Source organism: Balaenoptera physalus, assembly GCF_965194825.1.
Source record: "Balaenoptera physalus genome assembly, chromosome: 5".
In the NCBI taxonomy this organism is placed as follows: Eukaryota; Metazoa; Chordata; class Mammalia; order Artiodactyla; family Balaenopteridae; genus Balaenoptera; species Balaenoptera physalus.
The window spans coordinates 96,094,021-96,238,199 of NC_138884.1; the positions used below are offsets into that span (position 1 = coordinate 96,094,021).

Consider the following 144,179-nt stretch of genomic DNA (forward strand, 5'->3'; position numbering starts at 1 on the left):
TGATTAACTGTTACAAGAACTGATTCCCCTAAGGAAATGGGTCCTTATCTTTTCAGCCCAGCCAGGTGAGGGATGGTGAAGAGAGAAGAGAGAAAGTAAAGGAATTTGGTAGTAAAGCACATAAGGGAAGAGAAGACTGACATGGTATATAAATGGGATTTGGTTGGCCTCCTGCCTCGCTTCTCTTTCCTAGTCTGTGATCATATCTTAATATTTTACAGTCCCATTTATTCATCTTTTTTTTCTCCCCCATAATTGGAAAATATTATAAGCCTGGCTAAAATCCGACATGACAGCAAAAGCAGCAAGATAATCTACAAAACAAAAGCTCCCTTCAGACACATTAGAAGCTAGGCAGAAATTGGTTAATATTTTTCCAGTAGCTGTTTTGCTCAGTGCTGCTTTGCTCAATATTGTGGACTCTTCCCTGGGAGGTCATAACACTTACTGTAAGTACATCTGCGCTCCATGAAATCACAGTCAACTGAGCTAGCTGTAAATCAATTAATATTTTGCGTGTGCTGTGCCTTACTTCAAATATAAAATCAGCAAAATCCACATGTTTAAACAGTGCATTTAAAATATCTTACTAACACTATTTTCAGAACAAAATATTTCTGATTTAAGAATGTGCTGCACTGAGCTACAAAGAAAAACATTTTTTTTCCAAAGAATTGAATTTATTTAGACTTCCATAAAGTGAAAATAATTGGTATATGTTAAAATTATCTTCTTCCTTTTTTTTCCTTTTTGTCTTGTTCAACAAAGTTTAATTTAAAATAATTAAACACTATTTGCTTAAGTGTGATGCCCCCCAATTTCATATAATCTCTGAAAAAAATAATTATGTTTAATCTCTGATGTGTTGCATAAATATACTCTCTTACACACACATGCTTCTCCTTAGTAACACCTGTTTTTCCATCAGGAGGTATACTAAAGAGTTGACTCAGGCACCATGATGCTTTCTTTAATCCCACCAAAAAATTGGTTTTATGCTTACAATACAGAAAACAAAAGTTTGAGGTGATTTAAAAATTTAAAGGAAGACCCATCTTTGCACTTCTTTCCTAAATGTCTGGATATTTTATCAATTAGTAACGGAATCAATAAATAGCAGTTAGAAGCAGATACTCTGGAGCCAAACAGCCTAGGTTTATATTCTGTTTTCTCCATTTATTTCCTGTGTGACGTTGTAAAGTTTGCTTAATTTCTGTCTAGTTAATTCACTTGTAGAAAGTGGATGATAATACTACGAAACTAAATGAATACACACATATGCACTTAGCAGTTAAAATTCTCCTTTGTAATATGAACTAGATAGATGATTGCTAGATAGATAGATAGATAGATAGATAGATAGATAGATAGATAGATGTAAGTGCAATGAATATGTTAGCCATAATTCCTAAATTCATTGGCACAGTATGTGCCCTATCAAGCCTAGACACTATCTTTAAAACTAAATAATATTGTCTACAGGTCAAACCTGTTGCCATAATTCTTAGAAGAAAGTTACTTGCATACCCACACATGACAAACATTAATCCTTTTAATCATATAACAGTGCTACAAGTACACACATCATGAAGGATCTAAAACCAATATTCACAGTTCTTGGTACACAGAAGACACACAGGAAATGCCCCTGACTTGAAGTGAAAAAAGGAGCAAAAGAGATCTCTGTCATTTAGACTGACATTTTTCATGTTGATTATTGTTACGTGTAAGATAGTCACCAAGGTTAAGCCGGGACCCAAGAATACAAAAATGAATTTGAAAATGTGAATGTGTGTGCTTTCATGTTACAAAGCATTACATTAGTAGTAATAGAAGTTTTACTTATAGGACAAGATGGAAATGAGCATAAGTGAAAAAATCTGGAATAGTTTACCAGATGAGATTTTACAGTTGGATTTTGGATAGGCAGGGCATTTTGAGCTTGCAAAATGGGTACTAAAATGAGAATGAACAGCATTTGAAATGGTATGAGAAGACTGCTTGAGTCTGAGGGAGTTGAAAATAATTCTACAGGCATAGCATTTGTATACCTGACACCAAGCAGGAGGATAGTGTTTTAGAGAGATCAGTAAAGAACATACAGTGTACAAATGGCCTCCACAACATGCGTAGGAATTGGTATTTTATTTTCTAGTATTTTGGAGCTCCTGTTAATGTTAAATAGAAGAATTATATAATCAGATTTTCATTACAGAAAGATCACTTTAATAGCAGTGTTGTAGGCGTATTCCAAGGAAGAAAAGATAAAAATTTTGAGGAAATTATTTCAATGATACACCTTGAGTATAAATGGACATAGAATCAAAAGAATAAACTGACATAAGTTAAACATCTATAAAACCCTGACATATTTGAGATGAATTGGAAAAGGAGAATAACTGTCGTGGTGAATGCCCTCAGGGATGTGCTGGTAAACCGGCTCCCTGATAAAAAAGAAAAATAAAAAATAAAAATAGTAAGTGTTGAAACTGTACGATTTGCCAATTTCCATGGTATAAATATTCCCATTAAGGCGAACTTCAACATATCAGCATGATGTCACCGATTTGGAATTGGGAGAAATGTGCACCATTGACTCTGACAAGTCAGGAAAGAGGTGGTGCCAGCACACTGCTCCCCAGGGTCCCTGGCTTGCATAACCAGTTTGATTAGGACGTCATTTAAAGTGGAGGGAATTGAGAAGGCACCATTTTTTGAGAGAGGTGAGTTGTGAATTTAGTTTGAAATATATTGAGTATAATTAGATTCTGAGACATCCAGATATAGATGTCCATGCTAGTGGTTATTGAGTGGATGAAATTGGTGAGGAGCAGCCAGCCCTGACTATTACTATAAAACCTTGGTGAAAATTGGTAAAGCACCTGACTTAAGACAGTATTTGTAAGGAATGTAGTGGAAAGGACATATTCAAATGATACAAATGACACATCAGAATTGATTTACAGAAGAGAAAGGAAGCCAAGGATGTTTTCAGATTTATTTCCTGGATGGCTTTTTTTCTGATGATGCCATAACCAAGGTATACACATCACAGATAGAGAGATCTGTAGGTCTGGGTATTAAAAAAATAATAAATTAAGTTTTAGATACATTTCATGTTAAGTACCTGTAAGGTTGCAGAGAGTCTATAGAGAGCTGTACTCAGCTAAACTTAAAAGAGTGGATGAGATATCAATAAACAGAGACCAAGAGAAAAAATACTACTAATGGTGAGAAAAGAGCAGCACACACTATGGAAAAAGGAAACACAGGATACAAATAATTTGTATTAATCATGTGAGAAAATAGTAAAAGATGAGACCGGAGATGTTGTTTTTTCACAGATTGGGGGTGGACTCAAATGCAGAATGAAAGGAGACGAGAGAAAGGCAGTGGAGATATTGGAGAAAAGGAATATGATCAAAGAACTTTATGAAGAAATTGTAATTTATGAGATGACTTAGAATAGGGGGGATCAAAACAGATAGTCCTAAGGGGACACTTGCAGTACTTTGGACTTGAGTAAATGAGAATTGGAAATATGATGAAGCTCATGATATTTGAAAAGAAAGGAATATTTAAGAATACCATTTTCCTTTTATAGAGTAAAACACATTTTCTCATCCCATATCCAGATGTTCAGAAACTGAAATAGTAAGCAGCAGAGGCATTAACATTTAAAAATTAACTGTAAAGCTTAAAATTTTAGAAAGAGAACAATGAATGAAGGCAAAGAACATCAAGCCTATCCGAGAAAATGCAAACAATACACTCAGAGGTCAGAAGGTTTGGGCTGCAGATGAGGTGGGATAGTAAACTTAATGGAGCTGATATAAATGGAGCTGGTTAAGGAGAGAATACTAACTGTGGTATCACAACTATCTGCTTTGCCTTGAAATGTCGTGTCTCTTTCCTCATGCTGGAGGCATACTTGACATTTTATTTTGCCATTCAAAATATAAAAATAAAAGGAGATCAACTCGGACATATTGATATGTTCCCTTCTAGATTGCATGCCTTTCAGAAAGGATAGCTACAATTGATTACTTAGAATAAACGTAGTTTTTAAAAGTTTGTTACAATACAAAATATTAAATATCATTACTAAGTGTTTTATTTCCAAGTATTTATTTTGTTTCGTCATTATTACATGACTTCTATGGACACATTGAGTTTTATTGTCATTTTCAGCTATATTTTTTATACTTTGGAAGAGGGTTGTTTTTTCCCCATCCTTTGCTTCCTACTTTTGATAATATTCTATAATCATGGTATAAAAAAGTTAAGTAGCAAATACTTCCTTCTCTCGTTCTCTTAGCCATTAATTATCTCTTCTTTCTGAGAAACCATTTGGTAATCCTTACTAAAAGAATTTTTTTCACAATTAATATTGGATATACTGGTAAGGAAACATTTATTAATACCTTGATTACTTTGATAATCACTTATTTCTATAAGATAAGCATTTATGGATTTTTTCTTAACTATGATAACACTTATCATTGTAACTTATTAGTCATATAGGCCAGATCTGAGGCCCGATATTATCATTGTGCTTTCATATTATACTCAATGTTTTGTGCAGAATAATGCTTCTTAAATGCATGTTGAAATACACTGCATGCATTTCACATGTTCCTTTTTTTTTTCTTTGCATCTCTCAGAAAATCTTTATGTTTTACACAGATGGGGTTTCACGAACATTTTTGTAATTTCCTCATTCAACTCCAATTTAAACGTGTCTCGGTTCATATCTTTTTCCAGCTGCCACTCTAGTTGGCTCGTGCTTCTTTCCTGACTCTATTTTAGCCCCCCCCCCCGACCAACCACAGTTCTCATTAGCATCTTTACTGAAGATGAAAGAGAAAGGAGACATTATTTAGGTCAATCATTTCTCTTTTCCTTGAAGCTATTATTTGAAGCAAGCAAGCAAGCAAGCAAAAAAATATTTAGAGAAATTGTGCACATATGTATGGATTCCAATTACCCATGTTAACCCTGTTAACATTTACTTGGATAGTTGAAAATTGATGGCATCAGAGATATTATTATTAGATCTCATTAACAATCTAAAGTAACCTAAAATTCATGCAGCTCCTACCAAGAAATAATATTGCTATGCAAATGTTAAATGTCCTAAGTTGCAAAGAACGGATAATTGAACTAGAACTATAAATAAATTATGGTAGATATTAAAACAGAAAAAATTTTAAACTCATATTTTGGAATCAAACACATTTTTAAAATGTACTAACATGAAATTTATCTCTTACATTTCCATTTCCTGCCCATTTCATGTCCATCTTATCTCTAACTGAAAATTTGTAATTTAAATAATATTTGACATAGATTTGTAGACTTTGAATGAATTTCTCTGGGTTGACATTAAATATTTACATATATATTTTAGTCAAGAAGTAGGTGTGAAATTCTGAATGACTAATGAATTAGTAATAAGTTGTTAATAGAGATATTCCCTAGGTATGTGAAATACCAGCTGACTTGCATTTATACTGTGCATATTTCTCAAGGGAAAAAAATCATATCCTGTCACAGAGGATGAAGAATTTAAGAAGTTGTCAGCGATACGCACCAGAACTGATGGCAGTTGTTAATATGTGATTTTTTTTACAAACTGGAAGCATCTAAGATATAATCTTAGAACCATTATTGATTCAAAAAGTATTATTTCTTAATGGTTATAAAAATCAGCAGGTCTATACTTCTTTAAAGTTTATAAAGAGTTCTCATGAACTCTAGTTCGTTTTCACTTCTAATCTGTAAGTCATAGGAAAGTCTGTTGAAACTATGTTTTTTAAGTAGTATTAATCAGTATTCTGACTTGATTGAAAAAATACAGAAACTCAAGATTTTTTAATGATTAAGTCACATTTAATAGGATTTATTACAGATATTCTAGCCCTAAATCCTCATACTTTCTCTCTGGATGAGATAGATGCAAAAGACCATCTCCAACTTGTTTACATAAGACTTTCAAATGCAATCTATAGAGAAATAGATGGGAGTCTGAATCTAAAATAATAGCAAATAAGAGAATGTCTGCTTCTAGTTAGAACTTAAAACATTGTGAGAGACTATAGTCTTCACACTCACAACAAAAAACAACCACATAAGCTAAAAAATAATATATTTTAAGTTTACCAGAAAGCTGAAGATTCAAGGAAACCTAACTGAACTAAATTTCAGAGAAACACAAGCCATTTATAGAAGAAGGAGACTCTGAGCTGTTTTTATCTTTGGAAAAATGATAGGGTGGCTAGAAAATAATGAACATGTCAAAGACCGGAATAAGAAAAAGTGAAACTAAGTGTTAATAAATCATTAATGTCTGGGTATACACTTGGATGGCAGAATAGAATTCCAAGATATCCCAGGCACAGGATAAATTTCACCCACTCTTTGTGTTTGTTTGTTTGTTTGTTTTCCCATGGATCTACTTTAGTTACCTAAGTGCAATATACCAAAAGCAGGTAAGAAAAGCTGAGATACAAAACAACTTCGTCTCTCAGGAACCAAAAACTGAGAGGGCAGTGGGCAGGAGAATTGAAAGAAATCTGAGAGATTGCTGGCTTTCATCTGCAGAAGGCTGAAGGTTGGACGTGAAAAGTAAGAAACATCTTCTCTGGCACTGCAGAGAGTAAGGTACTCATATTCTGAATGCTGGAGGAAGGTCAGAAGCATAGAAAGAAATTTCCTGAGCTGTAGAAAAATTTAGGCAAATCTAAAGAGCAAACAGAACCTTACAGCAATTCTAAAACTGGGTGGTTAGACTGTTTAGCAGAGAGAGAGCTTCTACAGAAAAATTATACAACACTCAAACAACCAAGTAAATGTAATCCATATTCAAAAGAAGAAACAGTTAATAAAGACAAACCCAGAGGTAAAGATGCTGGAATTATCAGACAGGAACTTGAAACTTATGGGCTTCATGGAAAATATGGAGAACAGGTGTAAAATGATGGGAAATTTTAACAGAGACATGGAATCTACAAAACAGAATCAAAAGAAAATGCTAGGAAAAATACTGAGGTAAGAATACATGTAAATGTAGATGTAGATATAGATCTATACATATGCAGAGATATATGTGTATAAACATATATATAAATAGAGAATATAGACAGATGGATAGATAAATAAATAATCACACATGAACAATTCATTAAACTAATGAACAAACTGAACATAAGGGGAAAAAGTGAATGAACTTGAAGAGAGGTAAGTAGAAAGTATTTAAGCTGAAGCATGAAGAGAAAAAAGAGAGTGGCATAAAAGAACAGAACATGAGAGCTGTAGGACAATATCAAGTTGTCTCCTGTATATGTAAGTGGAGCCATATTTTTCCAAATGAAAAAAAAAGTCTTTGACCATTTCTCATTGTGCAGGTCTATTGGAACTGAATTATCTTGGCCTTTATGTATCCAAAAGTGTATCTATCTGACTTTTATTTTGAGTGATATTTTATTTTATTTGGATATAGAATTTTAGATTGACAGGTGGTTTTTTGGTTATGTTTTTCTCTTAGCACTTTAAAGATTTTATTCCATTGTCATTCAGCCTCCATTCTTTAAGGTGAGAAGACAGCCATCACACACATTATTGTTCACGAGACTGCATGTAATATGTGTTTCTGTTTCTCGTTGCTTTTAACATTTTCTTTTTATCTTTGGTTTTCATTAAGTTTGACTCTAATGTATCTAAGTAAGTTTTTTCTTTGTAGTTTTCCCCCTCTTTATGATTCTATAAGCTTCCTGGATCTATGGATTATGGTTAATGCAGAAATTTTGCAATTTCTCAACTATTATTTTTCCTAATATATATTTTGTCCTATTTTTCCTCAGAGTGTAATTACATGAAGGTAGACTTGGTAGATTAAAGACAAATTACAATCACAAGAGCAACCACTGGAAAAAATAACAATGAGGCTTAGATAAAAAACACGTTAGTTGGTAAGCTGACGGGACACGGGTAAAGAAAGAGCATTTTATTAAAATTGAAGATATCAAGGTATATGTGTGTTCTCATGGGTATAACGTAACAAAAGGGGGAAATTGATGGAGGAAATAAAGGGAATAATTGAAGATACAACCCTTTGAATGTTGAGACAGTGGGATCCAAGATACAAATAGAGGTATTAGATTTAGAGTAAAGCAGGCAAAAACTTTCATTTTATGGAGAAAGTAAAAAAAAGTTCTAGAGATTAATGCAAGCTGAGAGATTTGGTACTAGTATGATGAAGTTGTTCTAATGTGATCCTTTCTATTTTCTTAGAGTGATAGGGAGAAGCATTAATAGTTTGATAAGAGGAGAGATATGGTTCTTTTTGGCAATGGTTGAGTAGGGTTTTTAGGTAATAATGGAGACCTAGTAGTGATTTATCCTGACATGTGTATTTTTTCCAGCTATATTCTCTTGCCAGGAGTGATGGGGGTTTTGGTTATGTTAGACTAGTATAATGGAGAATGACAAAGGAGAAAGGGAGCTGAAAATATGTGCAAGAGGATATTTACAGAGATGGACTCTGAAATATGTCATGTGAGGAGGCATGCAATAATTTCACTGAAGCCACAAGCAGTGAAAAATTGATAGAGTCATGGATGAAATTCCTACAAGGAGGTCAGGGAGGTGGGACAATGGGTAAAATTAGGGTAGATACAAAGCCATATGGGATTAAAATACGTGCAAAGAGGGTTATTTATAAAGTCTACTTATGACTCATGGCCTTGACTAAGATAAGTTAGGATGGAAGGTACAATGAGATTAGTTTTGATTGTTTTCTAAAAGTAAGTGGTGATCAGTTTCTCCTCTTCCTCTACCTGTTCCCCCTGCTCCATATCCTTCTCCTGCTCATGTTTTGTCTCTTAGGCAACCCCTGGTGAAAAGATGCTAAGTGATATTTAGGCCTTCAGAAGTATAGTCTTACCACACATACACTAGGCAAACTTAAAAAATCGAACTTTTTGAAATTTTGAAGTTTCTTGAGATTTTCCATTTCAATAATTTTTCTTCTAGAGAGTAGGCAACATGGAGTTGTTATTTCAACCCATGCTTCTATCAAATCATGTTGATGGATGCCTTGTTTGTTCAACCAGATGCTGTAAGCATCCACACTTCCATGCTCACCTGACGTATTTGGAAATGTGAAAGAGTATTTTAGTTGTTAAAATAACTGAAATGTATGACCTGTATATAGTGCCTATGGCTCGTGGATATTAAGTATCTTACAAAACACAATTTTCCTTCCTAAAATGTCAAGAACTATACCAGTGAGAAACACTGGTGTGAGGGAAGCAGAATATTACACTCCTATCATTTCTTCCTTTGTCCTGAAACATTGTTGTGTAAACAGACATAGGTAAACCCTAATGTTACATAATGATTTTCTAAAATTTTATTAAACACAGTACTTTTTTACCTTACTTACAGTATCACTAAGATAAAATTTTGTGTTGATATTGGTATTTTATTTTATAAAAGGAATCACACGCAAATATCCAATGGACTGACTTTACTTGAACCTGTTCCAAGATAAGTTTTTTTTTTGAGAGTTTGCTTTTTATTGTTATTATTATTGTTTTACAATAAAAACAAATAACTATGCTCTCAGCAAAACAAATTTAAAAAGAAAAAAATCGCAGAAGTTTACTAACAGTATTTCAAGACAAGGCTTTTGAAATTTATTGAAATAAATTATCTCAGCCTAAACATTTACTCATCACTCTATTTTCAATTAATTCTCAACATTCTAAAAACTTTGTTATGTAAAATACATTTAACTTTGCTAATAATTTTAGATAATAATGATTCTTCCTAAAAGGACTACCATAAAACTATGCTTTCAAACATTAAAAAAAAAACTTAATCCAGTAGGACATAAGACTGAACTATGTAACCTATGATTGCATGTTTCAAATCCTTCAAGTTAAATGTATCAAGGATTTGAAAAAGTTCAGACCTGGGTCTGCTCCAAGGCAGGTGGACTCAACATCTTACTTTTTTATGTTTAATTAAGCCAACAGGAACACAGTTATGAAAATGAAGGGCTCCAGGGAAGAAAGATACAAAAGGTATGTTTTATTTCTTCAGTAAAACCCTCCAAAATTTACTCTCCTATCTTGTAAGGCCCACGTTTTCTCCAAGGACCAAACTCACAACTTTTGGCATTGCCTAATTTACTTTACCAAGGAATTAAAACCATGAACAAAAGCTTACTGTTAACTGCTGTTCTTAGTGAGGAGGCATTCAAAATGTCACAGAGGCCAGACCTATGGGCTCCTGGACGCCTGGGCCAGCAGGGCATCTTGGAAAAAAGAGTGCTTGGTTTGATACCTGGAGCAGAGGACGGGAAAGCACAGGGACGTAGTGGAAGGAGGTGACCCACTCTGTCCCAGTACATCCGGGACTAATTTTCTGAGGACCCTATCCAAATCTGGCTTTGTTTCCGTTAATGTTGGTGCTCCCGAATCTCACGAGTATACCCTGTTTGTTTGTCCTCTCCTCTTTGCATTTCATTGTCCCCACCCTTACCCCCTCCCTGGACATGGGGAAGGTCAGTACTGAAAGATAAGTTTTTAATGGAATTTCAGCTACTTCTTTATGTTTAAATTATCTACTGTCCCTTTATACCCACTAGAAATGTAAATGTCTTTGTAAAGATTTTTTTCCAACTTTTTCTGTCAGAGTTTATCACTTCCTCTTTAGTGTACCTATAAAACTTTGTACTAAATTCTGTTACATGAGTGGCATTTGTATTGCAGTGTTCTCAATGTATATATCTCACACAGGATTATGAGTTCCTCAAAAAGATGCAGTTTATCCTATTCATTTCCGAATCTCTTGTATCTGTTTCATTGCCTGGAGCTCAGAAGATGCTCCATAAATATTTGCTGAATGAATCTATTTGTTAATCAAAGAACACTTGCAGTAAAATGACTGCCCAAGAGTTTTTGATAAATGGCATATTTTTCTGCAAATATTGAAGCAAGATTAGATTTCTTTAGCATATTAAACACATATATTAACCAAACACAAACAGTCTAACTTGCAGGTTTTTTCTCTTCTCTTAGGACTGAGAGCTGTCTAAAAACAAATTAAATTATTTCCATCATTTTAAAAATGAAGAGATAAAAGATTTGCACATTTAAAAGGGTATTTTTGTCTCAGCAGTGAATTTAATGATCATCTATTAAATGTAAGATTCTTAACTAATGAAACCAGATCTATCTGTAAAGAAATTTTTGAATTAGTTATTTTATATTCATTGTTCTTTCTGACCTATGTACTGTTGTACCTCTTCCCTATTTCTTCGTATTGCTGTTCAGAATTCTCTGAACCTGAACTATTGCCTTGGATAACAATTAGAAATTACCACATAATTTTTTGGTAAGATTGTACAGAGCCTCAGAATTCTTAACTGCCCTAAACCCCAATCGAAATTTGCCTGACTTTTATTTCATTGCTTAGTATTCCATTCTTCTTAGGAATTAGCAAAATATGGTTCAAGAACAAGTGAAAATGGCAGAAAATATCTTGATCCATATGTCCATATTAAACATCAAGTGGGAACTCAGTATATTCCTATTAGTTGATTGGATTTTTCTACCTATTAGAAAATAATATGGATTTTCAATGATTACTTTCATTGATTTGATTAATTATACCATTTCAGCAAAAATTCAAAAAGGGGTTTTTCTTGGCCTTTTCAACCCACTCCCTCAACAGAGATATCTCATTAAGGTAGCTATGAATTGTTACTGCATTCCTTGGAAACTTCCTTGTATAGCCTCCTTGGAGGGCCAGTGATGCTAGCTTCTGGAATATAAATTTAGAAGATGTAGGACCTTAACCCATTTCTCACATGTTAGCTGAAGGACCATACAACTATGCTAGGGCCAGAGACTAAGTTCTTTCTTAGGACTTTATGTATGGGATACATCTCTAACAGATATTTGACAGTACCACCCCATGATCTTATTAACACAGAGCTAATTATTTTTCTTTTCATTAATGTCCCTGTTTTTGTGTGAGGACAATACTGAAATCATATAACATCCTACTGGATTGAAATGTATTCTTAACTGAATATGCTCACATAACTTAAAAGATAGAAATAGTTTCCCCGTCCCATTAAAATTCAGGACATTCCCACATTGCAGACACGGTCACTCTAGATTTTGTTCCTTTGGGTTTTTATCTTTTAAAAGTTTTTTTTTTCAAATTTACATCAGGAAGGATACTAAATGAAAAACTCAACGAAGAGAATTATCACTCACATTAAGGTAGGAAAAAAATAGTATCATTGACGTCTAAATCTAAAGACAATATAATTGGAGAGTCTACCTCATAAGAATTTGTATAATAATGTATTTGTAAAAAAATTTATAACTTTTAAAGGTGCCTCATTCTATTTCTGCTTATGGGACTTTAACACCTACTGCTACATTGTTTTTGTTAAAAGCATTCAAATAATTAAAAAGACAAGAAACACTGTAAAGACATTTTGCCATAAAAATCAAAAGTCTTTGTTGGTATTTCCACTTTTCCACTTCCTAGCTAAATTTGGATAAGTCACTTACACTCCCTAGTTTTCTCTCCGTATGTATTTGGGTGATAATTACTTCAAAAAGTTTTTTTGAAGAATGAGTGGAAAGAATTCCTGGGTGCCCTATTGGAATTCACCTAGTATTAGATTATTTGGGTAGTTTTCTTGAAAATGATCATTGAATTATAAGGGACCTGAAAACAATATAGGCAGTAAAGGAATTCTCAGAAATCCTCAACTATGCTCTTAGCTATTATTGGGACAATGCTATATCAGAATATCTACCTATCTAATCTATCTATCACCTATCTATTCTCCATAGCCTAAGTTCCTTAGAGATCTGACCCTCCAATATTATGGAAGCATCATTTATTATTTTTATTATTTTTAAAATTATAGCTCTGAGATTCTACAAGTGCCTTTGAACATATGACAAATTTTTGACTTGTGCGCACTACAAGCCTGACTATTGCTTTTGAACCTAAAGAAGAAAGTAATTTCTTCCATGGCACCTTGCAAATCTAAAAGCCCATGGTAAAAGATAAGTTCAGAAGAAATAGCTGAGAGAAGAAAAGAACAATGACAATGCCTAAGATATGTATTCTAAGACATTGAGTAGATTCCCTCCTTTTGTAAATGAAGAAACTCCTTCACTAGCTACAAGAGAAGGCAAAATTATTCTCACACCTTACCTTTGTTCCCCTTAAATAATTGTAGATATCATTATATTATTGGGGCCATTTCCTTTGTCTAACTTCAAGGATGACCTTGGCCTTGTGGTCATTGTCCTCTGATATATGAAGTCTTTGGAAGTAACAGCAGTTGATTGCAACATAGCTCATGAAGTCTCCAATGAGGGAAGAAACAAATATATCAACTCCTTCACTATCCTCCAGATAGTAGCTCTTATGGAGCTCAGGTTATCAAGCACAAAGGTTTTTAAATAGCTTAAGATAATGGAAAAAGAATTACTTAGAAAAGTGCTAAGTATGTTATTATCATCCTTTTCCAAGATTCTTAGGTTTCTATTTTCAGCCAATTCTTTTCTTTTTCTTAGCATGAAAAACCAGCAGAGTCAGCATATATTTATTTTCTCTCCATGACTTATACATTGTTGGGTAATGTTTACAATTTATTAAACGCACTCACTGTTAAATTTGCAGCAGAGTAGTAGAAATAATGGAGACAATTTTAAGGCTTAATTTATAAGGAAATTATCAGAAAGTGAAATTTCTAACCTGGTTATGAGACATAATAATGACATGTCCAGAAGTAGCACTATATTTTCTACTAGAAAAAAATGTAAACATCTCAAAGAAGAAGTTTTTCTTAATGTCATTTAAGATGATTTTTATTTTCAGAAATATTTAAATAAAACTGGGCAAGATTTTTACATCCATACTTCCCTTTCTCTCGCCCCGTCACACACATACACATGCATGAGGCTTTTGGTTTTGCAATTGATTTTTAAGTAGGTAAATCCCTGAAATTTAAAGTAGAAATCTTAAAGGCCCTCTATCAGTTTTTTTCTAGTAAGCTAATGACTTTTTAAAATAAATTATTTTAGGGAAAACAACTAATGGGCTTGCAACTGTTTTCACCCTCGTTGAAAAATCTTCAGGCAAGGCATTCTTTATAAAAGGATACTTTTTGTTTTCATTTCTAAGAAATGTGATTTCCAATTAGTGAAAACAAATAAATAAATAAGATGAGCTCTGGGCTAGAAGCAACTTCTGTGGATCTCGGGGTTCTTCAACTTGCTTTTGACCAAAACTCTCAAAATATTCAGCACAAGTGGGAATGTACTAATAAATTTTATCCATAAACATTTTTGTTAAAAATATATTTTTAGCCTTCCTTTTCAATCCATTCTATTGTTTAAAAAGTCAGATAAATGTGTTAAGGGAAATGATATAATGACATCATTTCTGTTTTATTTTGGTCTTTCAAATTATAAATAAAAAGTTTCACAAAAACATTTACAAATAAAAATCTGAAATTAATGTCTATGGAGTACTAAAAATAAGTTCGAGTTAAAGAAAAACTTTTACTTTTTTTACTTTTTTTTAGTAGGCTTGGGTATGCAGACTCATCTTGAGTTATGTGAGTTCAATTCCAACTCTTCTAATGAATCTCTACAAATTAAGCCTCTTCGCCTTACTTGCTTTCTTCTCCCATATCTCCCCCCAAGTGGGAAAACAAGCCATAGCTCAGCAAATGAATCTTTGATGCATAACCTGTATTACGCTGACATGTACCTTCAGGTTATTTGGAGGAGGTAATACAATGAGTGTAAAAGACACAGGCTCTAAAGACAGGAAATTCACCTCTTAGTTGTGTGACAACAGACACATTACTCTGGCTTCCAGTTTCCTCATCGATAAAGAAGGGGCTTATTATACCTACCTGTACAGTTGTAAAAAATGACTTGAATTTATGTAAAATGTAGAGCGCAATATTCGGCTTATTTCTCCATTTCGTTCATCTGCATATTTCCATCACTTAGAATGGGGCTCAGCGCATAGAATCTATATTAGTTTCCTATAGCTGAAGTAACAAATTATCACAAATTTGGTGGCTCAAAACATCACAAATTTATTATCTTACACTTCTAACAACAGAGATTTATTATCTAACAGTTCCGGAGATCAGAAGTCCTAAATCAAGGGCTGCATTTCTTCTGAGGGAGAAGAATTTCCCCTGTTTCTCTAGGAGAGAATTTGTTTCCTTGCCTTTCCCAGCTTCTAGAGTTTGCCCACATTCCTTGGTTCCTGGCCCCCTCCTCTCACCATTCCTACATCTGCTTCCTTTATCACACTTCCTTCTTCAACTCTGTTCCTCTTGCCTGTCTCTTATTAGGTCTCTTGTGATTATATTGGGCCCCCCAGAATAATCTTCCCATCACAAAATTATTAAGTTGGTCACATCTGCAAAGTTCTTCTTTACCATGTAAGCTAACATATTCATGTATTTGATGGACTAGACATGACATCTTTGGGGGCCATTAATATGTCAACAACAGTATCTTATCAATAAATTTGTGTTATGTAAATTATCTGTAGATTGTGAGTAAAAAGCTGGTTCTTTTGCTTATGTATGTATGCAGCCATTAAATAATCATCTATTTAATTCATATGTGTACAGTTTATTGAAAGCTTGACTAGGTAGAATTAAGCAGTAAATAGCTTTGTTTTTTTCATAACACTGTCCAATTCAAACCACTTTTTCTTATTTGTTTTCACAACAACCTTGTGAAACTGAAAAGATTTTTCTTATTTTATAGAAAAAGAAGCAAATACAGTGAAGTCAAGTGACTCCCCAAATTCACAGATCTCAGTTATCCTCTCCAGCATTCATTGCTTGTAGATTTTTTGATGATGGACATTCTGACTGGTGTGAGATGATACCTCTTTGTAGATTTGATTTGCATTTCTCTAATAATTAGTGACGTTGAGCATCTTTCTTTTTTTTTTTTATAAAGCTATTTATTTTATTTATTACTTTTGGCTGTGTTGTGTCTTCATTGCTGCACACAGGCTTTCTCTAGCAGCGGTGAATGGGGGCTACTCCTCACTGCGATGCACAGGCTTCTCATTGCGGTGACTTCTCTTGTTGCAGGGCACAGGCTCTAGGCATGCGGGCTTCAGTAGTTGTGGCATGCGGGCTCAGTAGTTGTGGCTTGCGGGTTCTAGAGCACAGGCTCAGTAGCTGTGGTGCACGGGCTTAGTTGCTCCTTGGCATGTGGGATCTTCCTGGACCAGGGATCGAACCCTTGTCCCCTGCATTGGCAGGTGGATTCTTAAACATTGCACCACCAGGGAATTCCTGAAGTTGAGCATCTTTTCATGTTTTTGTTGGCCATCTGTATGTCTTCTTTGGAGAAATGTCTATAAATGACATAAAGCTAGGGAGGAACTAATGGAGTAGATGTTGATTCATGAAACACCATGTTACAATTGAGCCTCCACCATTGGGGACCCTTATTCTAAGAGAATAGATCAGATTAAGTTGATTCAGAAATTCTACTGTCCTCTTCTACTCTGTTTTATTGAAGAGACATATAAAAAAACTACAGATACTTAGTACAATATAAAAAGAAAAAAATGAGATGCAATAGATTAACTATCTAGGTAAATAAAAATCATTTATTAATGCCTGTGTGAGATGAAAGCCGTCCAAGCCCTTATGCAAAATTGCTGTCTCACAAGTGAAACTTGAGAACATTCCTTTCACAAGGCAGATATGTTGTGCTTTGTGCAAGTTTTCCCAGTACTCCAAGGGACCACAAACAGTAGGATGGGCCAGTTCCCAAGCTAGAACATGAAAATAATAATTCATTTTCTACGTGACCTTGGAAAAGTGGCGTTTTGAGCTTTCTTTATCCATTTAGTAATGATTTATTGAGCAGTTATGCTCTATCTGTATCCTCATCTATAAAATAAAAATAAACTTATTTTTAAATTGCTGTGAAGATTTACGAGGTCCTGTTTGTAAAAAAAAAAAAGTATTTTGAGCCATGTTTGATTATAAATCATGTTTTAAACTTTTACACACCTACAGTTGGAGAAGACTCAAAAGCAGAATGCAGAGTGCATCTCTAAGACTTACAAAATGCCTTAAATGGTAGTAAACACAGGATTATCAAGGCAGAAGAGTTCACACACTCAGTATACCGTGGAATGATATGTGATACACTAGAACCACTTCACAGGAATTCGAAGCAATGTGGTTTATCTTTCTATTACTCATATAAGAAAAAGGGTACTGCAAATATGATAGGACAATTTCCCTTACTTTGAACTCTAAGGGGCTGTGACTATTTTAGGTTATAACAAAAATTTTATTGAATTGTTTATTTTTAAAAAGTGGAACGTCAACTAAAAATTGGAAATACTTTATAATTTAACCAACATTGTGGGAATAGAGGAACAGCTAGGCCTAGTGTCTTAAAAACAATTTTATGAAGGTTTTATTTTTGAAATTACGCTCAGCTCTTTTCTAAAATAATTTGGGTCCTTAGAATTGGATAAAAATAGTGATAAAGTTTAACACTTTACATGACAGTTGTTTCTTCTTCATTGTGCTTTTTCTTAAAGGATGTTGACAAATTGTCTGTGACCTTTTCATTCATCTGTTTATTCATCTTACACTTACTTATGAACACTACGCTAGGTGCTGAAGAACTTTTGTTAATAAGGAATCAATATATTTTCTTAGCTTTTCAGGGCCTAAAAAATATGATTTTAACTAGTTTTCCTTAATGGAATTGAGTAGAGTGACTTAGTGCACATCTGCCTCACTTTGCCCGGATTATAATCTTCCTTGATTTCACAGTCAATTTAATCGGAATAAATGCTGTAAGTAGTTTTATCTAACGTTAGAATTACTATACAGACAGCACAAACATACACATGTACGCATACAATTTTCTTTCATCTTTGTTGAAAAAAAGAAAAATATAGAGATCATCTGATAGAATATGTTATAATCCACTGCATGATTGCCTGAAACAGTTTTCAAGGCAATTTCAGTTGTACTTGACACTAGTTACCTTTTTTTCTTACGGCTGAGAGAGAAAGGCTTGGACCTCACAGAGAATCTTTTCTCCCACCGTGGCTCCAGTTTTTCATTCCTGAGTCATTTAGATTGCAACAGTAGCGGGTGGCTTTGAAGAACTGTGGTGGGAGGAAAAAGGTTAATTTTCCCAAAATGGAAATCTCCAGAGGCCCCAGTGATAATTGAGAGGCTGCAGGAATAAGTGATTCCAAAGAAAAGAATACCCAGAATGTTAAATGAGAGTTCTGATAGGTTTATTTTTGGCCATGTCTGCTTGAAACTAAGGTGTAAATGAACTGAAGAAAAATGTGTATCCTAAACTGACTTGCAACGTGCTTTTAACGATGATGAGACTCTTCAGATTGTATACAGAGAGCTTAACCAGCACTACTCCTCAAAGAAATAACTGCTCCAAAGAGATCTCTTGCTTAGTCAGTCAGTGAATTTTGTACACACATAGGAGCCCAGTGGTTACCAAAGGGACACTGTCTCTGCAACAATTATGAGCCTTAAATGTGGAAGAGCCGTCGTGGTGGCGGTGGGATGAACTGGGAGATTGGGACTGACATATATACACTAATGTATATAAAATAGATAACTAATAAGAACCTGCTGTATAAAAATAATAATAATAAAATAAATTTTTTTTTTAAATGTGAAAGATCCAGATTCAAGTCCCTTGCTAGTCCCTACTAGCTGAGTAACTTCAGCAAGTTATTTGACATTTTTACAACTAAGTTTTATCTTCTGTAATAAAAAGGTTGGTTGTACTAAGAAACAATTGAGAAATGTCCCCACTCCCAAAAATGCAGATAAAAATGAGAGCAAGATTGCCCTATCATAAGAAATGGAAAGCTACTGAGAGTCAAAATTTTACACTTTACATTCAAACACACCTGGGATTGAGTACTAAATCCGTTGCTTACCAACTATGTCCATTTAATCTTGTTAGTTTACTGATTAAAATTTCATTTCCTAATTTGTAAAATTTTGAATTTTAGAAGAATTGTTCAGAGGATTAAGTGAAATCACTCTTGTAAAGTGCTCAGAATGGTTTCTAGCACATTATAAGCATTTAAAATAAATGTTAACTTATAATAACTATCTTATTTCAATTAATTGAAAAAATGATTAACTAAAAGGTTATTTGATGAACCAAGAATGAATGAAAGAGGAGAAAAAAAATTACAAAGACCAGTGTCATCAGTGTTGTTAAGGGCCAAGAATACCTGGTAGGCCAGCTGACCCATTTTAGGGGCAGCTAGGTCTCTATATTGAAGATGGTTCCATCAAGGTATGTAATTTTGTTGTTGTTAGACATCTGAATACTATACCTAATACCTCTTTGTTCTGTTTTTATCATTTCTAAGCAATCAGCTATCACCTGGCTTACACGGGATTACATAGAGAGGAAAATAAAATGATGACCTCTCTAGGCCCAAATATATATCTGATCTAATTATTGCTTATCGTTTTCACTGAAGTGGATCTTCTGATTTTATACAATAGCTTTTTATGCATTTCAGTTGAAGGAGTCAGCCATTCTAGGCTATATAGCTTCTGAATATACAATAAAATTTCTAAATTTCCAAACTGAGAGCATGACTTGGAATAATCTGACAACATTAAAACATTTAGGGATCCATCTGGAAAAACATTGTGATCTTCTAAAAACTCTAAAATCTCAAGTTTGCTTTCCCATGAGCACTAGTTTAATGAAGACTCCAATGAGAGAATGTAAATTAAAAGTATTGGGTTCAGTTACAAAGCAAGGATGACAAAATGTTTTATTGTATTTGAAACTGAGCAGGACCCTATGGGGCTCCTGGGCACAGAAACTTTTCTGTGTCCCCCATTTCTTGATTACAGGAAATAGACTTCATTCAGCCTCCATGACCTTCCCTGAGTTCCAATGGGCAGGTTCAAGCAGTTGCTAATTAGGTAAGGGAGGGGATGTGGAGACAAGGGAGGGACAGTCAAGAGAAATAACAATGCAGCCTGGGGGTAAGGTCCTGATTTCCCACCAAGGGATATACATAGTAATATCTTTGAACTGTTTTGCAGATACTGAAACCCTCACCAGGTGGGAGAAGTTAACTGTATGCTGCTCACAAGCATGTAGACCCAAGACCAGTTGGAACCAGAAGGTTGATGATACTGACTCCCAATTACCTCACCACTGACCAGTCAGAATGTCCACGAGCTGTTCATGCCCTCCTCTTTGAACCATTAATATAAAACTCATTGGGCTTCCCTGGTGGCGCAGTGGTTGAGAATCTGCCTGCCAATGCAGGGGACACGGGTTCGAGCCCTGGTCTGGGAAGATCCCACATGCCGCGGAGCGACTAGGCCCGTGAGCCACAATTACTGAGCCTGCGCGTCTGGAGCCTGTGCTCCGCAACAAGAGAGGCCACGATAGTGAGAGGCCCGCGCACCGCAATGAAGAGTGGCCCCCGCTCGCCGCAACTAGAGAAAGCCCTCGCACAGAAACGATGACCCAACACAGCCATTAAGAAAAAAAAAAAAAAAAAAAATCCTAATGTGATTTATTAAAAAAAACAAAAAACTCCTCACTACCCACTCCAGGTCGGGACACACAGTTTTGAGGGCATTAGCCTGCTGTGACCTTTGCCTTTCTTTTCTACTTCACCCAAAACTTTGTTTCTGAGATTTTATTCAGTGTCAGGGTACAGGGGCTGGATTCAGCTTCATATTTAGAAAAAATTATGAAGTTGATTCCAGGACTATTAGTAAGGAATTTCATTTTTGCCATAGTGAGGGGATGAACTAGGGTGTGTATCAGATTATATACTATTACTGCATTTCAAAGATTATCTCTTATTGTTACACTAAGCAAATTATAGAAATAAAAATGAGATGTAAATTGCATATATATGATTTTGACAATTTTATAACCTAACAACACAGATGGAAGATACATTACTAACTCTTCCTGAATTTGACTATTAGGAGGAGGGCTGGTCTGACTTGTAACTACCTTTAAAGTTGCATGTTACTTAGCAGTGGTGCATCTTTAGGGAATTTACTTTGATAAGTAATAATTCCTAATTAGCATATCAATATTGTAGCATATGCATAGTTGCCTCCAAATTACTTTTATGTCAATCAAAACAATTAATTTTGTTATTTTACATAATCATTCTAGATATTATTTGTAAAACTTCTTTGCTTTATTTTTAAGTGGTTTTATAAATAAGGATAAGCTTTTAACAAGCTCTTATTTAAATTTTCTTAAATTTGGAATTGTGTAATCTGAAATGAATCAAGTTTAACTGTAGCATCTCAAGTGAAAAAAGTATACTGGTCAAAGAGGAAGAAGTTATACCTGAGAATTTTGCTGCAGAATTAATATAAGAATGCAGTTTAAGCAATACACTTATAAATAATGTATTGGAAATACTTATTCAGAAACTATGTAATGAATCTTCTCCACACTGAGTACATATAATGTATTAATTGTCTTTTATGGTAATTAAAAAAGTTAAAATTGGTTAAATTTTCAGATACACTAAGTAGAAATAAGAAAAATTATCATATAAACAAAAATATAAAAGTTATTTAAAATACAGGAATATGCATATTGTTTTCAAGTATCTTCAAGAACATTAAAAGAATATTCATAATTGATATATGTTAATAATGTATCCTTATTTATTAAATGATTCTCAAGTTAAATATTTTCTGAATAATAAATTTATTAGTCATGTTCTGTTTACAGGGCTTGGTACACTGAGTCAAAATGTTGGTTTTCTTTTAAATGAAGAAAATCATATGTGTCTTTAATTTGATGGCTTCTTCAATTTGCCTTAATATTTAAAATATTAATTTATTGACCTGTAAAACTTTATATATCTTTTAATTAATACATTTACATCTTTGCTTGCAAAGGTTTAATCTTTTGTAATGTAGTGATGGCCTATAATTCAAATGTTTAATTATAATCTTTGTTAAAAAATTATTGGTATCTTCAAATTTCAAAAATTTTTCACGTTATTTGTCACTGATAATGACCCTGGAAGGCACAGTGAGCATGTATTATTTCCATTTTAAATTTGAGAACATTGAAACTCTGAAAGATCATGTAGCTTATCCAAGTGATTTGGCTAATGTTAGGGAAACTAGCAATGATTTGACTCTCATTCTGGTGCTTTCTCTATAACATTAAATAATCATGTGAAATAATGTGATACAATGCAATAAAATATGATGTTGATTACTATGGCCTAATATAAAGACTCCCTCAAATTCACAGAATATTAATTTACTTTAAAAGGGATAAATAATGATATATATTGAATGTGTCAATTAAAATTAAAAAGACAATCCATGTGTAACTTAATTGTAACTTTGCTTATATGCTGCAGTCTGGGTGTTGTTTTAACATTTGAAATGTGATTTAGAAGAGAAGAGTGGCTTTTATGTCATTTTACATCAGTTGAAACCATAAAGAAAGGCAATTATTAACTATTTTAAAAGGAGAAAGTTTTTTTGTGGTTTTCCTACATTAGTTGTTAGAGGGATAAATTTGAGTAATCATTTTTCTAATTATTGTTCATAATAGTTAGATAATATTATAGACAATAATTATCGTTCATAAATAGTGTTTTGTTCTCCCAGTCATTTTTATGAATCTTCATAGCAAAGACATTTCCCCCTTCCTAACATAACTGCAGAGGAAACGCACATGGCCTCATGAAAACCCAGACTGGGCTCTAAAAAAATACAGCCAAACTAACCCCAGGGGTTAGGTCTGAATCTTTAGAGATGTTTCCAGTCTACACAGTCACAATTCATTAAAAAGACTGTGTTCCTTCTCAATTGAAAACACAACAGGAGAAAAGAATCAAGAAAAAAAAATTCTCTAACTCAATCTTAAAATAATTACACAGAAAATTAGCCTCATCCCTCTGGGCTACCATTAAAAAGGGGGGGGGGGAGGGGAAAATGACTCCACCCATTCTCCTTCTATTAGCTACATGGGTAATACAAAACATTAAAGAAGAAAAGCACTATGCCCTGACCTAACAATAATATATTATTCTCCACTGATTAAGAAGTGAATAAAATGATGTGCAAAGCAGCTTTTACACATTGCAGTAAGAACTTTCTCACTCCAATCCAACAGAGGTTATTTTTTTCCTAAGCTTCCCAAACAGGATTTCGCATTGTATAAAGATGCTGAATCTTTTCCTATCAACTTAAACTAAAGGTGCACCCCAGAATCTGGCCCTACAAATCAAACTCCAATGATAACACAGAGAAGATATGATAAGAGAGGTTACGAAGATCGGCTCTTAAAGAACATTAAAAGGCAAAGCAGGTAAAATTGACTTAACTGTTTGCAACATTTGAAGCAAGTTCCAAGTTTCTCTTTTAGACTATAATAAGTTATTCAGCTGCGTAACATCTGGCACTGAATACATTTTCAATGAATTTGCTGAAGGAATGAGAAATGAAATTTGTTACCTTTTAACTACGGTTAAGCAAGAGACACCTTGCTGTCCTTCTAGCCATTTTGTCCTCTTTTTATGAAAGGCAAAAAAGTGACTGATCCTGTGGGCTTTAGCATCAGAAAGAATTGAGTTTAAGTCCCTGTTTTACCTATTATTACCTGAGTAATTTGGAGCTAGTTAACCTAAGACTTTTATCTACCTCCCTTCCTTCCTTCCTTCCTTCTTTCCTCCCTCCCTTTCTTCCTTCCTTCCTCTTTCCCCCTTGTCTTCTCTTTTTGCAGAGAAATTCTATCCACAATTAACTTTTTTGAAAACTACTAATTTAAAAAGGAAAGCCATCATATTCCATCCTGCCATTTCCAACAATTGAATACTACTCCTAAGAAGCAAACACTTGGAGATCTTTCTTCCTCTACTTACTTGGATTTTCCTTAAAAATAATATTTTCTAATAAACTATTTTTAGAACACTTTTAATTTTACAGAAAAATTGAGAAGATAGTATTACTGAGTCCAAGCTCTTATTGCTCACCAGACAACAGGCCAATAAATCGAGAAATAAGTTATTGGGGCAAGGAATAGCGACTTTATTTGGAAAACTCGCAAATAGAGAAGACGGTGGACTAGTGTCCCAACAAAACACCTTGCCTGGCTTTGCTAGTTTCTTTTGTAGAACAAAGAAGGGGAGGTGAGGAGGTCAAGTAAAAAATGGTGATATGTTGTTGCAAATATTTCTTGGTTCCAGACAGACTCTGGAGGGGATGTGTTAATTTCTTCCTTCCTGCAGCCATTCATAGGTGGGCCTGGTCAGGATGTATCCTGTGAGCTTAAACAAAGGTATTTTAGTTTAACACTCACGAATAGGAGGCAGGGTCCAAGGAGATGGGCCATTATGTATACTTTAATATAGGCAATATCCCTTTAGTGATTAACTTGTACCAAAAACAAGTGTACTGATATGGAGTCAGATTTGTTCTTCCCTATTACAACAGTACAGAAAATTCTCATGTACTTCTCACCGATTTTTCCCTATTGTTAACATCTTACACTAGTATGTTATATTCATTACAATTAATAAACCGATATTCATACATTATGATTGCCTAATGTTCTTTCTCTGTTCCAGGATTCCATCCAGAAGACCACATCACATTTAGTTATAGACTGTTGCAGGCTCCTCCGGGCTGTACCAGTTTCACTGCCTTTTTCCTTGTTTTTGATGACCTTGACTGTTTTCAGTAGTACTGGTCAGGTATTATTGTAGAACATTATTTCAGTTAGAATGTATATGATGTTTTCCTCATGATTACACTGGGTTATGGGTTTGGGAGAGGACCACTACAGAAATAAAGTGCATTTTCACAACATCATATCGAGGATACATACTATCAACCTGACGCTAACCTGGACAATCTGGCTGTGTCTGTTAGGTTTTCTCACTGAAAGTTACTCCTTCCCCACCTCCCATTCCATACTGCCTTCTTTGGAAGGAAGTCACTATGTACAGTCCTCACTTAAGATGTAGGGAGTTATGCTCTATTTCTTGAGGGAGATAGAGCTACATAAACTACAGGAATTTTCCTTCACAGATATTTCTTTTCTTTCCTATGTATTTACTTGGTCAAGTATTTATTTATAGCAGAGTAGATTTTAATTTTAATAAAGTTCACTTTACTCTTTTTTTCATTGATCATGCTTTTGGTATTGCATCTAAAATCTCACTGCCAAACCAAAGTCACCCAGATTTTCTGTGTTTTCTTCCAGAAATTTTATAGATTTTCATTTCACATTTGCATCTATGATTTATCTTGAGTTACTTTCCTAAAGGATGTAAGGTCTGTATCTAGGTTCACTTTTTGCATATGTTTTAGCACCATTTGTTGAAAAGACTGTCCCTTGTCCTTTTAATTGTCCTTACCTCTCTGTGAAATATCAGTTGACAATATGTTGGTCTAGTTCTGGACTCATTTCTGTTCTACACTTATATTCTTGCACCAGTTCCATGTTGTCTTCATTGTTGTAGCTTTATAATAATTCTTGATATTGGGTAGTGTGACTCCTCCAACTTGGTTCCTCTTCTTCACTATTGTGTTGACTATTCTAGGCCTTTGTCTTTGTATTTTATAATAAGTTCATGGATACCCATAGAATAGCTTCCTGGGATTTGATTGAGATTGCATTAAAGCAATTCATCAAGGTGTGAAGAATTGACGTTGTGAAATGAAAAATGTTGCCTGCCATATCAGTAAACAAAGGCTGTTGCATCCATCAAGCCACTACAACCACCCCAGAAGGTGAGTCCTGCAGGAAACTCAGGATGGAGACAAACAGGCTGCCCTGCTGCCAAGCCTTCAGCCACTGCAGTCACCCCCAACTGTGCACCCTGAGGGGACTCAGGACGGAGAGAAGCAGGATACTGGTCCTAGATAGTTAAGGTGCATATCAAAGGAATGATTTCAAAGAGCCCAGAGGCTTGCCTCTTCCTGTACATAGAAATATCTGGTTTTCTTTAATTAACAGTAATCTTTTGAAGTTCTGACTACCTAGCCTTTGTTGCAAAAACTCTGAAATATCTTGGCTCCTCCGTTACCTCTTCCAAGCAATCTCTCAGAGCTATCTTAGAGGCTGCATCCCGGGCTTAAGTCCTCAGTTTTGCCTTCCAAATAAAATATAATTCTCAACTATTAGGTTGTGCATTTTTTTCAGTCAACAACATCTTAATGATACTGAATTCGAGGGAATCTACATATAAATCTTGTATAGGTATTTTGTTAGATTTATAGTTAGATATTTAATTTTGTATTTTTTAGGGGTGCTACCATAAATGGTATTATTTTAAATTACAATTTCCAGTTGTTTATTGCTGCTATATAGGAAAGTAATTGACTTTACTACATTAGCCATGTATCTTGTATCTTTCCTATACTAGTTTATTCTAGGAAGTTTATCAATCTATCTATCATCTATCTATCTATCTACCTATCATCTATCAATCTATCCATTTATCTAATTAATAATTAATTTGTTTATTTTAATAGGTTTTTTGGGATTTCTTTACATAGACATTCATGTCATTTGTGAACAAAGATGATTTTATTTCTTCCTTTCCAATATGTATATCTTTATTGCTTATTCTTTATCTCTTTTACTTGCTTATTGTACTACTTAAGCATCCAGTATGATGCGCCATATGATTGATAGGAAAGGACATCATTGCCTTCTTCCAAATTTTAAGGTGAAAGAGTCCAGTTTCTCACCACTAAGTATGTTGTTGGCTGTAGGTTTTTTTGTAGAGGTGCTTCATGAAGTTGAGAAAGCTCCCATCCTTTCTTAGTTTGTTGAATGTTTTTATCATGAGTGAGTGTTGGATTTTGTTAAATGTGTTTCTGTATTAATTGGTACAATCCTATGATTTTCTTCTCTAGCCTCTTTTATGGCGATAGCCTCATAGAATAATTTAGAAAATGTTCCCTCTGTTAACTATTTTCTGGAAGATATTTTGTGTGTAGAATGTACTCTGTGTATTTCACAACAGTTACTCCTCCCCTTCATCTTGCAGGGTCCTGAGGCAGTCTTTCCTGACTCCTTCCCTTGAGAACCTGGCGTGGTAGTTAAAACTCTTGAAAGTGTGCCTCCTCCCCCTCTCCCACACACACACAAGACTGCAGCCACCAGGAGTTTCTTACTCCCAAACTAGTCTATACTCAGCCTCCAGTAATTTGTAAAAATTGCAGCTTAAGTATTCTTAATTTATGGTTCTAATGTTTCCGGTCCAGATAAGCAGCAATCAGCTGTGACTTTTTGCATTTGCCTGTCTCTCCAGATTTTAGGGTGGCAGTTTTCCCTGAGACCTCAGTTCTTTCATGGATTCTGCAATCATTATTGATTGTTATTTTATTTTTTAGCTTTTTTTAATGTAAGAGTAGGAGAGATGACTTCTCAGTTCCTCATATGTTAAAGCTGAAATTGAACAAAAAAATGCCTTTTTCCTACTTATTTCTTTTAGAAAATTATCTATGAATTTTTCTTATAAAAGAGTTTTATTCCTTTTCTCTTGACCTTGCATGCTCTCTCTCTCTCTCTCACACACACACTCACACATTCACATCTCCCATCTTTCCAAAAATATTTATAGTGCAAGTTTTGTCTATATCAATATTAAACACTGTATTATGAAATAGACTGTTTTTATAACTAAGCCACATAATATAATATAGTTTTCATTTTTATGAAAACATTTTGCTTTTGTTGTTTTTGTTGTCTCCCTTTAAGTTAATAATTGCTTTTTTTGTAGCTTACTTTTCGAAGCTAAACATCAAAAGCATAAAAAAGAGAAAAGAAAAGAATAGAAAGAAGGAAGGAAGAAAAGAAGGAAAGAAAGTGGAAAGAAAAGAAAGAAGGAAGAAAGAAACCCAACAAATTTCTCTTAATGTAGTCATAAGACATTTGCTTCTTTTCTCAACTCCCAAATTTTCCTCCTTAATATTCCAGGAGCCTTTATTCCTTTTGTTGTATTTTCAGACAAAATATAAAGCTATTCCATTCTCAGTGTTACTGCTGAGAATCCTGGTGACATTCTATTTCTCCTTTTTTGTACGTGATCTGTTGATGCCCTCTGGAAGCTTTTTGGATCTTGTCCTTACCTTTGTTTGGTGCCTCATATCTACCATATGAGGTTATTTTGAGGATTAAATAAAATAATAGTTAGAAATTCCTTAGTTTACTAATTGGCTAATTTTGATCATTGAATTAATACTTGTCATGATAATAAAATTGATGATCATAATATTGCTTATTTTAATAAGACATCATGAGATTTCATTCTTTCATACATTTGAAAGTAATACTGCTCACACTTTTATGAACAATTATTGATCACTTTGAGGTCAATAGAAATTTCATTTTTAGGCTAAAGATAATAAATTCCTTTATAAGCACGGTATATAGAAAGCAAACACAAGGTGTGGTGGCAAACAGACCAGGTTCTGAATACTAGTGCAACCATAGTTAAGGATGTGATATTAAGGAAAATATTAAAAGTCACTTAATAATAAATGTCCCACCTCATATGTTTAAGGCAGTGTTACATAAAACAAGGAATATTAAGAACTTGAGTAGTGCCAGTGACACAGCATGTTTTCAAAGATGTTCATTTCCACTTAAGTTTTATGCTTTTATTCATTCATTCATTCTTTTAAGTTGCGGGACCCATCCTATCATGGAAAAGATTGCATTTGATTTTGTATACACTACATTAAGAGGAATATTTTCCAGTAAAATTTATCAGTATTTTAATAAGTAGGTAGAGTTAGGAAGCCTGAAACCACGTCATGAGAAAGTGATAAAAGTTCTTATTTAAACTTAATAACGTGAGGATATAACTAACATTACATAAATTGTTAAAATGTATTTGAAGGATTAGAAGTTTCTTTGTTGTTTCATAAAGCTGAAATAGATGTTTGGAAGCAACAAATTTTGACAAAGTATAAGGCATAATAATATTTATAATAGAACTACCTAGATTTTGAGCAGCATTTGAGTGTAGTGTGGTAGCACTTTTTTCTCCAAATTATTTAACCATTAGAAAAGTTGTCAAAGAAGGATTTCAAGCCCAGCTGGAGTAGTGGTTTGACAATTTTATAATGTATAATATCACTTAGAGTGCCAATTTAAATTCATATTTCTGGGCTTCACCCTTTAAAGAATATGATTTTATGAGGGGTTTTGAGGTGTGCTGCTGATGCAAAGTTTATACTTACAAAAATATTTCAGAAATTCTGGTCTAGGAGTATGACATGATGAATTCTAAGGTTTATTCCAATCGTTGTATGCCATGAATTAATAAGATAAATGCCTCTAGCAGAGATGTGATTCAGTCTGGGCCTCAAATGATGAGTATAATTTCACAATGAAACTCAATATTGTACAAAATGACATTGCCCTGACTAGCATTAGCTAAATCAGGGAACAGATAAGTCTTTAACTTCAACTAATTTCTAAAATATTAGCAATTTCTATAGTAGGGATCAAAGATATTTGACCTAATGATAGTATCTTTCCAGTTACCATATCTTACATATAATGAAGCAGAAATCTGGTGGCATTTATTGCTTCTGAGACAATACATGATACTTAATGTACTCTATATTAATGAATGTTTATGTCATTGTAACCTTACTGAGCAAACTGCAATATTTATTTCAAAATTCAATTACTTCTTGCAGTAAGAAAAACCAAATGTATTTTAACAAAAGTATTAGCTATTTCAGAACTGGTACAAACTCAGCACTGTACTTTTGAAAACTGACAGTACTTTAAGTCCAATTGTTTACAATGCATAACAATAACATTTCATTCTTATAAAAACCCACTACTTATTAAGACTGCATAATAAGTAGAGGCATAAGAATCATACAATTCTATGATTTTCACCCTGGGAATATCATTTTTTTTATTTAACAGCTTTCCCCTGAATGCATTTAAAATAAGAAGAACAAGGGTTTTATGTGCAATTATATATTTTAGAATGTGTAGTGTTAATTCATATTTATTAAATATTTAAAACACATTACTATTCAAATATTTTTGAAGGTGTTATATACTAATCTCCCATTCATCTCTCATTCTACTATATTTAAATAATCATAACCAAGAAGTAAAATCAGCTAGAATATAGCAGGGTGTGGCTACTTTTGACACTAAAACAGGCTTCATGCGGAGATTTTATAATAGTAACTTAAATACTTGTGATTTTAAAATTATGTAATTTCCAAAAAAAATAAAGACATAAGTGAGAAAGAAATCTGCTATGTTTTAAAATGGGGTTACTTTCATATCTCAAATTTTAAAAATGGTATAATCTTCATTAAAATGCAACTATTAGCCAGTATGTAAGAAACATTACTTCACAGTTGATGAAACCCTATATTAGCAAGGGTAGAGTTGTCTCACATTGTATATGAGCATGTATCCTAAGCAAAGAAAAGTATTTCATTCCCCAAAGCAGACACCTGAGTTAGTGAGGGTTTGTTATTTAACTTGTATCACTTGCATTTTCTTCATATTAGAAAAATCTTATCAACCAGAGCCTCTTTTTCGTATTGCTATATGATAGATACCCCTCCAAAAACCAGCAAAGAAGAGGATGTCTATTTCGGGAACCACTATGGCATCATCAAGAATGGGGAAAATTCTGGGGTTTGATTTAGCCTTGTGTTTGAAATTAGCAGTTCTGAGTAAAGATGTTTTAAAAACCAAATAAAGTTTACAAAACATTGAAGTAGCATATTGACTTGTCTCTGTGCCCAAAAGACAAGAGAAGCCCCTACTAAAAAAAATTTCCTGCTGGTTACTTTTTATATCCATCAGTTCTTGATACATATTCATTTATTTTGTTTTATTATTACTTCTTGTTCTTTTTTAATGCATACTGTTTTTTCTCAAACTTATTGAGAACCCTAAATTTAGTGAACTTTTGTTAACTTTTAAGTTACTGTGGCAGTTGCCTACATAGTACTTTGGTTAAGCTGGGAAATTAATCTGACATAAAGTGAAAATGTCCAGAAAAAGACACTTGTCCAGATAGCAGTTGGTAGATGAGACTAGATGACAGAGGTTTCCCAGTGTTCAAAGCTTGTGATGGCCCATGAGCTCTGAGGTAGAGAAGACAGAAAAATAGCATACAAAATACATTTTCTGGATCTTGAGAGTGTAGGACTCAGCAACAGTATGTTCTAATAGGATAAGGTACTTCACTAAAAAGTGTTTTAATTTGTGACACTCACTACCTTCTGTAGGTGCTCAAGTATTCCTGTGTAAATATTCTGGGGAGTCAGGAGCAATCATGAGTACAGTGATCACCTGAAATAAAAGAGGGAAAGAGGAATAAATAAACAAACAAGCAAACAAATAATAAAGGCATGAACGTGCAGAGGAAAAAGGATAGACTTGAGATGAGAGGTCTTTAAGTCCTTTATTTAAGAGTTTTACAATTATGGGCGAGTAAATTTCTGAATTTTTACATCTGTAAAATGGGGATTAAAACTACTTAAATTCCAAAAATGTCATAGAAATTATGTATTCACCTTAGCTTTGATGTTCTTTGAAAATTGTAGAACCATAAAAATATCAAATGGTATTAGAGTATAACAACAACAACAACAAAACTCCAGAAAATATATTGTGCAACCATGCTTTGTTTAAAACCATCTCGGGACCAGTAGTGGCTTAAATAACGCAGCCCCACTAGAAAATAGAAGAAATTATCTTAATATGCTTTAAAAAATATATATGTCCCGTATATGAATAACAGTATCTCTAGGGTCCCCTAGGTTCTGGTTAAATTGTTACACATAGGTACTGGGAGATAATATAGCAGAGATTTGAGTCCATTAGACTTAGGATCTATTGCAGCTTTGCCACTTGTCAAATTTGTACCAATGAAAATATGATATTATCATAAACTTCTTAAGATTGTTGTGAGTATTCAATGGGAATAAAATTGTGTATGATTCCTAATTCATGCCTAGCACATAGTAGGCACTTGAAAATGTTATTATCAAAGAAGCAAAGAAAAACAGACTTAGAGTAAATATGTTGGTTCACCTCACTCACCTTCAACAGAAACCTCACTCTCAGTCGGTGGGAGAAGTGACTCATTCAACTCCCTGGACTTGGAGGTCACATTCAGACAGCCAGCTCTGTAATGAGAGCACCAGCATGAAACCCATCACCCTGCCATCAAAGCACTGGACCAACATACGAGCGATTTTAATTACTTGGAGGACAGATGTCTTGCCAGTGGTCATGGGTACGTGTTCCCCGGTAGTGTCTCCCCATAAAGTCGATGGTAGCATAAATTCGCAAACTCCTCAACACTCTTCCAGGCAAAGGAAAGTCAGTTTTAATGGAATTCCTTTCCAGATGAATATAGCAATAATTTGTGAGCCTGGGCCTCCCATTGTTCAGGTTGTTGCTGCTGTTTTCAGCGCCTAAAGAATCACTGTGCAACACACCTCATTGCATGTGAATTTATGCAAATTGACAATTAAACAAGGGGGTTATTTTAGTCAAATCAATCAGATATTGTATCTATTTGAAACGATAATACAAGCATAACTGATGGTGCATAATTAATGATTATCCAAGGCTGTTAATAATGAAATGATGAGAAGGTATGAGAGGAGGGAGGCGCCAAGGAACTTGGGCTCTAAAGAAACTAAAGAAGACTTTTGCTTCATTTCCTCAAACTACTGGAACCGTTTCTTGCATTTATAACCATATCCACATCTTGTGAGCCTGAACACTTGCACATTGTTCTCTAAAAACATTCTTGAGGTAGTGAAATGAATAAATATGATGGTGTTACAGAATCCTGACTGGTTGGAATCCTGGATCTTTCTGTGTTTGAATCCTGGTTCTAACAGTAGCCAGCTACCTAACCTTGGGAATACAATTAATCTCTCTTAGTTTTACATCCCTAATTTGTAAAATGATTTTTATGTTATAGAGCCATGTATATATACTTGTGGTGAGGATTAAATCAAATATTAAATGTAAAGGTCTTAGGTGTCTTCCAGAAACTTTAAACATACTAAATAAATATTTATAATTCTTATTTCTTTTGAAACCTCTTTAGTTCTCATTTTCCCACATAAAAAGTTACTTTATGACAAGAATTTAAACCGTATTGTCTCAGCTTTCCTCTTAATTCTGAGCTGAGAAACCCCTGCTAAAAAATATGGAGTCACAACACCAAGGGCACAATTTATGAAATAAATAATTGATAAGCTGGACTTCATTAAAATGAAAAGATTCTGCTCTGAGAAAGACAACGTCAAGAGAATGAGAAGACAAGCCACAGACAGGCAAAAAAACATTTGTACATATATATCTGATAAAGAGCTGTTTTTCCAAAATATACAAAGAACCCTTAAAGCTCACCAATAAAAAAAACTAACAGCCTCATTAAAAAATAGACAAAGACCTGAATGGACACCTCCCAAAGAAGACATAGCTTTGGTAAATAGGCATATGAAAAGATGCTCAATATCATATGCCATTAGAGAATTGCAAATTAAAAAACAATGAGAAACCCCGATGTATCTACTGGAGTGGGCAAAATGCAAAACACTGAGAAAAACAAATACTGCTGAGGATATGGAGCAATAGAAATTCTCATTTATTGCTGGTTCCCGCCAAAATGCAAAATGGTACAGCCACTTTGGAACACAACTTGTTAGTTTTTTATGAAACTAAACATACTCTTATCATATAATCCAGCAATAGCAGTCCTTGGTATTTCATGAAATGAACTAAAGATTATGTCCACACAAAAACCTGCACCTGTATGTTTTATAGCAACCTTATTCATAGTTACCAAAACTTGGATGCAATTAGATGTTCTTCATCTAAAAAAAATGGATGAATACACTGTGGTGAATCCATAAGATGAAATGTTATTCAGATTTATCAATAAAAGAAATAAGCGATCTGGCCTGAAAAAGACATGGAGGAATTTTAAATGCATATTACTAAGTGAAAGAAGCCAATCTGAAAGGTTACATACTGTATGATTCCAACTATATGACCTTCTGGAAAAGGCAAAACTATAGAAACAGTAAAAAGATCACTGATTGCCAGGGGTTAAGGGGAAGGGAGGGATGAATAGGTGGAACACAGGATTTTTAGGACAGTGAAAATACTCTGTATGATTTTATGATGGGGAATACATTTCATTATACATTTGTCCAAACCCATAAAGTACACAAGAGCATAGAGTGAAACCTAATGTAAACTATGGATTTTGTATGATAATGATGTTTCATTGTAGGTTCATCAATTGTACCAAATGTACCACTCTAGTGCAGGATGTTGATAATGGGGATTGTGCATGTGTAAAGGTGGAACACTTCATATCTTCCACTCAATATGTCTGTGAACCTCAAGCTGTGCTAAAAGAAAAAAAGTTTATTAAAAAAACATGGAATCTCAGTCTCTGTAATGCCCATGCTTGTGGTAACATCTCATATCTCATTTAATGTCATTCTTCTTGCCCCCAGAGCTATCCGAATTCAATTTATTTAATAGCTATAGGCCTATTCAGATGTCTGTTTCTTCTTGTGTGAGTTTTGACATCTTGGATCTTTCAAGGAGTTGGTCCATTTCACCTAGGTTATCAAATTCATGGGCATAGAGTTGTTTATAATATTCCTTTATCATCATTTTAGTGTCCATGGGATCTGTGATGATGTCCCCTCTTTCATTTCGGGTATAAGTAATTTGTGCCCTCTTTCTTTTTGTCTTAGATAGACTGGCTAGAGATGTGTCAATTTGACCTCTCCAAAGAAACAGCTTTTGGTGGTGTTGATTTTCTCTACTGATTTGCTGTGCTCAATTTAATTGCTTTCTGCTCTAATTCTTATTATTTATTTTCTTCTCTTACTTTGGATATAATTTGCTCTTCTTTTTCTACTTTACTAAGATGATTGATTTTAGTTCTTTTTTCTTTTCTTATGTATGCGTTCAACAGCATAAATTTCCCACTAAGTACTGTCTTTGCTGCATCATACAAATTTTGATAAGATGTGTTTTTATTTTCATTTACTTGAAAATAATTTAAATTTCTCTTGATATTTCTTCTTTGACCCATGAGTTATGTATACACATATCATTTAATCTCCATGTATTTTGGGAGTTTCCAGTTTTTCCAGTTAATTCTTTGTTATTTGTTTCTAGTTAAATTCCATTGTGATCTGAGAGCAGACATTATTTGATTTCTATTCTTTTAAATTTGTTAAGGTGTGTTTTAGGCCCAGATTGTGGTCTATCTTGGTAAATATCTCATGTGAGCTTGAAAATAATGTTTATTCTTCTACTGTTGGATGACATTGTCTATAGATATCCATTATATCCAGTTGATTGACGTTGTTGCTGAATTTGACTATGCCTTTACTGATTCCGGGCTTTCTGGATCTGTCCATTTCTGATAGAGAGGTGTTGAAATCTCCAACCGTGAGAGTGAATTCATCTGTTTCTCCCTGTGATTCTATCAGTTTTTGCCTCATGTGGTTTGATGCTCTATTGCCAGGCACATACACGTTAAGGACTGTTATGTGTTCCTGGAAAAGTGATCCCTTCATCATTATGTAAAGCCCTTCTTTATTCCTAATAAATCTTCTTAATGTCTTCTCTGCCTAAAATTAATAAAGTTTCTCCTGTTTTATTTGCTTAGTATTATCATGGTATATTTTTCAACATCCATTTGGTTTCTAGGTATCTTTATATTTAAAGTGAGTTCCTTGCAGACAACATATAATTACATAGTATTTTTTAATTTATTCTGACGAACTGTTTTTTCATTAGATCATTGACAGTCAAAGTGATTATTAATATAGTTAGATATCTACCATATTTGTTACTGTTTTCTATTTGTTGCCCTTGTTCTTTGTTCCTATTTTTGTCTTCCTCTCTTTTCCGCATTTTTTGGTTTTAACTGATCATTTTATATGATTCCATTTTCTCTCCTTGCTTAGCATATCAGTTATACTTTCCTTTTAATTTTTTTAGTGGTTGCTCCCATTACTTCATATCCTATTAAGTTTCATGTTTTTCTGTAATCTTCTGCACATTGCAATCCTGAGTGAATTATTCTTTCTCTAACACCATTGTACTACTTATAACACTACAAGATGTTTTGAGGTAACTGAAATACAAATATAGACACCAAAAAGGCATTGTTTAATTATTGCTCAAGTAAAAATTCCATTCTTACACATGCATAACTTTCTTCCCCATGGTAATGTTAAAGCCATTTGTTGAAATTTAATACATACTATATTAATTGTGTCAGTGATGCATATCACAACCATGCTGAAACTCAGCAGGATTCAACAATGTTTTTAATAACCTCATGAGTCTGAGAGCAAGAGATTTATAATGACCTTGATTGGGTGTTGCTTTCAATCTCTGCCCAGTTCAGTTCCATGCCTGGGTTGGCTAGCTGTCAATTGATTTAGACTGTCCTTCCTTGGGTGACTGTGCTATTGGCATTTCAGCTCTTCTACACGTATCTCCAACCTCCTACATGTAACCTCAGGCATGTTTTAATAGAAATGGTAGAAACACAAATGCACAAGCAAATTATATAAAGGTGTTTTTAAGCCTCTTCATCACTTCAAGTCTACTCATATCCACTGGTCATGAGTCACAAAACCAAGTTCAGATTCAAGAGGTGAGGTAGATCTTGTCCATAATGGTTTGACACTGGAAAGTTATACGACAAAGGATATGGATTAAAGCAGGGCAAAAAAATTAGAGCCAAATACTTCAATTTTCCATATTCACTATCCTTTTTATTGGGTTGGCCAAAAAGTTCATTTGGGATTTTCTGTAAAATGTTAATGGAAAAACCCAAACGAACTTTTTGGCCAAGCCAATATTTTTAATCAGATTATGATGTATAGAGCACAAATGTTTTAAAAATACCAGTTAGTATTTTGCTTGAATTTTGCACAGAAAAATGACACCAAGACAATGACTGCAAAGCAAAAATGCATTTCCTACTTCTGATTTTTCTGTTTCAAAAGACAGTTACTCAGAGGAACAAAAAAGTGTTCTAGAAATCTCAGTTTGGGTGCATCTTTTGTGTGTCTAAGAACAAGCACATTCAATAGTCAAGGCAAATCTCTAACTGCCCCACTCAGTTATGTAGGACATATTAAGTTTCTGTAACATGTCACATGGTGCTATCTCTTGACTTGTATGTATATAAGTGTTTCAGTTGCAGTGCTGTGTAACTAACCGCCACAAATCTGAGTAGTCTGAAACAATGACAATTATTTTGCTCACTAATCTATAATTTGGGCAAAACTCTGTGGAGATCGCTCATTTCTGTCCCACATGGCATGAGCCAGCTCAACTAGAAGGCTGAGGCTGGTTTGTTCACTTATATTTCCAGTGGTTGACACTAAGAAGACTCAAATGATTAGGTACTGAAATTTGAGGGGCTACTTGGACATCTCTTTCTAATGCCATGTGGCTTCTTTAATATGGAAACTTCATGATAGATGTACACCTATATGCCAGCTCACGGATCTCAAGGTCAGATCCCAAAAGAGAAGGAGAACCAGCTAGACGATGCATCACTTTTTGTTAACCATGGACTCCATGAAGTGTCACTTCTACCACACGATGCATGTCACCATATATGATTCCTTTTTGAGGGGACAACATTCAGAATTCACCTTTTGATGGGAAGAGTATCAAAGTTCTGAAAGACTATGTAACACCAGATATGTTGCTGTGGCCATTTTTGTAAAGTGCAATTAACCAGAAATGCTCTAAGACAAGAACCCTGTCACAGTGCCCACCCATATGGCTAGAGCAAGTTGTTCCCTCCCAGCACCATTCCATGGACTCTAGCATTCCAACTGATGTTTTGTACATTTTATACCCTATAAAACAGTCACTGTGTGTTTCATTTCTTGAGGACCCTGTTCTCTTACAGGACAAAAGTCCCAGTAAGGGCTAATCAGATAAACACAGTCACTGAACATGTACAATATTTTTAAAATACATTAAGTTGTTGATATGTAGAAAAGAAAATGTATTATTCCAGATTATATGGTGATGGATTTGAACTATCCTACTGAAGAAAATTGATTATCAGTTTCCTAAAACAAATCTGAAGTTAACTTATTTATTGCTTATAATTTCTCCCTAAAACTGTCCCCCCCCACCAGAAGGTATGATCCAAGAGAACAGGAACCTGTACGTTCTGTTTTTACCAGTGTATTCCCAGTACACAGAACAGTTGAATGAATTACTGAATTAAAAGTAAAATCAATTATGACTACAAACAAATAAGGGAGTTATTAGAGAAGGCCAGACTTTACACACAATGGATAACAAGAAAATCTGTTTTGCCAACAATTTGACAAAACTTGGATTAGAGGTCCCGCTATGGAGCAAATTTCTTTCTCTCTGCAGGCAAGACAACTGAGGTCATTTTATTTGGACTCTTCATGAGTTAAGACACATACTATACTAAAAAATGAATGGATCCTTTCAATTATATTCCTCGGGTCTGAAAAAATACTATAGAAACTTCTAGGGTGCTTATAAAAACATATTTAACTAGGCAGGAATCCAAAGACTCTTCACTGTCTCTGAAAGCTCTTAAAAGCTTAGATAAGCCATTTCTATTTCTATAAGAAGTTTTACCAGTTCTATTTATGACTTGGACCAAGGATTATGTGGCAACAGAGTACACTTAAAGTGAAGGCTCTAAACATCTGTCTCTGAGAGATTGTTTCAAGTGAACTATGGATGTGAAATTTAAACTGAAGTATCATAGGAATACCACTCCTTTTTATTTAATTGGAGATGATTATTAACATTCTAATGCAAATCTTTGTCACTTAAGATTAAGATTTTGAATTCTATAAGGAAACTAGTTACATTGATGTGAATAAGCTTTTTACTCCTCTCATTTAGCATGAGACGGGGAAAAGAGTAAAAATGTCAGAGGAAGACACACCTAGATTTATATCACAGTTCCAACAACTACTACTTGAGTGTCTTTGGATAAAGTACCTAATCCTCATGAACCTCAATTGTTTTTCCCATTTTTTGGTTGCACCTATAAAACTTAGCACACAATTTGGCTTTTAAAATTAAATGAAATAGCATATTTAAGCATAAAACTGTGCCCAGTTAATAAATAGCAGCTGATCTCCAAATTCCTACTTATCGTAGATGCTTAATATTAAATAAATTACACACTTTTCCTAATAAAGGAATGAGAAGTGGGTAAGCGATCATAAACTACTGAAGTACCAATCACTGGGGGCTTGAGAAAGTTGTACATAGTGAGACCAGTTTCTCCTGAACAAAACCGCTGAGGAGTACTGGATTTTAGAGGAATTCGTGGAATAAAGAAATATTAATTCAGCTCATACAGCATGACAGGAACTATGGCAAGCAAGATAATATGCCCCAGAGCAGAACTCCTCAGAATCCATCATCACATTTTAATAAATATCTCAACAGTCTCTTCAGCAACAATGTGAGTTTTTATAACGTGAATCAGCTCACATGCACTTGATAAATAAGATACTGATGTCAGCATAATGGAGAAGTTATATTAGTTTAAAAGGGATTCTTCCTTGCCAGTTAATTCTGCAGTGATATCAGCCAAGCACAGCAAGTAGTTGAGGAAATTGTCCTGTACATCAGTCTTGTCCACTGTCCTCCCAGGGCTCAGATTGACCACCTGTTCTGTTCTGGGAGACGTTTTCCTGATTTGTATATATTGTAACCTTGTCCTCATGACACAGTCATCCCAGAGATTTTTTAAATAAGTTTTCTTAAACTACTTACCTCTTTTCTTTTTAAGGTAAAGCCCTATATTTTCCAGAGCAGGTTTTTTTGTTTGTTTCTGCAGGATTTAACATGTTTTCTTTAAGCTGCTATTTTTATTTGGATTATAGCTGTGTTTTATTAGCATTCTGTTTACAATAGGTTTTGGAGTGATCTGCATCAGTCCTATTTTTCCCATGAGCCCCATTTTTCATGCACAATTTTTCAGAATATAAGATTTTTAAGAATGCTATGTCTCTATATAGAAGAAATTTAGTTATTACCTCCCATAAAAGCCAGAAAAATGGAAGTTACACTTGATATTTTACTTATCAGTCTTTCTCTAAGAATTGAACCTCAACTTCTAACAACACAGGCAACCATCCTGCAACAGTCAATCACTTCTGCTGGATATTTTCCTCCTGGATGCCTGGGTTCAGGGCATCTCCTAGGCAGTCCCCAACGCCCTCTGCTTTATATCACAATACTGCTTACATTCTAATATTATTTCCCATTGGTTTCTCAAGTGCATAGATTCTCTCTATAACAGTTGTAACAGTTTATTACTACTACCTTGTACAGCCTACATCACAGTGCCTGGCACACAGTAGGGGTTCAAAAAAGTGGTTCCAGAATGGCGGAATTCATAGACGTGCCCACTGTGCACACATCAGCAAGGACACAGAAGCTTTATCAAAAGTGTCCACACTCACTACTATATATAAAATAGGTAGCTAATAACGACCTACTGTATAGTACAGGGAACTCTACTCAATACTCTGTAATGGCCTATATGGGAAAAGAATCTAAAAAAGAGTGGATATGTGTATATGTATAACTGATTCACTTTGCTGTACACCTGAAACTAACACAATATTGTAAATCAACTATACTCCAATAAAAAAAAAGTGTCCACACTCACAGTTAGTATAATCACATCATCATGATCATTACCATTAAAACTCAATTGCATATGATATTTTTTAGCTTTTGTAAGTTATTGAATTCCCACCATTTCCAGTATCCAGCTCCATTTTACAGCAATCAGTCTTAAGGTAAGTTTCTATCACCAATTTTCAGGTAGGTGGTTAAATGTGAGGACCAGAGGGTCAAAGCAGTTTGTCTACAGTTATACATACACTTAATAGCACTGATGCCCTCAGAACTCGTGTCCTACTTCTCGGGCCAAATCTTCCAGGATCACTTCAATTATTCCCAGGGATTCCTGCTCAGTAAGACTTATGAAACGATTATTTAGGACACAAGATTTTGATTCCTGACACATTATCCTTTCTGTTCCCATGGGCTAAATAGACCAGGAATTAACATATTTTGTATGGATTAAAGCTTCCATTTAATATCTCTGTGGAGAAGGTCTTAGAGCATTGTGTTCTCTTCCATGCATGCTGATTTGAGGAAAGCAGGAGAGAGAATGCTTATTTGTTGACATTTTGGTTTTGGTAAATAAAGTGACCTTTATCTTCAGTCACACACTTGAATTTAAGTAAAGATAAATGAAAGCCTGGCTAAAAGCCAAGTATATTTTGAATGAAGTATGCCTTGTTCTCAGAGGAAAATGCTCATTACTTCTTCCTTCAGGCCTACTTTCCTTTAAAATATCCAGATAATCACGAAAGATAGATTAGATAAACAATTCCTGACCCAACAGTTTCATTTTTCTTTTCAAAAGCATTGATAATAGAATTCTTTCAAAAAAGCAAGTTCCTTGAGCAGATGTAAAACATCAAAGGCTCTGGCCCAGCATCTTTGTGCATTTCTTCAATGGAGATGCACGCAGTGGTCCAGGCACTGTGCTAAGTGGTGGGTCTTCACAGAAGGCAAAAGCCACAGTAATAATTTAGGCTTTTTAAAAGAAGCAAGACATAGTCCATTATTTTTATATCTATTTTAAGAGGACCATCACTGACAGGTAATATTAAACCTACAGGCATAGATTCAGCTTTTATCTAGATAAACATGAGCTGTGCATTTGCTCGATGTCAGAGAAGTTTTGGTAAGGAACCAAGTACTGATTATCTTTCAGAACAAGCCAATGGACTTTTCAAATGAGCTCAGATGTCTATCTTTTCTAACACCAACCTGCACATACGTATCTATAATAGGTTATGCTCTCATTCTAATTTTTAGGGGAGAAAGATTTGTATTTTATCTGCTCCAGAGATAGTTCATAGAGTTACAAGCATCCTTGCTCAAGTCTTGCTTTTACCTCTGTTTTGCTTCCTGTACCCTGTTCCAGACCCTCTCCAGGAACTTGGATCTTCCTTTGATGAAATATGGCTGTGATTACTGTCCTTAGCAGAGAGGTGACACAAAAAGGCCTCACATACTTATGTCTCATTCTCAAAATTTTCTACTATTCCATTAATACATGACTAGTGTGCCTGAGTGGCAGAAAGAGAGAGAGAGAGAGAGAGAGAGAGAGAGAGAAACCCCTTCTTTAATTTTTGATATTGCCAATCCCTCCCCTCTTTGGAGCATCTCAACATCTACACATAGAACTTGGTATCCCTCTAGGATCCCCACCACTCCCTTCACCCAGACAATGGCACATAATAATCCACAGAGTACACTGTTTGGTCTCTGAGGGATTATTCTGAACACCCCATAGGGCTTTATCAGAGTAGTCCAGGAGTGGGTCTGTGATGTTTAATTTTATGTGTCAGCTTGACTGGGCCACAGAGCACCAGATATTTGGCCAAACATTATTCTGGGTCTGTGAGGGTGTCTGTAGAGGAAATTAACATTTAAATTTGTAGACTGAGTAAAGCAGATTGCCCTCCCAGTGTGGGCAGGCTTCATCTAATCCACTGAAGGCCCGAATAGAACCAAAAAGCAAAGTAAGAGAAATCACTTTCTCTGCCTGACTCTCTTCAAGCTGGGACAGTGGCCGTGTATTATCTTTGGACTTGGATTGGACCTTAAACCATTGGCTTCTCCGTCTTCTCAAGTCTTTGGACTCAAACCAGAAGTACAGATTTAGGGACTTCTTAGCCTCCATAATCATATGAGCCAATTCCTTATAATAAATTTCTCCCTCGCTCTCCTCTCTCTCTTCTCTTTCTGTCTCTATCTCTCTGTCTACCTGTCTCTCTCTGTCTTTCTCTCTTTCAGAGAGATAGAGGGATAGAGATGATAGAGATAGAGACAGAGATAGAGATATTCATAGCCTATCTGTTCTGTTTCTCTGCAGAATACTAACACAGGGTCCAATCCCACTAGAAGTACTGCAGCCAGTGTGAGGTGAAAGTGTGTGCCTTTTAAAAAAATTTCTTCTGGCAACTTTTAATTATTGGGCAAAGCACACACACTTGCACTTACGTATATACTACAAATACCTTGTGAAACCATATAAAGAAGAGAACTATTTTTTCAAAGATCATGTAATCCACAGACATTCCTACGGGCCACAAATAGAGTATATCTTTCACATTACCCGACAGAGTAGTTTTAGTTCCATTCTTTATCCTTCTCCTTTTCCATATTCATTTTCAGCCTGTGCGCTGGAAATTTTAATTTTAGTCTTTATTTGTAATACTTTTTTCAAAAACTTGGAGCCATCAACACTCCCCACCCCCAATATAAGCAGTCACTTCTTCATTCTACACCAGCTGGGCAGAAGCTTTGCAATTTGAACCTTTTCCCCTTAGAGATAGAAATTGAATTATTTGACAGTTGTGTTTTTCCTCCCAAAAAACTCCATATGTGAAAGGGAAACAACATAATAAGAGTTTATTTTGCCCATTCCAGAGAAAACCTTCATGGGTCCCAGAATCTCAGAGCTTCATGACAGACTGTCCTTACACTCAGGCCTGTGCATACCCCTGCTGGCTGGATGCTACTTACTGTCACAAATTCTATGACTGTATCATTATGACAATATAAGCACACTGAGGACAGGGATTTGATCTGTTTTTTTCTTTATCTTATGCCCAGCTCTTAACACAGGGCCTACACATAATTTTTACTCCCTATGTAAGCTCAAATGAATTGCAATAATTCATACATTCAAGATATTTCCTAAGGGCACATTAGTGCCAGGAACTGTGAGAAAAAAGTGAGTAGAATGTGCAGGAAAGAATACTGAGATGAATAAAGTAGTCTTAAAGTCCAGTCACAGACATAGAACTAAAATGCCAAGTGTTGGTTAAAGAAAAAGAAATAGTGTCTAGGAACTTCTATGGCCCAGCATCATTTTCTGTTTTGCAGCTCATATTTGAAAGACAGATTGCATTTTTTTTCTCAGCTCATCTTCCTTTTTCTTTTTTTTAACATCTTTATTGGAGTATAATTACTTTACAATGGTGTGTTAGTTTCTGCTTTATAACAAAGTGAATCAGCTATACATATCTCATCTTCCTTTTATGTGCTATTAAACAATGAGGCAGCACATTTTATCCTATTTTCATCAAAAATTTTAGTTCTAAAGTTTTCAATGAATAGAAGCATTAGAATTGAATTATAAGAAGAACAGATGTACCACAGTAGTACTACAGTAATTTCAGAGTGATTTTTTTTTAAAAGATAGATTATTAAATTTAACCACGTTGTGTCATGTGGTTATTAGTCTACTTGGTATTCATCTTCAAATACCATTTTTTTTAATGAAAGAAATGCCAATTCAGCCATTTGGGGATATTTATTATAAGGATGGTTTATGGGAAAACAAACTACCTGTTGTTAAAGGATTTTAAATCTATTAAAGTGGATGACAGAAAGAGAGACAGAGTGAATATCGGCAAAAATTATACATTGTTTCCTGGAGAGTAACTAAGAAAATTGGAGTCATTAGAATTTAAAGATTATTTCCAATAAATATTAGTGGGTTCAAAAGAGTTGAATGGGAAATTTAAGAGAGGTAAAGACACAAAGATTAACTCCCATGTGAAAGTAAACTTTAAATTTTGTAATATCTTGTTTGCAAATTCAGTCTGGTGTTTTCTTGTCAAAGAATATAAAAGTAATAAAAATAATTAATAGTTGCTTAGCATTTGTACTATGTCAAGTTCTGTGCTGATTATAAATGATCAAATTCAAACTTCAAAACAAACGTATGAGGTGTTTACTTCTTATGCCTATTTAATGAATGGGCTATAGTGGCAAGTTCATACTGGTTAGGTAACAGTACAAGGCCAGGAAGAGTCAGAACTTAGGTTTAAAACTGTTCAGTCAACTTTCTTATTCATCAGGTTAAATTGCCTCTCACAGTGGAAAAGAGGGAGAAAAAAGGAGGAAGGAGTAGAATGAAAGATGGTAGGTAAATGCATGGCTCTGAGGGACATTTTTTGTCCTCGATTCTGTCAGTTCAGGCAGCAATTTGTATTTAAAGCATCAATCTCTTGCTCACTAATTTTGGACCTTACAACGACTCTCATTCTGGTCCCTCTTCTTGGTTCTGAGCCCTGGTATTTCATAAATATCTCAAGCATGCTCCACTGTCACACAGCAATGCCAGCATACTCTTACCTTCTTACCCCAATTCCCAGAACCTCAGCCCAGGACATTGTTCCAGGCCTTCCTAGGTGCCTAGAATGAGCATTCAAGGGCATTTTAATCACTGGACAGTCCACTGCAAGTATCTCTAGAAAGTTCATCAAATGGCCTCATGCCTTAAGTCTCCATGTTGCCTTCCATGCACTAACAAGCAGACAAACAAAACAAAACCAAAAATTTACATACAAAAGATAGTTCTCAGTGAATCAGAAGAGTTGCCTAGTTTTATTATTGTTTTTAGTTAAGTATTCCAGCTGTGACTGTAGAGTGGCCAGCCTTTTTTTAATCAATCAAAAACCTTTTTTGGCTCACTTTGCAGAAAGAAACAGATTTGCCACTGCTGTTTCATTTTGCTTTTCATTTGTGCTATTGTCCATCAATCCTTTTCAGACTCCTAAAAGTAAGCAAAATATAGCTTTGCCAACCCTGTGGAGTATCAGATATGGGATTACATTTATCTGCTGTTTTAGATTGCCCTAGTCCAGCACCTTTATGTAAGTATTTCCCTTGATTATTGAATCATATTTCCAAGATTCAACTCTTAACAGAGAATATCAAAGAAGAATTTCTTTAAAAAGGAGAAACACATTGGCTTTTGAAAGAGAAAATATTATTATGTTTCTCTGTACTTCCCTAATGTTTATTTTCAAAGAAATAGTGTACTGCAATCAAGAGTTAATAGAGGAAAACATAGGCAGAACACTCTATGACATAAATCACAGCAAGATCCTTTTTGACCCACCTCCTAGAGAAATGGAAATGAAAACACAAATAAACAAATGGGACCTAATGAAACTTAAAAGCTTTTGCACAGCAAAGGAAACCATAAACAAGACCAAAAGACAACCCTCAGAATGGGAGAAAATATTTGCAAATGAAGCAACTGACAAAGGATTAATCTCCAAGATTTACAAGCAGCTCATGCAGCTCAATAACAAAAAAAACGAACAACCCAAACCAAAAATGGGCAGAAGACCTAAATAGACATTTCTCCAAAGAAGATATACAGATGGCCAACAGACACATGAAAGAATGCTCAACATCATTAATCATTAGAGAAATGCAAATCAAAACTACAGTGAGGTATCATCTCACACCAGTCAGAATGGCCATCATCAAAAAATCTACAAACAATAAATGCTGGAGAGGGTGTGGAGAAAAGGGAACCCTCTTGCACTGTTGGTGGGAATGTAAATTGATACAGCCACTATGGAGAACAGTATGGAGGTTCCTTAAAAAACTACAAATAGAACTACCACACGACCCAGCAATCCCACTACTGGGCATATACCCTGAGAAAACCATAATTCAAAAAGAGTCATGTACCAAAATGTTAATTGTAGCTCTATTTACAATAGCCAGGACATGGAAGCAACCTAAGTGTCCATCATCGGATGAATGGATAAAGAAGATGTGGCACATATATACAATGGAATATTACTCAGCCATAAAAAGAAATGAAATGGAGGTATTTGTAATGAGGTGGATGGAGTTAGAGTCTGTCATACAGAGTGAAGTAAGTCAGAAAGAAAAAAACAAATACAGTATGCTAACACATATATATGGAATCTAAGGAAAAAAAAAAAAAAGGTCATGAAGAACCTAGTGGCAAGATGGGCATAAAGACACAGACCTACTAAAGAATGGACTTGAGGCTATGGGGAGGGGGAGGGGTGAGATGTGACAGGGTGAGAGAGTGTCATGGACATATATACACTACCAAATGTAAAATAGATAGCTAGTGGGAAGCAGCCGCATAGCACAGGGAGATCAGCTCGGTTCTTTGTGACCGCCTGGGGGGGTGGGATGGGGAGGGAGGGAGGGAGGGAGATGCGGGAGGGAGGATATATGGATGGGAACGTGTGTATATGTGTAGCTGATTCACTTTGTTATAAAGCAGAAACTAACACACCATTGTGAAGCAATTATACTTCAATAAAGATGTTTTAAAAAAAAAAAAGAGTTAATAGACAATGTTCAGAAACCAAGTGTATCATTTTTATAAACAAATATCCATCTGAAGGAATAGTTTGATAAATGGAGTTTCAGATCTCTGATGATATAGAGTTGGGTGTTCTGCTGCAAAAGAATAAACTCAATAATACCAGGTGACTGTAAGTATGGAGTAGAGTCATAATTCGATCTGGACCTCTGGGTCACGGTACAACTTTCCTGGGTCTTAGTCATTTTTGTGTTTGTGGGTCGTTTCTTCAACTAAACAATAAAATTGCATTTTATGATTGTTTTCATATAAAGGTGAATGTAATCCAGGCTGGTTATGTTAATTTATTTTTCTGATTTTACAATAAATTAAAGCATTCTTGTGTACCTTTAAACTTATCATGGGTCCTAAGATGCTATGGCATCTTACCTACTGAACCTAATGGGTAAGTTGGCACTCCTGGCTTGGTTCAGGGTCAAGGTAGGAAGCTACACACATAGTATGGTTTAGATGTCATTTTGAGATTCTGACTTTCCAAACAGCCCAGCTTATTTTAGCACAGCTCTCACTTGATAGTTGGTCTAAGATATTTACTTTTTACGTTGCTCATTTGAATAGAGATCTGTGGACAGTATGAAGGTATGATTCAACCTGAGGCAATAGGAGTTTTCAAGATGCATTTTCTTGTTAGTTCGGTGGAGCTCTCAAATTTAGTTTTTTCAAATGATTTAATCAGGACCTTTGAAGGAATAGGGTTCAGACATTACAGGTTGGCATGGGAGTGATTGTGCAGAGGCTCTGGAAAACTGGGAAAGTGGTATCTAGAGTATGCTCCTGTCCATTTCCAAAACCTGCTGTATCTACAGTCTTTCTCAACTCAGTTAATATCAATCCTGTCCTTCCAGATGTTCAGTCAAAACCTTGGAGACATCCTTGACTCTTTTCTTTTTCTCATACGCCACATCAATCAGTTAAGAAATCACATCGTCTCTACTTCAATAAAGACTCAGAACACTTCCCTCTAATCCCATTGCTATCACTTTCTGGATTATTGCAATAGTCTCCTAATTGGTCTCCCAGTTTGTATCCTTTCTCCTCTCCTGGCCCTTCTCAACACAGAGGCCAAATGTTTCATACTCTTTGATGCCAACCTTTTTGGCCAAAAGTAACAGCCCAAGTCTTTACAATGCCTTACACAGCTGGACACAGTCTGGTCCCTCTTTTCTTCCTAATGTCCCCTCTTATTTCTCTCCTCCATGATCACTACATGCTAGAACTATAAGGCTTCTGGAATCCTCTTTCTGTCTCAGGCCTTGGCATTGAATGTTCCCTCAGATTCCCTTGTTGGTCCATCTCTTCCCTCCTTCAAAGCATGCCTATGTCACTTTCTCAGTGAGACTGATAGCATCCACCATTTTTAACCTCTGCCCTAGACTCCTTAATTCTCTTCCCAGATCTATTTTGCCACAGCATTATAACCTCTTAACATAACATATTTTATTATCTATTATTTATTGGTTACTATTTGTCTCCCCCAAAACAGAGATTACTGTCTGATTTTATCGCTGATGTATTCTTAGAACCTAGGACCATTCCTGACACATAACAGACATTCAATATGTATTTATTAAGTGATTGGAATAAATGAATGTGGGGACACCAGATTGATGGGTACATAGTCAGTTGGACCTTGTGCATTGTCTCCTAAAGGAAGAGGGTGTTTGGTCAGTTTTAATGTATTACCTGGGAATGGTGCTGGAAACTAGTCTTATAAAAATGATCTTTTTCTTTATACAGCTTGCTCAGGTAGAGCATATATACAAGTTTGATTGGGTATAGCCTTTTTTATTCTTCTAATGATTATCTGTAATCCTAATTCAGAATACAAAGGTCCCTGTGAGTCCCTGAAACAAAGATTATTCCAACAATTTCAATGATTTGCAATGATGGACATTGCTGTACTTAGCATTGCCCAAATTGAAAACAGACCAAGATAGAAGGGAAGATGGGGCGTCTGGCCAGAGGGTCACTGATGCCAGGGGAGAGAGTTGTTTTGGTTATTGCTTTCCCTCTCTTATGGATGCACCTGGAAACATTATATCATTATGCTATCCTAGCTGAAACTAAAATCTATGGAAGCATGACTATGTCCTGGATAACAGTATTTGGGAACATAGAGCTCCAAATTTTAAAAGACTGCTTCAAAATGTTAAAAATGCTTTAACCATTTTAGTAGCTATTTTAACAGTTTAATACTAAACTGTTTTTAAGAATACTTTGGGAGCATTCATGGGGAGATTTGGGGTTATGCTTCAAGGTACTCTATAAAGAACTTCTGGGATTTTGTGAGGAAGCCAAAATTCCAACAGGATAAACGGATAATAGTGCAGAGGTTACCCTAAAAAAACCAAAGTCGGTATCTTACTTCAGAAAACAAACTTGCAAAGAAGCATTGTAGTAAAATAGAAGAGATTAATTCGTCAGCACAGTCATTCTCTCCTTTATAAAGTGCCAGGGAGGAAGGATGTATATTGATTACTCACTTCTGTGCAGTAGATCGCTTTCTTTTTTTTTTTTTTTTTAATTTTTGAAGTATAGTTGATTTACAATACTGCATTAGTTTCAGGTGCACAGTATCAGGATTCAGTTTGTGTGTGTGTGTGTGTGGATTATATTCCATTATAGGTGGCTACAAGATATTGGATATAGTTCCCTGTGCTATACAATAAATCCTCGTGGCTTAACTATTTTATGTGTAAATTTGTATCTGTTAACTCCATACTCCTAATTTGTCCCTTTCCTCCACCTTTGGTAACCATAATTTTGTTTTCTATGTCTGTGAGTCTGTTTCTGTTTTGTATACAGTACCTTTTCCTTTCTAACATCTGTAATATCTGGGTGAGAACATTTGGATCTTTGCTTTGAGTTCTGGTGGCACGTTCCATTTACTTTTGGTGCGCACATCACTCTGCCTAGCATTAGAGTCAATATTTTACAGGTTTGTCTCACCTGCTGGTAGTACAACCCTTGAAAACAAAGTTAGTCTGCTTCCTAATTTTATAACCTAACTGCTTAACTATAACAAGGCTCCTGTGGTTATATGGTTATATGCTGACGTTAAATGTAAGATTTATAAGGAGCCTGAGATACAGCTTCAGAAATTCAAATCCAGTAAACCCCCACCCCCACCCCATTCTTGGGTTTGCTTTGCACGGTTTCTGTTATCTGATGTAAACCGAGGTCCAAAAATAGTAAATGGAACATTCCAGAAATAAACAACTTATAAGTTTTAATTTGCATGCCATTCTGAGTTCTGTGATGAAGTGTCCCACTGTCCCACTTCTGCCCCACTGGGGTCCCCAACCATCGACATCATCTACTCCTGACATCAAATCATTGACATCATTATGGCTCAATGATCCAGGATCACCCGATGCAGACAGTCCTCCTTCTAATGTGTTATCAGAAGATCAGTATCCATGGGGGGTTGGCTCCAGAACTTCCCATGGCTAACAAAACCCGTGGATGCTCAAGTCTCATATAAAATGGTGTAGTACAGTCAGCCCTTTGTAATTGCGGCTTCTGCATCTGCGCATTCAACCAATCACAGATCAAATCCACAGATGCGGAACTGCCAACTGAAGTAGCCTAATGCTACATCACAATGCCTGCCTGATTCACCTCATTTCACCTCATCATGTAGGCATTTGATCATCTTACACCATCACAAGAAGAAGTGTGAGTACGAAACAATAAGATACTTTGAGAGAGAGAGAGAGACCACAATCACATACCTTTTATTAAAATATATTGTTATAATTGTTCTATTTTATTATGTTATTGTTGTTAATGTCTTACTGTGTCTAATTTATAAATCAGACTTTATTATAGGTATGTATGTATAGAAAAATAAAGTATATATAAGGTTCAGTACTATCCATGTTTTCAGACATCCACTGGGGGTCTTGGATAGTATCCCCCGCTAATAAAGGGAAATGACTGTAACTACTCTTGAAGAGAGGTTAGATTTACTTAAGTGACTTCAGAAGTAGTGTTTGGGAAGATGGGTGGAAAGCCAAAGAAAATTTTAACAAATGTTGAAGATGCTCAAAACTGGAATGAATACTCTTAATAGTATAATAGAGATATTCTAATTTTTACTAAATGAAGCCTTGTCAGAAATAGTAAGAATCCATTAAGGTGTCAAGCATTCTGTTACTTAAAGGTTTCTCCCATATCTGATTTTTTATGACTCTATGATTCTGTAATTCATGTCAATAGAAAGCATGCTTTAAAGTGTTAAGGTAGAATCATCTTAATTTAGAGGTTTGTTTGGAGAAGAAAATGATAAGATTAAAAATCAGGCAAAATATCTCTTGAATCCGTGTCCTTGTACATTTACTAATTTTTGCTGGAACAACTTTACCCAACTCGAGGTCTGACTACAGCCTCTCAATCTTCAGCTTTTTAATCCAAATATCATGTCATCTATGGAAACTTTTGGAATCTCAAGACTGAGTGTGTGTCCTTCCTACATCATCTTGTGGCACCCTATAATTAACATTAGTATCCAACTTAATCACACAGCGTTTAACTGCCCCTTTACTTGCTTGTCCTATCCACTTTGTTTTAAGTTCTTGGAGGTTACCTTATGTGTCTTATTCCTTTCCACTCCCCAGGGCCTAATACCCTGCCTAAATAATAGATGTTTCAGCTGTATGTGGAATGTGGAAAGGACTACATGAACCAGTGAAAAAAATCTCTTTGGTTTGTTGTGAGAACAAAATCCCTTTATGTAGATGAAAACATATTTTGTAAACTCTAGCTTGTGATTTTATTATGGTTGCAAATACTTTTCTTCATGTCCTCTGCACCTAGCATTTTCCCTATATGCAGTTTATGTATAATAAAGATGTCTGAATAAATGAGTGACTAAAATAGAAAGTCCTATAGTTTAAAAAAATAACAAAGTAAGTTATTAGAGCATAAAAACGTCATTGTAATATTGTTCTTTTTGAGCCAAGTTAAGTCACTTTGCAACATGCATTTCTTTACTCAGCTGAAAATATTCACTCTGAAAGTTTTAAAATGGCTTTCCCTTCTATTTGTCTTTTGCTTCTCATGAATTAGGCCAGCACACATCATTTCTACACTACCCAATGCCAACTTTTAAGCCGTTTCCATTATACATTCATTCCAATAGAAATAATGACTTCCATTTACCACAGTGTCAGAGGTCAGTGAAGCCAAATCAGCTGCAGCTGTATTGTTTTATAACAGAAGATAATGTTATCCCCATTGTAGGTACAAGTGTGATTTCCTCAGAGTTCAAATATTCTTGGAGCTAAAATGTGATTTGATGTCTAATGGTCAGCTCATGTTCTGGGGATTAAGTTAATTAAAACAGTTGCCCTACTCTATTATAGTTCCCTGTAGACTAATTATTAAAGTGCCAAGCACCATTACAGACCTACAGCAATTGAAAGTCACAAAGGGAGTTGCTTATATTACGGGAACTCCAGAACTCAGTAGATTATCGTCGGTAGTGAAAGAACATGCACACTGAGAAGTAGATTACCTTCTCCACAGCCACTGAGCTATTATAAAATATACAAAGGAAAAGCCAAATGTACAAGCATTTGGATTCATAGCCTTTAGAATCTGCAATTTCCAAAGCTAGTCAAATATCAGAAAAGCAGCTTGGTAAAGTGCAAAGAGCTCTGTTCAGGGAATCAGGAACGTAACTTTGAGTCCCAGCTCTCCCTCTATCTGTCTGGGTAAGCTCAGATAATTCCCTTCAAATGTCTCATCTCTAACATGAAGGGTATATATGTGACCAGTGATTCCATCTTAACATATTTTTAGTTAGGTCTTTTACCAACCAGCATCTTTGGATAAAAGGTACGAGGGGGTACCATGAAGTGGTGAACGCAGTGCCTAAATCACTAGACCTTCTCCTTTTCAGAAATCTTCAAAGAACTTTGCTTCACAGAATATACTTTAAAAGCTTTGTGTAAAATAGATAGCTAGTGGGAACCTGCTATATAGCTCAGGGAGCTCAGCTTGGTGCTCTGTGGTGACCTAGATGGGTGGGATGGGTGGGGGAGGGAGGTCCAAGAGGGAGGGGATATACATATACATGTAGCTGATTCACTTCATTGTACAGCAGAAACTAACACAACATTGTAAAGCAATTATACTATAATAAAAAAAAAAAAGCTTTTTTATTCTTTACTGGTGCAGAAAAGAGATGCTTGATGTTGTTTTTGCTTTTATTTTTGGTTTTCTGGTGAATCCCACAGAAGTCGTAAGCAAACAGATTTACATTTTTTTTTTTTTTATTATATGCTTTTACATAACATGCGTGTTTTCTTTCCACAATAAGTCAGTAATAATCACAATAATAAATCAAAAGTTTTTATACCTGTATTAACATAATGGAAAGAGCATTGGTTATAAAGTTAGATTGACCTAGATTTTAATTCCAAATTTAATAGCTTTGTGGATTCAGGACAAATTGTTTTTCCTCTTGGAATTTTGGTCCACATTTATGATAGATAGATAGATAGATAGAGATAGAGATATCCCACCTCATAAGTCTATTGCCAGAATTTAGTAGGATACACCCACCCATGCATCATGCAGCGGGCAGTTAAACTTATTTTCCTTCCATCTGTATAGAGCAAAGAGATAATATCCCTTTTACAATATGCTTAATATAATCAGATTTTACTTTATTTCTGAAGGCTGGGCTGTAGTTCAAGATATTTAATAGATGAGTACATGGCATTTCATGTTGTATTCTGATTAAAAAATGCCATTATCACTGGTATTGGAACACAAATTTTGGAGACTGTTGGGACGAGAAAAATCAAGGCAAGGAATTGGATACATCTATAGATAATTATTCTCTCAAGGTTATCTATGAGCTATCACAACCATCAGGTATTTGGCTACCTATATTACATGCAGTTGATTTTCCAGCCTGCAAGCCATTAAAATATAGGACTTAGGTCTTTTCATTTTAGATATGTCAGTACAGAAATATTTGTTTTAAATCAGCTTTTTATATTAACTTTCCATTTATGTAAGTTTAATATCAACTGGTAATATTATTGTTACTTGTCAGCCAGCAAATCCGTTTTGGAATCATCTTGTGTAGTCAATAAATCATCTTGTAAAATCCCTTTTCTCACTAGAGTTAACAGCAATACCTATTAGGAAGCAGCAGTTCTCATTATTACTCCAAAGGGTGCCAGGGCATCAAAGTATATAAACTCTGGCAGACCTCATTCATCAAGGTAAGAAATCTGTTTCCAGCACTAAAACAGGGGCTGAGAAACACCAGAGACCAGTACTTGTGTGAAATAAGTAGAAATACAAAACAGGAAAGAGAGTTACAGAGAGAAGAAAATATAGTTTATCTAAAGTTATATGTGTGAACTGATATTCAATTTTTGATATAACCTTGCCCTTCACAAATATACAGAAGTAAATGGCTTAATTTACAGAGATCTATATTTTTTAAAAGGCTACAATTGTGTAAAAAATCTTTTAAAACAGATACTTCACTTATTCTGATCATAAATCTAGATATTCAGAAATTATATCCTATAATATCATTGATTTCTTGATTAGTGGTAGATGTGTTATAAAATTTAATAACAAGACAAGTTTATCTATATCTGAAAACATGCAGCTAGAATAGCCTCAAGATTCATTCTGATTGGGTCTTTCAGTCAAGTCAAGGTGCAGGGTACAGTTATTTTCTAAGAAGCATGGGTCACAAAAAAATTAGTACTCATAGTTTCCAAGTGGATAGAGATTAGGATGCTGGTTCCCAAAGTAACAAGTGAAATGACTCCCAAAATCTACTTGTTGATTCAATGGCTTTTTAAACAAACCTCAAATTGGGATAATTTCACAGTTATCTTACTATCATTTAAAATTTTTAATCTGATTATGCAAATTGATTAATGTTGGTCATGTTTTAAAATATGCAAAAATGAACAGATCCAAAATGGCATCAGTCTCTTCATTTGGGCAAACATAATGATAGATAACTAATGTCACACAGCCTATTTGACAATAGCGTTATTATCTATCATTAGTAAGGTTTCAATCAGCCATGGCCCATCGCCTACCTGGATTGATCACATTAACTGGATAATTGCTGACTGTTCACTTCATATTGTCTCTATAATAAATTATTGATGTTTGCTAGGTATGCTGGTGGGATAACTAACTTGATTTACCTTTCTATTCCTCTAAATATTGAATAGAACATATCACACTGAATAACCTTGTTCTTTCAAAGCTAGGATATGTACCTATATGTTCATTTAGACTTGGTGGAAGAAAAGGAGAAAAAAAGAGAATACTAAGCTGATTTATTCCCTAACATAGGCCTATTTCTTTCTTCCAAATTTGGTTCGAGCTCTTCTCAAGATGAATGGGAAGTTCAGTAAACTTTAGAGGGGGTCTTGGCTGCAGCAGATTAGGTGGAATTTTGACAGTTGTGGAGATCCATGATTTCACAGGCAGTCTCTGGCCATGCCTGTTGGCATTTTAGCTCCTAAATGAGACCCCTTCAATACCTAGCATGGCTGCCATAGAAAGATTCCTACTCATAAACTATCTTTTTTATATGGAAGCCTCTCATCTTCAGTCTCACATGAATCAGAGTGAGCATCAGGGACTCAGAGAGGAGAGGAATTATTTAGAGAGCTGTGTTAAATCACCACCCAGAATCTTACATAAAGCACTTGGTAAATTACAAAAAATACAACAGAGTTATTTCATAATAACACAGTAAATAACCAACAGCACCACTATAAATCAGCTTGTGTCAGAACTATATGTTTAGGCCCAACGTTTCCAACATGAAAAACTCCCAAATTTACCTGACGTGTTTCCTGTTGTTTCCTGGTTGCTGACTGGCTGGTGACACCATTTCAAGTTATAGAGAAAATAAATTTAGAATAAACATGTGCAGGAGAACGATTGCAAAGTCTGACAGCAATTACAATCAAAGCATACTATACTTTCTCATTGTCAAATGAATATGAGCTGGAACATCTTGAATACTGCTGTTTTATTATCATTTAAATGTGTTTCTAGCACATAAGACATTGGCAGTATCAGGCAACTGGGTTTTGCTCACAACAACAAAAATCTAGTTTTCAGCTCTGGGCCATTGCCTTCTGAAAGAACTGCCTGAAGAATAATAGAAAGCAGAGAATGCTCAGAATAAGTTGTCTCCATAGCCTCGTTTTCTGTGACTGTCTGTCTCTGTCTCTGTCTCTGTCTCTCTCTCTCTTTCTTTCTCTCTCCAGAACTTCATTTTCCCAGATTGCTGGAATTTTATTATTTTTTCATTTTTACATCATTTAAATATAGTCTTTCTACTTATTGATGAATTTCCTATATAATTTACAGAAAAACAATGCACTTTTTTTTGCTAAACTTATATTTGGCCATCTTGCTAAATAATGACTAAGTTGGTGAACAAAATAATAATCTGTAAAAATGCAATAGACTTTTCAGAGATACAGCAAAATTGTGAATCTCAAATTTTCCCGTGTTATCCAATGTACATAGAATGGCTGATCATAGAGTAGTTGTAAGCACAACAAAGGGGTTCCACCTATCTGATGCAAATAAATAAGTAATTTTTAAGTACATGAAAAGATATATAGAAATATGTCACAACTATATTTTAAAATATTTAATAATATTGTTATTTTTAATTGTGCATAGTCTAACGACTATGGTAAATGTATAAAGTACAAAGTAAAATGGCAATTCAGACATTGTCTGAGGATGCATGGCTGTGATGCACTGAATAGCAGAGAAATCACTGAGGTGTGTGATGGTGGAACTTGCTGGAATCTACCATTTTGGGTTTGTGGGAAAGATGTTCACAAACATAATTGCCTGAGGGTAGTGTCAGAAGTTCTTGATACTGCTGAGCTGAACACAGCGCTCTGCAGGATCCCAGGTGCTGGAGAAAATTATTATGCTACAGAAGGTTGGAGCTGGAGAAGCCTTCCATGCTGTAGGAGCCAAACTCTGGAACAGTCCTTTGCCCTGCAGGAGCCTGCTGAGACAGCATACTGGAAGCAGGGAGAAAAACCTTTCTCTTGTAATGTCTCTTCAGTGCCCTCTCCTGCAAAGGTTAACACATACCAGCTGACAAAGAGAAAATATTTAAAGAGCTCATCCCCATTTTCGTACAGCCAACAAGGAAGGGTGAATTTGCAATTGCAAGGAAATAAATTGATGATTGGCACGTTATTGTGAAAATAAAAAGAAATAAGTTTTGAGCAAAGATATGAAGAGATTGAAGGATTTATCCAGAAGAGTATATTTCCAGGCGGGGGGGTGGTGGGCATCTTGGAATATGCCTGGTGTTACAGAGAAACAGAAAAGGATCAATATGGCTGGAATAGAGTGAAAGATAATGAAATGATATCAGACAAAAAGAGAAAGGGAAAATAGCAACTGTATCATGTAGGACATTTTATACTTCTGTAAGATGTTGACTCTGAGTAAACTAGAGAATGATTACAGAGTTGCTGGGTTTTCTTTTTAAATTTTAAATGCAATTTTAAAGGTTACTTTCCATTTACAGTTATTACAAAATATTGGCTATCTTACACCCAATAGTTTGTGCCTCCCTCTCCCCCATCCTGATGTTGCAAAGTTTTGAGCAGAAGCTATGATTTGACTTTCATTTATGATATTAACTCTGGCTGCTGTTTGGGGAGCAAATTATAAGGAGTGGGGTCAATTATAGTGAGAAGAGTATTTGTCAGAAAATTAGTGCACTAAGCTAAATGAAAATTAATGATGGCTCAGGTGGAAGTGTTAGCGGTAGAGGTTACGAGCAGTGGTCAGCTTTTAGATATACTAAAATTTGAAAGAATCAGTAGATTTTCATGATAAATCGAATGTGGAGCCAGATGGCTTCAAGGTTTTTGGTCTGTGCAGCTAGAATTATGGAATTGTCATCAACTTAGAAGACTTCCTTTGAGTGGAAGGGGGGAAACATTCAGAATTCAGTTTTAGTCATACACATTTTTACATGTCTACTAAATATCCACTTTGAGATGACATGTAAAAGTCAAGTAAGCAGCTGGATATACACATCTGTATATCAGCAAAAAATCTGAGCTGGAGATATAAATTTTGGATTTCAGGGCATATAAATGTATTGTTTAATGGCATGCAACTACAGAAGGTCACTAAGAGAGTAATGGCAGACAGAGATGAGTTGAGATATAAGAACTGAACTCAGGAGTTCACCAATGTTGAGAGGTTTCAAAGAGTTGAGAAGGTAGTACATAAACTGAGAAGAAGCAGCCAGTGAGACAGAACAAAAACCAAAAATGCATGGTGTCCTGAAATACAAGCGATATGGTAAATCAAGGAGGAAAGCATGGTCAACTGTTTTATCTAAGTAATACTTTATGATCGAGCATTAAATATAATGAAGGTTATTGGTGACCTTGAAGAAAGCAATTTCTGTATACTAGTTGGAGCAAAATCCTAACTGAAATAGAATTAAAGAAGCATGGGCAAAGAGGAGTTGACAGCATCAAGTGTAAATGGCTAGTTTTAGGACTTGTAAAGTAAAGAGGAGCAACAAAAATATAGTATGCGGGACAAAGTGGAAACTCAGCTTTGTCTTCTTGCAATTTTTCTTGCCTAATTACATTTTTACCTGACAGTAATTCAGAATTAATATACAAGTTAGTATAAAAGGTAGGTAATTTTTTTTATTATTACTGATGATTTTTTTGTTTTTTTATGAACTATTTGTAGTTACATTGCTTTAAATAAAAACAGAAATTTAATTTACCAAATTATTTGTGTCTATTATTGGGTATTTTTTTTCCTTCCTTGAATTATAACTATATTGAATTATATTATTCATCATATGAACTTGTTTGAATGAACGCTAATATGTCAGAAGGTATCATTATTTTGCATACTATGTTAATTCCTCTATTTTGTAAAGTATAGCTTAAGATTTACATCACACTTTAGATGTAAAATAGAATGACATTTCTGTGCTTTGGGGTTTTTTTTTTTGTCTGCTGTACTCTGTCAGGTATTGATATGTGTTACAAAAACAAAAAATTCTGGTTATTTTCTTCATTTTGTTCATTTATAAAATTAAATTATTGAGAAAATCATATGTTGAAAGTTGAAATTTTTCGTATAAAAATCATTAATGGATTACTTATTTTTGACAAATAATTTTGGAAATTAAATTTTAAAACAAATATTACCTTAAAATAATACATCATTTAAGTTTCAAAATTTATTTGAAATAAATAGCATGATATTGTAAAAATCAGTTTTTGACTATTTTAGTGTCAATGTGCATTTGTCTGAGGCCTTATTTCTGCATTTTGATTACATTAATCTAATTAATTTACATATTGTTTTGTTTGGTCAAAGAAGGGTTTTGGACATTTTAATAATCCTACTTTAAAAAATCTATTTAATTGTTAATATCTAGCTTTGTTCTTATTACCATTTCTGCTTTCCTTAATCATCTTTAATTTTATGATTTATATATTTCATTTCTTTTTTTGGCTTCAGGAATGAAAGTGTTGAATTCTATGAATATTATTCTAGACATACTTCTTACCACAGCCAATAGATTGTGATCTATAAAACAGAGCTAGCATCCTCATGATTGGCTTAAAATGTGCATGCATTTTGCACTATTAAATTGAACAGTAAAGAAGTTGGGCAGGCTACAGATAATCCTGATATAATCTCGTCCTATGAAAACCAGCACTGACGCTAGAAATGAAGATGGGGGCGATCCTAGGGCAGCTGTGTTTGGAGCAGGTCAAGCCAGAGTAAATCTCCTACTTAAGATGACCAAGGAGTATACTGCCCTACCAAACCAAGCTCTGAAGAACTAAACGTGCTTCCCACTGGAAAGCTACCATTTGATGTCTGACATACAGAGGACATCAATGATTATTAGCGTCCAGCAAAAGAGAAGCAACAGCCAAAAAAGGATGTTACATAGGCTGTCAAGTATATCAGGTAACCTCTAAATTTTCTACTACTCTTAGATGATTGAGACAGAAAAGGGGAGAAAGGAAGAATAGCTAGCAGAATACATCACTACTATACACATACACACAGGTGCATAGATGCATACATATGAACACACACATAGCAGTGGGCTGAGAAAAAGGAATAAGTGAGTGTATATGTGACTGGAATTTTTAACTTGAATGAAAGTTTGTTTTTTGTTGTGTTTTAAATGACTAAAACTGCTATGGAAGCCCCTGACTGATCAAACAGTGATAAGAAATTGAGATGCACAGAGTATTATCCAAAGAAATATCAGGAAAAAATAATTTCATATCTTCACACTACCAAATTAAGATCATTTAAAAACTGGGTTGCATCTTCAAGAATGTAGTGTTTTCAGAACTTTATGAAAATGTTATAGAAAGATTTTGTAAAGTAATTCCTTTAGTTAAAAATGAAAGTGAGAGACCCCATGATTCTGCTTTTGGTAATTCCAAGAACATTTAGATTCTCTCTTCAATTTTCCTTCCCATTTTGACTATGAAGGCAGGTGCCATGTGCTCTAGGGGCATGAATTCTGTAAGTTGGCTTTTTGTTTTTTTCTGTAGCTTTTGGCATACCTATGGCTGCTAGCTTCCCCCAGAATGCCTAGTTTAGCACAACTTAGTTTACCATCTGTTCTTTTTTTTTTTCATTTTGCATATGCAGCATTGCATTGTGGGTAAAAGGCTGGCAAGACCAGCATACATAAGATCTTAAGAAAATTCAGATTATCTTTGTGCCTAGCAAAGTTTTTTTTTTTTTTTTTACTTTTCTTAGTTGTTGGGAATTTCAACCATGTCCATAAACAGCAAGAAATCAAGTTTGCAAAGTTAAAAAGTTATAAGAAATAGATTTTCTTATTTATGGACCTTGAACTCAACAAATATTGAGTCAAGAGTGAAATATTACATTTCACACTAATTGTCTCCTTTTTGCTTAATTGCCAATTGGAGGCATTAGTAGCGGAAGAGCAAAAAATGTCCACTGATGATAATGATCCTCGAATAGTTGACATAATTCTCTGCTGAAGTTAGATTAAATTGACATGTTTTGAACCTCAATCCAATTTCAGAATTTCATTGCTCTTTATTTATTTAAAAAGCTTTTCCTACCTACTCATAAGTTATTTTTAAAGTTCTGTTTTATACCAGAGTTGGCATCATATATCATTTGATGTGCCAGCTGCTAATTAACTAAGTAAAATTTGAGTTTTCAGTGATTAAAAGTCCTAACTCTTTATTCAACTTGTATTTGCTATTTTAATTTTTTTTTTCTTTGATTTAAAATACAGCTGGCAGTGGGTCATCCTGGAACATAGATTTCCTTCCTGACCTTGAAAGAGCTGCATTTCATTATGAGGTTTGTAGTCACCTAAGACCTTCAAAATCTGTAATTCCCAAGTTTAAGAATTCTGTGAATTATGAAAAAATATTACTTAGCAATACTCAGGCCAACAGAATGAGTACAGTATTTAGGAGTATACATTATCTGATGCATCTCACTGCAGCCTTCACTTTTGAATTATACTCACCGCTTCAATGTGATCATTGACTGAATTATGCTATTCTGTCAAAGGCCAATTTCTACTGCAGTCCTGTGGGAAAGAAGACTTCCTATTCAGTTAATTACATTTGTCCTATTAAGTCTAAAAATCTCATCGACTCTCCAAGTTCTCAGTTTCTGCGGCACACAGGTGAGCTTATTGATGCATCTTACCACACTCTAGTCCCCACTGCAGTGTACATTGTCATTCAGTTGTCCCTAATTTAAAAGGAGTATTAAAGTTCAACTCTGTAGAATTACAGGGGTCAGAAGTTATAAACATGTTTCTGTCGCTTCTGCCAGTATATAGTTTGTAACGGGGGTCTCGAAAAACGTCTGTCAGGTGAATTTGCTTCCCTTAAAAGTAAATAGTATTTTATATATGATTTAAGGGTTTACAAATTGCTCACACATGTACTGTCATTCATTTCTTTGATTATCATGATTATCCTAATTTTACAGATGAAGAAATGGAGGCCCAGAGAGTCAAAGTATTTTATGCAAGTCACTCAATTTACAAACATGGTACCAAAATATGAATGGATAAGCCCTATTTCAGTTTCCCATTTTTCCCGAGAGACGCTTTGAGAGCACAAACTCTAGAGCCAGCGTGGCAATGTATGAACCCTGGCTCTGGCCACTTACGAGTTGGGCGGCCTTAGTGAAGTTGCTTGTTCTCTTTGTGCCTTAGTGTCCTCATCTGTAATGTGAGAATGTGAATAATATACCCATCATATAGAGTTGTTTGAGGTTAAAATAAATAAAACATTGAATTGAAAGCACTTGAAGCCATTCCTGGCACATCTTTGTTCTATATAAGGGTCAGCTTTGATTGTTATCATATTGAATTCCTTTCAATTCTAAACTAGAATCATGCTAGTAAATACACTGTAGCTGGATAGCATGGATGTCTTCGACCTTCTTTCTAGCATGATTACTTCATAGCATAGATGGCCCTCCTTGAAGAGTAGAAATTTTGCAGGTAAAACAGCTTAAAACACATTTTTTCTGTTTTAAGTGGTCTAATTTAATGGCATCCAATACATTACAGTGATTTTCCTACTCGAGTTTTGAAAAAAGAAACATAATTAGCCCAGCTAATTATTTTTGCTGTAAGACATGCCTTTAAAGTGCACTTATAAACAATTAATTTGCACAGCAATGATTGTTATACTTTCAACTGATGGTCAAAACTCTAGTAGCAAAGGAGGTCTTAAAAATCACATTTGTTTTTGTTGATGTATGTTACTTGTTTATGATATGAAAGAGCAGAGGGTGGGTTGGATGTGAATTCAAATGACTGAATTTAGTTTAACAAAACTATAAAAATAATAAGTTATTACTCTCGTCAATAGTTTCTCATTCTCCCCTTTGATTTACGAGGATGAATTTGCTGGTTAGTAATGTTTCAGCATTATGAGACCTTGGCCCAAGGTTGGAGGTTCAGTCAAGGTAAAGGTAAATTTTAGGAAGAACTACTAAGCTGTATGTCCATTCATTCAACACCACAGATGACTAATTATCAATTCATATTTGACTTATATGAAAGTTTAGCATGGTCTGAATGTCAGTTCTGGCACTTGGAAGAGGTTTCAACTGTGGAAAATTGACAAACTTCCCTAAACCTCAATGTACTTGCTTACAGAATAGATGTAGTTATGTTTATCTCAGAGTATAGTTGTGAGTGTTAAAAATGAGATGATAGATATAAAGAATTTGACACAGTACCTAGCACATAATAAGGTAAAAATTTTAGTATATTTAGCTATTATTACATTATTTTCAACATTTTTACTTGCCTGTTGACACTTGGAACATTAATGTCACTAAATATTATGTTTAAATTAATTACATTTGAACATTTTCTGTCAGTATTACATTTATATAAAGCTGGAAATTTCTATATGTTGGAAATTCTCTTTCCTAAGTGTCACTTCTTTTTTCTTGGTTTCTCAGAGGGAAGGAGATGATCTCTTTGTACCTTCCTGAGAAAGAGGACTTGAGAAATAAAAGCATTGAGAACTTATACAGATGAAAATGTCTTTATTAGTAGTTTGCCTGGCTATAGAGTTTACGGTCTGAAATTATTTGAATTGAAGGAAAGTTCCATTGACTTTGAGATTTCAGTGTTAATTGGGAAATCCAATGCCATTGTGACAACCAGATTTTTCTAAGTGATTATTTACCTGTCCACAAATAGAAAGAAGGAAGTTTGGTGGACCTTGGGGTGGGTCTTTTATCATCTGTTTGGCTGGATGCCTTTTGATTTATGCAAATCTATAATTTTATGACAATCATGGAGAATTATTTTCTTCTTTTATAATTTATTCAAATCAGTTTTCTCTCCTCCATATTCTAAATGTCTATTATTTAGATATTATGTTTTCTGGACTAATCCTCTAAGTATCTTATTTTTATTTCCCTATCTTCCCATTTCTTTTTTGTTGTTTTTAACTTCTGGGAGATATCATTAACTTTTACTATTATCTTGTAACTGTTTTATTCATTTTAATTTTTTTCCTATTTTGTGTGTCTGAGATCTGTTTAGGTCTCTGAGTGGGTTTTTATGTTTGCATGTGTTTTGATTTGTTTTGTTTCTTTACTTCTTTCATGGTTCTAATAGTCCCTCATCTCTCTGAAGACTGTTCTGAGAAGTTATTTTTCAGTTTTCTTCTTTCTCTATTGTTTCTCTTTCTCCTGATATCTAAGAATATTTTTTTTCTTTTTTGGTTTATCCAGGTCACTATGGCATGTTAGTGTTTACATTGTTTTGTTTTAATTTGCATTTTTTAAAAAAAAATTTGTGGTCTGATTTATTTCCCTTTTTCAACTACCTTTGATTCTTGGCTATGAACTCACATTAAAGAGCTAGGAAATAAAATGCTTAATCTGAGTCTCTGTGTGCATTTGTAGTTTGTTAACTGGTGTACTTCAATCTAGAGGAAGCTTGATGATTTTATTTCTGGCTGTCCACCGAGTCTTAGTATATATAGCATTTTATTTGGATCTGGGAATTTCACCAGAGAGAAGTCACCCAATCCCCTGCCTAGAAGTGATCTTGCAGTAGGAGAAGTGGTTGAGGGAGATTTCTTTATTCAATGTAGAGATTGCCATTATTTTCCTGATTTTGTTATATTTTCACCCTCAAATACTCCAGGTCTCTTAAACATAGTATAGCTATTTCAAAGTCGCCAGTGAGTAAACCTAGTGTTTGCCATAGTTGTACAGGGTGACGTGGGGGTCAGGGAGTCATCAGGTTACTTGGGGAGGATTTGAGGGCATCAAATATTTATTTCTCAGATACTTGAAAAGAATCCTGCTTTTATTTCCATTTGCACCACGAGCTTCTGAGTTAAGTGGAACACCCAGTTCCCATGCCTTTCTGGAGTTGTTTGATTGTAATTATCTTGCTTCTGGGCCTCCATTCTGCCTGCTCATAAAACCTCTTTGTACAAAGTCATTTGCTATTGACCTATCTGCTTTGCAGCTTTCAAAATGTTGTGCTACTCAAAGGAAACCATCAGTGAAATGAAAAGATAAGCTACCAAATGGGAAAATATTAACAAATGATATACCCAATAAGGGGTTAACATATAAAATATACAAAGAACTTGCGCAACTCAACAATAGAAAAACAAACAACCTAGTTAAAAATGGGCAGAAGCTCTGAATAGACATTTTTCCAAAGAAGACATACATACGGCCAACAGGCACATGAAAAGATGTTTAACATCACTAATTATTAGGGAAATGCAAATAAAAACCAAATGAGATACCACCTCACACCTGTTAGAATGACTATTATAAAAAAAAAACATGAAATAACAAATATTGGAGAGCTGTGGAGAAAAGGAAACCCTTGTGCACTGCTGATGGGAATGTAAATTGGTGCAGCCATTGTGGAAAACAGTATGCAGGCTCCTGAAAAAATTAAAAATAGAACTACCATATGATCCAGCTATCCCACTTCTGGGTATTTATCCAAAGAATACAAAAACACTAATTAGAAAAGATACAGATACATGCACTCCTATGTTCATTGTGGCATTATTTACAGTAGCCAAGATATGGAAATGACCTAAATGTCCATCAAGGGATGGATGGGTTAAGAAGATGTGGCATATATATATATATATATATACACACACACAATGGAATGCTACTCAGCCATTAAAAAATGTTGTACTGCTGTCATTCTTTTCATTTTCTTTGTTCTTGTGGCTTTATCCCTTTATTTATTTGCTTACAGTAATTTTGATGGGAGTCAGGAGGAGTAAGCAGGAACAATCAGTAATAAAACATGACGTATTTCCAGTATAAAAGAAAGAGAAATAATTATGTCAATTAGAAGGTATAAATGTCACATCCACAGATGGTGGTACCCAAAACTTAGTGTCTAGATGCCCTCCACATCCCATTCCAAAGAGTAAAAATGTTCCATTTCTATAGAATTCTAACCATTGAAGTACAGACTAGAGCAGTTGCCAAGAGGAAATGACCATTAAATAAAATATTGGTTTGGATATCAAATAGTGACATACATATTAATAAATATTTCCCCAAAATGCATAGATTAGAATGCTCACGTGGTAATAATTAGGTGTTCTGGACTCATCCTCTAAATGTATTATTTTTTTTTTTTTATCACCAGCATTTGGCTGTTGGCACTTTCATAAACTCACTTACAAGCTATTATACCACATAAAAAGGAGTCTGCCTAGAAATTAATGCTTCTTTCTCAGCCCTTTGCCAAAACCTCATTTTTTCTAATAATAAAAATAAGGGGGCCATATGGTAGCATTCTTTGATAATTTGTGAAAATTAACTGAGATAATATGTGGGAACACACAAGGAGTTGTACAAACAAACCATTTTCATTGTGAAATGGCCCAGCTTCATTGCCTTTCCCGTGTCCTCCTTGATTTCTTGTTCTTCGGAAATGTGTGTAAAGTAGTGCACTTCCCCTAAACAAGTCTCCCAGCTTGGCTTCTGTATAAAATGTCACTCTGTATATCTCGTCATGATATTGAACTAACTAGTAAGGCGGCAAGAGAAAGTGACAATTTCATAGGAGACTCAGCGTGTTGAGATAAAGTGCCTGTCATAATCCCATTCCCTAAGGGCAGAGTGAAGCTTGAATGTCAGAAAGTGAGAAAGAGGTGGGCCAGCTTCTGCCCCCAGGTGTTCATACATGAGGCTCAAGGCCAAACACTTAGGTCAGGCAGGAAAAGGCAATTCATCAAGGCCCAACCAGCACCCTGTAGTGCTTGGTTATGATAATTACAAGAATCTGTCTTAATATTTTTATGGATAAAATAGGAAGATAATTATTTATCAAAATCTTGTACTACAGCATATTACTCAGCCTCGAAATAGATCTTAACATTTCACATGGTGTGCATTAGATGGAAAAGTGATTTGGAAAGTGAAACCTTTTAATCATGACAGCTAATTATCTTGCATTTTCTTTTCTGCCCTCCTGGATTTCTCTCACGTCGTCCCCACACCCTCTTTCCTCTGTCTTTGCCTTGCTCTCTGCCTCCCACCCTCACCCCCTCAAATCCAGCTTTCCAGGCATCATTTTGGGAGCACAGAACAGGCGTGTGTGACAGTTCTCAACTAATTCAGACTTTCATCTTTCAAGTATTAGATGAAAGCTTTAATTCAGACTTTCATCTTTCAAGTATTAGATGAAAGCTCAGGCACTGTCACAAACACAATGTAAACTCTCTGTCTTATCCTATGTGGCTTCCTTGACCCAGAATATAATTAAATTATATGACAAATTGGACAGTGGAAAGGCTTGATGGGAGGCCTCTGCTTTTTTTTTTCCTTCAATTACATTTTTTTTCTTGCTTTCTTCGTAGAGGGAGTAAACTGTTGGAGCCAGGATCTACTAATTACATCTACAACCCTCCTCATTAATTCATGTTTCATTTATTCAACCCCCAGTGGGTGCCAGGCTCTGTGCAAGACCCCTGAGAGTGCCAGTAACTGTAAGACATTGCTTCTGACTTCAAAGATCTTAAAGGTAAGCTCAGAATTTAAATGAAGGAATCTTTGGAGTATTATAAATACTCCACTAAAAGAAAATATAGGGTTCTACATTTGCAAATAGAAAAACAGGTTTTGATCTCTGAGTTCAGGTAAGGTTCATAAAGGAGGTCAGCCCTGGTTTGAGTCTTTAAATTAAAGTCAGAGCTCACCAGGTGGATCCAGGCAAAAACATGAGAATGGTGAAGTTTGTAGATATGAAAGAATTTTGCTCCTTAGAAAAAAATAAAACATGTTAGTCTCTACATATGACTGGAGATTAGAGTAGGACAAAAAAGGAGGCCTATTAGTTAGCTCGTCTTCTATGCCAGAGGAAGGAATTTAGACTTTATTCCATCAGCTCTGAGGGACATGACAGGTGTCTTTTTGCGGTGGAGTGTCATGTTGAATTGCATTTTAGGAAGAATGCTCTATGGAGTGGTAGTTGGCTGGGGAGACATCAGGAAAACTGGAGGCAGGACACTAGTTAGATACCTCTCACAGTAAGTCAAGCAAGATAGAATCGGGGACTAATGTGAAGTTGTCACAGTAGACACCAAATGGAGGGAATTCTCATAAACGATTTGAATGCATAGAATAGATAATATTGGAATCAGAGAGGTGGAGGAGGAAAGGGTTGCCATTAGGTTTCTGGCTGAGATTAGAAGCACAAAGAGAACAAGGAAAGTTGATGGCTTCCATGTTCAATTTTGGACACTGTGGGACACAGTTTTCAGTTATGTGCATCATTATTCCACTCTTCTTTACTTATTTCCTTCTTTTTCCAGATACCAAAGAGATTGAAGCATGATATTTTAATTCCTGGCTCTACCTGTTTGGCACTATGTTATTTTGAGGAACCTGGTTAATATCTCTATGCTTCAAATTGTTCATCTATCAAATAGGATCAATTATAGTACTTAACTTAGAGTTTTATTTATAATTTATTAGCAGCATTTGGTATATAGTAAGCAATGAAAATGTTTATTGTTGCTGTTGTGTTAATATTATTATTATAATTATCAGCGTTATGCTTGGCTAGAGGCAGAGAGAAAATGTATCTGATATAATTTACCATTCTAATGTCTCAATTTCTGTGAGTTTTCACTCTCCTCATCACAGCTCTAAGATTAACCTCTATAAACCGTGTTTGTACCTCTACAGAATAAATTTATATTACTTTATTGGCTCTCTTTTCTCAAATTTCATCCATTTACATAAACTTCTCCTTGCCTGGAATCCTAGATAAATATATTTTCATCTACCTCTCCCCTCTAATCCTTGTCTTTATGAATTCTATCCTTGAAGGTCAAAATAAAATGACATTTCTCTCAAAAGTCCATTCTGAGTTATCTACTCAGATATTTGGGTGGTTTTATATCAATATTTATTTTTTTGTCTTTTAAAGAATTCATATTTCCATTTTATATTGCTATGTGTCACATATAAATATACACATATCATCCACCTTTTCTTAGTCCCTCGAAGGCAGATCTCATGCTCTAGTATCTTTTTTTTTTTTTATCATTGAAGGTACTGAGCATATGGCCTTTTTCATACCAGGGATTCAACAAACATGTATTAGAAAAATAAATGCATTAATTAATGAGAGGATTAACCACTCAATTTTAACCAAAATAAGTATACATTATTAGATTTTAAATCAGTTTGAATTAAGTTTTTAGAAATAAAAGTAGAAAGAGAGTCAGGATCCAAATGAGGTCTCTATGGCTTCCAATCTTGTGTTTTGTTTTTTCTATCTTGTTTCAGGTGCTGGGAAGAAGGGGAGGATAATCTTCAGGATTATATTATTTTTGCTTCTGATTTTAATCATTAAGAATAAAATGTTCTAACCAATTAACAAAAATCCTTTAATTTTTTTGCATGTATGTAAATGTAAAGAGAGAAAAAAATGACTTGAAAAAAGAAAAGAAAAAAAACAAGCAAACAGGCCAGAATAAAATTAAAATAATAATAAGCAACTAGGAGAATTAAAGAAACAAAAATAATGCTAGAGACCATTCCAACATAATGTATGTACAAAACATGAAATGCAATGATAATGTTGTATTTATCCTACTTTTACTCATGAATAGGTGCTTAAATATTAAAAACAATGTATTCAGTAATGCTTTCAGACCTTGTTCTTATTAACCTGCATAACCTTGATTTGTAGAAATATTTTAATGTTTTATGTAATGCCATTAGTAAGCAGAAGTAATTCTAATTCTTAACTAGGCCAGGAAGCAACTGACCCAATCAGACTGTAGGATTCCCCTATGCCATTTTTTAATTAGAAGTTTTTCAACTTCTCTATAGTTCTGAATTCCATAGATTTCTTATACAATAAAAGTCTGCTTATCTTACAAAAGCAATAGCCTATAAGACCTCGTTCATGTGACAGCCCTCAAAATGCAGCTCCTCCATTGCTTAAACTGGATTCTTTATTTGGTTGCTCCAAAATGACATCCCATTTTTTTCACAGATGATTTGCATGGATGACAATTGGCAGATAAATTTCTCCAATGCTATATTTGATATGCTTCCTTTCATCTGTTCTGTTATATTTCAGATTATTCCATTTGGAGCATATTAGTATATATATATATATATATATATACGAAGAAATAAAGTACTTAAATTTCACTCTAGATATTAGTCATATTAGCTACAAGTCTCAATGGTATGAATGCTCATGAATACAAAGGAGGACAAGGTGGACGAGGACGATGAGGAGGAGGAAGAGGAGGAGTGGAGGACGAGGAGAATCGTCCACAAGCTTAGGGAAGGGATTGGGAGGCAAAGGCAGAGAATATAAGGGAAGGGACTCTAATGGCAATCTTCACTTTGGCCTTGGGGAAACCTAAGATGGAGTTGAATTAGAAAAGGTAATAATTTTATAAGTGCAATAATTATTCTACCAGCTTTTCCACCTGGTGGCCATGACTTCTCATGTCTGTACCTCAAGATGATGATGATGATGATGTAACAAAATAAAATTCTGTGAGGAAAATCTTGTTTCCTTTCTCCAATGGAAAAACTTCAAAGGAAAGTTCCCAACTGAAAGGAGCTCACAGAATGTGCTAATTAAGATATAAAGAGCCTATGGGAAATATTTCACTAAGAGAATCATGCAGCCCAAGAGAGAGATCTAGAACTCTGAGATCTAGAGAGTTTACACAGAAACTCTGGATACCATGGAGGTTAAGTAGAGAATTCTAATCCGTTCAAAACCAGCTAATGCCTTGTCCTGAGTAGAAGCACAGCCAAACAGAAAAGAAGACAAACATCTTCTGCCTCTGCTTTCCAGGTCTCCTTTCCCAGAATTCTCCATGATGGATAATGGCCACACAATACTTTAAATCACCAAAACTTAAAATATGACATCTGTTCTTGCCTCCTTCCTCACCAGAATCTGTTGTCACCAAATTTTGATATATTTTCCATCAAAAAATACTTGAGTATTTACTATTTGGCACGTAGTAGTCTAGGAGCTCATGAAATCCAAGGTTTTGGACAAGTGACTCAAAATTTTATAACTTTTTAGTTTTTTTTTAATCCCTCCTCTCTTCTACAAACAAATGAATGGTATAAGCCAGTTGTCAAAAAACTATGATACTTGGCCCAAATCCAGCCTCTGACCTGTTATTGTGTGTTTAGCAAATAAGATTTTGTTTTTTACATTTTTAATGATTGAAAAAATTTTTTAAAGCATAATAGTGTGTGACAAATGAAAATTATATGAAATTTAAACTTTAGTTTCCATAAAGAAAGTTTTATTGGAACACTGACACGCCCATTCATTTACCTTTTGTCTACATTTTTAGCTACTGAGTTAGAGTTGAGTAGTTGTGACAAAGCCTAAAATATGTACTATCTGGTCCTTTACAGAAAACAAGTTTTCTTGTTTCCCTGGTATAGGCCCTTAATATACAGGTCTGTAGTACTGAATGCCCTTATGATTGATTTCCGTGCTCCCTAATATTTTTCTCCTCAAATCCATCTTCTTCAGAGCCAGTACAGTGATCTATCTAAAATGAAAATCTATCCTCGTCACTCTCTTAATTAAAGCCCTCCATTGACTCACCACAAACTCTAAGACAGTCCAAGCTTTGTAAATTGGCACATGAACAGTTCATGAATCTGTTGATCTACTCTTGTTCACCCCACTCCCTTAGCCATACTTCAAGTGGTGAGAAATTCCTGTTTAGAGAAAAGGAGAAGCCACAATTGCTCTCTGAAATTATCCATTCTAATGTAAATAGAGTGAAGAAAGGGAGAGACAAGACAACCTGTAGAGGAAGAGGCCACAGCTGAGGAAGGACCTCCACATCCACTGGCAAGACCCCATGCTTCTTAGAGCAGTGTGGTAGAGTGCAGCCATGCCAGTGATGGAGATGGAGATTATTGATGGAGATGGCACTGCCAGTCGTGGACATCCAGCAACATCCAACAATAACTGGAACTCTATTTGCTGGAACTACTCTGTTCCAGGCCCTAAGAAAGGTATTGGAAATCAAACAGAGAACTGGGTAGACACAGATAGGAATGTTAATCAGCCTAGGAGAAATCCACTGATGATATAAGCTCAGGGCCCCATGGAAGTGCAAAGGAGGGGCCCCCTATTCAAGATATGAAGTGCCAAGGAAGACGTCCTGGAAGAAATGACCACATAGCAAGTAAGGAAATGGTTAATTATGTAAGGATTAGTGTTTCAAGGTGAAGAAATGTTTTTTGTGAGGCTTGGTAGCAGAATGGAGTGTAGGAACCAAATATCTGTATATGAAAACATTTAAACACTATCTGAAGTCAGAGTCTGTGCTTTATCTGTTGTACCAGAGTTCCTGTTTCTAAGATTTTCTGCCACTGTGACCAGTGCTGAACCTGTCAGTGCTTGGCATTGATCAAAACATGGAAACCAGCTACATGCATCTCTATACTTGAAACAAGGGCATTGCAAATTAAAAGTAAGTGAGAATTAACGTTGAAAATGTACATAAAAATAGTGTGCATCAAAAATTCCATAGCAGGGAGTGAACATAAAAGAGTTTGGATTCAACTTTAACAAGTCCTTTTGTGGGACTCCTAGAAGGGTATGGGAAGATCTAGTAGTTTCAGTTCCTTTTCTGCTCTTAGTAACAAAATGAGCTATTTCTGATGAGGTTCTGAAAAAAGTGACTATGGCATTAGTATACTATCAGATGAATAGAAATCTGTAGAGGTTGGATAGACATTCTAAAATTTCCATGACATTTCTCAGAAGTTTATGACTGTCATTTTGGGAATGAATAAAAGATTAATGAGGCAAACTTTCCTCTTTCCCTTTTGTTCCAATGAGACAGTCACCCTGTGTTAATGCCTCGTTTATTCTGTTATCTTCCTGTGTATTTTTGATCATTTGTGATACTGTGCTTCCATATTTTTGGTTTTTTTCAACATTTCATTTGTTTTACACAATTGTCTAAAACTTGGGGGAAAAAAGAATCATGTACCCGTGAACTATTAAATGTAAAAGATTACTGCAATACTTTGTTCAGGAAAGCCAGCCACTCTGTTTTTATCATTCTCTTATTTTGGCGGACTAAGTAGGACAATTTATGTAAAAGTTTGAGCATAGCCACTGGTACATGGTAATCATTCAAAACATGTTAGCTGTATATTTATCCAGTGTTTTTATTATTACCATTCTGAGGTTCCACAATGGGACAAGCACTATAAAATATCAGCCACACCAAGTATGACTGAGAAAGTGTTACAGTTTTTTGCAATATGTCCAATCAGGAAAAGAAATATCTTACAGAATTATGTAGTTTCCATTTTTATGGTAATTATAATATAATAGATCATTTTAAAAGTCTTAAGACAAATATAATATGAAACACTGCTGACACAATATTTTTTTGGAAAAAAAGTATATTGGAGAAAATAATAAACTCGGGGTCATTAGACACACATTTGAGAATCTGTTTTATCTCTTACTGCCTTTTTGAGAATTTAATCTTTTGGAGTTTTCATTCTCTGTATGATATAATGGTCTTGAAAGTACTGGTGTAAGAATAACAAGAAATAAACAAAAAAAGTAAAAATCTGAAACCAAGAATGTCAGACAAATGGAATACATTTTTATGTCCCATTGGTTCATTGTATAGGGCTATTTTATGCAAGATATTTTCAGCCAACTTATCTCAAACTGTCCACTTCAACTAATTGCTTGGATATGCTATGATATTTAGTTCTCAACTACATATGTATCGGATTTCTTGTCCAAGCCATAGCATTATGAATAATACACAGTTGCTTTGAAGTCAGAAAAATTGAGTTTAAATCCTACCTCCACCATTTACCAGCCATGCAAACTTGGGTAACTATTCTGTGACTCATATCCCTCTTCTGCAAAATGGAAATACAACCTAACTCACAGGGCTGCTGTAAGAAGTAATACTTGTAATCCACAGACAGTGGTGCTTAGCTCAGTTCTTGGTACCGAACACATGCTCAAGAATGGCAGTGCTGTTTGTTAGTGTTTTGCTTCTCCTCCATCTCATCATCATAACCATACAATTCTCTCATTAAATGTTGAAAAAATGCAGTTAAAAATCAGCAGAGAAAGCCTTAAGGCAAACAAAAACTCAAAGGAGAAGAATAGGAGGTCATTTAAAAAAGAGAATCAGATGAAAATTTATTCTCTGTAGAATAGTGACCAACTTGAGACATTAATACTAAACTTAAAAAACCCATAATTATACAGTGGGCTCCACTGGAAGGTCAAAATCCTTTCTAGGATGGAATAGTGTGTCCTGTGGTATAAGAAGCCACCCAGTTTTCCTCTCCAGTATCACAGAAGGATGAATACAATTTGTGTACCTGTCTTGAGTTCTAAAGAATACTTTAAAATTTATTTTAACAAGTAGTTCAACTATATTATATGTCAAATAGCCTTTTGTGATATGGCCTGATGAACTAACAATCTTGTAGAATATTCCTCCTTAAAAGCATAATTGCTAAGTCCCAAGCAATTGACTTATACACAAATGTTAAGTCTCAAGCATTTGCTAGTTGGAGACAAGATGGTTCAGTATTAACACATCAGGATAAATAAGCATTTTAAAAAACTAGACCTCTAAAATTGATGTCTGCTTAGATATTTACTTAGCTACTAATTCCCAAACTTGTTTTCTCTCTGCTGCCAACACAGAGTAACACTGAAGTAAGCCTAATTTAAGTGTACGAGCAGGCAAACAGTAACTGATTCAAAGGCGTGGCAAGGCATTTAGGCAAGTGCTGTATATTTAGGGTTGTCAGATAAAGTATTCTCACTTACATTTGAATTTAAGATAAATAATGAGTAATTTGTTACTACAAGTATGTCCTATGCATAATTTGCTAAATATTGAAACTTGTTTTAATTTTAGGATATATAATGTAAATGTATATACAGATATATACACACATATATCTTGTGTTTATGTATATAAACATATGTGTATCTTTTATATATGCATATAAGCATACATATGTGCTATAACAGATACCCCACATACACTATATATAAACATATTAAATATGTAAACATACTATATATATTCTTTATATATAGCCTTATAGAGAGCTTTGTGTAGTGTTTTCTGACAGCAAATATATGATTTTTTTTTCTGACACCAACTACTTATTTTTCCATACCAAGCTACTCTCCAATTTTCTGACAACTGAGAGGAGGGGGAGGGGGATGAGGGAAGGAGAATAGAGAGGATGAAGAGAAAGAAGAACAACAATAACTAAAACAACACCAACACCAGCATGAGCCCAATTTTTAAAACTTTATCAATTTACTTGTTTCATTCTGTTGGTCAAGAAGGGATAAAGAGATAGTATAAGTGACTTACTTATATTACTGAGAATTATAGCTTTGACATCTGGAAGACTGAATATAATATTAACATGCATAAGTACACTCAAGCTGTCATTTTTGGAATTTAATAATCAACTAAAATTTATTGAGCAGTTACTATATATTTTAAATTTTGTTCATCATAAGATTCAGCATAAAATTCAGTAGAATTTTAGATGAATCTTGATGATAGATTAACTGTTTTAATACATTGTATCTGGAAACATGCACATAATAAATCTTCTTTGGAGGAAGTAATCAAGAGGAAGTGATCACTGGACCTGGGCAATCTGATGCTCCTTACCTCCTCCCCTGTCCTTGGAATGTACGTTCCGCCCACTGGTCCCCCAGTGGGAGCCGTTTTCAAGGACGCAGCCTTGAGAGAGCATGTGCTGTTGACACCATCTGGACTGTATACATGACTGAACCCAGTTAAGGCCTCTATATTAGACTTCCATGCTTTTGACGGACAGATTCAGAGATCTACCCATCATGTGGCCACCTAAGACAAGCCTCGTAATTAAGTCCCCTTGCTTATTAAAACTGCCACTGACCAATCTGGAGTGGTCTGCCTCTTTCTGTTTTGATCATTTGTGATACTGTGCTTCCATATTTTTGGATTTTTTCAACATTTCATTTGTTTTACACAATTGTCTAAAACACAATTTACATAATTGTCCCCCAACTCTGGAGGGTAAGAAGTCCCTTCTTACCCTCCACGTACAGGAGCCAGTTTCAGGTTTCACCAGGAAAACTCCTAAGGTTTTGAATCAATGATATCTCAAGTTTTATTATCAGGGATTACTTTATGCAAAGATGTAGTTTTTTCACTAATCCATTGTTTAAGAGGCCATTTACAGATAACAAGCAGGGAATCAATCACTCAATCAACAGATACACACATTTTGAGACCTTATAATGTGCAAGTACAAAAGATAACTAAATGCACTAACTGGGTAATAAAGGTTTGGAAAGCATTTATTTGTTTGTTTCTGTTTTTTTTTTTTTTAATATTGCTTAAATGTCTGATATCAAAATTAAACTACTTTAAATCTCAAGCACAATTTAGAAAATGGTTAGAGCCATTATGGAAGTTGGCCTTGGAGAGTCAAGCACAGCTTCCCAGGAAGAGAGCATTCAGAGGGTGAAAGATAGTAAGAATTTGCCAAAGGAAAGAGTGAAAAGAAAATGGCATAATGGCATAGGCAATGCAAGGTGATAGGAAAGAGCATTTGTTTAACAGCTTTATATTGAGCCCATTTATATTCCAGATAATCTGATGATACTCTGATATTCTTTTTATTCAGAAACCTAACATAATTCATTATTTCTGAGGCACAGTACCTATGTGTATACATGTAAATAGAGGGAAATAAAGGAGGATGAAGAGAGGTGAAGTAATAGAAATGGGCAGCGATCCAATTATGAAGGCTTAGTTTATCATGCAAAAGCATATGATTTTATCATGAGGGTCTAAGAGCCACTGAAGAATCTGGACCAGTAATTAACATGACCATATTTAAATTTTAGAAAAATCGTATGGCAGCAGGGTGACAATTATAGTGGGATGATATTAGAAGCAGGGATTCTAACACGGAGTTATTATTATATTTAATATTTTACCAGAGGTTTGCTGCCTATCAGTCCTTCATTTTTCTCCAGTTGAGCCTGGTCTGCACCACATCCCTGGGTGGATGCAGAGGCTAGTTAGAGAGCAGTTAGTTTCACAGTCTCTGGAACCTCTGGCTTTGAGCCTTAGTTTCATAGCTCACTATCTTCATGAAAGTTTCATGAGGAAACTATATAACCTTTTTCTGCCTCAGTTTTATCACCTGTAAAGTGAAAATATCTACTAGGTCAGGTTATTTGAAAAATAAAATGAGTTAAGAGTTTTATGTGCTAAATAGGGTTTCCAGATAAAATACAGAATGTGCCATTAAATTTGAATTTCAGATAAACTAATAATTTTTATTGTAAGATGTCCCTAATATTGCACTTGTTTGTCCTAAATGTTACATGGGACATATTTAAATTTAAAAAGTAAATTGTTCATTGTTTATCTGAAATTCAAATTTAACTGAATGTCTTGTACTTTTATTTGCTAAATTTGCTAATAAGACTTCCTTGCACATAGTAAGCAGTACATAGGTGTTAACTCATAATAGAATCAGCTCCTTTCCCTCATTTACAATTATACCTCAGGCATCCGTAGGCACTGGGACCTGAAATCTCTTTTTAGATTCTCCAGGATCTCTCCTTTTATTAAGGTACATTGTCCAAGTTCTTTGAAAATGTACTCTATAATTCTGATTCTTACGAACCTACATGTATAGCATGACAGTTGAAATTGTGTTTTGGGGTTTCATAAAATAATTTCACATATGCACTTATAGAGAATTTCTCCAAATTTTATGTACAGCTGCCATCAAGAAAAAACATTCAATAGAATTCAATCTTTTGAATAATTATGCATTTAAGTAAATTAGCCCAAGCCTGGAGTTATGAGAAAGTGTCTCCCTCTTGAATAACTATGCTTTCTTCTTCTGCACCTCTTTGTCAGTTTTTGAAGAAACTCAGAGTTAAGTTTTCTGACTCTTTCTCTTATCTATTCACCCCGCTGTCCTCCTAGAATTTTGACACTTTCCTATTACTCTTATTGTAGTAACTTTTTGCTTTCGTACTATTTGAGCCTATTATTGCAAAAGTTCTCAAATTACTTGGAAAAAGAGACAAAATTTATATGTGTTTAAAAATCTGTATGAAACGCTATAATTCTAAACCCATTCATATGCTAAACATATTGTTTCTATTCGTTTACTGGGTTTCCAAGGCAGTCTTCCATTTCCGCATGTCCCTACTAGTCAATTATAATAATGAAACCATAGTCCCGTAATGAAATGGACAATAAATAAAGGCATTATCCTCATTGCTCTAGCTTTGCTTCCTATCATGACAGTAAAAATTGTTGTTAGAATTATACCTGTAAGGTTAATTAGTCCATGAAACAGGAAGATAGTTATTTGTCTGTATCTTTTTAGTTTTATTATTTATCTTTTAATTTTATTTTATTAGTTATCTCTTTTCAGTTTTATTATTTATGATCTATCTAATCTGGCTCTATTTCTCTTTTTAGTTTTACGTGTAGGGTGGGCAAATGAGAAAACAAAATGTGTCTTTCCTTTTCCGCAGTTACCTTTTTCACCATCTGTTGCACATGCTTCAAGATGGAGTGACAAAGGATCTAATAAACTCATTCACACCGAACTGGCAGCATTGTCGGTCTTCTCCCCCATGGAGGCACCCATTTGATTTTGCAACTAAAAGCTAAAGCAAAGGGACACTGCTTAATACAAATGCGCTAATACACCTGGGGAAATTTTAGTCATTGTGGCACCAAAGTCTGACCAAGGCTTCAGACTTTAGAAGTTTAGGAATACGTCAAATCAAAGCATGCCGGTATCGCTTCTCCAGCATACTCCCTAGGTCTGCAGACTGACTTAGAAGAAAGCTCTTTATGCAGGTTCAAGAGAAAAACCAAGAAGCCCTTTCTTCTCCCTTGTCAAGATAGAGAATAAAATCTCAAGGGTCATTACTTAATTATCAAATCTTAGCTCGTAGAAAGGTAAACTAATAGTGGTATTTTATTATAAATAATATTCATTGCTTAATAATAGAGAATACACTGAGAACAACATTAGAACTAAGAAAGCACAGTTATTATAGAAAGAAACCACCAAGCATCTTTTAAATTAAGGAAAACATATTCCCTTGTCTCTCTTAGAATGACACACTGTAAAGCTTTTAAAAACCTTTGTTAACACCTTTATGAATATTAAAGAACAACATGAAAACTTTTTTTAAAGAAGTGATTTATTATTTAATGCTTATTTTATTTTTATTATTGTTGCCAAGCAAGCAACTTCTTAGTGGTGAAGTAAGAATGTTTTCATATTTTAGTGCTATAACATTTAGTTCATCTATTATTAATACAACTCATAAATACTCTCACCATCAAAAATATCCTCAAACAATCTTGTTTGGGCTGACTCAGACTTCACTTCCTCCCCAAGGGTTTCCAGTTTCTGGACTATAATTAGTTGTCATCTATTCTGACAGAGAAGATTCTACCAACTTTCCCCCATGTCTCAATAATGTTCTTGACAGTTTTTATATCCTGAAGCAACATAAACAGTTTACTAAGTGAGACCCACTTGTAGAGAAGGAAAAGGTAGAATGGGAAAAAACTTGTTATTTTTAGCTAAAGGTGTTTTTGTAGGATTATTTTCCTGAAAGCATTCATATTTTGCCAAATGTGTGACACAGGTTATGTCACCTTTTAAAACAATTTTAGTGACCTGTTTTAACACGCTGATTGTACATCTGTATGAAAAAGGAAGTATTTTCTTACTAATTAAGGGCCCTCCATTAAAAAATTTATGCTGTTAAATGATTCTTTTACATTTAATGCTTATATGTTCTGTCAAATATCTCAACTGTCATTTATTTCCTAAAACAATTGAGATAATACATGAGCATATGAAAATTTTAGTAGATTATACTCCTGGTAAATAATAATACTTCACAGCTACAGTTAACATGAAAAAGCTGGTCTTTCTATGACTATCTCAAGGGGTAAATGAGCCTATATTCCACTGTACAAGCACAGTGGCAAATGTTTCCTGAAGAAAAGCAAACAATAATCATAGCATAATCAGGCTGGGCTTCACTATCAGAGTGATTGCAAAGGTGGAAATCATCTTGTTTTTGAAGGCAGATCTTTGCTGAATCATGTATAGCTGTGTTTCAACCTTCTTGGCTGTACAAGGCATGCATACATATAATTTTTTAATTTGCACTCCCTCCGTGTTTTAGGCACATTCCTCCTATTCTTAAGATAAAACAGTAAATAATACAAGTCCCAGATTTCAAGATTCAAGTTTTTGGAGCTGGAGTCCAGAAGTAGATAAGTAAAGGGCAATTTACAGCATAGTATTATGAGCACTGTGGTAAAGATTCCAAGACCCAGAAAAGGGCTTTCCAACCAATTTAGAGGTGAGATAAAAGTGAGTATTTAATAAAGTTGTTGTAGAAGTAACAACATCTAAATTGAGTTCCAAAATATAAATAATACATCTTTAATGTGGAATTTGAAGTGGAAGTACAGATATATCTTAAATTAATAATTCTGATCATAAGATGCTCTTTCCTAGAAATTTTCACTGTGTCTATCTCTAATTCTGATTGTGTTTTCCATCTTTTCTACACTCCTCAGTTTACTCCTATTTTATGAGGCAGTGGAGTGGAACGGAGTGGTATATCAGGAAGTGAAGAAAAGCATGTTTTTGGAAATCACAAGGGGAAAAGGCTGGTCTTTTGCAGTGGTAAAACACACTAGTTGATAGTATGACCTGGATCTTCTTCTTTTAGATTTCCAATGCATCCTTTATGTGTCACTTTGAGCAAATTATTTAATCTCTCTTTGTCAAAGTCTCCTTATATGAAATATTGTCAAATCACAAGTTTTCCATGAGTGTTCAAAAATGAGTGAGTTCAAAAATGTACTATATGTAAGAATATTCAATATTCAACATTCAATATTCAATATGACTATTGAATATTCATATTCAATATTCAATATTCATCTGATGATGATGATATGATGATGATGATGATGATAATGATGATGATGATGGTGATGTTTTGTCAGCCTGTAATCGCAGGTGAATATTTAAATACTGTTGTCTCCATGGTAATATTCTAGACCAGGTTCTAACAAATTCATTTAAATCAAGCTAATTCCTCTTTAGATTGAGACAAAGAAGAATGCACTTTCCTCAAAAGTATTGCTTTGAGATAAATATAGCAAACCTGACACCTCAAGTTTTCTTTATCTAAATGGAAATAATACATATTTAGGATTTCCACTTCTAGCCATAGCACAATTACTATGTCAGACTATTGTACCCTTTGTAAACAAGTATGAAAAGAGATAAACTATGTGAGGCAGTTGTTTTCAAGTAATGGACAACAGAGGGCAAGCCTATTTTATTTGAAAGAAGAGAAACACTCTTACAAGTGAACTCTGCATTCACTCTGACTTGTTGCCTAGGAGATTTTTTTTAGACCACAGCACAGAGAGGAGGAACCCAAGACAAAATCTGCAGTCTCGATGAATGAAGCAGGCAGAAATAAGAGTTCCGAGCTTCCGAGCTGGAATTGGTTTGTGAGGCAGAAGAGTAGAAAAGAAAGCTGTACAGAGAAAAATACTTATGCCAGCATGTTATTGTCTCTGTCCCTTGGTTGAAGGAAAGGCTATGAATGCTTAGGGTGAGATTTTAAGGCCTGTCAGAGAGTAGCTGCCAGGGACTAATAACTGAACTAGAAGTTTCTCAGTGCTGAAAACTTTACAGTATGGCTCAGCCAGAGTGGAGATTCTTGCTGAGTACCCTAGGTGTGCAGTTGACACTCCAGAAAAATCATGCTTCCAAAGTAGGATCACAGACTAGAGCTAAGCAAAACATTGAAACAGAGCCACCCAAACAAAGCCTAAAATAAAAGCTCATAATGATCGATGTTCATTTAGCTGTCTGCCAGAACAAAACACAATACTTTAGAAGAAGAAAGATAATCCAGACATTTAACAATATAGCAAAAAGTCATAATTACTAGACATGAGAAAACAGAAACCAGAAATGTAATCCATAGCCAAGGGAAACAGAAATGTATTCTTCCACCAAAAAAAATAAAAGAGCTAATAGAAACAGACCCCAAAATGAAACTGACGTTAGAATTTGCAGACAAGGACTTTAAAACAGATATTATAAATATGATCAAGAATTTGAAAAAAAGAAATACAGCTGAGAATCTCAAACAAATATGGGAACTATGAACAAGAATTCTAACGAATTCTGAAAAATTCAAATATAAAATATCTGATATGAAAAGGTTACAGGAAAAGCAGAATGATCAGCAAATTTGAATTCAGATTAATAGAAATTATTCAAACTGAGTCAATGGAAAAAAAGCTGGGAAAAAAACAAGAGACTCACTCAGTTACATGAGGGATCAAATGTGATATACATGCAATTGGATTCTCCAAAGGAAAGAAGAGAGAGAAGGAAAAAATTGAAGCAATATTGGCCTCCAAATTTTCTAAATTTGGTGAAAAATGAGAATTCACAGACCCAAGAAGACCAGTAACTCCAAAGGAAGATAAATATAAAGAACCACACATAGGTATATCATAGTCAAACCTCTAAAAACCTAAGATAAAGAGAATAGGCACAGGACAGAAAAAACTAGATATATTTTATCAACGTAAAATTCCAGCAGACTTATCAGAAATAGTGAATGTAGGATGAAAATAGATGAACATTTTAATATGTTTAAAAAATGTTGTCAACCTAGAATTCCATATCTAAAGAAATTACCCTTCATAAAAGGAGCTGAAATTGAAATAAAGAAATAAAGAAATTTCAGATAAACAAAAGCTGAGAGAATTAGTTACCAGCAGAAACTACTATAAGAAATGGTGAAGGAAGTTCTTCATGCCAAAGGGAAATGGTACTGGATAGACTCTCAGAAACTCAGATATACATGAATGAACGGAAGGGACTGGAAATGGAAATTATAAGGATAAATATAAACATTATCTTTGTTTTATTTTATTAGTATATTTAAATGACAACTGACTACATGAAGCAAAAATAATAACATTAATAAAATATATGACAAGAAACACAAATGTTTGGAGGAATAAATGGAATTATATTATTTTGTTTTGTTTTGTTTTACATTTCATGTGAAGTAGTACAATATTAAGTCTGAGTAGACTATAATATATTGGAATCCCTAAAACAAATCTGGAGAAATTATACTCTCTGAATAACAATATATACTGTAGTAATCAAGGGAATGCAGTTTTCACATAAGGATTAAAAAAAAAAAAATACTAATGAAACAGAATAGATTCCAGAAATAGACTTGCACATATATAATTAATTGATTTTCAACAAAGTTGTCAGTGCAATGAAATGGGAAAAGGACAGTCAGAATAATCATATTTTTAAAAAACTGAACAAGCAAGCAGACAACAACAAAAACACAATCTACTCCACATCACATCATACAGAAAAAGCAATTTGCAACAGATCATACATTAAATGTAAAAGGAAATATTTTAAAGGTTCTGTATGAAAATAAAAGTAGCTGTTTTCACAACCGTGGGCTAGAAACACACCTTTTATATATGGCACAAACAGTTCTAATCATAGGAAACCAACAGACCCAAGAGTGTATAAAACTGCCAGGACCTTTCCTTCAGAGTTCCCTTATCACCAACCAGCCTGCTATTCCATGGGGAAAAATAGAGCAGTCACTTGCTTACACTATCATAGTAAGTGATTGAAGGATTGATTGTTACCTTCCTTGTTGTCTTGCTGCTTTAATGGCTATTCTGACACCTGACAGCTCAGCTCTTGCCAGTTCAGCTGACCACCTTACACACCTGCCAAAATCAAATAGCAATAATAAGTAGACATCTAGATGATTGAGACTCTTCTTAAATTAGAATTTAACATTATTATCAATAAGAAAACCTGAAATTAACAGATTATCACAGGAAAATCACTTATCTCCAAAATTAAATTTGGTAAATATTGATGTGATTCTTACTTTAGGGAATGGGGAGGGCATTGGTAAATTTGACAAGTAATAAAGGCCTTTATTTTGTAGTAAACTTTTTTCTGATGTACAATAAATATAAAAGTGTAAATAAATCAGTGAGTGTAAAATATAGTATAGCCTGAACAAATATCACAAAATGGACACACAAATCTAGCCGAGATATACCACATTAGCAGCACTCAAGAACAGCCAGGCTTTTCCCTCTCTCCCAAGTACCATCTCTTCTCTCTTTCCAAAGTTAAAAATTGTGAAGACGTCTAACATTATAGGTTAGGTTTTCCTGCCTTTTAGTTTTATATAAGTAGAATCATAAGGCAAATATTCTTGTATATTCTTTGACTCTTAAGCTTAACATTAAGTTGGCACTCTTCTCTTTTAAACTTTTCTCTCTGTTTCCTCTACATATATCATTCCAGGTATTCTTTTCATATTTATGTTATGGATCTTTAAAAAATATAACTAAAAATAAAGCTTAGTGGATCACTTTAACAGCAGATTAAACATTGCTGGGAAAAAATTATGAACAGATAGAGACAAAAATTCAAGTATAGAGTTTTCATTTGATTCTTGTTTGTACTCCAAGTTCTCTCCAACATATTTTGCAATTCCTAGACTTACTAAATAGGTTAATTTAAAGTCTGTATCTGTAACTGCATCATCCAGATTTCCTATGGACCTGTGTCTATTTCCTGTTTTTGTCTCTAATGGTCAAGACTTATCTTTTCATATACTTGATTATTATGAATTAAGTGCCAGACATTGCAAATAAAAATTATAGTTTAAGGTTCTGAGTGAATTTATATTCTCCCAGACAGGATTTACTTTTGCTCTGGAAGGCTGCTAGCAAGGAGAACCAGCAATTCCTTGTAATCTTGATCTAATCAGGGAAATGACAGGAAGTATGAGCTTCGGTCCTGCTAAGGACTTATCCCTGGCATATATCCCATATGAATCCCAGCTGAATGCCTGAGCTGTTTCTAGACTCCTCCTCCTTGGGAGGCACTGAACTTCACTTTGTACTACTCTTCCCTTTGGTTTCATGAGTCTACCAAGCACTTTTCTCATTCCTCTTAGACACCATTTTTAAAGTCAGCAACTGCATCAAAGGGAAAAAAACATAATGAGAAAAAAGTCAAGTGGAACTTTTAGAATTCAATAATACAGTATCTGAAATTAAAAATTCACAGGAGAGACAAATGATAGGCTAGACATGGCAAAAGAAATGATCCAACAAAAAATATCCTTCAAAAATGTGTTTCTGTGCCTTTGATCTTATGTCTTTCTGTTTTCACAGTGTCCAGTGACATCCACAGTGTCCAGTGACATCCAGATGATAAATATTCCTTAACTTGGGTCCCCTGTGTGACAATGACATGGATCACAGTGCCCACTGAACTAAGATAAACATGTGGTTCAAGAGAAATATAAACATTTGATTTTCAAGTCACTGAGATTAGGGAGTTGTTTTTTTACTCCAGCTTATTCTGTAACATTCTGACTAATAAAGATGTTTCAATGTTGGAAAAGCTATTAATGTAATTTCCTCATGTCTTATCAGATTTAAAAGGAAAATAGAATGATTGTATCAGTATATGATAAAAGTATATGGTAACTTTCATCACAAATTCATAGTAAGAAATCTTAGTAAAGCAGGAAAAAGAGGAAGTTGTTCAATATTTTGAAAGGTCTTAGTAAATCCTCTTAATACACATTTTAAATAAAATTTTCATTTTAGAAAAGTTTTAGATTTTCAGAAAAATTGAAAATGTATTATAGAAAGTAGCACCCAGTTTCCCAGATTAATAGTACCTCACATCAGTATGGTATATTTGTTCAATTAATGACATAATATTGATATGTGGTTGTGATGGTTAATTTTATGTGTCAACCTGACTAGGCTAAGAGATGCCAAGAGAGCTGCTTATTTTTAGGCATGTCTGTAAAGGTGGCTCTGGAAGAGTTTAGCATTTGAATCAGTGAACTGAGTAAAAAATAATCACCCTCATTAGTGCAAATGGGTATTATCCAAACTGTTGAGGCCAAAATAGAACAAAAAAGTGAAGGAAGGACAAACTCACTCTCTCTCTTTGAGCTGAGACATCCATCTTTGTTTGCCCTCAGAAATGGAAATTGGTACTCCTGGTTCTCTGACTTTTGGACTCAGGCCGGTATTTGCACCATCACCTTCACCCTACCCAATTTCTCAGGACTTCGGTTTCAAATCGAGTTAGCTATACCACTGCTTTCTTGGTTCTCCAGCTTGCAGAGTGCAGATCATGGGACTTCTCAGCTCCATAAATGCACAAGCCAGTTTCTATAGTAAGTCTCCAGAATATATATATATATATATATATATATATATATATATATATATATATATACATATATATATATATATATCTCCAATTGATTGATTCTGTTTCTCTGGAGAACTTGAATACAATTTTTATGAAGTAAAGTCCACTTCATAAAAATTGTATTCAAGTTCTCCAGAGAAACAGATACTACGTTACGTTTAGTCATCACATTTTCTTAAGCTCCTCTTGACTGTGGTATTTTCTCAGATTTTCTTTGATTTTGATAGCCTTGACAGTTTTGAAAAATGTTGATCAGATATTTTGTAGAGTATTCCCTTATTGGAATCTGGCTTATTGGAATTTTTTCTCATAATAGACTGGGGTTTGTGTTTGAAGACCACTAACATAAAGTCATATTTTCATAACATCATATCAAGAGTACATATTACTAACATGACATCACTGGTGATGTTAATCTTGATCATCTGAATAAGGAAGTGTTTGTCAGTTAAGTTACTTTATTCCCCCATATTGCACTCTTGGGAAGAAGGACACTAGATCAGTCCATACCTAAGGAGTGGACATTATGTTCCTCCTTTTTCAGGGCAGAGTGTTTACATAAATTATTGATCATTTTTCAGCAAGGGACATTTTCTCTTCTCTCCCATTTATTTACTTATTCAATTATTTGTTTACATCAATATGAAGTCATAGATATTTATTTTATACTTTGGGTTATGATCCAATACTTTGTTATTTTACTGTTCAGATTGCTTCATATTTGATCCTTGAGGTATTTTTTCAGTTGACTCCTGTATTCCCATCATTGTGGGGTTTGGGGATTTTTGAGTATTTCCTTCCTTTCTGTCATGAAAAGATAGTCCATGCTCAGCTTATATATTTCAATGTCCCAGTCCTAGTATCAGCCATTAACTTCAAAGAGTCTTGGTTCCAATTATTGTAGACTGGTATTAAAAACCAAAAATCTGGGAACTAGATGCGCTTATTCCTACTGGAGTGTAATTGATTCTAGGGCATATCAGATAACAGAGTAAGGAAATACATATGTTCAATAAATATTTTAATGATGAAGTATTCTATTCGATGCATTCCCATTAAAGTCATGAGCAATGCATGGTGCCCCCAGCCATTATTTCATTTCAACATTGCACAAAAAAATCCTAGCAAGACAAGGACCAAAAAAAATAAGTATCTAATAAAGCTGATTATAAACATATACTTAAGCTAGTAGTTCTACTCCTAAAGAAAATCCTCACCCTATGGGCAGAAGGATATACATAAGACTGTTAATAACAGCATTGCTTAGAGCACTAAAAATTGAAACAATTTATTATATTTTTAGGTATAATAAATACATTGTGGAACATCATATGTGTCTCACTTTACTGCTAATTCAAATGAATATACTAGAGCCATATATATTCAATTCATATATATATATATATGAAAAATAAGTTGTTCAGTGAAAAGAGAAAATGGCTGGATTATGAAAAATATTCCATTTATACAGTTTGAATACATGTAAAACAACAGTGTATTTTATGTATAGATATATGCATATGCAGTAAAAATGTTTAAATATAGAAAAGAATGAATAGCCTTTATGATAAGAAAAAGGAGGAGGATTGAAATCAAAGGAGTACCTAAAGTATTCTTTTTAAGATAATTATTGACCCCCACATTGTTTAATTCAATGACCAACTTTCAGTTGTGACCTTATTTGACATATCATCATTTACCAAAGTTAATAACATCTTCATCCTAGAAGTGTTCTATTCTTGGCTTCTAGACATCACTTTCTTTGATTTTTTTTTTTCCTTTGACACTGATCATACTTTGTCTCCCCTATTAATTACAATTCTTATCAACTTCTTAAATTTGGAATGCCCTGGGAATCATTTTTTGACTCTTCTAGTTTCCTTTTTTGTCAGTGATTTCTACTGGTTCACAATCTCCATTATCATCTATGTAACGATGACTCCCAAATTTGTATCGCTTGTCCAGACTTCTCCACTAAACTCTATAAAACTCTATACAACTGTGTACTTGCCATCTTTACTTGGAACACGTCAAATTTGAAATGCTCCAAACACAATGTGGATTTTCCCTCTAGAACCTGCTCCACCCTCACACGTTCTTCCCCGTCATTGGACTCCAACATTCTAGTCTATCAGAAAAACAACAACAACAAAACAAAGCTTGATTCATCTTTGAAACATTTCATTTATATCCCACAACTAATATGTCAAAAAAATTGACTTTAGTTCAAAATATGCATAGAACCTGATGACAGCCCACCACCTCCCCCGAGCCCCAAGCCTCCTCTAAGGCACTATTACCACTCGCCCAGATTACTTGGTAATCTCCTATCCCTACTTCCATTCTTGTCCCCACAGAGACTCTTGGAAACACAGCAACCAAAGTGACCCTTCCAATATGTCAGTGCTATCAAGTCATTGCTCTGCTGAAAACCCTCCAGTGGCAACTCATCACATTCGGAGTAAAGCCAGTGGCTTCCCAATGGGCCAGCATGCTCTGCACAACCCGAGTCTGTCAAAACTCTGACCTCACCACAAGTCCTATCTTCATTTGCCACACTATCCTCCTTGCCATTTCTCAAATATGCCAGACATACTCCTGTCTCAGCGTATTACCACTGTTATTTTCCTCTGTTTGAAACACTGTTCCCTTCTCCTTTATTCTTAGCCTGATTTCTTAAAACTCAAAAAATAAAAATAAAAAAAAAGAACCTCCCCACTCCCATTCATGTGCTCCCCAGAGTAAACATCATACTTTATTTTTCCCAAGCATGCCTCATCTTCTACCGTACTGTATAACGGACTTATTTATATGTTCACCTTCTTTTTCTTCCCATTAATAAGTACACTCCAAGATTCATGATCATTCTTAGTTCTTATTCCTACATTCAATGTACCATATAGTGTTTGGCACACACTAGGGACTCAATAAAATTTACTGGGTTAATTAATTAATCTTTAGAAAGACAATAAAATGGCCTGGAAATCTGCATTATTATGGCAGCAAAATTGCATCCTCATCAGATTTTTGGTATTGTATTTTAACTATTTATTTAAGACAAATAATAAAGAAGCCCATTGTGTTACTAATTACAGTAATCATGTACTGCTATTTCTTAAAGGAGAAACTCATTTTCAGAATAATAAAAGGATATAAGACATAATTACATAAGAATTCTGAAGTAATAAAACACAGGGATAAAAAGAATAAATTTTTAGGAAGTATTTTTTACATATATACAAGTAAACTGATATGACCTTCAAAATGTTAAAAAAGAAAATAAGTAAGCTCTGAAGTTCATTTAATGAGTAACATCGCTGGCTTCTAAAAAGTCATCTTTATTATGAGAAGAGCAACTGGCAATATCTCAGCAAAGAAGTCTCAGGGGATTCTTCTACCAGACATAGCTGAAACAATCTAGTTGCACTGGGGATTGGACATGACTAGTTCAAAGTCAGTGAACTGTGGGTGGCATGCCGAGAATAGAGACTTTTTTTGAGAGAAGGTTACAAAAGTGATTCCAAAGAGAGATGTACCTGTCATTGATTTCTTAAACTCTAGTACAACAGAAATAAAACAGTACAGTTTCTCTCTGGAAGATTAAAAATAGGTATTTTCAAGCTGGCCCTTTTACCATTTCTATAATCCTTTGTGAGCAACTATAATTGTTATTGTGTTTCTCTTGTTAAAGTGTATTCAGCAGAAAAAAATTTTAATTAAGAGAATCAATGGTACAGTTATCTTTTGTTTTTCCCTCTTGTTGAGGATAAGATCTTAAAACCAAAAGACAAGATCAGGAAGTTGCTTTACTTAAACTTTCAACTTAAACAAACAAACCTCTCTGTCTCTTTTGTCCAGATCTAATAGTGATATGGTATCACACAATTTGTTAGGAGTAAATGGATCTCAGGTAGCCTGTGAAATTATAAGGGCTTAGATAAAATTAAACTACACCATCAATTAGAATTGCAATTCATTTCAATATGTTTATTCTTTTCAAATGTAACCAATTTTACTTAACCACAAAGATGTCCATTTTTAAAATCACAATCAAGAACAAAATATCCTGATTTACCACATCCATTGAAATACACATGACACTTTTATACATCTTTCAAGATTGACTGTAAGAAAAATTACTGGTTCTTAGAAATGTTGAAAGATAAAATTGGCATTCTTTGCTTCTGTGTAATTTGATTTTAAGTTTAACTTATGAATGGAGAGATTACATAAATAAATTCTGGTTTATTGTTTATTGTTCCATCCCTGTTATCCAATAAATCTCCCACAGATTACACAATACAGGCTGTACTACTAATAAGTCTGTGTTAGTTCTTCTAACATAGATTCTGATCATCAAATGGTTCATGCAGAATGAAATTTTGTAATAACTGTTGAAAGTGGATATATATACAAATAAAATTGTTTTCTTCATTTGTTACAGTCATACCTAAAAACCAGTTGGACAGATTTATATAACATTTGTAACATATGTTTTGGATACCTTAAACTGGCATGTAATCTGTGTAGTGTGCACAAAATTATTTGGGCAGTTACCCAAGGAAACTCAAAGGGTGACAGTGACCACCAAGACAGTGGGAACTTTGTAGCTATAAGAGGCTTTTGTGACTGCAAATCAGGAGAGATCTGCCATTTATTAAAAGCACCATGGAAAGGGGTTTCAAATAAAACACTGTAATTCAACAGCTATAAAAGTCCATGTTCCAAAGAACAAATTCTGTTTTGTGATAGAGCACTTCTCATATGGGCACGTCCATACAGCAAGCCTTCGCACGCTAGACTCAGAGGTTTATATAATTTTGTTTCATGGTTCACAAACAAAATTGAGAGTCTAACTAGTTTTAAATGAGATTCTAAATCAGGTTAGAAAAGCTGAAAGAGGCATAGCTGGAGTGCGTGATTTAAATATAAAATCACTTTTTAAAAAATTTTATAGAAAAGAGGTAATCCCTAAAGGTCTTATTGCCCCAGTATAGTTTCAGAATCCAACATTTTAGTTAAGCTCTAATTTGATTTCCAGTAGTACATTATCTTTGCAGGACTATCTTATGATCCTGAGATAAACACACATATGCACAGACACACAATAAATGTCCATTTTAAGCATTCATAGATTAAAATCCAGTTAATGAACAATTTCTTTAAAACTTCTGAGTTCCGTAATGTGTAATTGCATCTTTGTATGTACCTTTTCTTTGAGTTGTGTAGGGCTGATAAATTATTTGTTGACCAGTAATTCATAACAATACAGATTTTATATCTTTTGTGTTGTTTTCTTTAAATATCTATATTTATCTATTCTTCCTTTCATATTTCAAAAGGGCATGTTTTAAGTGAAACTATGCAAGGATAAGAGAAAGTAAAAAACAAAAGTTCACTTCAGGTCCTAAGAATAAGAATTAATATTTAGACCCCCTTCTCCAAACTGCTACTTAAGTCAAACAAGGAAAGTGTTGCAACAAACGTATCTTGTAGCTCAAAAACAAAAGAAAAAAATTACGTTTTGAATGAATTAAAGTGGATTCTAAGCAAACCAGGATATTTCATTCCTAGTGTATTAGTTTTCTACGGCTACCCAAAAAATGTACCACACGATGGGTTGTTTAAACAACAGAAATTAATTTCCTCACTATTCTGGAGGCTAGGCCCAAGATCAAAGTTTTGGCAAGGTTGGTTTCTTCTGGTTTCCTCCTAAGCCTCTCAGTTTGTAGATGGTTTCTTCACCTGGTCTTCTCTCTGTAGCCATCTGTATCCAAATATCCTCTTCTTATAAAGACAAGTCATATTGAATTAGGGCCCACCATAATGACCTTATTTTAACTTAATTGCGTCTTTAAAAATCCATCTTCCAATTACGGTTACATTCTGAGGTCCTGGGAGTTAGGACTTTAACATATGAATTTGGGAGGCACACAATTCAGCCCATAACACCTGGGTCAAGTCACTTTGCCCTGAATTATGTTCTGATTCTAAATATGTTTTGAGAGTTAAGTCTGAAGTTTATATTGAAATGCAAATCTCCAATCAGATAAACAATTGTAACTCCCATGCACAATTAGAACATTGGGAGGGATAAATAAATTGAGTAGTCATGAAAAAATAAATGCCGTAAGTATATTTAATGCCCCAGAATGAGAAATACACATGCAACTTGATGTTGAGAGTGATTAGAAAGGCTAGGTTATAAATTTGGATAGATAAGAATTTATTGATGTGGGACCATTCACCCAAAACTCTAGGTATAAGACCCTGACAAAGGTCCCATGGATGGTTCAAACCTACAACTACAATGACTGCTAAAACCTTGAAAAAAACAATGGGCACACTGACCAAAGTTGAAATGCCAAAGTTCCCATGGAAGAAGGTGAAGAGAGGCATGCAAAGTTTCAGTGATATGGGCATGATATCCACATCCAAAACACTCATCAAATGATTGTTTCATGAGAAAGCCAAGGCATACCATTTACCAAGTCCACGAGAAAAACACTGTTGTGTGATTATCACTCAATTGTGGATCCTCTGTAGCCAGGCCTGAGAGTAAGATAAAACTCTGTTAAAGAACTTGGCCTTCTTATGGCTACGGGGATAGTAGAATCCAAAAACAAGAGGTAGCAACATTTAACCGCCGAAAGCCAGGGTTAACAATTATTGCAATGGCCACCAAGACTGGAATGACATTCAAGGTGGCCTGATATGTAAAGATTTGTAGAGATAGTTAGTAGAATACAAGTGGAAGTGCAAAAGAAATGGACATAAAACAATGTTAACCCTCAGATTGTAACAGCAGAATAAATAAAAGATAAATGCCTGGGAGACAGAGACCAGTCATTCCAATGAAAACCATGATCCCATGTAGAATTTTCAAATTTGAGGCAGTTTTCAGGTCCAGGAACTAATGCATACATTGGTGACCATATATCCAGAGACAAGGGCCCTGAAAAATCATGTCAAGTATAAATGGTAATGACTCCCCAGTACTTACAAGGGACCTTTGGTCAAAAGAAGAATGTCCAGATATTTCAAAGACCTTTGAACACAGGATATGAGTTGAATAGTTGTCAAGAGTTCTAAAGCATCATCATGAACCATAAACACCAGCCCTGCACACCCTCTCCCCCAACTGGAAAGCCACCTGTAGAATCTAGTTAGAATCTAGACGATCACTATAGGGTACTGCTAGTTCATTCAAGAATTAGGCCAGGGCTTCCCTGGTGGCGCAGTTGTTGAGAATCTGCCTGCCAATGCAAGGGACACGGGTTCGAGCCCTGCTCTGGGAAGATCCCACATGCCGCGGAGCAACTAGGCCCGTGAGCCACAATTACTGAGCCTGCGCGTCTGGAGCCTGTGCTCTGCAACAAGAGAGGCCGCGATAGTGAGAGGCCCGCGCACCGCGATGAAGAGTGGCCCCCACTTGCCGCAACTAGAGAAAGCCCTCACACAGAAATGAAGATCCAACACAGCCATTAAATAAATAAATAAATAAATAAATAAATAAATAAACAAACAAACAAACAAACCCCCCCCCCAAAAAAGAATTAGGCCAAATTTTAGCTATAGTGTCAGATGGTCAGATATGGTATCTTTGCTCAAGTAGATTTGTAAGGTACTTCAGGTACACGGTTTGTGACAACTAACTTGACAAAAAACATTCTTTTCTATATCATCAGAAAAGAGAAAAATTTTGCAAAAAAAAAATTGTATTCACATGGAATAGAGAACAATATACATTTACATTTTTCCCCAGAAAAGTGGTAACTTTCATACCATTCATCATAAAATAGTTCAAAGATATCTGTAGCCATCTCACAGAATAGCATACCACATGGATCAATTACATTGATACATTATGTCGAATGGACTGAATGAGCATGAGATGGATTGCATTCAGTACGCCTTACTGAGAAACATGCGTTCTAATGTATAAAAGATAAACCATGTGAAAATTCAGAGGTCTACCACATGTATAAAATATTTTTAATTGTGGTAGTCAGGTACAAACCAAGACATGGCCCCAAAGCCAAAGACAACTTACTGCATCTTGGATCTCTTATCATGAAAAACAAAACACAACTCCTGCCAGCTTTCAGTGGGGCCCAGAGTAGGAAAATGTTCTGAGGTTAAGACTGTGATGTAAGGGTTGTAGGTCATAGTATTGTTGGTCAATTAGAGTTCAAAATCAAACAAACAAACTCATAGTAAAAGAGATCAGATTTGTGGTTACCAGAGGTGGGGTGTGGGGCAGGGAGAATTGGATGAAGGCAGTCATAAGGCACAAACTCCAGTTATAAGATAAATAAGTACTAGAGATGTAATGTACAACATGATCAATATGATTAACACTGCTCTATGTTATATATGAAAGTTGAGTTCTCATTACAAGAAAAGATATTTTTTTCTATTTTTTAAATTTTGTGATGATATGAGATGATGGATGTTCACTGAACTTATTTTGATAATCATTTCATGATGTATGTAAGTCAAACCATTACGCTGTACACCTTGAACATATACAGTGCTTTATGTCAATTATTTCTCAATAAAACTGGAAGAAAAAAAATTGTAGTGCAGGTAGTACTGCCACTTTTGCCATTAAATACAATAACCTTAGTACATCCTAGTGTTGGCATTATATGTGGTTCAAAAAGATGCTGTGTAGAATTTGTGTCAAGACCAAGTGAGAGAATCACAATGAATACCTCTGAATTTCTGGAGCAAGACAATGCCATCTGCATTAGATAACTATAATCCTCTTAAAAAACAATTTTTATTATTATATTACCAGATCCTAGTAGAGACAGAACACTTAGACACCGAGTGACCGTGGAACTGGAATTGCTCACAATAATTATTATAATCTGATAGATGCCCTATGGTAAGTGGAATAATGCCCATGTCCTAATGCCAGAACCTATAAATATGTTACCTTACACAGAAAAAGGGATCTCATATATACAGTTAAGATTATAGAACTTGAGATGTGGAGTCATCCTGGATTATCCAAGTAGGCCCAGTCTAATCACCTGAGTCCTTAAAAGTGGAGAACCTTTCCAGGTTGTGGCCAGAAAGTTATGTGATGACGGAAGAATAATAGTCAATGAGATGCATCATTGTTACCAACCCCTCGGGAGAAGGTTCCTAAAAAGAGTCCTTCTGCCTGGTTTTGCTTGTGCCAATGGAAGAAGATCAAGTTTGGTTCAAAAGCAAAGGAAAGCTTTATTCTTTGATCAAGGAATGGAGAGGTTTGAGCTTCCAGAGCTCCTCATCAGTGAGGTGAGAGGGTGGAGTTCTCACAGGGCATGTGCGGCCCCCGCTCCAGATCTCAGGGCCAGGCGCAGGTCTCTGCACACGGCCCGCCACTGACATCTCGAATTGAATGTGTGCAAGTGCTTCTGCACACAGCCCTCCACGCTGAGGTGTCGCCACAGCCATTCTGCACTGGGAACTCTGGTCTGATGTGCCGGGAGAAAGGTCTCAGCACGTGGCACCCTATGAGCAAGTGAAACCAGGCTAAGCACAAAGGAAGAGAAAAACAAAAAAAAAGTTAGACTTTATTTTATTCCCCAGCTTCTATTTTTATTCCCCAGGGAACTGTGAATGGGCTTTGCCAGTGACACTTCTGCTGCATGAAGATGGAGAAAGACGGTCAGGAGCCAAGGAATGCAGGCACCCTCTAGGAGGTGGAAGAGGTGAAAAAACAGATTGTCTTCTAGAGCCTCCAGACAGGAATATAGATTTGCTGAGCCCTTGATTTTATCTCAGTGAGACCCTTATCAGACTTCTGACCTACCAAACTATAAGATAATAGATTAGTGTTGTTTTATGCCACTAAGTTTGTAGTAATTTGTTAGGACAGCAGTAAAAAATGAATACAGATTTTGTTACTAGGAGTGGAGTGTTACCATAACGAATGCCTAAAATGTGGAAGTGATCTTGGAATTGGGGGCGGTAAGCAGGGGCTGGAAGAATTTTTAGCAGTGTGACTAAAAAAGCCTAGATTTCCTTGAATATAGTGTTAGTAGAAATATGAATGCTAACCACTGTGCTAACAAAGACTCGGATGGAAAGAAGGAAGATGGTTGAAGAAACATAAATCTCCCTGGAGAATTCCTAGATTGTTGTGAACAACAAAAAGTTATCAATTTACACATCTGAGATTTGCAAAAAAAGAAAGCTGGATAATTCTAACTTTGGGCAGGAATATTGGAATCCAGCTACTCTCACTGATGAGAGTAGAACCTGTTTAGCGCTTCTGGGAAAGCACTAAAGCAATACAGCCACGCTTGGTCAAAATAAGCATAAAGACAAAGTAATAAAGTAAGCATAGATACAGATATGCCATTACTGAGACTTTTAAAATTTTTCTATATTATTTATACAAGTTTATATATGCACATATATATATATGTAAGCCTGGGAAATTCTCACATGAAAATAAGTAAGGAAAAAGTGATGAAAGGCCATTGTAGAATGCTATTAATTAAAGAGCTGTACACATGGTAATATGGGTTTAATCTTAAAAACATATTGCTAGGTGAAAAAGAAATAAGTCTGGAGCAAAATTAAATAAAGGTGAATTCAATTTATTTACATGCAAAATAATAACACAAGTTTTATACATAGAAATGAAAAATATAGCCATGTTTTCCCATGAGGGTAAGAGAATCAGAGGAAAAAAGTAGAGATAAAATTCAATCAATGAATAAAAAGAAGTTACTCACGTACCAATGACATCAGCATTACACAAACAGAGGAGTATCATTAACTCAACCCTTTGCACATACAACGCAAGTTAGTGTATAAATAATAAATGTGAAACTAAAATTTAAAACATTTTGTCATGTATATACATTTCATATTGAGTTAAATTATAGAATAAAAATAAAAATAAATTAATGATTTAAGATATAAAGACATAGGAAATATATTCAAAAATAAATATATATGAAAGTCTAATTTGCATAACACTAGGTTTATTAATTTATACTACTCAGCTGCATTAAATATCATAAGCATATCTCTTCATTAATACTGCTATCTCACTTATTAAAAAGATAATAATTTATTTAAAATTGTTTTGCCTCAAAGGTTTTTTTTTTTTAATGTTTATTTTATTTTATATTTTTCTCAAATTTATTTATTTATGGCTGTGTTGGGTCTTCGTTTCTGTGCAAGGGCTTTCTCTAGTTGTGGCAAGCGGGGGCCACTCTTCATCGCGGCGCGCGGGCCTCTCACTATCGCGGCCTCTCTTGTTACGGAGCACAGGCTCCAGACGCGCAGGCTCAGTAATTGTGGCTCACGGGCCCAGTTGCTCCGTGGCATGTGGGATCCTCCCAGACCAGGGCTCGAACCTGTGTCTCCTGCATCGGCAGGCAGATTCTCAACCACTGCGCCACCAGGGAAGCCCTGCCTCAAAGGTTTTTAAGGATTTAATATATGTACATCACTTAGAAATGGATCTGGCATATGAAAACACCACAAAAGTGCTAGCTATCATCATTATTATTATTTCCCTAAAGTAAAGCAAAGTGAACTTTAAAAAGCAAAGTCTAAAATGGATATTTTTAAAAAGCAAACTATTTATGTATTATTTTTATTGCAAAAGAACTATTCATGTTTTAAGCTCCAAGAGTATACCTAGTATTTGATTTAATCCATTATTCTTTTTCTAAAAACAGCTTTTTGCTTTGTAAGAACTACTCCTTGGATTGGATATGTAGCATCTTTCTATGAAGCAATTTTTAATGTACATTCTAACCATCAGCATTAAACTGATGCTTTGATTTGAGTGATTATCTCTCAAAACCGGGCATGACATCCATACCCAAAATTTAACAATAAACTCCAGTTCCTTTGCTCCTACCCTGAAGTGTGGCTTTCCGTGTGAATAATGTAACCATCTAATTTGTCATTCAAATTGGGATGCTTTTGAGAATTGATAACTATACCAAGAAAAATTCCAGTACTGTCCCAGTTAAAATGGGTCATCAAATATAAACGTAGAGACAGTACAATCTCTCCTGAGAATGACCCTAAATTTATATATTATCACGTTCCTGTAAACTATGCTCAAAGAAACTTGAGCATAAATCCACTTTGAATCCTTGTTTTTCTCCCCAATTTTAATGCTACCACATTAGCAGGGCCTATCATCTTCTCATGCCTAGATCACTGTCACAGCCTCCTAACTGAGCTACCTGCTCTCCCTTCTCTTCCTCCCCTAGTGCATCATCCACGTAGCAGCAAAAGTCACACAAGTCACAGGATCCCATTTCTGACCTCCAAAAACACCTCAATGACTTCTCACTGGCCTGTGAACAAAATCCAAAACTCTTAATCATGCACTACAAAGCCCCTCCTAGCCTGATGCCTGAGTATCACTCAAACATGCCTCTCATTCAGAAAGCTTTATTCACATCTTTCTTCTTGAAATTCCTGCAACTCACTAGGTTCTTACCAATCTCAAAATTTATGACACAGAAGGAGAAACAGAAATATATAATAATATGAGAGTTTGACATGCCTGTCTTACTCTGGTAGATCAAGGAGGCAATAAACTTGTCAGACACTAAAACACAGACAACCTTAACGCGAACAAACAAGCAAATAGTATATATACACAAATGTAAATTTGCCACATGTAATAAAGTTAAAAATTAATAACAATATTCAAAAAAGGGCACTTCCAGAAGGAAATGAAAATCAAACAACCACAGAATTCTATTTAAAAATCTATTGAATCAAAGGTGAGATATAATTTAATATTGAAATTTTTTTATAAATTCAGGATAATCTCTTAATGTACTATACTCCATAGGATATAACCAAAGCAGTGCTCAGCGAAAAATTCCTAGTATTAAACACCTTTATCAATAAAAACAACAAATGAAGTAGACACTTGCACCCAAAAAGATAAAACAAAATAATCTAAAATAAATAAAGCAAGAAATTATTAGAGATAAAATCTCAATTTATTTTTAGAAAACAAAAACGGAAAATAAATAGTGCTTTGATAAGTTAGAAAGAAACACACCATTAAATAACCTAGTTTTTTTAAAAGGAGAAAGCACAAATTCAAAAAAGAAATGAAAAGGGCAATTTAAAAAAAATCATTTTGTCCACACACATTTGAAAACCTAAATCAAATTGGTAATTTTAGAAGAAAATAAAGTGTATAAATGTGGCATGTTAAAATCAACCTGAGGCATTTTTTAGCATAGCTGTAAGAGGTCTAATTGCCCTTAGTTGAGTTAGAAAATTTAGACAACTAATTTCCATAGAATAAGAAAACAGAGATTAGTCAAAAAGCCTCCTCACAAAAAATTTCCATTTCCCCTAATGGGTTCACAAAGGGCTTTTCAAAACCTTTAAGGAACAAATAATCCCAACGTTATTTTGAACAATTACTACGAATAGAAAAATCAGGAAAACTTCTGAATATTTTTTAAAAAGAAGATCCCAAGACCTGAAAAAGATGACACAGTGTATTAAAATTACAGACCAATTTCACTTATGAATAGCAATAAAAATTTTACAACAGAATCATTCAATGGAATTCATATACATTTTTACATTGTATTGTAGCAAAAGCCTCCTCAGGGGAATTGGATATGAGAAAAGTAGCATATCAGAAATAAGCTGAAAGACAGTTTTCAGCACCGGAATGAAAGGGGTAATGATTATACACCCTCTCTCACAGTTATGCTAGGGACAGGGGAAGGAAAAGTAAGCTTGGTGAAACACAAAGTATTAAAATGTCACATGGGGAAATAAATGACAAAACCACATACATGCCACCTCTCCCCTCCTGCAAGGTTGAAGCTGCCCATCTCACGATGGACCGTCAGTGACTGAACCTGAGTCTGTTACTGTGCCTGTATCAGATATTGATATCGGATCAATATCCACTTGCTTCTGCAAGCACCATCAGAAGAGCAACAAATGGTAGATTTTGTGCTAAATTTCCAACGTTGTGCCTGCAAATCCCATGTACTTCTAATCTGTCTGGTCCCCGATTCTCACTACGTGTAGAGAATATCTGCAGTGACGGTGCCAGAAATAGGAGTTTGTAGAAGCAGCAGCTTTGTGATTTTCCTGAGGAGTGGCTGAATTCCGTCAGAAGTACAAGCATTCTTGAGTGATAACAGCACCATCAGCCAGGAGGAATCACCACCACTAGACTTGGACAACAATATAGAAACACCAATTGTAAACGATAGAAATCCTTTCCTTCGAGCCATATAAAGGATGTTCAGAATTGCTATGATTCATTTGAATCCTAAAGATACCTTAGGTTTCTAACCTTGGAAAATGAAGATGCATTTTTTTTTTGTAGTTCTCACATTGAAAACAAAATATTTCATTCATGTGACTTGCTCTATACACATCTATGGTATGAGTTACAATAACGAATTCAAAATCTTCAGTAGTTGTAACTAGGAAATAGACCTTATTTGCTACCACTTCCAAATCACCATGATGTTAAATAAAAGGTGACAATATTCTTCAGAATATATCTGTGTTTGTAATACTATCATTTTAAATTCTACACATTTTGAAAAAACAAAAAAAATGATAGACTCAATCATTCTGTGATCATCAATATGGCCAAATGTGTTTTCAACAAGCATAGGTTTCAACATGTCTCTAATTATAAGTTTAGACACATGAATGGTGATTAGCCAAAACTCATTGATAAGCTATAAATCTATACATACATATGCATATGCATGTCAAATTCCATGATAAAATAGAGATTATAGTTAAAATTGTTACATTAGAACAAATACAAAATAACTACATGAAATATTTTATACACACAAACACACATATATACTTGGAAAAATTAAATTTCCTCCACAATCAAAAAAAATTGTGTTATTTGCAGATAGATTTCTCCATTTAAAAATATCATTGAAAATGTTGCTTTCACCTCCAGGACAGGATTTTAAGATCATAAAACTTAATAATTTCTCATGTTAATAAGAAAAGTGAGAGAAACATAAAAAGAAGAGAGAAATGAGGGAATCTCTGCATAGGCCACATCTTCCCATTTGTCTAAGAAGAAAGTTGATGAATCTTATAATTAGATGTTGTTTATTCCCTATAACTGGGTGTTAAAGTCTCAATTTATTTTTTAGTCATACACAAAGCTGGAAGAACAGGAAAGTTTAACATAAAACATAATATAATAATATAAAACAGTAATATAAAACAACTAATATACCTCAAAATATTCAAATCCCATACCTACTAAGTTTTTTTCCTTATAAGTTATTCTTCTAGAAAGAAACTGAGTGACATAGCAAGTCCTTAAGGATGTATGTGTCTAAAATCCATTAAGAGGTTTCTGTTTCTAGGTATGATGAAGTAACAGGGAGCAGATTTACCCTACAGATTTAGACAAACAGAAAACTAGACAAATTTATAAAACAAAAAATTACAGATAGCAGTGACAGGCGGTGCAGGACTATATTCTCTGAGAAGTGAGCAGTGGTCATCAGGCAAAGTAAGCCTACGCTTAAGGCTTTGAGGCAGCCTGCATGATATTATGCAGGAAGTAGAAACTCAAACAGAGCTTTGTGGTCTCCCTGGATTAAGGAGATATCTGAGATTGTGGAGGATGAGGCAGTTAACTACAGAAAAGGGCAGACAACACTCTACAGAAAGCTCTAGAAAACTGCAGAGGATACCCTTAAATTTTTAGGGAAGGCCTTTCTGAAGAAGTGACACTGGGAAAAAAATCAAAATCAAATCAAAGTGATGAGAATACAGCTGCATTCATGAGATCAGGGAAAGAACATTCAAAGCTTAGGGATTAACAAGGGTAAAAACCTAACACAGGAGTAAACTTGGAATGTTTGAAGTTAAAAAAAGAAAAGTAGCATAGGCAGTACAGGATGAAAAGAGCTAGATCAAATAAACATGGAACAGATGTTGTAGGACGTTCTAGGACTTCATTTAAATTTTCAATCTTGTTATTATCATCTTGATAAACCATTGAAGGAGCTTGGCATTATCTAATTTGAACCCGAGAATAGCCACGTTGACTGCTTAATACTGGATGCATGGTAGTGGCACCAAAATTTAAAAATTGTAAGATCAGCTAGAATTTGAAGCAGTCTTAGTGAGGTCTGGTGATGATTATGATGGTGGTTGTAGAGAATTTGATGAAAAAGGGAATTAATTTGATATTAATCTTCAGAATATATTTGATATTCATTTTAAGAATATATTTTGACAGTAAAGTTGAATATTTATCAATGGATTAGATATGGTGTATGAAGAAAAGGGAGGAATTTAAATTTAATTCTTAGGTTTTTGACTGATACAAGTGAGTAGATTTGGTAACATATATTAAGATGAGAAAGGCTTTTGGGAAGCTAGGATTTGTCCCATTTAAGATGGCCAATTGCAGATGCAAAGATAGATGTAGGCTGTGGAAGGTGTCGAAGTCAGGAGTAAGAATCTGGGAGATAACATTATTAAACACATAGAAAAGAATGAGATCACATAGGAAGAGAGTGCAGAGTGAAAACAGAAGAGTGCCAAAGTAAAATCCCTGGGATATTCTACTCTGATCTTTAAAAAAGTGGAAGTCTGTAAATAAGATTAAGAAGGAGTGTAGAGTGAGGTCAGGGGGAATTCTAGAAACTGTCATTTCCCTGAAGCAAAGAATAGAAAGCATTAAGAAAGAAGGTCTAGTGCATCATAACTAAAGTTACTAGGAGGTGAGGTAAAAGGAAAACAGAAAATTAATCACCAGTTTGGTGACTTTAATAAGAGCAATCTGGAGTGGTAGAGACAAATACTCAAATAGAATAAGGTGGTACAAGAAAGGGGCCAACAAATGGATACAAATGAATGAGTTTAGAATACTACAGGGGGCCCAGAAAGATAGAAAGCTTGGAATAAACTTATTTTTAAAGGTTACATACTCCAATAATCTGCTCAATATGTTTTAACCTCCAGATCTTTTTCAATCATGCTATGTCTAAACCTAAAACCCAAAGTCCAGTTGTTTATTTGAAAAGAGTACAAAAGATATACTATTTGTTTCTGGTATTTAGAGACTTTGGGGGCACTCTGTAGTATATTTATGTGGATACTCTGTATTTCGAGGAATTTCTCTGTAAAGTAGCCCAGAAAAAAATGGGACAGTGGGTGGGGTGTGGGAATCAAAAGACTTTCTTTTTTATTTTTATTGTCACCATTTGTGTATTTTCTTCCTCCCATGGATGAAATTAATGTATATTTACAGACCCACAGCATTCATCCTTTAAAGAGAAAGAAAATAATATAGAGAAAAAAGATATCATTGCTAGAGAAAGGTCATTGAGAAGGCAAGAGTGGAAGGAATGAAGGGTAGGTACTATTGATTGGGGACAGGTTAGCTCTTAGTAAATAAAGGGATATATCTTCCATTTTAACATTAATAGAGAATTTTTGGTAAAGGAAAAACAGCTAAGTGAGCTGAGAATGGATATGATGAACAGAGTGGAATGCTTGAAAATGGGTTTTTTTGTGTGTGATGACAAGGTCTAGTGATGACTGAAGTAGAAATAAAACAAAATGACAACAACAACAAAAGAGAGAAAAAATTGTTAGAGCTAAAGAGTGAAGAAACTGAGAAATCAGAGTGTTGTGTGTAACATTTACCTGCATTGTGAAAGAGTCAACAATTAGAATACCGAGGAAGAAGACAATGAGTCAGTCAAGTGACGGAAAAATGAGAAGGAATGGCCTGGGTGTCAGTAGTAACAGCAGAAAAGTGGAAAGATAAGTGGAAAGATCTGATTGCATATGTTTCGTAGAGCTTGAGGTTTGGAACGAGGTAGAAAGGAGAGTCTGACCAGCATTAGTGGGCAAGGAGTAGATTTTCACTAAGACCTCATACACGTAGAGAGTGGTAGGAAAAACAGACTGCTCTTGAGAGATTTTGGGGGGAATCAGTGTTAATAGGAGACAGTCATGTTTCATTGAGAGCAAGAATAAACGGATAAAAGATTGTACTGAACAGTGCATAAATGCTGGCAATTTGGGGCTGATATACTTTACTTGAAAAATCTTCTCAAATTTATTACATTTTATTCCATTGATATAAAATAGCCTCATTATTTATTAAATAAAGAAACAAATAAACTGACGTTTTTCTGATTTACTTAGTTGAGGTAAAAATAATTTCCAAAAAAGTGCTAGCATAAAACAAGCTGGTAATTAGTGCAATTATCATATAACCTTAGCAGTATGGAATGTGTTCTGTACATGTGATATATGGAAGTAGAATCCACACAACACAGCCATAGTGCTGTAACAGTACAGGCCATTATGTAAGAAAATTTACTTATTCAGTGTTGAAAATTGGTGACTGAGCCCATTTCCAAGCCAACACAACATTCCACTCTTGCCCTCAGGAGCCCACAATCTGCTATCCACCATCTTCATCTCTTTGCTCTAAGTGGAAGTCGTTTTCACTCACCCTCTCCACTTCTCTTCCCGTCATCTAGTAAGCCCTCTCCCGTCAGGCTTTCAAACCCTCAACTCCACCAAAATGGGTTTTACCAAGGTCACTGTAGACATCCTTGTTGCCAAATCCTTTTTTCAATTCTCTTCCATAACCAGCTTGAGCTCTTACTGAGATCAATTGACACAGATGACGACTCTAATCTTCCTGAAACAATTTCTTCCTTTGACTTCCAATACATCATTATCTTTTACTTCAAGTTCTATATCTGTTGCTCTTACACCTTAATATCCTTTACAACTTCCTCCTTATCTCCATGAACTCAAATATAGAACTTCTTTTCACTATCTACTTTCACTCTTCAAGTGATCTAATCTAGTGTCTCACTTTACATAGCCTAATCTTCATTCCTATATCTAATAACTTTGCAATATCTCCATATATATATATATATATATATACAAAATAAGCAGCTCCAATTTTATATTTTCAAAAAAAGAGCATTTGATGCCTCAAAAATTAAATAATTTTTGTCCTTTCCATTGTCTTCCTCATCTTAGCAATTGGCAATTCATTTTTTTCCAGTTTCTCAGGCCAAGGAATATTTCTTGCACACTTCATATGCAATCTATCAACAACTTTTTATTGGCTATATCTACAAATTATATACACAATCTTACCATATCATCCACCCTTATCCAGGTTCTAGCCATCGTTATTTCTCATTAGATTACTGCAAAAGATTTTTTATTTTTCCCCCAGTTTCTACCTTTGCTCTGGTAAAATCTATTCTTCATTCGTCAGTAATAATGATCCTTTAAAAATTAAAATGATATCATGCCACTCATATGTTCACATACACTTGTCAGGAAGAGGGGGATTTCCCCCTCTAGTCTTCTTGAGTCTTTGTGGCTGAACCAATAATAAAATTGACACAAGGCAGATTAACAGGAGAAAAAGAAACAAATTTTAATTCTTGCTCATGGAGGTCTCATAGATATGGGACCTAAAAAATGGACAAAGCAGGCAGCTTTTATATTTTTTACACACATAAAACAAACAAACAAAACAAACAAAAAAAGAACACTAAATGTGTGAGGAATTGACAGGACAAAAAAAAAAAAACTTAGGTTTTGGGTGGTCAATTAACGAAGAATCTAAACAGTGTTTGGGCTTGAGGTAGTAAATTAAAGAAATAACAAGGTTTGTTTATATTGGCTTCTCAGCCCAAATTCCCTATCTCTGACGATAAGGGTGTCTTTCCACTTCCAGATGCAAGGAGTGTACCTTTCACATGAGAGATTTATTTTCTGCTTTCAAGGAGACAGAAAGGAGGGTGAGAGTATTCCTCTTTTATTGGTCACTTCTTAGGTAACTTTAACTCAATATAATTAATATGCCATTGGCGCACATTTTGGGGCAGCCAACCCACTCAGTGTAAGCCAAATTCCCTACCTTGGTGAACGTGGTCTCTGCTAACTTTCTGGCTTCATCTCTTTTTATTCACACCATCCTGGCTGACTGGCCAAATTATTTCATAAGCATTCTAAGTATGTTCCTGTCACAGTACTTTTGTACCAGCTCCTTCACTTGCTTGAGATGCTCTTTTCCTAATATAGTTGTGTCTTGCTTCTTCACATCTTTCAGATCTCTGCTCAAGTGTATCCTTTTCTTAGATTCGTCCCTAATCATCCTTTAGAAACAGTATCCTCAAGCATTTGCTGCCCCCTTTTAATACTTTACTTTTAACACAGCATTTATTACCACCTAGAATATATTTGTTTATTTTCTCCTTCCTTTATAAGAAAATTTCTGTAAAGGAGATCTTTTCTGTTTTTGTTTTTTTTTTTTTAATGTTCCATTGCTGGCTCATAGTCAGCACCTGTCAATATATATTGAATGAATAAATGAAAGGATAAATAATAGAACTTTATAAAATTTTTAACTTGTTAATGGACACTGGCTCTCCAAGGGATAAAAAGTTGTACCTATTTCCACCCAAGAATAAATCATTGGACTAAGATTTTGAAGGACATTATTTGGGAAAACCTTATAGCTATCAGATGGCAAGTGCACCTGGTAAGCAACATTCTTGACCTGTTTATGTTATTGTGGTTAAGAACACTTAACATGAGATCTATCCTTTTAACAATTTTTTGTGCAATATATTACATTGATAATAGCTATAATGCTGTACAGCAGATCTCCAGAGTTTATCCATATTACTTAATTGAAACTTTATGCCTATTAATTAATAACTCCCCTCTTCCCCCTCTCCTCATTCCCTGGTAATCACCATTCCAATATTTGATTTTATGAATTTGACCATTTTAGAAATGTTCATCAGCAGATGAATGGATAAAGAAAATGTGGTATATGTTTATACAGTCTTCCCTTCATATCTGGGGGAAATTAGTTCCAGGACCCCTGCAGGTACCAAACACTGAAGATGCCCAGGTCACTTATATAAAAGGGTGCAGTACAGTAGGCCCTCTGTATCCTCAGGTTAGTGCACCAATTATAGAATGGAATACCATTCAGCCTTAAAGAATGGTAAGCAACTTTCTTAATTGATTGCTTACTTGGCCATCTTTCTCTGAATATGGCATATATGCATCATCGTCATCACCATCTTCATCAGTTTGGGGAAATTTTGTTCAATATGTTGGTAAACACAAAAGTGAATACAGTACTTGATCCATATCACCCAAACTGAGTGATACCATAAGAGTCCTTCTATTTTCATTAAGGCAAATGCATTACATATCTACTTTGTTACTATAATTGTATTGTACAGACTGCACAACTGTGAAATTCAGGATCAGAATTTATAATATACATTCATCAAAGTTCCTATTGCATCTCATGTTGTCTCACATCAAGATAAGCAAGCTGAAGTACTACATTTTATTTCCATTATATAGTTACCCCCAGGATGACACATCTCAATTATAGAAGGCTTTGTATGACTAAGGTCTTCCATTAATGGAACCTCATAAATTTATAAAAAGCCAAAATGAGAGCTCTTGTTTTTCCAGTGTGTTTATCAAACAATGAATTCATATTATTGGCTCTGAGAAAGCTTTCTTTAAAGTAATTAAAAGCAGTACTTATGTCACCCAAGGGTAATTGCTGCTTATTTATTTATTGCTTTACAATTTACCTTCATTAGTTCAGAGTGACAGTGCCAACTGTAGAACAAGCACGAGGTTATTGGGATGTTATGACCATTTGAACTCAAATAGTGGAGGGAAAATCTCAACAAAAAGTACACCTATGTGAATTGGGTTCAGCAAGTGATCTACATCAAACAGGAAAGAAAAACACACAAATGAATTTCAACAAACACGTTTTCCTGTATCTTTAAATGAAAAAACAGAAGAAAACACTGATGTTGACATCAATACACGGGTATGTGCACCATTATATTTAAGTAACCAGTCTGAATCAATGAGGTAGAGATGTTTTATTGAAGTAACTCATGCCTTTTATTCAGAGTCATCTGATATTACCTGTATGTCTAGCTGAAAAAGAAACCTAATCAAACATCGTCTACGAGTGTGTGCCTGTATCTCTCTGTGTCTGTATTGTCTTTTTGGAAACTGGTGCCTTGATCTCAGATTTAAGCTACTGCAATTGATTCAACTTGAAGTTGATTAAATTCAATCAATTTCTTCAATTATCTTCATTAGCTTAGAGATATATCTGGATATATACTTTTGTTGCAAGTCCAGATATTTTTCTAAAAGTCTACATATATACATAGATCTGAATATAAAAAATACATAAAAAGTATTGACTATTGTTGTTATATTCTATCTAAATGCTAAGTGATCATAACCATTAATTCATTCCTTAAATAAACATGAACTAAGCTTTTATTAAATTCCAGGTAATTCGATTTTGGATATTCAATAAGACTTATGAAAATACAATCTCTAGGTAAATTTTGGTGTTATATTAATAAAGTAAAAATAATAATAGTAAGTATTATTATTATTGTTATTAGCTATGCTGATAATTATTGCAAACTTGGTACCATGGTAAACTCATCACATGAATTAATCTCATCACATAATCTATGACACAAGCTGTGAACCACATTTTGTAGATTATGAAACTGAACACCAGAGAAGTAAAGTAATTCGTCCAGGTCACATGGCCAGTAGTTGTCAGAGCTGAGAATTGAAACCACACAGTCTGACTCTAGATCCAAATATCTTACCTATTGTATCTTGCTGTGCTTCTAACAAGAACAGATAATATACACCTCTAAAAATGTGTCACAAATACCATGATTACTATGTAAAAGGGCCAGTGTTAGAAAAGTGGGCAAAACAAGGTGAGAAGTCAAATCTACCTTCTTGACTTGAATAAAGCAAGTCAAGAGACAATTTATACAGCATAGAACCCAGAGGCTTGATCTTCAGAGATGAGTAAGCGTCCATGAGATAGATAAGCTCATGGGGTAAGAACAACTTGAGCAAAAAGATTCATGTATAAAATAACCTGGCATCCTGAAGAAATTGCAGACAGTTCTGTAGAGCAGAAGGTACGAAGCAATGGAGGTAGAGAAGGGAAAGAGAGAAGCTTGAGAAGGAAGAAAAGGTAAAACAAACTTTTGTATTCTCATGGTTCCAGACTTTTGTTATACATATACTAGATAATTTTAGGAGGTATCCAGAGCAATATTTTAAAATGTATGCTTATTTTAATATAACTTAAGAAAAAATTAATATAAACTGTTATTGAAGTTTGTAATATAGGTTGTGAAGCTAAAATATATATTTAAATTTAACATGATGAGTTGATTTAAAGAAAACTATCAAGTGCACCATAATGCACTGCCATGACAAAACATAAAATTTGAAAGATGGTTTGTAAACTACATCTGTGTGTGAAATAAGGAGTTCAATCTTTATCCTATGAATAGTTAAGAATAGATTAAAAACACTTTCATGTTAAAATTTTCATCTTGAAACTATTCACTCCGCAGGACCTGCATAAGTCCAAGTTGAATTTAGTTACTGATGGAGCATTGAGAGTTAGGTAAGGGATACAGATCAGGGTGCATGAAGCGATTCTGGCTTGGGTAATGGGGGCTACTAGTACCAGCCGTTGAACTGCAGAACATGGGACGATAGTTGTTTTGTTTTTTTTACGTTTGGTGGGTGCAGGTTGAATTTCAGATTCAAACATATTCAGATTGAATGCCCAAGTGCAGATATTGATGGGCTGGAAATCGAGAGAGTCACTAAGCACTTTGACAGGGAAAATGACATTGCCACTGGAACAGCTGCACGCATAAGTAAAGCACATGTCAAAATAGTATAAATATATTTCTTATTGTGAGATATCTTGTGATCAGACACTGGTTCAAGACACTTGGATTTAAATATCTAGGACACACACTAAAAATAGACTCTTGCTTTCTATGTTGAACTTATTCAATCAGAATGTGCAGGTGGTGGGCCCAGGCCTTTGCATTTTTAACAATTTTCTTAAGTAATTGATCAGCATAGCCTAGTTTGGGAACAATAATTCTTCAATAAATGTAATTCTTCTCTAGGTGCTTGCACTCCCCAGACCATCCTACCTACCATTTTATTATGTTAAAATATTATGTGAAACACAAACTAATGAAAAACAGGGGGTTGGTTTTTGCTCAGTTTCAAGAATCATGATAGAAGTATCTACAGGGACTAGGAAGGCAATATTCATGAGTAAAGCATGTCGGGTATAGGAGAGTTGGGTTTACATCTCTCTTCAATGAAATAGGGCAGTTGGGATTGATTGTTGGGCAATCAACAATTGCTGTTGGGCAGCTGAGCTGCTGTTGGGCAGCTCGAAATGATTGTTGCCTTGTTAGCATGTGGGTTCAGTGTTATAATTCTGTATAATTTTTAAATGTTTAATTGGCAACTAGTTAAAATTACAACAAAAGCAATAAAACTGGGGGCTGGTGTCAGCTTCTAGTGCATCGTTTTGAAGCTCTTGATCGAGCTCATTCTCATTATTTTCTGTGGCTAAAGAAGACTCAAAATGATGGTTTAACTTAATTTTCAACACCACTATTTATATAATCATAATTAATTTGTGAATGGATAGAAACATATAAAATGCACAATTATGCTTCTAAGAGTTAGGTTGAAGTAGGTCATTGATTACTCAGATACGTATTAATAATGTACACTTCTACTCTTTTTATGAATGTCACCCTGGCCAAGAATCTAAAGACTGTAGCGCTATTTAGTATATGATAGTGATCCCAAGTTTGGACGTTCTAAAACTATCAAATTTTCTGTTGTTAATTTATTTATTAGCTCAGTAAAGGAAAAAATCCAACTCTTTGAATTCTCCCAGATATTAAAAATAATAATTAGTATTATCATTATTACTTGTCTTTTAGCAAGACCAGGAATATTTTGAAAGCTAATTTCTTTAAATAATGACTGAGCTACTAACCGTAATAGTACCTGACAATGAAATGCATCCATTTGGCAGGTACTTAGGTAGTTTATGATAAAAACTTTGGACTTCTGTGTTAAATATCTTCAATCTTTCCCTTCAAATTTATTCTCCATCCTTCTACACCTTACTCTCCTTCCCATGATGGAGATCTGTATTGCTACATTAGGTGGCCCACCTGCCTTCTGGCCAATGAAAAATTGCAGGAGATGAGGAAGAGAAACATGAAAGAGAGGTCAGGACTTATCTCCCTAGCATCTTGCCAGAAGGCTCTACACTTCTCACAGTATTACAGCTCCTCCCAGGTACCCTTTTCTTCATTACTCCTACCCAAAGTGTGGTCCATGGACCCATGTTGGTGACAAGAAGCATCTGAAAACTTATATTACAGGGAAATTTTAGGTCTACTGGGTTCTAATTTTAAAAGGTGGAGCTTGCATTTTGTCTTTTTTACTTCACTTTTTTAGTAATTTATTTTTACTGTTTTACAAAAATATCAGTTTGCAAAGGATCAGAAAGTACAAAACACAGCAAACAAAAACACACAGAAATTTGGTTCTTCCCCCACAGATAAGGTTGCCAGATTTAGCAACTAAAAATACGGTATACCAACTAATTTTGAATTTCAGAAAAGCAATGAATAAATTGTTAACATAATCTGTCCCAAATACATGTATTTTCTCTGGCAACCCTACTACAGATTCTGCTCTGCATGATTCTCTCCTTTCAAGTTTTGACGTGTACTTCTGAATCCCTTTGGATGTAGGGGTAATAACAGCTCTAATGTTAAGAGCAGAGGTCTGCATAATCCCTGTAGTTTTCCCAATTATGGCCATACCTTTTTCCAAAGGTCCTTTATGAAACTCTCCTCTGATTGTCTCATTTGAGTATGGCTTTTGTTCCTTGCTGGGACATTGATTGGTACAGGTTCCTTGCTAAATTCTTCCAGTTATTTCTAAATCCCAGTATTTAGTGTCCTCTGCAGTCTTTTCACTAGATTTCCCCTCCTCACAATTGCCACACTGTATGCACCAATACGTTAAGAAAGAATAGAAACAGTCACTGGATGCCTAATTTGGGGAAGACAAGAGCCATTAAACTGCCAATCAACATTATCCAGATGTCTGCATCTTGTTACCTCGTTCCTCACATTCTTTCCTCCCTCTAGCTAACTGCTTTCAATATGTAGTTTACTTGCTCTCAGACTCTTGTACAACCTTTCTTAATTGCCCTAATTCACATCCTGCAACTCTGCAATGCAGAAAACGAATAAACTTGCTGTGAACCAACAGTTACTGAGTATATGACACAGAAAATACTCCTGTTTTCCAGTTTTAGCTTTGTGCTCCATTTCGGAATAGATCCAAGACTTCCTCAAACACCAATTGCTTCTCTCACCCTCAAAAAAAAAAAAAAAAAAAAATGCTGGAACTCTCGGCTTGAAATATCTCTGTTTATCTTTTTATCAGGCAACTAGCTCAGTTATGAGCAAATTCTTATTATAGACAGTGCCTTAGGTTGAGGTGAAATCTGCTTCCTTGTAACTTCCAACTATTACTTCTAGTTCTATATTCCTGTGTAGTAAGAATATGTGTGTCCTCTTTTAAACATGACTGTCCTTCATATCATCAACATTTAATGATGGCTAACAAAACTATGTCATTGTATTAGAAACTAACTCTCCATTACAATATACTGCAGTGTAATGACTCATCTAACATCAAGATGTAAATTATTTAAAGGTGTGTGTTTTACAAAAAACATGCAAACTTTCTTCAAGGTATAATTTTATCTACATGCAACTTAATTCTGCCTTACAGTTCTAGTACTAAGTTATATAGATCCTGTAAAAATATTCTCCAAATAAGCAAATAATCATTTCCTATTTGTGAATTTTAAAATCTTCTAAAAATTGGAAGAAAATAACACCTGCAATTTGATTGAAATTCAAGTCTACCACTTATTAGCAGGGTGATCTTGAGCAAGCCATTTAATTATTTTATAACTGGTAGATACAACACTTTTATTACACTATTACTAACAGAAAGACATTTGTTATTTTGCTGGTCATGTGATCTTACATCCATGTTTCAATACTGCCTCATATATTCCAGGAAGAATCAACAGTGTGAAATATATTGTTTATTCCTTTCAGGAAGAGACCTACTGTCATATTCTTTGCTATTACTATGCATACATATGTGTACAGACTTTCAATGTATAAATATGTGATCATCTGTTAACCTCCTAATAGCTTTTGTTGGGAATGTGGTTAGATCCAAGGTCATAGCATGAAAAACATAACAAGTGATGTTGGAGAAAGAGTGTGGACTACTTGCTTATTCTGTAATACTGCTTTTGCATTTGCTTTGGTTTATATGACCATTTTATTTCAAGAAAATAGAGTCATATCAAAAACTTGAAATTGTTAAGTGTGTAACAGTTAAGGAAACAGTTCCATTTTAAAATATATTACACTGGGCTCTCAGTATTCTTCCTTATATCACCCTTTTTCCCCAACAACTATTTTTCCAAAGGAAAAAGGGAAAAGGAGAATTGGCCAGAAATGGAATACAGTTTAGGTCAGTAAACATGTGACCTATATATTTTTAGAATGTGCCATAATATTTTTCCAGTTTCTACTCCTTGATTGCAGCTTTGACTAGTGGAGGAAATCTTGCCCCCAAAATTGTATTGTAGCTTTTTCTCGACAGGTAATCACAAATGTAAATGTCTTAAGGACAAGAGTCTGTATTTTATTTCTGATGCTATTCCCAAGCTCTTTCAATAATTCTGTCAACTACTAGACTCATAACAATTTTTTTAATGAATATGTTACTACCTCATAGCAGTTTCATTCTCTATTCTTTCATTCATTCATTCATTCAACAGATTCTACTGGTTGCCTATCATGTTCAATGCGCTGTTCAAGTGTATAGTTGTGCTACCCTCACCCTCCAGACTACTGTCAGGGTTCTTTCTAACATTTGAATCTCACTGTGCCCTCTTATTTAAATCCCTCAGTGAATCTCTTTAACACCCACATGATACATTACATAATTTCCAAAGTACAGAATTGCTACCCTTCATCAGTTGAGGTCTGTCTTACCTATTGAGATACCTGTCTTGTTGACCCCATATTTATTCTTACTCTATTTTATAGCTGCATTAATTTGTGATTCTCCAAATATACTATACTGCCTCACATCCCTGTATACTTGAGTATATATATTTGTTCAACTTATCAGATTTTCTTCATGAAGTCATATTCTAATTAACATTAATAACAATTTACTGAGTTTTTTTTAACCAGACACTGTGTTAGATACTATATATAAAATGCATTACTTAATCCGTATAACAGCCATTCAAGGAATGCAAACCTATTTCTATTTTACAGAGGAAAAACTGAGGCCCCAAAACATTAATTTACTCACAGTCTCAAATACCCTTAATGTAATTTCTATTATATTAGAAATTGCTCCTTTAACTTCTCATTTCAAAGCAGATATTGAATTCATTCTGTCATACTTTCCTTCCTTTTTCATATAGTACTGAACTTGGTTTGCTAATTAGTGATCTAGGATTGTTGCCTCTATTTGGCCTCATAAAATTGGGCTATAATTTCCTTACACTGTCCTTGCCTCATTTTCATATCAAAATGAAAACAAAACAAAACAAAACCCTGCACATGCATATATTAACCAAAATGGCCTTAAATTTCCCCTCAGCTTAACTAAACTTGAGACAGGCTTCTTCCAGACTATAGGCCCCGACCTCCTTTTCTGAGAACATTTACTTTAGAAAACTTTCTACTGTAAATTCGTTTGCTATTACTTTGAAATGCAAATCTTCCCCTAACCTTTTGCCAGTTTTATAACCCAGGAATGTTTTTCTCTGGGACCTGGGGCCATCTCTTTGAAATATAATCCTAGAAGGAGATAGGGTTTTATCTTTTAGTCTGTATATGAAGATGGGAGCATAATTTCAATAAGTGTCAATTAGCGAACATAGATGGCTTAATCACATTGATCCACCTCCCCACTACCATTCTCCAGTACTTGTTGAGTTCTATGTGGCTCCCTTATTACAGCAAGCTTGAATGAGGTCTTCCTTGCCTGTTTAACCCCATCAGTGCAATTTTTCTTTTACAATATACAGACAAACATACATATACTTAGTGTTGCTATTTTCACCTCTCCCCTTCTCTCTATCCTTGTAGTTTTATAACCTTTTAAAAATCACTCCATTTTTATATGAAATGGATCCAAGGAAGAAAGGTGTATGTCTTTTTCGTCATCTGTACTTAGAAATGTTCCTCTGTTAGATGTATTATATTTTTTAAAAAGGATTTTTCCAGGACTTGTGTTTCTACAGCAGGAAGAATATTCATATTATCTGGGTACACAGTATCGCCTGGACCTGATATTAATAATTCTTTTAGGAAATAAGATTGTGAACTTCCCTTCTTGATGTGAGTTTCAAAAGCATCATTTCTTTGTCTTCCGTTTCTCTGTACTCAGCAACCAGCTCAGAGCCAGGCACATATCAGTGACTACTTCTGTGTTGAATGATTTAATTAATTTACAGCTTTTCCCTAGGTTACCTCCTCCATGAGGTCCCTTTCACAATTACTCCATGCACAGTTCCTTATGGGACTTGGTCCAGTGCTATGATTGGCACTTCTCCTTCCAGATCCAATAGCTGGAACTGTGTCTGTTCTTCTCATAAGATGACCTCCAGACTTGACAGTGTTTCTTGAGAACCAGTATTGGCTCTATCTTCTTTATCTAGTAAAGTATATTTGTATCTGATTCCCAGAAAAAACATATGAGCTATCTTTCTGTGTCCAAGGAAGTATATGGCTGGATAAGTCCCAATTTGGGAAGGTAACTTTAAATACATAAAAAGTATTTTAATATTTAATATTTAAAATAATTTTGGTTATACATTTCCACTATACCTCACGGTTTTCTCCATGTAATTACTCTTAGCGGTTGAGGTTGTTTAACATTAAGAATGCTGAGAATACTTGGGGACACTTTCTATAAAAATATTTAAGAAAATAAGCAATCATATAATGTGGAAAACTAACAGATTGTGAGAGATCAATACCCTTGGGAGGTCCAAACCATTTTAACAAAAATTCTCATTTTCATACTAGCTTTTCTTCAAGCTATTATCCACCAAGATAATACAATGGTCTTCTAAGATATAGATAAGTTAGTGTCACTCCTCCACTTAGAAAACTCCAATGCCTCCCTTTGTTCATGAAATAACATGCAAACTCTCTTACATAGGCTTCCAGGCTGGGTCCTTGGTGCCTGGTTCAGGTCCTGGCTCATGTTAAAGATCTCAGTCTGTATCTATCAGTAACATGGAGGCAGTCTTGAACCTCTATATGACTTGGCATTCTCTGCATTGTATCCCAAAACATGAGTTTTGAATTCTAATTCCTGAAATATTTTCAATGGATATGTGATGTTTAAAGAGTTCAAAGTATTTCTCAGTAAATTAGACTATTCCATCCTCCATCTGGAGAGTAAAAATAATTACAGTCCATAGAAACTTTATAATATTAAAAATGCATGTGGTTAACATTGTTTTCAGGGTTAGCAGTCTAAGTTCAGTTAGAGAAGAAAGGTGTTTTTTTTTTTCATTTTGATAACTTGAAAACACTCTTCTAAAGGAGAGAATGATGTCAGTGATATTGTTTCTTTTATGTTTAAAGGGCTAAAGAAAAGTCTTACTTTTATCAGACTCAAAAAGAAGTGACACTTTCTACTAAATATTTAAAAATGGTCTATGCACCTTAGAAAAGATATGAATGATTTCTTTGTAGAAATAGCATCTACAGGGAAAAGAGGAAATACATTAAACTTTAGCATTTATTGTAGTTTATTATAAGAATTTATATGACTATGAATAGCATTTAATATATAATATAGTCATACATTTTAATACATTTAAAGAACATATTCTGAAACTCTATCCTAGTGAAGTATGACACTGCTCTGAGAATAAAACTGGATCATTTTAACCCAAGCCCTAATTTTTTCTTTAGCAACAATTTAAATGGCTTTTAGGCACTCACTCAAGGAATTTTACACATTACTCTACCCATGATAAAAAATGTGTACTGATCTCCAAGTCTGACTTTATTTCATTTCTAAGCTCCTACCAACTAGATTTTACAGCACTGTATTTGTCTATGTTCCTCTACCTTTTAATTTAGGTCGGAAATACAGTGCCACGCCATTCCAGACTCTGGGAGATAATTATCTCCCTCTTCTCAAAACAAACTTCTACAAAGGAGCTAAGGATTGGGTATGACAGAAACTAAAGAACAGTACTAAAGTGTTTATGGGAATGCTGAGAAGACAGATCCTTGCTCTCTGCATGCAGGACATGGATGCAAGAGGCAGCAGTATCTGGTCAACATGGCAGAGAAAAGCAGAGCGGAGAGAAAAAAGCCATTGTCTCTACTTTCACGTCCTTCTCAGATTTGTCCCAATCATCACATTTTTGGAGGGGAGAGGGAACTGCTCTGAAGCTCAGAAAGAGAAATCATTATATGGCAGTGACTATGTCTCCTCCATTTAATTCAACTTTCTTAGTAAATAGCCTTGCAAAGAAATAAGTATAGATTTTCATGATGGCAATGAGGTATTAAGAGCCATTTTGTAAGACTAAACAGGGCCATAGAAGGAGATATGGTCCCTATCTGACTTTGATACCATGACTTTAATTTTGTATTATTAATATAGAATCTGATAAACCCTAGATGCAAAACAGAGTGAAATTCCTATGTCATATTTCCTTTTGTTTTTATACCAGTGGTTTTTAAACTTGGATGCCCATTTGGATCACATGAGAAGGTTTAGAAATCCTGATGTGCAAGCCTTACTACATACCACTTTAAATCAATATCTTTAAAGGTGAGAACCAGAACTCAGTATCTTGTAAAGCTTCTCAGGTGATTCCAAAGTGCAGCCAAAGTTGATAAACACTGATCTAGACTATTCCTTTGAAGGTAGAGCTAAAGTTTACTTTAAATAAATATTACGATAATTATTTCATGAAAACATTGTAATGTATAGAAAAGATATCAATTTTAGTTTAAAAGTTGCCTGGATCAAATTCCGTCTCTTCTGCACATATACTTTGACAAATTTAATTTTCCTCAATAATAAAATGGAGATGAAACTACATGAGAATTTTACAGAGAATTTGTAAGGATTATACACAATGGGTAACGCCTACAATATAATTACTGAATAAATAGTTGCTCATACATCAGAGATAATTTTGGCATATTCCTAGAAAATATTATATCTCACAATGCACGTTTCCTCTCCTCCTACACCTTTGGCCATTCTTCTTTCTTTTGCTATCAGAAACTTGATGTTCGGTTTGGGGGAATGATGGATAAACTTATCCCAATCTTCAATTTTTATATATGTTTTAGGTGAAGTTGATACTACCCCCATTTGTTCTCTGTCTGTGGATATGGATATGTAATTCAGACCTGGCCAAAACAGTACACACTATTCCACAAAAGCTCTGATTTGACCCAGTGTGGGCCAATGACAGTCAGTGCCCAGATTTTTGTTCAAACTTCTGACAGTGAATTTCCTTCATGTTGGGCTTGCCAATGCAAAGATGTAGGGCTAGACTATTGTCAGCCATCTTGCTACGAAGTCGGTTCTAACAACATGAAGGAGGGCAGAACTGAGAGCGGTAGAGAGATCAGATCCTGGTAGAATAATGAAAGCCCCTTGATGAAGTGGCACCACAAGCTAAATAGCTAAAGAAATGAAAGCACTGCTAATATTTTTCTTTTTTCTTTTCTTTTTTTTTTTCTTTCTTAAGCTGGTCTACAGCCTCCATTGCATTTTCTGACACTTTCAACAGAAAGATTCCTAAATGTATACACATTTTTTTTTAATTTGCTTTCATTATTTTCTTACCATTATATTCCCTTATAATCTGTGACCTGAAAATTTATAACTACTTATAGTACCACAAAATAACTAATTAATTTATGATAATCTTTTCTTTCATATGCTTTATTCCCGTGCATAAAATAGTTTCACTTCTTCTTGAGAAATCACATTTTCTTTAAAAATTTAGAGCAGATGTTAAATCCTTATTCTTGCTCCAATTTCCAATAAGAATCATTCTCCTCTTCCTCCTCATTGGCTTTCGCTTACATTAATTTATTAATCCTACTGTATACCTGAAAGCAAGAGTCACATCTTAATCATTTTTTAACTTCACACTTAGTACAATGACTAGTGTAGAATCTCTATGAATAGTACTGAATAACTGAATTGATTTGTCCCCAAGTTATTAAAACCTCAGGTTGGCTTCATGAATACCATTACAATATTCACAACAAGGGCAGCAATATCTCACATGTTTGATCATGCCTGAAAATTTGTGCTTAATTACATGTAGAGGACTTCCCTGGTGGCGCAGTGGTTAAGAATCAAACACAGGTTTGAGCCCTGGTGTGGGAAGATCCCACATTCTGCAGAGCAACTAAGCCCATGAGCCACAACCACTGAACCTGCGCTTTAGAGCTCTGAGCCACAACTACTGAGCCCACATGATACAACTACTGACGCCCATGAGCCTAGAGCCCATGCAACACAATGAAGAGTAGCCCCCTTTCACTGCAACTAGAGAAAGCCCGCACGCAGCAACAAAGACCCAATGCAGCCAAAAATAAATAAATAAATTTATTTTTTTTAAAATTACATGTATTCTATTCCTTTAGGAGGAATAGAAGGTATAATGGCAAATTAGAATATTCCTTTAAGAAACTATCTGGATGAATTATTGAATTTGGTGTATTTAAAGCAACAGAAGGACCTTGAGATATTTATCCTGATGGTTGTTTTCAACATTTGAAGAACAGTCCTATGTTAAACTAGAGAACAAAACTAACACCAGTGGTAAAATTTATGAAGGAACTGGGAGTATACCGAAGATAAGTTGAACAAATAGAGAGATACACTCTGCATCTTCAGAGGGTGAAGCTCTTTGTCATTTAAAAAGCACCCAAAGAGAAAAGAGAGTTAAACTGGAGGACTTGTTGGTCTGTTGCACCTCCAAAAATGTTTGACTCCGTGATGAGTTATAAATATCATTGAACTATAAATCCAAAGACCAAGACAGCATCCAAGCAGTAATCATTAAATAGTTGTGCAACCATTTAAAAATATTTTTCACACTCTTTGTTGTTTCATTTGCTTATGAGTGGATAGGATCTGAATGATCTGAAATATTTTTCCTAGCTTAAAACTTCTATGCTTTTGTCTTTATTTCTTTTTATCTATAGGTATCTTTCTTTTCTTTAATCTTATTAATACATTACCCTGATAAGCATTCTAAAATGAAATTAGAAAAAATATATAAAGCTGAAAATGTTTAATTGTATATATGAAAAAGTGAACTATTAGCACACAAATTAAAAGTGTTAAATTTCTGCAGTAAAAGTAAAATCTCTTATTTGCATTCATTTAAAATGATTCTGTAATTAGTAATTGGTAGAACGTATGTCTAACATCTAAGTTTATTAAATTACATTTACCACCAATTTGAGCACATATGCTTTAAAAATTATATTCTTCATATTTAAACAAGAGCAATATAGATGTCATTAACACTAATTGTGATATTTCAAAAGAATAGGAAAACTATACCACTAATTTTGCATTGATTTTATGAAGAAAATATTAGAAAATCTGTAATAAATCATGTTTTTAACTAAAGAAATTGAAAAACAGTACACACATTTCAGGAAGATAAAAAAGATACATACCTCATCAAGCAATTATTATATAGTTCTAAGTAAACACTGCAGAGCAGACGTAGGTGCATTGGCTTAAGATGAGGGAATTACTTAATTCTCCGATTGGGAAAAATTCTCTTAATGAAAACATCTTACAGGCAAAATGTTTGACTTAATAGGGAATATTTGCAGTATTTCCTTGAAGAGGTCTATACAAATGTGGTCAGAGGGAATCAATTATTGGTCTAAGGAATGTTGCACAAGTTTCTGTGCTGCAAATTGTTTAAGAATTGAAATTGGTACTTGGGTGGAAGTTTTGTCTTTTATAACATTTCTATAAATGGTCCAGAAGAAAGAGAATATGAATATAGCTTACCAATGATTCTAATCTCTCCCATGTGCTGAAATGTTAAGTCAACAGGGGTTCATTTCAAAATCTCACTATCAGTGTGAGTGGGTAAGAATGTGGCAGACAATAGGGGAAAATATAAGTTCATACTCTTGGAGAAAATAACTGAAATCATATTACACAAGAATAAAATTGAGGGAGCTCATTTTACATTCCCCACCCCTCCTCCCCCCAATAACTATTGATACAACAACAAAAAAACTTCCAAGCCTTTAAAAACAGTTTCTTTAAATTATTGAAACAATATGGTGATTTGACTTAAAAAGAAAACATAATAACAGGTCACGCTGGGAAAAATACAGGTATACCTTGTTTTGTATAATTGTACTTCTCAGATGTGTTTTTTCGTAAATAGAAGGTTTGTGGCAACCCTGCCTTGAGCAAGTCTATTGGCGAAATTTTTTTCCAATGGCATTTGCTCACCTTGTATCTCGGTGTCACATTTTGGTAATTATAGCAATATTTCAAACTTTTTCATTATTATTATACTTGTTATGGTGAGCTGTGATCAGGAATCTTTGATATTACTATTGTAAATGTTTGGGGGTGTCAGGAACTTCACCCAGGTAAGACGGCAAACTTAACCAACAAATGTTGTGTGTATTCTGACTGTTCCACTGACCAGCCATTCTGCCATCTCTCTCCCTCTTGTTGGGGCTGCCTATTCCCTTAGTCACAAAAATATTGAAATTAGGCCAATTGATAACCCTACAATGGCCTCTAAGTGTTCAAGAAAAAGGAAGAGTCGCACATCTCTCTCTTTAATTTAAAAGCTAAAAATGAGTAAGCTTGGTGACGAAGTCATATCAGAAGCCAAAATAGACTGAAATTAGGCCTCTTGCTCCAGTTATCCAAGTTGTGAATGCAAAAAAAAGTTCTTGAAGGAAATTAACAACGCTACTCCAGTGAACACACGAATGATAAGAAAGTGAAACAGCTTTACTGCTGATATGGAGAGTTTTAGTGGTCTGAAGGGACCACAACCTGCCCTTAAGTCAAAGGTAATCCAGAGCAAGGTCCTAACTCTTTTCAATTCTTTGAAGCTTGAGTGAGGTGAGGAAGCAGGAGAAGAAAAGTTGGAAGCTAGCAGAGGTTGGTTCATGAGGATTAAGGAAAGAATCTGTCTACATAACGTAAAAGTACAAGGTGGAGCACCAGGTGCTGATGTAGAAGCTGCAGCAAGTTATCCAGGAGATCTAGCCGAGATAATTAATGAAAGTGTTTACACTAAACAACAGATTGTCAGTTTAGATGAAACAGCCTTCTACTGGAAGAAGATACCATCTAAAACTTTTATAACTAGAGAGGAGAAGTCAATGCCTGGCTTCAAAGCTTCAAAGGACAGGCTGACTCTCTTGGTAGAGATTAATGCAGCTGGTGACTTTAAGTTGAAGTCATTGCTCATTTACCATTCTGAAAATCCTAGGACCTTTAAGAATTATGCTAAGTCTACATAGATTGTGGTCTATAAGTGGAACAACAAAGCTTGGATGACAGCCCATCTGTTGACAACATGGCTTACTGAATATTTTAAGCCCACTGTTGAAACCTACTGTTGAGAAAAAAAAATTATTTTAAAATATTGCTCCATGACAGTGCAGAGGTCACCCAAGAGCTCTGATAGAAACGCACGGTAAAATTCATGTTGTTTTTATGCCTGCTAACATAACATCCATTCTGCAGTCCATGGATCAAAGACTAATTTCAACTTTCAAGTCTTATTATTTAAGAAATACTTTTCATAAGGCTATAGCTGCCATAGTGATTCCTCTCATGGAAATGAGCAAAGTAAATTGAAAACCTTCTGGAAAGGATTCACCATACTAGATATCATAAAGAACATTTGAGATTCATGGGAAGAGGTCAAAATATCAACATTAATAGGGGTTTGGAAGGAGCTGATTTCAACCTTCATGGAAGACTTTGAGAGGTTCAAGACTTCAGCTGAGGAAGGAACTGCAGATGTGGTGGAAATAGCAAGAGAACTAGAATTAGAAGAGGAGCCTGAAGATGTGACTGAATTGCTGCAATCTCGTGATCAAAATTAACAAATGAGGAATTGCTTCTTATGGTAAGCAAAGAAAGTAGTTTGTTGAGATAGAAACTACTGGTGAAGATGCTGTGAAAACTGTTGAAATGACAACAAGGGATTCAGAATATCACATAAACTTAGTTGATAAAGGAGCTGCAAAGTTTAAGAGGATTGGCTGCAATTTTGAAAGAAGTTCTATTGTGGGTAAAATGCTATCAATCAGCATGGCATGCTTCAGAGAAGTTGTTGGTAAAAGATAATCAATTAATGGGGCAAACTTTACTGTGGTCTTGTTTTAAGAAATTGCCACAGTCACTCCAAACTTCAGCATGCACCATTCTGATCAGTCAGCAGCCATTAACATGGGGACAGGACCCTGCAACCGCAAAAAGATTATGACTTGCTGAGGGATCAGATGATGGTTAGCATTTTTTAGCAATAAAGAATTTTTTAATTAAAGTATGTACATTTTATAGACATAATGTTATTGCACACTTAACAGACTACAGTGTAGTGTAAACATAATTTTATATGAACTGGGAAACTAATAAATGTGTGATTTGTTTTATTGCGGTGGTCTGAATCCAAACCCACACTATCTCCAAGGTATGTCTGCATAGGAAATAAACAAAATTATAAGAATCATAATAATAAACATTGAGCATCTACTTTGTGTCAAACTTGGAGGCATTCTGTGAACATTAGAGCCTCATGAAAATCCTTTGAATTCCTAGTTTTTGTCTGAGGAAAGTTGGACTCTTTGATAGTTAAAAGCAGTGGTTCTCAGTCAGGGGACTTTTGGCAAATAAGTCTAGAGACATTTTTGGTTGTCACAACTGGAGGTTGGAGGAGGGTGCTACTGGCATATAGTAGGTAGTGATAAGAGATGCTGCTAAACACCATAAATGCATAAGACAGCTTCCCCCCAGAAACAGCGATCAGGGCCATAATGATGTGAGAAGTGTCAAGGTTGAGAAACTGATTAAAAAACATGTCCAAGAAATTTGTCCCGTGACTCTTACACTTTGTATTTATGGTTTTGTTTCAAACAGACATGCAAAAGTTTTAGAGATCAATAAAGACATTAGAGACTTTGACATAAATCAGTCTAAAATATAAAAAAAATTATTAGTAGAGGAAGAGAGAGAAATAACGTTAATTTTATTGAATCTCATGAATTCAATAAAAATATATAAAATGTTGAATTAAATGATGAGTAAACCTGGAACGTACCTCAAGGATTTTGAAATCACTTAGTGGTGGGGAAAAAAACAACAACAACAAAGTAGAATGGAGTAAACCCATAAAGTAAGTCTAAATACGTGGAGTTTCAAGTAGGACGAAAACATATTTGGCTCAGAAAATCTAGAATGACTTTATAAAGAAAGTTAGATTTTTTTTTAACTTGATCTTAACAAATGGGTAGATTTTTAATAGAAAACAAAATTGTCTGTTTGAGGAGCAGCATTACTTCTGTCTCTCCTCTCCTCTCCTCGTCACTCCTCCTCTCTCTCTTCTCCTCGCACTACAGAAACTATACAATGTGGATAATGTGCTATTTGGGGAGGAACACAAAGGAAGTTTATTGGTCTGATAAGAAAAGAATAAGGAAAGTTTTATAGAGGGTGTCAATTTTGAATCAGGTGAAAAGGCAGAAGTGGGCAAAGGAAAAGCAACTTCAGGCAGTGGAAAAAGCTCAAGGAAATCAATGAAAGACTGGAAGAAAGTAGATAGTGCTCACTCTGTTTATAATGTTCTTCCCCTTCTGTCCTTGCAAAGAAAGTGTCTATGTCCTTTAGACCCTTTCTATGAAATTCTTCCTTGGGAAAGATTTCTTTGATTTCTCTGACTTGATCAAATTCCTCTGTAACAGGTATAAATATCACTGTGTTCCTCTCATTTACTTCAATTGTCACAGTAAAATTTTATATGTATTTATGTAATTATTTGATTAATATTTGCCTCCCCACCAGACTGTAAGAATCATAAGGTCAGAGACCAGGTCCAATTTCATTCACCCAATACAGAGCAAAATACTTTCAAGAGAGTTGATGTACAATAAGTATTCATGGAAAAAAATGATACATAAAATAGTGAGGTAAGACACAAAATAACATTGTCAGAGTATTAAGCACAACATATACCATGGTGAATTTTGATTTGAAGAATAATGATACCAATTAAGAAAGGCTCTTGTTTGTCTCATTAAAAAGGCTTGAGCTTTATCCTGTATGAAATGGAAAGCCACCAGAATACTTCAACAAACTCTGGGGTTCACAATCATAGTTTTACTTTATATGGCTGACTTTAACAATAATTTAAATGGATTGGGCATTGGGGTAATAATGGAAGATAGGTGAATAATCATGAAAATATTATAGTTGTCTAAAGATAAAATGATGAGTCCCTTAGTAGAACCACGGTACAATATGCATAAAAAAGAATTCTGCTTCATAATTTGAGCTAAGACACAGAAGGTAAATTAGACCCAGTGTATGAAAGACTCTTCATATAGTAACTGGTTCAATTCAAGTTAAGTCTGAAAAAAAATTTTTTTTCAATTATCTTTCCTGAATAACTGTTATGTTATCCAAAATGGTGCTGGTGCCATTGCGTGTGGATGTAGGTCATTATGCGTGCTACTATTCTTCTGAGATACTCTCCTTTTGAGATAATTTACAAATCCATCAATGCATTGTTGTGCTCTAAATAAAATATACTCTTCAAGCATAAAGTCATATCCCGTCTTTATAAACGATGCTACTCAGAAAAAGCTAACTGCATGATGTATCTTCAGAGTCTTAAGACAATTTACTACGGTGGATTTGACTTTTAAATGGAATCATAAATTATACACTGCACTAAAAATTATAAAAATTACACTGCACTAAAAATTAAGGTTTAATGATGAGCTTTACTGTAATTCTCATCTGAGACAAATGTTGCCATAAAAATCTAAATCAGCATTTAATGAACTGACAGAAGCTAGAGACTCTGAGAGCTGTGCTAGTTGAGAAGGACTTAAAGACTTGTGAAAGGAACTCAGGTCAGAAGGTAAAAATCTGTACCTCCTCCCTTCAGCTTCCTGAGCACAGAGAGGCCCTCAAGTTACATCTCCTCAAAGAATGCAAAAGATCCAGCTGCTAAGGGGACAGCTTTTATCTGTGCAGGAACTAGCGTCTCATTTGTTAATGCTCCAAATGAGACAAAAAATTAGTAGCTGAAGCATCTGTTCCTGCACATTCGGAACAAAGAAAAAATCCTGTATTTAGTGTAGTCACACACAAAGGAGTGATCCGGAAATGTTCCCTGGAGTGTTAATAACAGGACAGTAATTACTCTGAAAAAGAAGGTGACAGATAGAACTCTACGGAAGATCCGACCCACCCTGTTAGACACCTACACAGTTTTCTTTGGGGGAAGTAACTTAATTTAAATGGGAAAATATATTTTCTGTCTGCAATCTCTATTAAATATTTAATTAAAGTTAAGGGAAAGCCTCCTTTTAAAAAAGCAATTAAACACTAGAACACTAGAAAATGTTTTTTAACCCTCTTTTGGTTGTTACTCTTTTGAAAACAACAGATCATTATTGTCCTCGGTTTTAGGAAAATTCCAAGTGGAATTATACTAACTGTGTCCTTTTCCAAAGCTGAGTTATATGCAGGAAGGGAAATAACCCGTTTTTTAGATAACATAGAACATAAGCCTTTATGACAATATTTTATGGGGACATGAAGAAATTGAACTAGTGGTTACTTACGTTATGATTCCCTTTTGGTATTGCTCATATAAAGACATTAAGTGTGCAGGAAAATTTTATCTGGTTCAGATGGCAAAAGACGAGTGAAAGGACTTCATTGTGGAAAGTGTTCAATGAGCCAGGCTTCAAAGGAAAATGAGTATCTAGGACCTTCCTAGATATTAAATTAAGACTCACCTGTTCTCTTTGACAGTACTGGGAGAAAATATGCACATGAATGTCTTCTGGACTTTTGAATATATTTAGAAATTCACAAAGAGAGAGATTCATGGCCTGAATGTGTCCTTATACCTCCCAAACTGCAAACAGCCCACTGGGAGTAGCGACTTGCTTTTTTAAAAACTTCACTCCATTCTAAGAACCAATACAAACAGGACCACATCTCTCTTATTCCTCTTTGAATCACTAGCACCCAGTGCATTGCCTTTCATAGTAGGTTCAATAAAATGTTGTTGAATGAAGAAGTATATTTTACCCAGCTGTTTTATATTAGAAAAAGATAGATTTTATACAGTGCTGTGATATAGTGTGTGTATGTGTGTTTAAAGCAATACTTTATTGACTCTCTCACTTCATTTTCTTTTTTCTAAAATCATGATAACACAGAAGAAATGGAGGGATAAATGTATATATATGATTTAGGCAGAAATAGTTCACTAAAATAACTGGAGGAAAAGAATGGCATTGTTGTTATAAACAATCACTGTTCTTTGATTTTAGCATTTACATTTGAGTGTAGTATATGTGGTAGTGTAGAAACAGAGAAGAAAGCAATATAATGAAAAATGGATGTGAATAGGGGACTGTTCAGCTTACCATCTTTTCTCCAACTTAAACTATTCCTCCATACCTTATCAGTCTAGAAATTGACTGGGCCACATCACAAAATTAGGAGGTGAACTGACTTTTCTCTGAAAACTTGCAAACTCTCATTTTCTCTAGAATGGAGACAATTAGGTGGACTTCCTTGTCCTGCTTCTCTTAAATTGGACTAAACTTGAAACCTATTATGTTAGCAGAATATTTAATTGAGAGAAGTATCTCCCAATCTAGTAAGAATGTGAAAACAAGATGTAAAGGACAAAAAGCAAGCTTTGTGGCAGATGGAAGAAGAGGAGATAGAAATGAGATAATGAAGGGAATGGTCTATAAAGCCTGATGTGCAGCCAGGCTAGAAGTTCAAGTAAGAAAATGGAGAAAACGTTTGAGAAAGGAGAACAGAAGGAGAAAAAGTAAACAATAATGGAAATAGAGGTGTAAGTACAGACAACTTTCAAGGAGATGAAGTACTTTAGTTTATATATTTTTTAAAAGATAAACTGCAAAAGGAAACATTATGGCAATACAAGGAAAACATTGTATGTCATTTTGTTTCTTTTGGCCAATAACTCCATCTGGCCAGAGCATGTCATATTTTGGAAAATTAAAAAAAAAAGTTGTCTATGACTTAGTGACTTAGAATTGACATCCTTTTCTTTAAAATCATCAGGTTTCATAAACACAGAGATTTTGACAAGCTTTTGTTCTTGGGGGGGTGGGAATAGGAAGACCTACTCTAAGTCATAATTATCCTTTTTATCTTAAGAAGGAGCTCTGAAGGCAGACAATCATTGAGTCCTCTCTTTTCTTCATTCACTACATACCACCCATGCAATTCCTATTGACATGCCTCCAAACAGTATTCCGATTTCACTCATTTTTCTCTGTCTCATTATCATCCTAGAGCAATCCTATATCATCCCCTTCATGAAGAGCTATAGATTTCTAACTGGACCTCTTACATTCCCTCTAAATTCTATACAGTCTAATCTTCACATGGCCACCACCAGATCTTTAAGACTATACAATAGATTAAATCATTTCTCTACTTAAAGCAGTTCAGTGATTTTCAATCTCACTAAAAAGAAATTCAAAACTCTACATCCTGACTTACAAAGCTTCATGGATTGCAAAGTGGTTTACAATCATCTGCTTTCTTCCCTGTACAATTATGATATCCCTATCCTTATCATGCCTCCTCATAGTGGGGAGAGAATACTTACTCATGTCCTTGTCATGGAAATCCACATTCCATTGGGCAAAGAAGTCGTAAACTATACACAGGCACCTAATTACATAAGCCATGCAAGAACAAAGTACTGCATCTACCGTCTCTTTTCATCTAGTCCAGCCCCTATCCACTCAATGCCACAGCCTGGAAACTAAAAGATCTCTATCTATGGTATATTTGTGAGATCTAGGTAGCATAGATCAAAATTTGGGGGATCTACGCTGCAGAATGCACCACAGGACAACAGTTTACTATCTCTTTAATAGCAAAGGTTAGAGGTTTTATCCTACAGAGGTCTTCAGTACACTGTTGGTCACAATGACAACACAGCTGATGTTGGTGAAGGGCTTAGGCTTTATTTCAGGGCAGAGAGAGAAAAGAGCAAGTTTAGAGGCAAAGCATGGGTATGCCTGTGGGCATTAGCTGTCTAGGCTTCTCACTAACCCAGGGTTGCTGAAAGAGGAAAGGAGGAAGATGTCAAAAAAAACCATGGCATCTGACGTCAGAGAAAAACCCCTGATGAACCCATAGAATTGTATGAGTATTAATTAATTAATTATTGCCAAAAGACTCAAATCACAGAATTCTTTTTTTACAAGAATTGGGACTAAATTATTTTCTCATGCGATGAGTAATGCCATAAATATTTAGACCTGCTTTAACACATATCGTGATTCTTACTAAACCCAACTTCACCTAAATCAAGTAGGAACAGGTGTTTACTAAACTTCAGCGGCAAAATAGTTTTATTTTGCACTTGTGCAGTTGGTAAAGGTTATTTTAGAGTTTACTTTATCCAGCACTTAAAGTAAATGGGCTGCTGTGATTATCCAACACAACAGTCTGAAATTTAAGGGACTCTTTTAAGTAAATCTGAGTGAGAATTTTCATAAGTGCTTGTAAATTGAACCTGCAAGTGGCTCAATCTAAATCACAGCATGAGTAATTACAGTAAATCCTCCTCACTTGCCAACAATTCACCAGCAGGCCAGATCTGTGACAATCTTGTTCTCTAGCCTGGAGTTGTCAATGGAACTTCTAAAAAAGACATTTTGTATTTGTGAGCTCATAGTGGCTTTTAATTTCTGATTAGGTTGTCTCCAAATTAAACATATTTGTTCATGTACAATATAAATCATCATTTTATTTACAAATAATGATAATAGATTAATAGTAAAACAACATATGAAAATGCTTTAAGCATAATTTGATTTAAGGTGTCATAAATGCTTAAAGCAATAGTCACACTTAAATTTTGACATGACTACTGAAGTTTTTAATTTGACTAGCTAGGTTAAATATGTCATGAGTTGAAGTTAGGAATGAATATTTACATAAGTGGCATTGTCATTTTATAGGGTGTTCTAAGTAAATACAAGAAGCAGTTTGGTGATGTTAACACCGAGGTACAAACTAGTTTCATCACATAGCAAACATGAATGTGATGAACATCATACATGTCACTAAGCATATGTGCATTTTTGCAAGTTGGAAATATACTGTGTGACTGCAGTGTGCCAAACACCATGTGTGCTAGCTATTGATAAATTAGGAGATGAATAAATTTGGGCTCAAAATAGTGCTTTCCTCTGTGTTAACAGTGCTGAATCCATTGCTGAAAATATGAATGGATATATAACATGACTGGATTGGAATCGTTCTAGTTCTAAAGAAGAGGTTTACTGTGGAATACATGTATCGAGACATACGAGAACAAGGATAAGTTCCAGTTTCTAAAATGGTTTTGAGACATCTTTAGTGAAAATTTAACCTAGTCATGTTAAACACATTTATCACTCATGCCATATTCTAACTGTCTTCTCAAACTATTTTCAGCTTTCCATAAATGAGGAATAGGGATATTTATTTTGGTGCACATAAGCATCAAATACAGCAAGCTAATGGTCAAAAATATATTTTTTACATTTTTTAGAGCTTGTTCATGAACCGTTTCTTTTCCTCAGCCAGCACTCATTTCTTTCCAACTTTACATATTCCAGAACAAACTGTATCATCAGTACCTAAAAGTAAGGACCAGACATTAATTAGCATCGTCAGTCTGAAGAAGCCCTGTAATAAATAATGCTTTGTTGACCCACAATCTTTTGCTGCTCTTGCAGGTTTTTCTTTTTCTTTGATTTGATGTCGTTAGAGATTGCCAAACTTTCATTACTTTGGTTTTATTTTCTAATTGTTCAGTGAGGCATTCTATACTGCTCTTCTCAGTTTTAGAGTAAGAATTGAATTTAATTCTTACACCACCTGTACTGTGATTTTAAAATCTAGTGAAGTAGTCTTCCGATAATCCCAGATGCTCAAGTTTGTAGACTAATCTACCTAGCGAAGGGGTCTGATTTCTACTCATTGTCATTTACTGTGTAACTATTACACTGTTAGATTCCTCAGAGCTCTGAACACAGCATAAAATAATACCAGTTAGGATTTGGCCTTGCCAGGAAAAATCTCAGCCTCTAATTTGTTGTCAAAACATGACTTGGGCACTAAAGAGTGTGTAAAGATTGTAAGCAAACTTGCTGCCTCTTTATAACACATGTACTATTTCTTCCATAGAAATTTCCCAACATATTCTGTCTCTGTGTCTCTCTGAATCTCTCTTTTGCTCACTCTCTACCCCATTCGTAATTCTTTGTCACATTCAATAACAGATACAATTATAAATGTGAAGATTCATCAGCCACAGTTTCTCAGGAACTGGGTTTATAACCCCAAGGTATTTCCGAAACTATTTTCTAAAAAATAAATGTACTGCCCTGCAGACACAGAGCCCACATAATCTTCTCTTTAAATGAGAGTAGACGGAAAATAAGCTGAAGAGATTTAAGTTTCTCCCATCTCAATGTTAAGGTAGGTTCACACTTTGCAGAGTCTTTACTACCTTGCAAATTTCCCCAAATCTGTCCTTCCCTACCAAGGGATACAAACTTGGCTTTCTATAAGATCTTAGCAGGGTCAGGCACGCAGAAGAAAATTCATATTGACCTAAATGTCAAGGCATAATGCTGTGGTTTCTAAGATGCTTTTAAAACTCTACTGTGGTATGTAATGTGCATCCCTGAGCTGCTTTTGAAGCAAATTTTCACACAGTAAACCTCTAGGAACTCTCATCTGCTCTCTCCATATTTCTTCATAAGGGTGTGCCATTAAGGTTCTAATACACAGGTCAGCTTTATGCTTGTGAAACATGAGATCGAGAAATAGAAGAGAGTAAATCAATAATTCAACAAATCACGCGAGATGGTATATTTTAATTCTGTGGTCTGCAGGGGGACAATTTGTATCCTTTAAAGTTTGTGAGGTCTATATGCCAAGCAAATTCCTCTCCCCTTTCCATCCTCATTCATTCTGAAACGGTGAATTGGGCAGTGCAATTACACCCATAGCATTGGACGGAGAATACTACAAAGGGGGAAAATGTTGCTTTTAGTGGGCTCAGGAAAAGGCAATGCAAATGTTGAGTGGAAGTTGTACAAATTGTGCATAAATCCATTAACCCTAAGCATCATGTACAACATGAAGACCAATAAGAAAAATATAAGTTACAAGACAGACACTAATTTTATGTATCTCTGTGGATGAAGAAAAACTCAAAGGATGTAAGGATTTCTTCTTAAATTACAGTTTCCCTGAGCATCCATGTAGCCCTGACAAAAGAAAACCAAAAAACAAAGCAAACACAAGGGAAAAAACAAAAACAAACAAACCAAAAAACAGTCACATACATAATCTCAGACAAAGTGGGAATGAAAAATTAAAAATGGCTTCTGTAAACATTTTTCAAAGAAGTACAAGACCATAAACTGTATTGAATTTATATCATTTCTTATCTGCATAATAATATGTTCCTTTTAATTGACAGACATTTCTAAGCTCATGAAATAATTAATTTTGCTATTAGAGATGTTTTCAGATATTGAGCAAAAGATGTTTCTAATTCTTTATATCTTTACAAAAATACAGTATTCCAGCTGTCAGATTATTTTACCCCAAAATTGATGAACTCCAGGGCTACCGTTAAAGAACATGCATTGTCAGGTCTTGCATTTTGGTCATGGTTTAATCAGTATTTATAGACTTGCTGTGTGGCGAAACTTGAAGTGATTATGTTATGTTGTAAGAAATCTGTGCCAAAACTCAATCTTGAGAGATGCAAAAATGCACAATCAGAAATACAATATATGAGAATTAGTATATTCTGAAAAGATTTCAAAAGAGACATATGGGGGTCAAATGAGTAAAAGACAAAGGAAGAATCATGATGCAAACACACTTCAGATACCTGCTGTGAGAAGCCTACCTGTCTACATGTTCAGTATTTTTTCAGACGACTTTCAAGTTATATTGTTCTCTTTTAGGTGAAGAACCTAAGACCAGTGACTTTGAATCTGAGTTTCTGATGTTACTCTCCCACACCCAGCTCAACCTGCTTCTCCAAGAATCTTTACCATCTCAGTAAATGGAAACTGCAGATGCCCAATTGTTCAGGACCAAATCCTTAGGGCCATCCATGATCCTCTCTTTCCGTCATATTTCACAATCCATCCACTTGCAGGTTCTCTTAGTTGTATCTTCAAAATGATCAGAATGTATGCAGAAAACGAACATTTCTCAGGATCTCCCACTTTGGTCTAAATCACCATCATCAATCACTGGAATTGTGGAGATAGCCTCCCAACTGGACCCTCTGGTCCTCCATTCCCCCTTCTCCATCCCCACTGCCTCAGACTGTCTCAACAGTAAACAGAGTGATTCTGTTATAGGTGACTCAGATCCTTCAGTTCACCACTGAAACCTGCCAATGCCTTCCCATGTTAGTCTGAGTGGAAACCAAAGACTTCACTATGAGCTGTGACATTCTAACTTCAACTCCAAATCCCCCAGTCCCTTTATCTCTAAGAATCCATTTCCTGTTCTGTTTCTGTTTCTTCCAATCCAGGAACATTAGCTCATTTGTATGCCGTTCATTATTACTTCTTCCTGGAATACTGCCACCACCCCCCTCCTTGGTCTTATATCTACATAGTTTACTGCCTCTCCTCTTCTGGATTTTGCTAAGATATCACCTTCCCAGTGAGTTATCTCCCAACCATGCTCTTTTGCATTTTAACCCTGCTTCCGCCCCCAGAACTCCCTACCATCATATCTATTTTCCTCTATCATAAGCTTAAATATTTTGTTAAGCATAAAAATTGTCCTGATAGTTTTCATGGAAGTTCCAAGTAATTTAGTGGGACTGTTTACTACATATCATTCCCTTAGGCAAATAACCACTCTTTCTTCCTCTTCAGCTCTTATTTTTCTTGCTAAGTGCCCTAAATATTATATAATTTACTTATTTATTTGGTTTTTACACCTCTTCTTCCTAAAGCATAAGTCCCATGAGAGGAGAGAATTTCGCCTCTTTTATTAACTTCGATATGTCCAAAATGGAGAGGTGTGCTTAGAACCCATTATTGTTCTATAAAATAGTAATTGAATAATTGCACTTTGGATTTTTTTATTTTAATAAATGATAATGGGTTTCTTTTGTTTATTCTTTTATTTAATCTTTATTAGGCTATTGGATGTCAAGGCTTATGGAATAAGAGAGGAATATAAAATGACCAAAGGAAAATTTCATGCTTCAAAATTTTCAGATATTTTTTACCTGATGTTTCTGCTGAAAGGATTTCTATGGATCACAACATCTCTTTCTTCATCCTCTAACCCAAAACATCCTGAAGGCAGGATTTTGACTGTTGTAGTTCATTTTTGTAGTCCGTATACTCAGCACAGGCCCTTCGATAACAGTGGGCATTTAATAAATATTTTAGTACGGATGAACACGCCTTAGATATAGTCTCTGTAAAATGAGCAGGTTGGTCTAGAACAGAATTTCTCAGTGTTGACATTATTGTCATATTGGGCTATACACTAGATGCCAGAAGCACCCATCCCAACATTCCAGTAGCTACAACCAAGAATGTCTCCAGACATTGCCAAATGTCCCTTAGGAACAAAATAATCTACCATTGAGAAACACTGGTCTGGAAGAGTCTAACATTTTATAAAATAAGACTTTGAACTTCTCATACACTATTCTAATGGATCGCCCACATTTCTTATTCTCTCTCCTGCTATCTTGATTTCAACCACCAAAGGTGTGCTGTCATCCACACGGCAGAATGAAGAGATGAAACATCACTGAGTTGCTCAACATTTCCCTGGTTTAAAGTTAACGAGTGAAGCTTCAATGTTTCTGTACTCACTGTTCCTTTTAAATTATCTCTGTCACCACTCGCTATTAAGGATATAGTTTTCTTATTATATGTGCAGAGGTGATATTTAAACTGCCAAGCACTTTGAGATGAATTGGCCTGCAGGTTGAAACAGGAAACTATTGTATGTAACAAACAGCTGATGAAATAAACACTTAGCTTTCTCTGATATTCAGTTCTCAAGAGATTCTTGACTGATAGCTTATCCCAGAGTCCAACAAACACAGAATTGTCAAGATACCACAGCAAAAGTAGCAAACATTTGGTGTTCATACCTTCAAATTTGTGAAATAAAAATAATTATTTCGGGCTTCCCTGGTGGTGCAGTGGTTGAGAATCTGCCTGCCAATGCAGGGGACACGGGTTCGAGCCCTGGTCTGGGAAGATCCCACATGCCGTGGAGCGACTAGGCCCGTGAGCCACAACTACTGAGCCTGCGCGTCTGGAGCCTGTGCTCCGCAACAAGAGAGGCCAGCGCGCCGCGATGAAGAGTGGCCCCCGCTTGCCGCAGCTAGAGGAAGCCCTCGCACAGAAACGAAGACCCAACACAGCCAAAAAAAAAAAAATTTAATAAATAATAATTAAAGGTGCTAACAATTTAAAAAAACAAAAACAAAAATTACGTCTTCTTTGTCAGGCATGTTGTACCCATTGAAGAAAATAGTACACATTTAAAAATATTTCTATCAGCTCCCATTTTTTTCTTTTACAATTCTTCAAATAATTTATCAGGAAAATACCCTGAAACTAGTTCTTCAGTGAAGTTCAGTCCCTGCAGAACATTAATCAAATGACTCTGCAAACATTTCAGTTCAGTGTTCTCCAAGTCTCCATTATGAAACAAGCAAATTGCAATGTTGTCAGCTCAATACGTGCTGACTATAAAGGACATTGCACTTCTCAAAAGTCAATCATCAAGGTTGCAATATTCAAAAAGCAGGAAGATTTCCACCCTTACGCCCCTCTTTACCTTATTTGTGCCTCCTGATTACCCATATCATAAACAGAGCTCAAAACTTTAAAATAAAAGTCAGTTTGGTAGTTGACCTTTGTTGTTTGTATTTGCACTTTGGTTCTTATATCAACCAGAATAGACTAGGGTATGCCACTACATCAAACAACCTCCACAATCTTAGAAGTTTAAAACAACAAAGGCTTATTTTTCTGATGCTACATATTTATCTTGAGTAGGCAGAGGAGTCTTCATATTTTCATCTGGAATCCAATATGGAGTCTCCACTATCTGGAACACTGCCAGCAGAGGAAGAGAGTGTGTCAGATTGGGGACTGACACTTAAAGGCCTCATTTCTTGGGTAAATCAAATCACATAATTGTGCCTCATTTCAAGGGAATTGAGGGACATCTATCTTGCCATGTGCCTGCCCAGTAAGAGGAGAATCAGAAGTAAGGTTGAGTAGCAGTAATGGTTATCTCAGATCTCTCCCTGTCCTTCAGAAATGTTCTGCTCCACTATCATTACTTCTGTCATTTAAACATCACCCCCACATGATCAGTTTTTTTTTTCTGCTACCAAATTCCCTATGATAGAAAAAATGCAACAAATTATGCAATTTCAACAGAGGAGGAACTATGCATATTTTGACTTCAAAGAATGTGGTTTAGTCACCTTTGTGTCCTCAGAACCTAGAACAATGCCTACAATGAAACTTACAGGCACTCAGTAGTGTTTGTTGCAGAAGAAAAAGAAAGAATGAATAATTTTTTTTTAAAGTAGAAAATTAACAGAATCTCTGAACTTACAATCTAAAGGAATAATAAGAATTACTTTAAATTCAGACAGAAAGTGGAAAATATACAAAGTAAAAAGAATATATGTCAGGCAACATTCTATTGTTTTTCCCAGATAATATCAAAATTTTGTAGTGCCAATAACTCTGCTACCAGTCTTATTCTCTTACTGTACACTTTCATCCAGGAAGATATGGTGGAATCATAAGAGTAAAGGCCATGATCATATTTTGCTTTTCTATTATGATGTAACCAACACCTTAATTAAGGCTCATCCATAATAGGTAAATGATAAAAATTTGTTGAATGGTTCCCTTCACCATCAAGGCTGAAGATATTCTACATATGATAACTCCCAATCTTACAGCTCTAGTCCACATCTCTCTCTCTTTTAATCTTCAGATATATATATATATATATATATATATATATATATATATACACACACACATATATATTCAAATATAGATATTATATGTGTATTTATGTATATATACATATATATTTTTTCAGACATATATATTCAGATATGACGCCTATACTAGAAGACTCCACTTGCTATTCTATGGGCACCTCAACCTATACAAAATAATTCAAAATAGAATGCGTTAACTATACCCCCTTACAAACCTAATCTTCCTCTGGCCCGCTACTCCATGAAAAGCACTACCAGAAATTCGAGGGATATTCTTGACTCTTTCCTCATCTTTACTTCCCACAGACAACCACTCTGTAAGTACTGTCCAGTTGACCTCTTCCCTCTCCTTTAATTTTTATTTCCTTCTCTCTAGATTCTTTGTCACTGGCCTAGATTAAGCCACTATTATCTTTCATGTGGTTAAAGCAACATTCTCTGGACTCTTTACTCTTGCTCCTTTGTAATTTTCTCTCCAAGTGATACACAAAAATCTGATTATACCATTTTCCTGCTTTAAGTCATTCAGTAGCTTCTTTTTGACTCCAGTAAAAAATACTAGCATAAAATATATTTTGGGTTTTTTTTTTTTTTTGCACCTGTTTTTCTTTGCAGCCTTATCTTTAAATAGCAGAGTTGGCACTAAATCAATAGATTGGCCTTGAGCAGTGAGGATTATATAAATTTTTGATAGCTTTGGCGATATTAAGAAAATAACTTTTGATGAAACACCTATTTTTGCCTTTTTAAGAGTTCCTTACTTCTTTGTGAAGAAAAAACAGAATACTAGGAGAGGTAGATATCTTAAAATCCATAGGCCAAAGCCCAATGGATTCCATGACATCAGGCGGAGTCTGCCATCTATTTTCTTTGATGTCAGAAATGGACCTTGGATATTAGTCCATTTCTAAATTTTTATTAATTTTATAGTAACCCTCTTTGAGGCACCATGGAAGGTGTCATTATTTCTGTAGTGAAGATGGGGAGACAGAAATTCCAGTGCATTAATTGATTTACCTAAAGTCAGTTAGTTATTTGTGAGAGCAGATAAGAGCTTTCAGTTTTATTCACCCCTTTTTCCTTCTCTACTACCAAGTTTGTCTGGGAGATGTCAAAGTGGGAAGAGACACTACCAGTTTGTACATCTTGGAAGATCAAATCTAGATATAAAGGAAAGGGGAAATTATGTACACTAAAATGAAAATTATGGTGATAATTTGACTTTAAAGGATTTCTTGCTTTTTCTGTACCACACCATTCCTACTTAGAGGTTTTCATTTCAGTATTCCTGGTGCCCCAAAGTGTTAGCCATACACTTGCAAGACAAATAGTGGATACTTAAATAAGATTGTGAGAAAAGGTAAACATGATTACAATAAGGCTGCTTCCAACATGTTTTTGCTAACATTAATGCAGTTAATTCGTTTTTAACCATAATTTTACTTATCTATTACCTACATATTTTTTGACTGACAGCATAGCAAATGCTCAAAGTATATGAATGACTTTAAATAATTTTAGATAAGAGAATACTATGCTACCAGCACAGAGTATTAAATAGTTCTAGAAATTCTGTTTCTGAGTTATGATAATATTTGTAATGCTTATTTCTTCTAAGCTCTATAGCTATCTTCCATTATACTAAATTAACTAATTTTTTTAACCAGAAAGTATTTCTTAGGATTATTATTTTTATTTGAAATTCTATACTTGGTTATGGTCCTCAAACAAAACCAGTCTCGGGCTAATCACTTTCTTACTCCTTATCAAAAGCAAACTTTGGATATTTTATTTAGAAAGTAAATGTTGTTAGAATTTAGAGTGAAATTAAGTAATTACAATTTTTTAAAAAGCTTAGAATGTGTATCTAACAACATAAACAATTTAGTCTACAGTTCAGTCATCCCTTCTATTTCCTTATTTCTCTTTGTATCCTAATTTCCTACTGAAGATAGACCATCTTAGACATGATCTGTATGGTAGGAGAGAAAGGATTTAAAGAAGATATGACTATAGTATATTTAATAGTTTAAGTTCTAGTTTTTAAATTTTATTTATCTCTAAATAGATACAGGTCTATAAAAGGAGGGGCTGTAAGTGTGATCTTTGGGCACTTTTTCCCCATTCTCTTGTGAGAATGAGTAATTATTGGGTTGGTAATTTGAGTGTAATAATATAACAATATCTTTAAAGTTGACAATGGAATTCACATATCACCGCTTTCGTACTTACATGATTTAAATCTCTCCATTTCTCTGAAAAATGGGAGAAACAATATTGACCTTACTCACTGTTAACTAATAAAAATGATTGCCATGCTCTTAATAGATACAAAGTGCTATCCAAATGTAAATGCTAAATGAAGCAATAAGTCTTATGGAATATTTCTCTGTTCTGTTAAAATGCTTGAATATTACATCTCTGTAAAATCAGTTTACATTACTTACTGAAGATGTTCTATCAGTGAAACCATGGTAAAGTGCATTGATTTTTGAGTGAAAGGGTGGAGTACTTCTATGTATAGCTAACATGTTTGAGAGACATTTGTAGCAGAAATCTATTTAAAAGAGCATGCCTTGTGAGTGACAGGTAAAATATTGAGCAGGTCATTTGACCGAAGACCAAATTGATTTTTAAAAAATAATGCTTTGTTTCCATAATGTAAAACTTCCATTTCTAATTCCCAAATCACCTAATATTATTAACACAAAAATTTCTGACATCTATACCTAGCACCTAGTGCTCCTTGGAAATTTTACCCGGTTAAGAGCCAGCATAAACAAGGGATTCCTGGATGTAAAAAAATCATACAGTTAGTTTAACTGTTCTCTGATGGTACAAGCCACTTTAGAATATGCTAGAAATTTATACATAAAATGAACAGAATAATACATTCAATTTTAAGTGCCCAATGTGGACCAATCAACCTCACAATGACACCACCGTGGGTTATGTATCATGGTAACCATTTTATAGGTAAGAAAACAAAGGCTTAGGAATGTGATTTCCCAAAGTCACACTACTCTAGGTGAATGACTAAGATTTCATCCTATGTCTATATAATTTGAAAGCCTCTGTTTATTTTTTTTCCTACTGTAACTTGAATAAAGACAGTGAAAGCTTATAAATATTTAAACTTTGTCATCAGGTATTACTTTCAAATGGCAGCAGATAATCATGAAGAATGGATTTGTAATCATTAGTTAAGAAATTTTAAGGATAAAGTTTAAATTGGAGGTTGAGGTAGGTTTATATATAAATGTTTAGTCCAAGTTATATTTATTGAGCAAATATTGTGCCTGGCACAGTGCTTAATGCTGGATATATATATATATATATATATTTAATTTCACTTATTAATTTAATCCTTACAACCCACCCTATGAGTTATGTGTAATATAAATAAATTACATATATATATATATATATATATATATATATATATATATTTCTGTTTCTTTTTGGAGAACCTTAATATAGGAAATATATATATATAATTGTTTGTTGTTATTAATATTAGTATATAATTGATTGATGTTACTTATCAACTTAAAATTTATATAAATGATCAACACATATTGACTTTTGAATTTTAATTATTGCTTCCTTTTTTTCTAGTTTGTATTTTAGCAAAAAGATAACCCAAGACTAAGACCTGGCTACCAAGAGTCTAAACTTAACCTAAATTTATTTATTTATTTTTTGGCTGCTTTGAGTCTTCGTTGCTATGCGTGGACTTTCTCTAGTTGTGGTGAGTGGGAGCTACCCTTCGTTGCAGTGTGCGGGCTTCTCATTGCAGTGGCTTCTCTTGTTGCAGAGCATGGGCTCTAGGTTTGTGGGCTTCAGTAGTTGCAGCACGTGAGCCCTAGAGAGCATGGGTTTCAGTAGTTGTGGCGCATGGGCTTAGCTGCTCCGGGGCATGTGGGATCTTCCCGGACCAGGGATCAAACCCGTGTCCCCTGCATTAGCAGGAGGATTCTTAACCTCTGCGCCACAGGGAATCCCCACAATGGCTACTTTATATTTATGCACAGTTTTCACCAGATGACTTAACTTTGTTTTCAAACCTCTGGAACTTCTCAATTTCAACTAGACCTGTAGGAGAATACATCAACTTCTCCTATCATGAACACCGTGGAATGGAGAAGAGGGTGAGTTCTGGGGCAGAGGAAGAAAGTAGAGGCAGGCAAAAGGGTATGACTGGACCAAGGAGTGCTTGAGACAATCCATCCAGTTGTTGGTTCACCTCAATGGATCTCTGTAAGCCTCAACTATGAGCTTGCTTCAAATCAAGATTTCCAGACTTCATTCCTAACAATTAAGATTCATTAGATCTGAAGGGGACCCTGAATTCTGAACTTTTAACTGGCTCCAAAGGTGAGCTATGAACTATATTAGAGAAAAACTGGTCTCGTAATATAGGCCCTTAGGTTTCCAAAGTCTTCCCTTAGCTCAGTGGGCTTTTGTCTCATTTTACTCAGAAAATAGAAACCACAAATATTCAGTGTATTTCTCCTTCAACATCTCTACCTATTTCATGTATTTCTATTTCTAACTGCTTTAATGATTATTAGGTTCATTGACATCAAATATCCTACATTTTTTCAGTTTTATTTTTATTCTTATTCTACCAGAGTTGGTTTGACTCAAACGTGACTCTTAACCAGCACATCATTTTCTTGAAACCAATTCTGCTATAACATCACATACAAAATTCTGACATCTTTCCCATGTTTTTCTAAGCATGACCTTATTTGGGGCCTTTCTTGGCCCTGGAAGCCCATTGTGGCTTCACACTCCTAAGCAACTGACATTTATTATATGCGAGAGACCATCAGTTGGAAACAGATGAAAACTAATGTGGGCTAACTTCAAGGTCTGGATATTTATGTCATGTTATTTGGTGCTTGAGGATCCTCTTTCTCACAAATGTGTAAGGACAATGTGCATCCTGTGTGACTACATAAGATAGAGAACTGGAAATTTCCACTTCCCAAGGCTGCACATTTGCCCCTTCATCTGAGACAATGGGGCTTTTAGTGTCTTGGCATCCATTCACTCCACTCAGATGACATTTCTTTTGTCATCTGTATTAATGGATGTACAATAACCTTATAGAAATGTAAAAGGACATCTCAAAAGACACTCCAGCTATGCCACTATTTCTAGTACTTTCAGAAGATGACATGACTGATGAATCAAACCTAAATGGAGCCATAGGTACTGTCAGTTACAAATATGTGGCGCATACACTGCTGCTAGTTTACATGTCAGGAGCACAGTGCAGTTTTTTCCCCTCAGACAATAACTTAACGTTAACTTCAAAAATTTCTCCTAGTGAAACAAAATAGGATTAGTATTACCATAAAATTACAATCCAAAATAACTATTGATGTTTATGTTTCAGAGAGCCTAGAAGATTTATTGATAGATCTTGGTAACTGTTTGAGGCATAGATAACAGTATGTATAAATTTCTCAGGGATCTCTAAGACCCTCTAGGCCAGCCTAGATACTTGATTTACATGTATAAATTAAAAGGAGGCTTTTAGAGTAGGGATTACAACAAAATTTGATATCGTGCAATGTTGCACTCAAATGCTGACTATGCCATCACATCTTAATTTGAAATATAAATATACAGAAAATAGTGCCTAACTCATAAGGTAGTCTTAATAATTATGTTAATGTGATAAGTAATATAAAATAATTATACCACAAGT

At 34.8% G+C, this 144,179-nt stretch overlaps 1 long non-coding RNA gene across 1 annotated transcript; it reads right to left on the bottom strand.

Annotated features, from left to right (window-relative positions):
- Positions 1-10,667: 10,667 nt before the first annotated feature.
- LOC309662140 lies at positions 10,668-86,984 on the bottom strand. Its single transcript, XR_014264530.1, has 3 exons — positions 84,396-86,984; positions 18,114-32,290; positions 10,668-16,449 (listed from the first exon to the last, which is right to left on the bottom strand). It is a non-coding gene; the product is annotated as an uncharacterized lncRNA (long non-coding RNA).
- Positions 86,985-144,179: the final 57,195 nt, after the last annotated feature.